The following is a 139,580-nucleotide window of genomic DNA, read 5'->3' as shown; positions in this document are numbered from 1 at the left end:
AGTGGGCAGCATCGTGCTCCTGACCCAGCGCCCCAGCTCACGGTGTCCTTTTTCAGGAGGAGGATGACTACGATGTGATGCAAGACCCAGAGTTCCTCCAGAGTGTCCTGGAGAACCTTCCAGGCGTGGATCCCAACAACGAAGCCATTCGAAATGCAATGGGGTCTCTGGCCTCCCAGGCCACCAAGGACGGCAAGAAGGACAAGAAAGAGGAGGACAAGAAGTGAGACTGGAGGGGGGCTGGCTGAGTCTGCCCGGGGACTGTACAGACGGGGTTGGATCTGGACTTAGATGTGCTAGCTGCAGCCTTTGCAACCTGAATAAAGCTTGGCAAATTTTTCCCTTTTGCTTCAAGTAGTGGTAGCATCACATGTGAGGAGTTGACCTGAAGGAATGTCCTCCATTTCCTGCTCTGCAGATGGCTCCTTCCTCTCCTTTCCATCCCTGACAGGTCCTCAGGTTCCTTTCCTTTGTCATTAAGAGAAGCTTGGCTGTGGATCCACTGTTAGGTCCCAGGGCCCCTGAGGTGCACAGAGAACAGCACCCACCATGACCGCAGTCTAGGGATGAGCTGATTGGTAATGAACAGTCCATGTCTGGGAGGTCAAAGAATGATTAGTTACGTAGTTATTTATCTTTGAGACAGGGTCTCACTGTGTAGTCCTGGCTCGTCTGTATTCATTAAGTATACTAAATTGACCTCAAACTCAGAGATCCATCAGTCTCTGCCTCCCAATTGCAGGGAATAAAGGCGTGCGCCGCCATGCTTGGCTCAAAAGAGAATTGTAAGGGGTCTGGCAAAATGGTCCAGCAGATAAAGGCACTTGCCATCAAAACATGATAAGGATTTTTTTAAGAGTTTTTGTATATGGGCCAGGTGGTGGTGGTACATCACACCTTTAATCTTGGCAGATGGATCTCTGAATTCAAGGCCAGCTTGGTCTACAGAGTTCCAAGACAACCAGGGCTACACAGAGAAACCCTATCTTTAAAAAAAAAAAAAGTTTTTGTATGTGGGCATTTGCCTGCATGTGTGTCTGCATCACATTCCTGCCTGGTACCCGTGGAGGCCAGAAGATGGTATTGGATCCCCAGAAACTGGAGTTACAGATGGTTGTGAGCTGTTGCTGGTGTTGAGACTCAAACCCAGGTCCTCTGGAAGAGCAGCCAATGCTTTTAACTGCTGAGCATCTCTAACCTCTAATGACAAGAATTTGATCCCCAGAGTCCACAGAAGCTGTGAGGAGGAGCTGAAGCCAGAGTTGTTCTCTCCTCTCCACTCAGATGTCATGTACATATGTGCCGCCTCCCCCCAATAATAACAGATACTATCCTATAAAAGAGAACTGTATACCAGGTGTTACAGCAGAGTTGGAAGAAAGATCTAGACTCTGGTGACCTCAGAGCAGGCTCCTGAAGGACCCTTGAGTTCTCTGGAAAAGCCAGTAAGGAAGAGATGGGTGAGTTCAGGCAGGTGGAGACACATTTGAAGACCTGAGCAGTGGCCCAGGACATCAAGGATCAGGAGTCCTTTAGGCCTGACTTCCTATGAAGGCACAAAAAATACTGTGTCTTCATAGGGTGTCAAATTCTGAGGTAGCTTTTCTGGTAAGTTATGGTATAGAATACAGAACTCATGTAACTCCCTTGAATTTTTTTGTTTTTTGTTTATTCCAGACAGGGTTTCTCTGTATAGTTTTGGAGCCTGTCCTGGAACTCATTCTGTAGATCAGACTGGCCTCGAACTCACAGAGATCTACCTGACTCTGTCTTCCGAGTGCTGGGATTAAAGATGTGTGCCACCACCTCCCGGCTTCCCTTGAATTTTTGAGAGATGGTCTGTGTACCCTAGGCTGGTCTCAAACTAGTGAAGATTCTCCTGCCTCAGCCTCCCTAGTGTGCTGCCACACATGGTTTCTCTGTTTATTGAAAGTGTGATTATTACCTGACAAATAGGAAATACTGAATCTATGTTTGTCATAAAATACAGGACAAACACTGGAAACCATTTGGGAGCTGGAATGCTTGACTCCTTGTGTGTATGGACAAGTTGCTTTTTACGTTTCTGTGGCTCTTGAGATGGTCTTGTCTAGCCCAAGCTGAGGCGTAACTCATTAAGTATACTAAATTGACTTCAAAGTCACAGAGATCCATCAGCCTCCCAAGAGCAAGGACTGTAGTCCGTGCTCCCATGCTCAGTGATTATGTGTGCCTTCTCAACCCAGGAAACAGCTTTGGCACTTGGGTTTGTGGAGGGGATGTATAAACAAAACACACGTGAAGGTTGGGGCAGTTTGTAGGAGTCTGTCCCCTTTCTACCTTGTGAGTTCTAGGGATGTGTTTAAGTTGTCACAGTAGCAAGTCCCTTTGCCTCCCGAGAGATCTTGCTAGCCCTTTGTATATATTTGTTTTTGTTTTAATCGTTTGTTTTTATGTGCATGGGTGTTTGGCTGCAAGAGTCTACTGCTTGTGTGCTTTGTGCCTATGGAGGCCAGCAGAGGGCACCAGATCCTCTGGGACTGGAGTTAAGACAGTTGTGAGCCACCATATGGGTGCTGGGAACTGAACCTGGGTCCTCTGGAAGAGCGAGCAGTCAGTGCTGTTAACCACCGAGCCATCTTTCCAGCCTAAAGATTTTTATTTTATTTTTAAGTTGTATGTGTATGAGTGTATTGCCTACATGTAAGTCTGTACCATTTGCCTGGCTGGTGCCCAGGGAGGCCAGAGAAGGCATCAGAATCCTAGATCTGGCATTACACATGGTCCATATGGGTGTTGGGAGCCAAACCCAGGGCCTCTGCAAAAGCAGTAAGTGCTTCTAAACTGTTGAGCCATCTTCCAGCTCCTACCAGCCCTTTTTTGGGAACAGTTTTATACATGTATATTAATAGCAGCTAGACACCTACTATTAGAATCTCATATTCCAAAATGTGTTCAGTTGCTTTGTATGGTCATGTGTGTGCATGTTCAGGATCACACACCCAAGTGTGCTTATGTGGCAACAAAAATGGACACTGGGTATCTTTCTCAGTCCCTCTTCACCTTGGTTTTGGTTTTGGTTTTTCAAGACAGGGTTTTTCTGTGTAGTCTTGGCTGTCCTGAATCTTGCTCTTTAGACCAGGCTACCCTGGAACTCACAGAGATCTGCCTGCCTCTGCCTCTCAAGTGCTGGGATTAAAGGCAAGCGCCACCACTACCCAACACCATATTTTTTGAGATGAGCACATCTCACAGAACCTGAACCTTGCCAGTTTAGACAGACTGGCTGCATAGCAAGCCCCAGAGACCCTCTGTCTCCCTGGTGCTAGGATTACAGGCAGTGTCCTAGCCTGCTTCTACATGGGTGTTAGGGCCCAAACTCAGGTCCTCTTCTTGCATGGCAAGCACTTGACCCTGAGTCCTCTGCTAGAGCAGCAGGTGCTCTTAACTACTGAGCCATGTCTCCAGCCCCCCTTGGTTAGTTTTTGACAGGGTTTTCCTTTGCAACCCTTACACCTGGGAGTTGTTGTACAGAATGGGCTGGCCTCCAGTTTTAAAGAGATGCTATTGTCTATGCCTCTAACAATTGCTGGGATTAATGATTTTCTTTCCATATGATAGGAATCATATGGAAATGCTTACTAAGGGAAGGCTATAGAATGGTCCACACTAAGGAAATACAGACTAAGCTGTAAAACCAGCCTCAAGCTCACTGCAAGTTTTGGAATCCTTTTCTGTTGTTAGCTTCCTGAAGAATCACAGGAGATGACCTGGAAGGAAACGATCTTACATATTATGTGTGTGTGAATGTGTACACTTTCATGACAGTGGTACGGATCTGGAGCTCGGAGAACAGTTTGTGAATATTGGTGCTCTCCTACCGTGTGGGTCCCAGGAAATGAACTCAGGTTGTTGGGCTTGGGAGCAGGTACCTTTACTAATGAGTCATTTCATCACCTGGCCCTGCAAAGATGAATTCTCCTCAATTTCTCACTATAGCTGAGTCATTTGAGATTAGGTCTCTGGCCCAGGCTGGCCTTGAACTCATTACCCCTGCTTTAGCCTTCCAAGTGCTGGGATTATGAGCATGAGCCATCTGACTCTTGAAATCCTAGAAATAATCCTTTTTAGCACCTAGGAGCTCTGAGAGAGACATAACCTCCTATCCGAGAGAACCAAGTCAATGTGGGATAAGTAAATGATTGTAATTGGAGACAGTAATCCAGGGTTTATTTTCAAATGTATTTCATTAATATGCTAAGAATTTAGTATACCATCACTTCTTCTTTGTGACATCCCAGTTTGGTACACCAGGGATATGGTTATGAAGCCGTCCATTGACTGACTGGTGCCCAGGGCCTTGTGTGTGCCTGGCAAATGCTCTACCACCTGTCTGCACTCCTGACCTGGGCTCTGCTATCTGAATGGCCATAGTGTGGGTTGAGGCTAGGGGAGTGGGCCTTTTATAGGACAGTGGCAGACAGTGGCTGGCTGCAGCTCAGGGAGGCTGTGTGATCTGGTGAGGTCTCCAGCCGAGGCAGTGCTGTGGGAGAGGGCTGGCTGCTTGGCAGCGCTGCTTTCCTGAAGGGAGATGGGTGTGTATACCGTAGCACACTCCATCCGTGCCTACTCTAGTCCACGCCTGGTACTGGTACAAGTGATGCCCCTGGTGAGTGTGGCTCATGGGCACTGTGGCGCTGAGACTCCGCTTTCATCTCAGAGGAGGAAGGCCAAGTCCTTGCTGGCCAAGTCCCTTTTCCCCATGCAGATTGTATCTGGTCTTAGAGACCAAGCTGGGTCTCCACTGCATCAGCAGCCACACTGTCACTACTGGGAAGTCAGACACCCCCAGTGGGAGTTTGGCTTAGCTACTTACGGGTTAAGCATTCCACACCCACTCTCTTTACTTTTTTTTTTTTTTTTTAAAGATTTATTTATTTATTATGTATACAGTGTTCTGTTTGTATGTATCCCTGCAGGCCAGAAGAGGGAGCCAAATCTCATTACAGATGGTTTTCAGCCACCATGTGGGTGCTGGGAATTGAACTCAGGACCTCTAGAAGAACAGCCAGTGTTCTTAACCTCTGAGCCATCTCTCCAGCCCCATCTCTTTACTTTTTCTTCAAATTTTTTTGAGATTTTTTTATTGTACAGGTTTAAATGTTCTGCTTGTGTGTATGTATGCATGTACACCACATAAATGGATGCCTGGCTTCCAAAGAAGAAGGGATGGAATCCCTCGCAGCTGGATTCACAGGCAGTTGTGAGCTGGGAGGGAACTGAACTCAGGTCTGTTGGGAGAGCAGCAGGTGCTTTTAACGCTGAGCCATTTTTCCAGCCCCAAAAACTGGCTTCTTAAGAACTACATTCAGGGCTGGAGAGATGGCTCAGCGGTTAAGAGCACTGGCTGTTCTTCCAGAGGTCCTGAGTTCAATTCCCAGCAACCACATGGTGGCTCACAACCATCTGTAATGAGATCTGGTGCCCTCTTCTGGCCTGCAAGCATACATTCTGTATACATAATAAATGAATAAATAAATAAATCTTAAAAAAATATATATAAATAAATAAATAAAAGAACTACATTCAAGGCAGGCGGAGGTGGCATAGGTCTTTAATCCCAGCATTTGGGAGGCAGAGGCAGGTGATCTCTGAGTTCAAGGCCAACCTGGTCTACAGATAGAGTTCCAGGACAGCCAGGACTACACAGAGAAACTGCCTTGAAAAAACAAAACAAAAACAACCAAAACTACATTTGAGTAGGTAGCGGTGATACAGTCTTTCATCTCAGTACTACAGAACCAGAGCAGGCAGATCTCTGAGCTCAAGGCTAGCCTGGTCTGTGAATTGAGTTCCAGGCCAGTCAGGGATACACAGTGATAACCTGTCTTTTTTCTTGTGAGACAGGCCTTGAACTTACAGAAATCTGCCTGCCTCTGCCTCCCAAGTGCTGTGTTTAAAAACGTGCTACTACATTTAGCTAGAGACCCCATCTTTGAGAAAAAAATCAATCTGGCTTGAGAGAAGGCTCAGCAATAGTGTTGTGGGGTATGTACCAGAGAACACTGCTTGCACATGGGTTTAAGCCAATAGAAAGTCATTATTAGCCAGCTGGCGAATACACTGGATGTTTGGGATCCCAGTGTAGCCTCAAGCCTTTCTCAGGGTGAGCTTTTAAGCACAAAAACCACATCCTGAGTTGACATACTTCAGTTAGCCAGAAGTACAACCTCAGAAGCTAAAAAACAAGGTTAGTACATTTTCCAGAACTATGGACTTGATGGATGGAAGATGATGCTGTCTGCATGCTGATTTTTACAGCCTGAATGGTATTTCTACCAGGGAGTCAGTAGTGCTAAGGTCTGGGGCCCTTTTACAATAGGAACATTTGATATTCTTACAGCGACCTGAGTTCAGTTCCTAAAACCCATATGGCAGTTCACAACCATCTGTAGGCACACAGGGGGTGTACATGTAGGGCAAAACATTATATATATATATATATATATATATATATATATATATATATATATATATATATATATATGAATGTTTTTTTGTTGTTTGGAGACAGGGTTTCTCGGTATAGCCCTGGCTGTCCTGCTGTCCTGGAACTCACTCTGTAGACGAGGCTGGCCTTGAACTCAGAGACCCACTACTCTCTACCTCCTGAGTGCTAGGATTAAAGTTGCATGGCACCAAACCTCTGTGTGTGTGTGTGTGTGTGTGTGTGTGTGTGTGTGTGTGTGTGTGTGTGTATATCTCTTGCGTATATTTTCTGAGTTTGTTCTTTTCATAAAAATGTGTTTAGTGTAGATTTCTTTCTCTTTTTAGATTTGCTTAGTTAAGTATGTGTGCCTGAATGAGTTTTTGTGTACCACACATATGCAAGAACCAGGACTGCTCAGATGTTAAGAGAATTGACTGCTCTTTCACAGGACCGGAGTTTATGTCTGCAACTCCAATGTGAGGGGATCTGATACTTCGTTCTGTCAGCCCCAGGCATGCATGTGGTATATAGACATACATGCAGATTAAACAGACACATGAGATAATAAAAATCATTGAAGAAAATCAGAGATTCACAAGATCCTCCCCAAGATTCTCCAAACAATAAGCAGTTGTTGGTTAAGGTGAATCTGTGGCCTATGGAGCTGCGTGCAGTCTGTAGAGAGCTAGCCCAGGGTTGCAGCTTTTGTGAGGTAGCTTTCCCTGCCTCTGTCAGTAACTCCAATAACGTCATTAGCTCTCAGCTAGACTTGGGTGGAATCATTTCTGGGATCTACTGTTGGTGTCTTTAAAAAATTTATGTGTATGGGTGTTTTGGTTGCATGTATGTCTGTGCGCAGTGTGCATGCCTGGTGCCTGCAGAGGCCAGAAGGCATCGATAGGATCCCCTGGGCTGAGATCAGGAAGTGTTGGCTTGCAGTTTCTTTTTTTTTTTTTTTTTTTTTTTTTTTTTGGTTTTTCAAGACAGGGTTTCTCTGTGTAGCTTTGCGCCTTTCCTGGGACTCACTTGGTAGCCCAGGCTGGCCTCGAACTCACAGAGATCCACCTGGCTCTGCCTCCCGAGTGCTGGGATTAAAGGCGTGCGCCACCACTGCCCGGCGGCTTGCAGTTTCTTAAGCTTGCAGGGAGAAGAAAGTACAAATAAGATTGCTGCTTTGTTAAGACCCCTTCCTAGACTTAGTGGTTAGTAATAATAAAAATAATAAAATCTTAGGAGAGCAATGGACCACAATGGAGGAGACACAAAAATGAAAGACAAGCCCAGACAGGAAGAAGCTGAGATGTACAGCAGCAGCAGAGAGGAAGCAAGGGAAGCTCCCTGACAGGAGACAGCAAGAAACGGGGCCTGGCAGGATGGCTCTGCAGGGCCGTGAGTGTCAGCAACAGCTGTGCCCTCCCACAGGATGGGGGGAGGAACTCTGGGATTGAGCTTACATAAAATGAACATTTGTGGGGCGTGGTGGTGCGGGCCAGCCTGGTCTACAAAGCGAGTTCCAGGACAGCCAGAACTACTTAGAGGAACCCTGTCTCAACAAACAAAAAGCAGAACCAACCAGCCAGACAAGTGAAATGAACACTTTGCCACGATACTGCAAAGGAATGGCAAGGGGCGGAGCCACCGGCGGCTGCATCCCAACATGCAGCTCCCGATGCTGAACTCTGCAAACAGACGCCACTAACATTGACACACTGCAGTGTTCGGTTTCCCAAAGCCCTTGAAAGAAGGACCCCTTTTGCTTTGTTTTTTATGTTTTGAGACAGGGTCTAACTGCAGCACTAGCTGGCCTGGACCTTCCTACATAAGCCAGACTGGCTTCAGACTCAAGAGAGATCCACCTGCCCCAGCCTCTGAGTGCTGGGATTAAATGTGTGGGCCGATGCATCTGGTGGGGGACCTTTTATGTCGTAGCCAGAATTGTGCTGTGGACAAATGTTAGTGATCCCACCTAGAGGCGGAGGCCAAGAAAGCTGGTGATATGTAACAAATCAGTGAGACAGCTCAGCAGGTAAAGCTACCTGGAGCCAAGCCTGATGACCTGAGTTCAAGCCCCAGGAGGACAGGGTACAAGAAAGAAACTTGCCCTCTGAACTCCACATGAGCATGACACGCACACCCACATTCCAATCAGATGTAATCAATTATAAATTTTCAATCACTTCTTAGCTAGTCATAGTGTCATAAATCTGTAATCTTAGTACCTCAGAGGATGAGTGAGGCAGGCGGATTTCCAGACCAGCCTGGCCCACACAGTGAGTTTGAAGCCAACATGGATTACAAAGTGAAACTTTGTCGCAAACAAAAAGAGACAGGGTCTCACTATGTAGCTCAGGCTGGCCTTGAACTGATGGTTCCCTAGGGGTTACAGGTGTGTGCCACCAGGCCTGACTTAACTGGTTTTCTTATTCTTACACCCCTCAACCCTAGAGATACTGCCATAGACACCACAAAAATCAAACATCACCAATGACCCAATCCCATTTCTTTCTTTCTTTTTTTTTGGTTTTTCAAGACAGGGTTTCTCTGTGTAGTTTTGGTGCCTGTCCTGGATCTCACTCTGTAGACCAGGCTGGCCTTGAACTCACAGAGATCCTCCTGGCTCTGCCTCCTGAGTGCTGGGTTTGAAGGAGTGCACCACCACCGCCCGGCTGCATTCAGCTCTTTATTTATTTATTTACTTTTGGTTTTTGATTTTTGTTTGTTTTGTTTTGTTTTGTTTTTTGAGACAGGGTTTCTCTGTGTAGCTTTGCGCCTTTCCTGGATTTTGCTCTATAGACCAGGCTGGCCTCGAACTCACAAAGATACAAAGCTCCACCTGCCTCTGCCTCCCGAGTGCTGGGATTAAAGGCGTGCACCACCACCACCACCTGGCCTGGTTTTTGGTTTTTTGAGACAGGGTTTCTCTGTAGCTTCTGGAGCCTGTCCTGGAACTCACTCTGTAGCCCAGGCTAGCCTCGAACTCACAGAGATCCGCCAGGCTCTGCCTCCCAAGAGCTGGGATTAAAGTGTTGGCCACCACGCCCAGCTTCAGCTCTTTATTAAGCCAATCAGAAGGCCCCATAGGCAGAGACACATCTTTACAGTTTCATGCATGTAGGATTTCCTTTTGGGGTGATGAAAACTGGATGTAGCAGTTACACACATTGTGAATATACTAAATACCACTCAGTTGTTCACTTTATTATTTACTTATTTAAAGGGAGATGTTTACTGTTTGAGTCAGGATTATCTTTAGCCTAGGATGGCCTTGAACTTGCTATGTAGTTGAGGTTTAACCTGTAGCCCAGGATGGCCTCAGATTTGCTGTGGACATCATGCTGCCTCCCCCTCCTCACTTCGGGAAGTGCAGGCATGTACCACCACACTGGCTCTCAGAGCAGAGAGCGAGGGAGCAGGACTCAACACCCTCCACTGTCCCTAGCGTGCATACACACACGTATACACTTGCACATCCATAATCACACACACACACACACACACACACACACACACACACACGTACAGACAAATAATGACCAAAAATATTCCCCTAAAAAAGTGGGAAGGCAATACACACAGATTGGAAGAAAGTGCCTGTAACTAACAAACTTTACAAAGGACTTTCATTCAGAATACATTGTTAAACCCTGCTGGGTACGGAACCACATCTTGGGAGGCAAGAGCATAAGAAGTTCAGGCTAATCTTTTCTGTATATGAGACCCTATCTGAAAATGAAATCCAAACCAAACCACTCATAAACCAGTAAGAAAAGAACAATAAAATCATGGGAAAAAGACTTCAAAAACACTTTGGAAAAGAGGAGATCCAAATAGTCTGTATAATGAAAGACAGGCATAGCTAATTAATAAAAAAGAAAAATGAAAAGATGATTCACGGGGCTGGAGAGATGGCCCAGAGGTTAAGAGCACTGCTTGCTCTTCCAAGGGTCCTGAGTTCAATTCCCAGCAACCACATGGTGGCTCACAACCATCTGTAATGAGATCTGGTGCCCTTGTCTGGCCTGCAGGCAGAACACTATGTACATAATAAATAAATAAATCTTAAAAAAAAAAAAAAGAAAAGATCACATAACATTAAAATTTACATTTATAGCTGGGCAGTGGCGGCACTGGGCTTTAATCCCAGCACTCCGGAGGCAGAGGCAGGAGGATCTCTGAGTTTGAGGCCAGCCTGATCTACAGAGAGAGTTCCAGGACAGAGAAACTGACTCAAAAAAAAAAATTCCATTTATTGGTTCATTGGTGTGTGTGTGTGTGTGTGTGTGTGTGTTTTCTAGTGGCACATGTGGAGGTCAGTGGCCAACTTGGAGTCAGTTCTTTCCATTATGTGGGTTCTGGGGATCAAACTCAGGCTGTCAGGCTTGGCCGCAAGCCCCTTTACTTGCTGAGCCAGCTCTCTGGCCCTTAATTTTCTAGTCAAGGAAATCTAAAAGACCACAACGAGGTCCCCCAAATATCTACTGGAAGATCTCAAGCTAAGATTGCAGGTGAAAGTCGCCAGTGTTGGTGTGTCCTGGAATGCATACAGGACAGCAGTGGTGTGTCCACCGGAGGGCTTACGTGTCCACCGGAGGGCTAACGTGTCCACCGGAGGGCTAAAGCTAACGCTCTTCACTCACGATGCCTCCACTCTCCACCCCAATACAGTGAGTACGTGTTTCTATCAGCATTATAGGTGTCTGTTGTTGCCTACTCATAAAATTAGACATCCCAGAGCAACAGCAAGTCCTGTCAAGGGACTGTTAGCTCTCACAAACAAAACGGTGAAAGAGGCCAGAGACACAGAAATCTTACTCTGTAAGATTCTTCATAGGAAGCTCAAAATGGCAACGTCAACAGTGGGGAGAGAAGAGTGGCAGCTGCCGCCCAAGAGGAGGAAGAGGGACAGACAGACAGACAGACAGACAGACAGACAGACACACACACACACACACACACACACACACACACACACACACACACACGCACGTGTGACTCATCCCTCGCTTCTCCTTGTTGTGGTTGTTCACTTGCCTCTGCCGACCCTGTCATTCCCTCCAACCTGAGTCCTGTGGTAACTGGAATACTGCCCGCCGCACACATGCCAAGGCAGGAACAGAATTCTTCGGGGCACTTTCTTCTGAGAGCTGGCAGTCCGAGAAGGCAGTGGATTAACACCCTAAAGACGTGCCTGCTGTCCCAGCTCCCGCCAGCAGCCGTCATCCTGGGTCCCGCCTTGTCGCTGTCAGGTGTGGGCACATTCGCAAGGCTTGTGCTGTCTGGCTCACCATTCCCAGCCCTCTCCTCTTGCGGCGGCTGTCGGGGCTCAGGTGAAGTGCCAGGTCTTACTAGTTTCTGCTGGTATCAACATGGCACCCCTCCAGGGGTGGGAGGGGTTAACCGAGAGCACAAACCCTCAGCAGTGTGTTCCCGCTTAGCTGTTAGTAATGTGACGGAGCAGAGCCTTTACAACATGGGGTGCGAACATCTTCACAACACCGAGTAGAAAAGTGTTCCTGTCTGTCTCGCCTGTCCCAGATCACCATCTTTGTTTTTTTTTTTTTTTTTTTTTTTTTGAGACACAGTCTTGCCTGAAATTCTTAGTGATCCTCCTGCCTCAGTTTCTTAAGTGCTGGAATTACAGGCACAAGCCACCATGCCCAGTGATTTCTTTCCTTCTTAAAGTGAAAAACAATAGCCAGTTGGTGGTGGCATATGCCTTTAATCCCAGCACTTGGGAGGAGGTAGGATCTCTGTGAGTTTGAGGCCAGCCTGGGCTACAGAGTGAGTTCCAAGAAAGGCACCAAAGCTACACAGAGAAACCCTGTCTCAAAAACCACACCCCCCCCAAAAAAAAATAAAAATAAAAAAATAATTAAAATTTAATTGTATTATTTCCTCCTCTTCCTTCCTCCAACCCTTCCCATAACCCTCTTTCAAATTCATGGCCTCTTATTCTTTGTTATTGTTACACACACATATGAAAATAAATTTATAAATACAATCAGTTGGGTCTGGGTAGTGTTGCTTGTATGAATACTTTTTAGGGCTGGACACTGGGATTGGGTAACTATTTTTAGGGGGCTCATCTCTGGGGAAGTCTAATTCTCCCTTCCTCAGCATGATTTAATTGCTTGTAACTCTCCACACAAGGGTAAGGTCCAATGTCATTTCCCCCACGCCTGTTGTCTATCGACAGGAGGTTTGTTCAGGTCTTGTTTAAGCAGCCATACTGTTGAGATTTCATGGGTGCAACTTTCCTGTTGTATCTAGAAGACAATTTGTTTTTTCAAGATTTTTGTGTAGCTTTGGAGATTGTCCTGAAATGCACCACACTGGCCTCGAACTCACAGAGATTCGCCTGCTTCTGCCTCCTGAGTGCTGGGATTAAAGGCGTGCACGCCACCACTGCTCAGCTTCTAGAAGACAATCTTCCTGCTTTCCCCTGGCTTTCCCAATCCTTCTGCCCCTCTTCCGAGATGCTCCTTGAGCTTGTGTGTAGTAGATACCTGTTCTACCTACCTATGACCTTGAAGAACCTGCCCCTGGGGTGTGGCCTGGGGGCTACTCTTAAGACCTGAGACCCATGTGTGCCCTCTCTTCTCTTCTATGTGGGCCTGGATGGTGCGGACTTGCTGCGGGCCACAGGAATATATCATAAGAACTCAGCTGGTTATAGCAAAGTCTACCTGGAGGGATCAGGGATTTCCTCCAGAGGAAGCCAAATTCCAAGGAGCTTTTGGTGTTATTTGGCTTGTTATATATCAGCTGTCTTCTGTTATGAAAATCATGTGTGCCTTCCCAATTGACTTTTCCCTAAGAAGGGCTAACAGTGTGGAATGATCACTTTCTAGACGTACACATTCCAGGTATTTGGAGAACAGCCTCAGGAAAGGCTTTCTCTGGAATCAGATATCTCCCTTAGCCACTTTTAAGGACGAGCCGTAATAACAGTCCACATGAAAGTCTCCTGATTTAAGGTAAATTCACAAGGAGACACCGCCTAGGTCAGGTGGATGTTAAGGAATAGCTTTACACAGTTTAGCTCGGACCCTCCTTTTAGCTTTACACAGTTTAGCTCGGACCCTCCTTTCTTACAGCCTTACTAACTGTATAGACCTTTAACTCCTTACCTAACCACTTCTAGGAATATTTAGTTAACTTTCTGTGCTGACAGCTATGCTCAGCCAGAACTCCCAGTTCAAGTCTCCCTGTAATTATCATCATTGGCAGCATCCGGCCAGGTGCATCCCCAGACGGAGGAAGTACCTTATCAGAGATACCTCTGTATTCTCTAAGAACAGACTTAAGCATCCAGGCTACCTGTTTGAGAAGGCCTGGCGGATGTGCCAATTAAGCTTTACTTCCTCCTTTCCCAAACCTTACCTCTAGTTCCATATCTCCCTTTAACTATCACCAGAGGCATCTAGCTGTACACAGGTTGCCTAGCGACCGAGCACACTTTCCCCCACCCTGCAGAAAAATGGCAGATAGCTTGGACAGATAGGAGCCACAGGAAAAAAGAAGGCAGTTTTATTTTCTCCCATTGACCTAGCAACTTATAGATTCTTAACATTTTCTACCAATCATGTTTAAAACTATAGTTGAGCACATAAGATCCTTCTTCTTAGATATTACCCGAATTTAGCCTTTAGTTAATTTATTTCCCCATTGGTCACTTCCCTTTGGGGTTGCAAATGATAATTAATGGTTATTGCCCCTCTATGTGATTATCACCCCTCTGTTTGACCCTGGAAGCCTGGCTTTGCACTGCCAAGGGATTACTACTTGTAAGTATATATATACTGGGACTCCCAGGGCACATGGAGAACAGAGAGACAGAGAATGGGGAGGAATAAGGGGGATTTTGACTAGAGAGTCCATGTGGATGAGATGGAAGATGAGGAAGAGTCAGATGGGGAAGTACTAGCTGGCTAAGAACAAGATAAAAAGGACCTAGACGAGGCAGAATTAAGAAGAGAGAATTAAGATAGAACTTAGACGGAGCAGTAGATAAATATAGAGAGGAATCAGGCAAGAAAGGAGCTAGGCATGAGAACAGAACTGAAGCTGTGTATAAAGGATGTTATGCCAGAGGAATTAAAGCAAGTGGATTATAGAGCTCGGTGTGCTGAGATTCTATTTCCTGAAAATAGTCCTCGCTATTAGCAGTTCTCTCTCCTGAGCCCCTGGGATGTATAATATTAAGGCTGGACCCTCTAATATACAAGACAGACTGACTCAGGCGGCCAGAGCAGCAGAGGGCAGTACCTCAGCCTTCCAAGACCCTGCGACGATTCTCCTGTTTAGTGAGTTTTCTTTCCTAATAAATTCCTTTACCCTTTAAGCAGATTCCAGAGATTTCTTGCTATACCTGGCACCCCCCAAAAGGGGAATAGATAGGTATAGGATATTAAGGTAGGTTTTTGTATCAACTAATAAACTAATTTAGCAAACTATCAGCCTTAGATAAACTGCACTGATATAGATTCTTGTATATTGATACACATGTAAACTATTTTTTCTATTCCTATTTAAGATAATTTGTACATTGATACAAACTCAAAATTATTATTTTTTAAAAAGATTTATTTATTTATTATGTATACAGAAGAGGGCACCAGATCTCATTACAGATGGTTGTGAGCCACCATGTGGTTGCTAGGAATTGAACTCAGGACCTCTGGAAGAGCAGTCGGTGCTCTTAACCTCTGAGCCATCTCTCCAGCTCCCAAACTCAAAATTATAATTGTCATATTGTACACATGTTTCTACTCCTATTTGAAATATTTTATATATTGATACAATTGTAAAATTATATTTGTCATACTGTGTGTATGTTCTACCTCTGTTTAGGATATTTTGTATATTGATACATATTAAGGATATTGTTATCATATTGCACTATACATTTCTACCTCTGATTAAGTTATTTTGTGTATTGTCACAATTTCGAGGTCATTGTCCTTTTACTGTACATCTGTTTACAGATTGTTTACCTTGTTAATGTGAAGCCTTAGGTTATTTAGGTAGGTAAGACTTACAGATTAATAGTTACCCATGCATGTCATATCTATAGTTATGTTAGTTAGGTTTTCCAGATTTACAAAAACTTATGTCAGATGGATAGGTAATCTTCAAACACTCCACAGACCTAGAGAATATGACATTTAAATGTTTTGATAACTTAGAATTCTGTTGACATGAGACACGATTGCTCCTGGCAGCACCAATCTGATCCTGAGAGAATGTTGGGCTTCTAGACATTTCCATCTGGAAGTTTGTCTTCTTCTCAGCACAGAATGGCCTGCCAGGCAAAGAACTGCCCTTACCTCAACTGCTGACAGTATGAACGCTGTCCTTTCTGGACGAGCAGGACACAAGGAAAAGCGACTACTGAACCTTGCCAAGACAGGGTAAGATGGTCTTTCAAAATTCCTGCTTCTGAAAATGGTCTGTCAGATATTCTAGGCTTATAGACAAAAATGGATGCCCCAACGGTGCTGAAAACTTTAGGTGACTGTCCAGGCTGCCAGCTGTCTCTGTCTATTCTCACAATTTTTCAGAAATTGCTTGCACTTCCTGTTTTCTCAGGTAATATTATTTTCCTTCTCAGGTCTTTGATGGGGTTGAAGACTAGATAGTTACAGTTATCATCCTCTCATATCCTAGCTAAGAACATTTCAAATAATAAAGTTAGATTCTTTAGGATAGGACAGCTATTGGAGTAATCTCTGTCTCATCCCATTGACCTCTGGTCTGGACATCTCTGGATTTTAGGGTCTCGTTTGATGTTGTTCTTGCTGGTTGTATTTCTATTTTGTCTAGGTTATTGCCTTTCCCCTCTCCTAGACAATACTAGATAATCATTCCTATTGTGTATTGTTTTATGTTAGAACTTTGTTTAGACAAAAGGGGGAGATGTAGTATACTTATATACAGGGGTTATGTTGCAGATTTATTGATTTATTCTGGCACTGGTGATTGAACCCCCATCTTTGGGAATGCCAGAGAAGCACTCACTCTACTAGCTGAGCTGAGTCCCCAGCCTTTATAATCCTCGATGATCCCAATGTCCTTGCAAATGAGCATTCCATTCCTATCTGCTGGTATCTCAGCCCTTTGGTTTCCTCTTAGTTCATTCCTCTCCTGAATTTTTCTAGGTTTTCTCTCCTCTAGTGCCTAGATTTTCCTTCATTCTCACTCTTAGGGGATGATCTTGTTCCTTTTTTCCCTCCTCTTCTTCATGTTTGCACGAAGCCCCAGAACACTACAAAAGTTGGAGGTTCAAGTATGTAAGCCCAGCACTTCAGAGGTCGAGACAAGAAGAGCAGAAGTTAAACTCATCCATCTCTGCTATTTTAGACCCTGTCTCAAAACAAATAAAATAATAGTAGAATGTCAATAAAGTATGTTATTAGTACACTCCAGGCAAAGATCCTGTAAAGGAAAAACTGAGATTACAGCAGAAAGGTCCTGGATAAGCTGGGCATAGAGGCACATGCTTTAATCCCAGAACTCAGGAGGCCGAGGCAGGTGTGTGTGTGTGTGTGTGTGTGTGTGTGTGTGTGTGTGTGTGTGTGTGTGTAGCCCTGGCTATCCTGGAACTCCTTTGTAGACTAGGTTGGCCTTGAACTCAGAGATCCACCTGCCTCTGCCTCCAGAGTGCTGGGATTAAAGGTGTGCGCCCTCACCGCCTGGCCCCTCTTCCATTCTTATGAACTCATATATACCCTGCTAAGGTACCATGTCTGTTCTCATCAAGATCACTGATGACCTCTATCTTGCTTTAATCCATAGGGTCAATTCCCATCCTATTAATGTGAGTGCTACCTGTCAGTGTACCACTCTCCTCCCCTCCCTACGAATAGGGACTTCATTCATACACACACACACACACACACACACACACACACACACACATATATATATATATATATATATATATATAAAGATTTATTTATGAATGTATACAGGTGCCATATGCTTACTTATATATAGGCACCCACAGAGGCCAGAAGAGGGTGTCAGAGCCCCTGGAGCTGGAGTTACAAGGGGTTATGAGCTACCCCCTGTGGGTGCTGGTAATTGAACCCAAGTCCTCTGCAAGAGCAGCCGGTGCTCTTCACCACCGAGTCCTCTCTGCAGCCCCAGGACTCTGGTTTTAAAGTTTCAGAATTCTTGTTTCCTCCTTGCTTTTGTTGCTCTCTTGCCTCAGTCTCCTTGAAAGCTTGGCGTTCCCCTGGATGATGCGTGGACTTTGCCCTCCTTTCAGTCCTCACACACACCCTAGACCCTCTTCATTACTGTCTTCATCTGCTGAGACAAGGTCTCATGTAGGCCAGGCTGTCCTGAACTCACTTCTGATCCTCCTGCGGCCTCCTTCCATGTACCGGGAAAATAGGCATCTATTACTGCAGTCAGTTCCTACTTCCTCTTGCTGTGCAGGAGAATGGAGGCCAGGGCCTCAAACATGCTTAGGAAAGCTCCACTGCTGAGCCACATTCCCAGGTCAATCTGTCTGTCTCTTTTTAAAACTTCTTATTTTTGAGTGTTTTGTCTGACTGTATACATGTGCACTGTGTGCATCTGGTACATGAGGAGGCCAGAAGAGAGTTGTAAGCTACCATGTGGGTGCTGGGAAGCCAACCTGTGTCCTCTACAAAAGCAGCCAGTGCTCTTAACCACTGAGCCATCTCTCCAGATCTTTTTTTTTTTTTTTTTTTTTTTTAAGATTTATTTATTATGTCTACAATGTTCTGTCTGCATGCTGCCTGCATGCCTGAAGAGGGCACCAGATCTCACAGATGGTTGTGAGCCACCATGTGGTTTCTGGGATTGAACTCAAGACCTCTGGAAGAGCAGCCAGTGCTGTTAACCACTGAGCCATCTCTCCAGCTCTTTTTTAAACTTAGAGACAGGGTCTCACTAGATAACTCAGGCTAGAATAAAACTTGTGCTCTTCCTGCCTCAGCCCTCCCAGTGCGGGGCTTACAGGTGTGTTCCACCACAGTCATCTTTCTTCGTTTGTTTTTTTGTTTTTTTGAGATAGATTTCTCTGTATAGCCTTGGCTGTCCTGGCATTTGCTCTGTAGACCAGGCTGGCCTTGAACTTACAGAATTCCACCTGCCTCTGCCTCCCAAGTGCTGGGATTAAAGGCGTGTGCCATCACCGCCTGGCATATTAAATTTATTTTATGTATGTGTGCATGTGCCTGAGTGAACGTATGTGCACCACTTCTGTGCAGGAGACCTCAGAGGTCAGAAGATGTTGGATCGCCTGGAACTGAAGTTAAAGGCTGTGGTAATAAAGGATGCCTCCAAACACACACACACACACACACACACACACACACACACACACACACACACACACACACGAACCATGGCTATAAAACAGGCTCAAGGGTTCAGGAAATCTGCCATCCACGGAATTCCCAGGAAGCAGCCACCCCAGCCCCGCAACCCAGAGGTTGCAAAACCAGGCAACTGAACTGTCTCCCACTCCTAAGTTCTGAGAAGCCGTTTAATCACAAACACAGCCTGAGTCTGAGAAGCCATGACCTTCCCTCCCTACTCTTAACTCCACACACTCCTGACTTTATACAACTCCTCTGCATCACTCTCCCAGACCACTAAAATCTGCTCTTGCCATTGAGGCAGACCCGAATCTTCCTTTCATTTCTCTTTGCCCACTTTTCTTTCTTTCCTTCCTTCCTTCCTTCCTTCCTTCCTTCCTTCCTTCCTTCCTTCCTTCCTTCCTTCCTTCCTTCCTTTCTTTTTGCTCCGAGACAGGGTCTCACTCTATAGCCTTGGCTGGCCTGGAACTCCCTTATGTAGACCAGGCTGGCCTTAACCTCACAGAGATCCACCTGTCCGAGTGCTGAGATTAAAGGGGTACGTCACCTCAACTGGTATTTCTTACATTTTTTAAGGCTGTGTTGGTGCTGGGAACCAAACCCAGGCCCCTGCAAGAGCAGTGACTGCTCTTAACCATGGAGCCGTCTCCTTGTTGGCTTTTTTTTTTTTTTTCTTTTGATGGTTTCTTATTCCACTCTGAGAAAAAGCAAGGCCTTTTATTTGATTTTTGTTGTTGTTGTTATTTTCAAGGCAGGGTTTCTCTGTGTAGCCCTGGCTGTCCCAGAACTCTCTGTAGACCAGGCTGGTCTTAAACTCACAAAGATCTGCCTGCCTCTGTCTCCCGAGTGCTAGGACTAAAGGTGTGCGCCACCACACCTGCCAAGTAGAAAAGATGTTTTAAATAGCCTTCAGGTGACCCCCTGACCTGACGCACCCCTCCCATCTGCTGACCCCTCTGTTTCACACTCCCACGTAAGAACCTTTCATACCTCCCTCCTAGAATGTTCTTGACCCAGATACTGCACAGTCAGTGGGCTCCTCTGGGACCACTGAATTGCAGTCTTATTAGAAAAGTCTGCACTCATGTAACCCATCTAAAACTGCATCCCCAGCACACTTCCTGCCTTCCTCTCATGCTCTGAAATTTTGTTTTTGAATTTGAAGACGTTCTTGGTTTTGAAATTTTTTTCCAATGGTTTATTGAGACAGGGTTTCTCTGTATAGCCCTGGCCACCCTGGAACTTGCTCTATAGGCCAGCTGGTTTCAAACGCAGAGAAACCTTCATCTGCCTCTGCTTCTGGGATCAAAGGTGTGCACCACCACTGCCTGGTTGAAATTTTGTTTTTTATCAATGTTTAAGTTTATAGAAAAAATGGGCAAAAAATGCAGATAGTATCCATACATCCCCTCTCATCAATTTCCCTTATCTTGAATCATTGTACATTTCTTTCAACTGATCAATCATATTGATGCATTATCATTATAGTGATTTATTATATTACGTGCATTGGTGTTTTACCTGCATGAATGTCTGTGTGAGGGTGTCAGATCCCCTTAAACTGGCACAACTAGACAGTTGTGAGCCGTCATGTGGGTCCTGGGAATTGAACCTGGGTCCTCTGGAAGAGCAGCAAGTGCTCTTGACCACTGAACCATTTCTCCTGCCCCACATATCAATGCGTTATTATTACCTAGAATTAACTAATGAATTTACATTAAGCTTCACCCTTTGTGTCCAATCTATGGATTTTAACAAATGCAGAATGTCATGTGTCTATTAGTACAGTGTCTTACAGAAGTTCAATGCCATCAAGTCCCCTGTGCACGACCTCATCATCCTTCCCTCCACCCGAGCCCTTGGGACCACTGGTCTATTGTCCCTCCCTGTCTAGAATCTCATAGAGCTGGACTGTACGGTCGGCAGACTTCTCAGAATGTTCAATTATGAATGATAATAGGCATTTAAAGAAACTCATGAATGTCCACTGCTTTGTCACCCACCCCCTTTCTCTTCTGGCAAATATTTCTTTCTTTTTTCCCTGTGTAGCTTTGTGCCTTTCCTGGATCTCACTCTGTGTCCCAGGCTGGCCTCGAACTCACAGAGATCTGCCTGCCTCTGCCTCCTGAGTGCTGATATTAAAGGCGTGTGCCACCACTGTTCGGAGCAAATATCATTTCTAATATGCTTCTATATATTTTACCTATTATTTTAGTGACAGGATCTCACTATCTTGACCAGGCTGGACAGGACAACTGGGTTCAGGTGAGCCTCCTTGTCTCAGTATTTGGACCTTAGATTTGTAAGAATGCCCAGGTCACACCAGGGCTCTATTTTTTTTCTTTGATTTTGTGTTTATGGATGTTCTGTCTGCGTGTGTATCTGTGTACCACACGTGCAGTGCCTATGGAGGCCAGAAGAGGGTGTCAGAACCTCTGGGATTGGACTTGCAGACAGTTGTGAGCCTCGGTGTGGGTGCTGGGAACTGAACTTGGTCTTGTGTTCTCAACTGCTGAGTCATCTCTCTAGCCCCAACACAGCAGGGACCCTTGTCTACCGTGTTCACCGCTGTATCTCTAGTGCCCTAAACAGTGTGTAACTCACAGATGGTGCTTATGAAGTATTAGCTGAATTAAGACATTTTTTTCCTCTCTCTTATTTTGGTCATGGGGTCTCATGTAAGTCTCAGGCACTTCAACAGTTGATCCCCAGTTGGTGGGGCTGTTTTAGAGGTTTGTGAAGTGTGGTCTTGCTGGACAAAGTATGTCACTGGGGGAAGGCTTTGAGGGTTTAAAGACTCACACCATTCCCAGTTCCCTCTCTGCCTCCTGCCTGCAGTTCAAGATGTGAGCTCTCAGTTCCTGTTCCCGCACGGTGCCTGCCACTCGCTGCTGTCATACGCTAACTCTGTGGTGATCGTGGGGTTTCACCACAGCAACGGAAAGTAACCAATACACTCTGGAACTCGCTAGGTAGCTGAGGTTAGCCTTGAACTCTTGCTCCTCCTGCCTTCACCTCCCAGGTGTTGGGATTACAAGATTTCTACCATTCACATAGTTTGGAAAATATTCCCTAAACACATTAGTACACCTAATTGAAGAACAAACTTCTACCCAGAACTCTCTTGGTAAAAGGAATCTGCAGTGCAGCATCTACCTTCTGGACTCTCAGAATTTTAATTCCACTGTTTTGACTTTGTGTAAGTCAGTTAATCTAGCCTGCCCGTGCTTGCTCCCTCTCAATAAAATGGACATAATCGTACTTCCCTCTAGAGTCGTGCTAAGGATTAAACGAGTTGACACAAAATTCTAATTATAATATATGTATGTGAATAGTAATTATTAAACCTCTAGGGAGACCCAGAAGAGGATGTGGAAATAGAATGCAGGTTGGTTACATCCAGCAGGGACTGTTTTTTTTCCTGTTGGACTCAAGAGTCTCATGTATTCCAGGCTGGCATCAGACTCCCTACCTTTGAATTTGATAATCCTGCCTCCACTGCCCGAGTGCTGGGATTATAAGCACGAGCCACCATCCCAGGTTTCTAAAATACCAACTGAGCCACATCTTTGGCTCTCCAGTAGAGAACTCTCAATTAGTTATTTAGAGAGAAGAGTGCCGTGAGCTGTGGCACCTGCAGAGGAGGATGGCGGGAGGTGGAGGCCGCGTGCATCCGCTTGTTATCATTTTATAAATAGTACTTCTGCATTCTAAGATTTTCATTCTTGCAAAAATAATCTTGGCAGGTGGATATCATCATTACCATTTTATTCATGAGACAATAGGTTCAGGGACGTAGAACGACTTGCCTGATGCCATCATGTGGAATGTGGTGGTTCCAAGATTCCCATCCAGAAGCTCGAGGTCACACTTGGGCGTTGCAGCCTTAATAATCACAAATAGCTCCCAGGAGGCGCCTGAGATTTCTGGGACTAATGCTATGGTGCCCAAGGGCAGGTAACAAGTCTCCTTTTAAAAAGCTTTACCAAACTCTGGGCCTGGTGGCGCAGCAACGTAGCCCCAGTTCCTAGGCAGGCAGGACAACCTTGCTGAAAACCCTGACTCAAAAAGTGAGAGACCGGGTACAGATTCAGCGTTAGGGCACTTGCCTGGCATGTGCGACTCTCTAGGTTCATTCCTCGGTATCGCTCAAACAAAAAAAACTCGACACGGTGCTAAGTGGGTGGGTAGCTTGCTTGGAACGAGTGAAGCCCCGGGATTCCACTCCCAACACCGCAAAAAGTGAAAATAACACACAATCTTACAAAATACAACAACAACAACAAAAAACACCACCACCACCCTTGCTGGGAGCGGCTGTGTCCGCGGTGGGCGGCGGCGGCGCGCAGCCAGGCTGCGGAGTGTGCGCCAGGTGGCACACCGGGCTTGCAGATGGATCCCGCGAAAGCGTGCAGATGGGCGAGTGTCAAGGCGATTCATCTCCCCAGCGACTCCACCCCCTTCCCCGCCCCCAGGGGGCGGAGCCGCAAAGCGCGGGAAAGCTCAAGCGGACCAGGCCCGCCAGCTCGTGCCGGGGGCGGGGAAGGGACGTGGGCTCCCTCCTCCTCCTCCTCTCGCGGGGAGGCCCTATCAGCACACTACCTCCGGCTCCCTGGATGTGGCCCAGGCCACGCCAGCACTCCCAACGTCACCTCCCCCACTTCCGGTCGGCAGCGCGTCCCAGGTCCCCGGTCCCGGGTTCCGGTTTCTTCCTCCTCCTGAACCCCACGGCCGGTCCGGCTCTCCCGCGCAGAGGGAGGAGCGGCGCGTGCCGCGCGCGCCCCGAGGCTGGCCCACGCCAGAACCGCATCCACCCGGATTCTAAAGCCACCGAGACCCGGCGAGGAAGGCGAGGGGGCCGGTCCCCCCGATGACGTAATGTTTGGGGGTGGCGCCCCGTTCTGTGACCCCCCCCCCCCGCACCGCACCGCATCCCTGAGCTCGCGGCTCGCCCCGAGGAAGCGACACGAGCACTTTAAAAACTCCCAGGTTCCACGCGAAGCCGACGAGATTCCCTTCGGCGCGCGGGCACGCGGCTGGAGTTCCTAAGTTTGCATGCATGAGGCGCAGCGGGCGTCCAGCTCCGAGCGACCAATAGAGCGGGGCACGGCCACGCTTCGGGGCCAGTCGCCCCTCGCGGCGTCCCGAAGCCGAGACCCGGGCAGCCTCCTCGCTAAGCGACAGCGGCGGTGGCCAATGGCTTTCGAGCTACGCAGATGGGGCAGGTGGACTCCGGAGCAGCCAATGAGGAGCGGCTTCTCCACGGGGCCCAGGCCCTTCGTCCAATCGCGGTGAGCGGACTATGAGGGGCCAGTTCCGAGCGGGGTGCGGAGGGCCAACCCCGTGCGGGGCTGGGCGGGGCTCAGCGCTGAGCGACGGGGCCATTGGCCAATGGCGAGTATGAAAGCGGGCAGCCCGGACCAGGGGCGCGGAGGGAGCCGAGGGAGAGGGGAGGCCGAAGAGGAGAGAAGCAGGAAGTAGCGGCGGCCGCGGGGAGGGCGGCGGCGACGGCGGCAGCGGTGGCGGCTGGAACCGGCTGGAGGCCGGGGGTCTCGGCCCGCCCTGGGATCGGAACAAGTAAGCGTGCTCGCCACAGATACCCGCCCTTGGCTCCGCCCCCCGGGGGGGCGGGTAAATGCCCCCGCCCCTCCCCCACTTGGTCAACTACCCCCCCGTTCTGCGCGCCGCCCCCCCTGGGGCGGCCGCTGGCCTGGCGGGGTCGCCGCCTGCAGCCTGGAGGACCGCTGGTGGGGACTCGAGTCTGGTTGAAAGCACTGCCCCTAGCCCGGTAACGTGGGAGAGGGGGGTCCGGGACCCCTGAGTCCTGGCTCTCCTAGACCGAGAGGCGATCGGAGTGCGGCCGGGGGCCTGGAGGCTGCGGGATGTCGCGACCTAAAATGGTGTCCGTGCCGGGCGGTGGGGGCGGGGGAACTGGGCCCAGGCAGAGCGGAGCCTGCATCCCGACCCGGTGCGGGTCAGCGTCCGGGCCCCGGCGGGGCTCAAGCTGGCGCCTCGAGCCCGCTGCGCTCCTGGCAGTCGGTCGCTCGGGTCTCGAGAGAGCGAGCCTGTGGGGGCCGGGGCCGGGGCAGCCGGCTGCGCGGGGCGCGGAGGGGCAGGGGACCGGGTTCCAGTGGGGTCCGACCTGGCTGCAGAGCTTAGAGTCACGCAGGGACCGCCCCCTCGCGGGTCGCCACTCCCCACTGCCGGGGAGTCCTGGCCCCCCGATGTGCAGCGCCGCAGGTCCTACAGGGCCTGGCCTGACCGAGGCCCTGCCGGGAGTTCTTGGCCGGTGAAAGTGAAAGAAGCACCGCTCGCCTCAGTTTACCCCCCAGTTTTTTTTTTAATGTACTTCTCGTCCCCTACCCGAAACCCCGGGCTTGCTTCCCGCGCCAGTACCTGGCAGATGGCAGGGACTTAATGTCGCCCGCTGCCCAGCTTGGCCGCAACCTAATCGCCCCCAGCCGGGCCCTGGCCCCTTGGCTTGGCTTTGCGCAGCAGGCCTTGGGCAAAGGGCAGTGGAGCCCCCACCCGACCCGGGTGTGTGCACCGGGTGTTGAGCCCCTTCTTTTTGCTTTTGGGGAACAGAGGGAAAAGAGGGTAGGGGATGGCAGCCTCCGAGGCCTGGCGGCTGAGCGGAGGATCTTCATCGGCCCCAAGCCTCGCTGTTTGGCCCACTGTCTGCTCCAGGTGGCTATCGGATGACCTCCAAGTCACTTGCACGCCAGAGGGAGGTGGTTGGGAGAGGCCAGTTCGCAGGTGTTTTCTTAGTCCCCATTGGTTTGTACTCCACCGACCCACTCTGCTGGGAGCTTGAGTGGGAAGGGAGCCCAGGTCTCCCGACTTGAGGGAGCCAAATTGAAGAGGGACCTAGCGATTCATCTGGGAAGAACTAAGGGCTTTGTTAAACCCTGTGCAGAATTAAGTGAGGGGGGTAAAAAAAAATTAAGTGCAAGGAGGACTCCCCTTTCTTCCTCTAGTTGGTACCCTTGTCCCCCACCCCCACCTTGGTCCGTGCAATGCCAGCCGCCACCTGCTGGGACTATCTCCAGTTACAGTCTGAAGGCTGGAAAGAGGTGAGAGAATTGGCCCTGGGAAATGGCTTGCATCCTGGGCAGGGAACGTGTAAAGGGGAGCGGATTTGTCCTTTCTCCATTGCTTCTTCCTACAGGAATATTTATGCTGAAGAACTGATGGAGGATAGAGCTTGGGTCTCCCGGTCTCTGAGCTGGCCTCCTTGTTGCTTTAGTGACACATAAATCCTGTGGGACTCACCCCCCCATCCCTACTGGGCCCGATTAAGACTGGGGGAGACTTCCTAGGCTACTGTTGCCCAAGAAGATGGAGTTTGAGTTAGGAGGTAGGCTAGGCGAGGGCTCAGTTAAATGTCAGTGGGAAGGAGGAGCCTTCCCCCATTGTGGCCACGATGCGGATCAGCTTGTACCCTGGAGTTTTAGCCCTGAGAGAGCAAGGTGGAGGAGGGAGGGGAAGACACTCTGGGGAAGGTAGGCGAGCAGGCAGCAGGTGTTTGTGCCGGGAAGGACTCAGCTGGGGCCCTTGTGACCGTGCCCTCCCCTCCTTTGCCTCTTTCTGTGTCTTATTCTTTCCTCCCTTGAATCTGCTGCTCCCCGCTGACCATGCTAGGGCTCCAGGTGCCAGGAGGGGCTCCAGGTCTTTCACACATGATGACTTCAGATGACCTCCGACCCTACCTCTGACCCTAGCCATGGTATTCCTTCCCAGTGAAGGCAGCTTCTCCCTGACCTCATGTGTCTTTAATTTGGTCCAGCTGCAATAGTCGGTTGTACTCTGGATTTGACACTCATGCATACAGTTTTATGTTTCCAGAAGAACTCTGATAAGTAGATTCCTTGTCTCCTCTTTGAAACAGCAGGAGTAAAGCAGTGAAGTAACTTGCATGAACAGCAGTGATAAAGCTAAAGGAGAGCAATCTAAGTCCAGCTTCAATCACTGCTCCTTTGTGTAATGGCCTTTCAGACCTCTGTGGATCCCAGTTCATGTCCGTGAGGACTATGAAGTGATGCCATGCTAACCCATGGAAACCTAGAGCATGTGTCTGTCACCCTCCTTAATATTCCTGTCGGTTCATTGGTCCTTGATCTGGTTTCAGCTGACATGCTGTCTAAGAACCCTTAACTTCTATTACTCTTTGTATTTCTGAGACTCTCCTGCTTTCTCTGGGTTTTTATGCTGGCACTACCCGGTGTTTTCTCACTAACCTGGTTTTAGGGTTTGGCACACTGAATGCCTGAAACAGCTCTCTAGGATTCACCGTTCAATATGTCAGAGATTACCAAGTTGGAGGGGATAAATACAGAGTTACTGAGAGGGGGGTTTAAGGTCTCTATTTCAGACATCCCAGTTTCTCCTCACTCTTACTGTTTTTATAGGTCTGGGACCTGTCGCTATGGGGGACATGAAGACCCCTGATTTTGATGACCTTCTTGCTGCTTTTGACATCCCTGACATTGATGCAAATGAAGCCATTCACTCTGGGCCAGAAGAAAACGAGGGACCAGGAGGCCAAGGGAAGCCAGAACCCAGTGTAGGAGGTGACTCTGAAGACAGAGCAGCGACAGTAACTATTAAGGATGACCCCGAGAGTCCAGCCGAGGCCTCTGAACATGGCCTTCCACAACCGCCGGACACTTCCACAGTCAGTGTTATTGTCAAGAACACGGTGTGTCCGGAGCAGTCTGAGACCCTGACTGGGGATTCAGGAGAAGAGACCAAGGCTGGGGGTGTAACTAAGGAAGGACCTGTGGGATCTTCTTGTCTGATACAAAATGGATTTGGGGGTCCTGAGCCGTCCCTCTCAGAAACCCCCCATTCTCCAGCTCCTGCCAATGGAGACGCCTGGAAAGAAAAAGCTATAGAAGGCAAAACGCCCTTGGACCTCTTTGCTCATTTTGGGTCTGAACCAGGGGAGCACCCAGATCCCCTACCTCCTGAACCTTCCTCACCTCGAGATGGTGACATGACCTCACCTCCTTTCTCCACTCCTTTTGAGCTGGCTCCAGAAAATGGCGCAACCCTGCTGCCTCCTAGTTCTCTCCTGCCGGAGGGGGCCTTGAAACAGGAAAGCTGCAGCCCCCTCCATTCCCAGGCCCAGACTCAGAGAAGCTCAGGTTCCAGCCCTGAGGCAGCAGGTATCCCTGCCAGTGCCTCACCTCCCCAGGTGGCTGGAATGTCCTTCAAGCAGTCTCCAGGACACCAGAGCCCTCCTGCTTCCCCTGAAAAGGCATCCAGCTGTAAACCTCTGAAGGAAGAAGACGAGGGAACAGTGGACAAGTCTCCCCCAAGAAGTCCCCAGAGCCCCTCTAGTGGAGCTGAGGCTGCAGACGAGGACAGCAATGATTCCCCTACCTCCTCCAGCTCTTCTAGGCCCCTCAAGGTGCGGATCAAGACTATTAAAACGTCCTGTGGGAATATCACGAGAACTGTCACGCGGGTTCCCTCAGAACCTGATCCCCCTGCCCCTTTGGCTGAGGGAGCTTTCCTGGCTGAGGCTAGCTTCCTGAAACTGTCTCCTGTCACTCCAACCCCTGAGGGTCCAAAGGTGGTGAGTGTCCAGCTGGGTGATGGTACCAGGCTGAAAGGTACCGTGTTGCCTGTTGCTACCATCCAGAATGCGAGTACTGCCATGCTCATGGCAGCTAGTGTTGCCCGCAAAGCCGTGGTTCTCCCAGGGGGGAATGCCACCAGCCCCAAGACTATGGCTAAGAGTGTGCTAGGTCTGGTCCCCCAAACTCTGCCCAAGGCTGAGGTGCGGACAGGGTTAGGCCTTGGGGGTCAGAAGGTGAATGGTGCCTCCGTGGTGATGGTCCAGCCTTCTAAGCCTGTTACTGCGCCAGGCACTGCAGGCGGCTCAGTGATCTCTCGGACCCAGTCCAGCCTGGTAGAAGCCTTCAACAAGATCCTCAACAGCAAGAACCTGCTGCCTGCTTATAGACCGAACCTGAGTCCACCAGCCGAGGCTGGCCTGGCTCTGCCTCCAACAGGCTACCGTTGCCTTGAGTGTGGGGATGCCTTCTCCCTGGAGAAGAGCCTGGCACGGCACTATGATCGTAGAAGCATGCGTATAGAGGTCACCTGTAACCACTGTGCCCGTCGCCTGGTCTTCTTCAACAAGTGTAGCCTGCTCCTGCATGCCCGTGAGCACAAGGACAAGGGGCTTGTCATGCAGTGCTCACATCTGGTCATGAGGCCTGTGGCCCTTGACCAGATGGTGGGGCAGCCGGACATTACTCCCCTGCTGCCTGTGGCTGTCCCACCTGTTCCTGGACCTCTGGCCTTGCCTGTTCTGGCCAAGGGGGAGGGGGCCGTCACCTCCTCTGCTCTTACTGCAGTTGCCCCGGAAGCCCCTGTGCTACCACTCCCGACAGAGCCCCCCACCCCCCCCACTGCCTCAGTTTACACGTGCTTCCGCTGTCTGGAGTGCAAGGAGCAGTGCCGGGACAAGGCCGGCATGGCCGCCCACTTCCAGCAGCTGGGCCCACCTGCGCTTGGGTCGACCAGCAATGTGAGTTGTCACCCTTTCTCCTGGGGAGGGGCAGCCAGGCCCTCGAGGTCAATTCCAGGGAGGCACTGGGAGCTTGCTTAGGCCAAGTAACGGGGTGCGGGGTGCTCCTCCTCAGCGTGCCTTGTTTAACACTCGACAGGTGTGCCCGTCCTGCCCCATGATGCTCCCCAATCGTTGCAGCTTCAGTGCTCACCAGCGCACACATAAGAACCGGCCCCCCCACGTCTGTCCCGAGTGTGGGGGCAACTTTCTGCAAGCCAACTTCCAGACCCACCTTCGAGAGGCCTGCCTGCACTTCTCGCGCCGTGTGGGATACAGGTGCCTCAGACGCCCGCCCCTCCATAGAGCTACGGGCCTCTTCCTCAGCAGCCGCCTTTCGATGGCTTCTCCAGGAGAGCCATCTCCTCCTCCTCCCTCGGCTCTGTTGTGTTGGCGCACATGTCATCCCCTGCATCTAGTCACGTGCCGTGAGAGCAGTGGCGAGCAGGGCTCCTGGGGGACTCCAGCCCTGCCTCCCCAGGCCACTCCTGGGGACAGTGGGCCTCCTCCTCCTCCTCCTCTGCCTTGCTTGTGCTCCTTGGTGATTTCCTTTGACATCTACCCCGTCTTCAAGAGTGAGTGGGGTGCTGCAGGTGCCCCGACCTCACCGCGCTACCTCCCCTTCCTCTCCAAGGTGCCCCAGCTGTGCAGTGGTGTTTGGGGGTGTGAACTCCATCAAGTCCCACATACAGGCATCACACTGCGAAGTTTTCCACAAGTGCCCCATCTGCCCCATGGCCTTCAAGTCTGCGCCCAGCGCCCATGCCCACCTCTACTCCCAGCATCCCAGCTTCCTCACCCAGCAAGCCAAGTGAGACCTGGGAGGGAACAGGAGGAGGAGGGGTGGGCTGGAGGGCAGGGTGCAGGGTGGGGCTCTGCTGTCCCGCCATGGTGGCTGACACCGACTTTGTGCCTCCACAGGCTGATCTATAAGTGTGCCATGTGTGACACGGTCTTCACTCACAAACCGCTTCTCTCCTCACACTTCGACCAGCACCTGCTGCCCCAGCGTGTCAGCGTCTTTAAGTGTCCATCTTGTCCTCTGCTTTTTGCCCAGAAAAGGACCATGCTGGAACATCTCAAGGTACAGAGCAGCAAAGGCCTGGGGACGGGGCACTTAGCGAGCCGTGTGGCCTGAACTAGGGTCACACAAGCCTCCGGCCGTGGGCAGCAGGGAGCAGTGAGGACTCGGGCCAGGCCGGGCTCTCCTCCAGTAGCCGCTCCTCTTGTCCTCCTCTTCTAGAACACTCACCAGTCTGGACGCTTGGGGGAGGAGGCCGTTGGGAAAGGGGCTGGCGGTGCCCTTCTGACCCCCAAGACTGAGCCTGAGGAGCTAGCCGTGTCTCGGGCGGAGGCCGCCCCTGCCACTGAGGAATCCTCCTCCTCCGGGGAGGAGCTGCCCAGCTCCCCTGAGCCTCCTCGCCCCACCAAACGCCCCCGACGGGACCTGGGGAGCAAAGGCACCAAAGGTGGGGGTGGGGGGGCTGGGGGCTGGACCTGCGGCCTGTGTCACTCCTGGTTTCCTGAGCGGGATGAGTATGTGACCCACATGAAGAAGGAGCATGGCAAGGTGAGCTGGGTTTCTCTGGAGAGGCAGGCTGAGGGTAGCCCTGGGGTTGACCTGGGAGTGAATTTCCCACCCTTGCTCTCTAGTCCGTGAAAAAGTTCCCCTGTCGCCTGTGTGAGCGCTCCTTCTGCTCGGCCCCAAGCCTGAGGCGCCATGTCAGGGTCAACCATGAGGGAATCAAGAGAGTTTACCCATGCAGGTAACCCTTACTCCTCACCCCTCTTCCTCCCTGGTAGATGAACCTTGCTCCCAGGGCACTGCTCACCCGCTTCCTGCTTGCGGGATCCGGAGGCTGAGGCCTCCCTCTGCTCGGGTCTGGGTCTCTGGTGCCACCTGACCGCCCCTCCCTCTGCTAGGTACTGCACAGAGGGGAAGCGCACCTTCAGCAGTCGCCTGATCCTGGAGAAGCACGTCCAAGTCCGCCATGGCTTGCCCCTTGGCACCCAGTCCCCTTCCGGCAGAGGAGGCACCCTGGTGCGAGGCTCTGGTGGCAGAGCCCAGGTAAGAAGAGGCCCCCCTTGTGTTACGTCACGGGCGTGAGAAACCAGTGAGACCCTGGTCTCAGGAGGCTGGCCAGGGCGATGGTGAGGCCCAGTTTCTTCCACTTCTCTCCAGGGCCCAGGACGGAAACGCCGCCAGTCTTCTGACTCATGCAGTGAGGAGCCTGACAGTACAACACCGCCAGCCAAGTCCCTGCGGGGTGGCCCTGGGTCAGCAGGCCACGGACCTCTGCGCTGTCGGAGCGGCGGCTCAGCGGATCCGAGTGCCGTGCTGAGGGTGGATGGAGGCACGCAGCAGTGCCTCGACTGTGGCTTGTGCTTCGCCTCCCCCGGCTCCTTGAGCCGCCACCGGTTCATCAGTCACAAGAAGAAACGGGCGGGGGGTAAAGCCAGTGCCCTGGGGGTGGGGGATGGGGAGGAAGAGGCTCCTCCATTTCGCTCTGACCCAGAGGGTGGAGATTCACCTTCGCCTGCTTCTGGAGGCCCTCTGACTTGTAAGGTCTGTGGCAAGAGCTGTGATAGCCCTCTGAATCTCAAGACCCATTTCCGCACGCACGGTATGGCATTCATCAGGGCCCGGCAGGGAGGCTGTGGGGACAGCTAGGTCCCAGGCCTGGGACTGACTAGTCCTCTCCTGGAACTTGGGTCTCACTGCTGCTGTCACCTCCCTGAGCTGGAAGTGTAACATTTAGTTTGATTCTTCTCTTTCTGCCCGAGAGGAAGGCTTTTGAGGATTCTAGTAACTTGCACTCCCCTCCCTCTTGGGTTTGGTCCCTGGGTCCTACTTAAGTGGGCTCTCCTTTCTTCTTTCTGAATCCAACACTAATGTTCCTGCTGCAGACCCCCAGTGTGTAACTGGGTGGGGGGACAGGACCTCGGGAAGCCTGCTAGACAGAGGCACAGGGGAGACTGAAGGATGGACGGGGTCCAGCTTCTACCCCTCTGCTCGGTTTCCTCTGTGCCGGGTTCTGCCCTAGCGTCCCCTCCTTAACACTCATCGGCACTAACACCCCGCCCCGTCCCTGCAGTGCCTTCCACTGGTCTTTCCCCCAGAAATCTAGGGGTGGGGGGTTGGTGGGGATGAGTCCTGTCAAGTGGGGTCCAGGGAGAGAAGACAGGCTCTCAGGAATCCTTTATTCTTGTAGTAATACTAACAGTGGGAGGAACGAGGGAGGAAACCAGCCATTAAAACTGCTTGTGGTTCAATCCCCATTCAGGCTTTTCTTTTTATGTGAGTTGGACACTGTGTACTGAGGGGGGGGGGGTGAGTCAGAACTGGGGAAGCCCTTCTCAGGGACTCGGGGAAGAGGCAGTATTGACCAGACAGACGGAAAGAGTAATCTTCCTCTTGTGTGTGTGGTACCTTTTGTATGCTGGATTTAGCCCCTTCTACCCACCCCCACCCCCAGAATCAACTCAGACAAGACACAGATGGCTAACTAAGGACTTTATTTCAAACAAAAATTAAAAATAAAAAAATTGAGAGCTGTTTCCCTGGGTGTGAGGAAAGGATCAGGGTAAGAAATTCCCCATGGCTAGGCCAATACCCTCAATATATTAGAGGGATTGTGGCAATTCCCTTCCTTAACCCCATGATGGGGAACCTCAGCAAGTGCAGGACCCTATGGCAGAGCCCACCTGCCAGGGGGAATGTGGGCTGGGGTCAGCCCTGGGAGGGACGGAGTTGGGCAGCAGCGTGGTCAAACATAGGATCACATCCTAGGTACCAGGGACCCACTCCTCCTCCCATCTTGCTTGACCCAGGGAAAACACGCCAGTTTGTAGAAAGAACCTCTGAGACTCTGGGGAGGGAAGAAGGCCCCCCATCCTCCTCATGTTCGTGGTCATCTCCTCTGAGGGCAGTGAGTCCTGGAGTCTGTCAGGTGGTAATACTGACAGTAGGAGGTGGGGAGCCCCAGCAAGTCTGGACCCCACGGCTGGCTCTCCTACCCTCTGGCAAGCTCTCATGGTTACCACATGATCCTTTGTATTTCTTGCCTTCCATTTCCCTTGGGTAGGTGGTTAGGTAGGTAGGGTTTTGTGATTTGGGGTTTCTTAGGCAGTCCTCCTAGGGAGGGTGCCTTCAGTCCCACCACTTCTGGGCCTGAGAAGGGTGTCACATGATGCCATTGGTGAGGTACTGGAAGCCGTCGTAGAGTTTGGTGGTGATGGACCTCATGCTGCCATCCACCATCTGCTCCACCAGCAGCTGGAGCTGCTCCTCGGTCATGCTCATGTGGAACCTCTCTTTGAGGTTGCGAATGGTACTGGAGCCGTGGAAGCAGGGAAGCTGAGAACCTGGGGGAGGCAGTGCAGTTAAGTCTCTGGACAGTTAGGAGGGCAGGCTAGTAGTAACCAAGGGAACAGCGCTGGAGGTGGTGTATAAAGTACTCCTTCCCTCCCACCGCAGGGGTCCCTGGTGGTGTACAGCAACTCTGCTTGTGCCGAGCAAAGCAAAGGGAGGCCTTCAGTCCATCCGCATCCCATATTCCTTAGTTCTCTATGTGCAAGTATGTGGGGAGAACAGGGGAAAGCAAGCCCACAGGATCCCCCAGTAAGCATTACAGGGAAGTCTTGGGGCCCGGAGGGGAGGCTGGGGAAAGACTCTGGGAATGGGCCCTGCACTTATCTGGTTGCAGGCCTCTGCCTATGCTAGGTCTGACACTCACAGATGACCTGGGCCACCGTCACCACGGGGCCAGAGAGAGATGCTCCTGAGCAACGGCGGCAACCTGTGGGGTACGGGCAAGGATGGGGAGGAGACTGGCAGCTTAGGTGGGGTCTGGAAGTTTTTTTTTTCCAGGGGTCAGGGGATAAGAGGAAGCCCAGAGGAATTGGGAGTGGGGGAGTCCTGTGCAATGACTGAGGGACTGGGAAGGCAGCAGAGTGAAAGGTAAAGGATGAGAGGCAGAAGAACTCTCAGTTCAGAGCAGGGTGGGTGAGGAGGAAAAGGAAGGTGGCTTGAAGTGATGGCCGAGGCCAGGGCAGTCAGGTCAAGTGTGGTGGGAAAAGTGGGTAGAAGCACTAGAATTAGCAGAGGAGGAGCCTGGGAAGACCAGGAGGCTGAAGATGGGTGTTTTCCCCATGAGGGTACCTAAGAGCTTCCTGTTGTTCCTTTCCTCTTGTACCCCCCCCCCAGTGAAGAAGAGTGTTCTAAAGGGGAAATGGAACCCCCCTGAGAAGCCCCCAACCTGAGTCTTGAGGTGGGCTCAACCTCCTAAAAGTTCTAAGTTCAGGCAATTCAACCTGAGGCAGCCCAGCCCCTGGCCCCGCCGCACCTTGCTGCATGATCTCCACAATCTGCACCACCTTGTCCATATGCTTCCGAGCAGCGATCAGCCCTTGCAGCATGAGCATCTTGTAGTAGTTGAACATGTCGCCGTTCAGGCCGCCCATTACCTGAAAGTGAGTCGAGAGTGTGCACAGGAATTCTGGTGGGCCTCCCAGACCTTCCTTAAGACAACCATGGTAGATTTCACTATTATCACAAGAAAGCTCCCAGGAAATCCTGCCTCAAACTGACTTACTGCCATTTCTGTTCTGTTCCTTCCTGACTTGGGGGAGCCCATCTGCCCTTCCTCTCAGGAAGGGCACAGTGACCCGGAAGCACCTCTTTTTTGACTCACATCCACAAACTCGGTGGTCAGCTTAAAGGCTGACGTCTCGAAGCCCAGGTTTCGGGGTGAGCTGGAGAGGATGAAGCCGAAGTCGATGTGGATGATGTGACCTTCTGCGTCCAGAAGGATGTTCCCGTTGTGTCTGAGGAAGGGAGGAGGAGGAGGCGACAGTAAGTCTGGCTTAGGTAGCTCTCAAGCCGCAACACTGGCCTCACCACCATACGGGACAGGGGAGGCCCCAGCCATGTTTCCTGTTGCTTACAAGTCTGGGTCAGTTTCCTAGGATCTAAAATAAAGCTAGCAACAAAAAGGAAGTCAGAAAACTACAAAGAAAAACTGGGTACGAAATTCAATTATCAGCTTAATAAAAATAGTTTAAAGATTATCAGAGAGCTGAGCATGTAGCTTTGTTGGTAGAGTGCTTGCCTATCATGCAGGAAGTCGTGGTTCCTAGCTTTGTCCCTAACACAACATAAGCTGAATGTGAATAAAGGCACTTGCCTGTAATTCCAGCACTTAGGAGGTGGGGGATGGAGGAGTCATCCTCAAATACAAAGAGTTTGAGGCCAGACTGCAATACATGCTAATTTCCCAAAAATTATACTTCTAGTACCCAAACTTGAGCTTGACTTAGTAGTAAACACAGATGTCTCCAGTAGCTAGCTGTCTAAATAGGGGGAAGCCCTCATTCAGCATCAATTGACCTGTTTTATTTTTTTTGAGACAGGGTCTCACTATGCAGCCCCAGCTGGTCTGGTACTCACTAGGTAGACCAAATTGGCCTCAAACTACAGAGTCACCTGCTTGGCCTCTTGAGTGCTGGGATTATTTTAATTTTTAATCACGCCACTGTAGAACCAAAGCCCTGTCAGTAAGGAACACCAATGAGAAGCAAGCAGACTGAGTACAACTTATTTTGTGTTTGTGTGTATCCATGTTCATGTGGATGTACACTCATGTGGAGGCCAGAGGTCAACCTTAGAAGCCATCTACCTTTTGAGAGACGGGGTCTTACTACGTAGCCCTGCCTGGCTGGCCTGTACTCACTAAACTGACCTCAGACTTTTTAGAGATCCATCTGCCTCTGCATCCTAAATACTGGATTCCTAGAGCAGCTTGCCCAGGGAATCCTTTGGTTCTGCTTGTGCTGTCACACCTGGCTTTTCAATGTGGGTTCTGGGGACTGAACTCAGGTCCTCTTGATTTTAGAGCAATAACTAATAACTTTATGGACTGAACTATATCTCCCCAGTGGCCCCCCGCCCCCTTTTTTTTTGAGAACTGTTACACTGCAGCCTAGGCTGGTCTGGAACTTATTGTGGCCCAAGTCAGCCTCAAACTCATGGCAGTCCTGCCTCAGCATCGCAAGTGAGCCATCAAGTTTGGCTGAGAAGAGTTTAAGTATGCAACAACAATGTGGGGCAGATCACTTACATAAAGAACCTTAGAGTTTAAGTATGCAACAACAATGTGGGGCAGATCACTTACATAAAGAACCTTAGAAGTATACTACAGGCCAGCTGTAGGGAAGAAGAGTCAAGAGGGGTAAATCCCAGGTCTCTGTGAGTCCCACATGAATGGCTAGGAAGGACAATGAACATGCTAAGCATGTGAGGCCTGGCCTATTGTGCATGACCGGCCTCTCACTCTCAATAGGAGCTTTGTTAGGCTGAGCACTCATGCCCCATCTGAGGGCCATCTTGTCTGAGATGGTCAGGCTGGCTCAGAGAGGAGGGCTGCACAGAGCAAGACCCACCTGAGTCCCTCCGGCTGTGGGAAGCACTGACCAAGTAGCCTGCCCACAGTCTAGAGAGCCAGAGCAAACAGATGGCCCCGGCCCCGGCCCCAGCCCCCAATGTCCCGAAGCCAGGAATAGGCAGTTTCTCTCCTTCTCTTAACTACCAGGGGTGGCTTCCGCCTGGGAAGCTGCCTTAGGGCTCCTTGTTAAATGAAGGGTTTTTGTTTTGTTTTTAATTGTTCTAATTTTCTGTTTTCTTATGTCTTGACAGTGACATTTTTGGGGATAAATTAAAAAATGCTTTCATATTTCACCTTTTAAAACTCAGAACAACAAATTCCACTTATTGGAAGTTCATGCTGTTAGAAATCCCCGAAGCACACTTAATAAAAGGAGGTAAGTTTCTTGGTTGTACCAGTGCAATGGACATGCTCTTTTCAGTTCCCCTAGTGATGGTTTTGTCAAATTTCCCTCCAGACCTACTAAGATAAATGCAGGAATAACAGAGGGAACATTTCCTACAAATAAAAGGAGGAAGTGAATCTTAACAAAAAATATATGAAAATTATTATTTTGGCCCAAATAGGTCCCACCGTTGTTGAGCTAACTTTCCCCTGATAGGCAGAGAGACCCATAACTGCACCAGTACCGAAAGCTGGTTACCTCTTTGTAGCCTCAGCTATGAATGAGAAAAACTTTCCATATTCAAACTAGAAATATGGAATGTGACATGAAAAATAAGTCCATATGCCTTTGCTGTTTTTTGTTTTTTATTCTGAGACAGTCTCATTATCCAAGCTGGTTTGGAACATGAGGATGACCTTGAACTTTTGACCTTCCTTCTGCTATCTCCCAAGTGTGTGCCAGTATGCCTGGTTTTATGGGATGCTGGAGACTGAACCCTGGTCTTTATGTATTTTAGATAAACTCTACCCATTGAGCTACATTCTCAGTCTTCCCCAGCCCATCCCCCTTTTTAAAAAGCAATGTTGGGGAGATGGCTCAGCAGTAAAGAGCACTGGCTGCTCTTCCAAAGGACCAAGGTTGGATTCCCAGCACCCATGTGGCAGCTCACTGTAACTACAGTTCCAGGGTATCTGACACCCTCTTCTGGCCTTTGTGGACACCTGGTATGAACATGGTGTGCAGTCATACTTGCAGGCAAAACACGCATAAAATAAAAATGTAATAAAAAATAAGCTCTGGCAAATTCTATTAAAGAAAAAATTTGAACGGCTTACTCTTCCTGGGCTTGTTCTGGCAGGCTTGTATTGATATTAAAAATCACCTGATTGATGACATGCATACTCTGTAGCATATTCTGCATGCTATGCCCAGATATCATTGCCACTGTAGTGATAGACGAGTTTTGGCTACCATGGCACAGTCCTCTATTTCAGACTTGCTTAAAGCAGGATAGTTGTTGGTGAGGATGACCAATTTTTGCTTTGCCTTGTGTTATCATGTTAAATATGTGTGATTTTTTTGTTTGTTTCTCTCTGTAACAGCTCTGGATGTCCTAAAACTCACTCTGAGGACCAGGCTGGCCTTGAACTCACAGAGATCTGCTTGCCTCCGCCTCCGGACTCCTGGGATTAAAGGCGTGCGACACTGCCACTTGGTGAGTGTGTGTGATTTTATAACAAGTTGGAGCCTAGGCCTACAGCTGATCAACACCAACAACTTTCTTTTCTTTATAGCCTCCATCTTGTGAGATGATTCCCAGTATTCTTTTCTTTTCTTTTTTAAAAAATTCCCTATGTAGCTAGGATGATCTTGAACTTCCTGCCTGTACCTCCCAGTGTTAATGTGTTAAATGAGAGATCAAACCCAGAGCATCATGCATGCTAAGCAGAGTATTCTTCAACCTGAGCTACAACACCAACTCACATCCACTCTTTTTTAATAGGAATAGTTCACCAGGGGCTGGAGAGATGGCTCAGGGGTTAAGAGCACTGGTTGTTCTTCCAGAGGACCCAGTTCAATTCCCAGCACCCACAGAGTGGTTACCAACCATCTGTAACTCTGTTCTCAAGGGACAGACGCTGTCTGGCTCTGCTGGGCACACTGCAGCTGGAGCACAGACACACATGCAGGTAAACCTCGTCCATCGGGGAAAACGGTTAGCAACTTCCTGCCATACCAGAGGGACAGGCTTTTATCCAACACTTTCTTTTGGTAGTGTTATTTATTATCTGTTTTATTATTTTTACATATCAGTTTCTAAAATGAAATTCCTGAGATCTAACTAGTGCTAGCTTCCCTGTTCCTCACTTACTCAATCCTGTAGCTGAGCCCTGGGCTTCAAAATCCTGGGTTCAAAATCCCGAAGCTCAGGACAGTCTAAAGCTTGCCATCAAGATCCTTATGGTTACACTCTTACCGCTCTCTCTCACACACACAGCCCTTCTTGCTTGGTAGGCCTGGCAGGGTGGAATGACCATGGGCTCCCAAAGCTGCTACTGACCCTTGGCTTCCTCATGAGGGAGCACTCACTTCACACGGTTTTCACTTACTATAGTGATGCCATGGTCATAGGTGGTATACAGTCACTAAAGAGATAATGCTAGATTCCGAGAAGCTGCTTGCCTGACTAATGTTAATGGGTTGCCATGTCACTGGAAGCCCTGGAAGCAGAGGCTGTCACATTTCTAAAATTAATTTTTTTAGTGTTCCCATGTGTGTATGGTTGTATGTGTGCACATGCTCCAGAACATGTCAGGGTGCACGTGTGGAGGCTAGGTGACAGCTCTGGAGTTGGTTCCAGTGACTGAGCAACAGCTTCAACCACTAAGCCAACCTGCCAGGGAGAGCTGCAGCCAACAGGAACATTCAGGCCCCAGACCCCAAACCGCCTGCCTGGAGATACTAAGACTGCAGAGCACAGGCAGTGCCGTTATCAAGGCTTCACCTATGTGAAGACGGGCTTCATGAAAGTCATCTGAGAGTGACAGAATGACAGTCTCTGCAGAACAAAAGATGCGTAAGACTGTGGAAACCAGGGACTGGGGAGATGACTCACTGTTAAGGGCACTGGGCTCCTCCAGAGGAGGAGTTACTTTTTAGCACTCATGAAGGCTTACAGCTACCTGTAACTCCAGTCCCAGAGGATCCCATGCTCTCCTATGGCCTCCACTGGCACTAGGCATACACAGACATGCAGGAAAAACACCCATGCACATAAAAAACAGAAGTTTGAGAAATCAGGTTGGAATGAGAAGAGAGGAAAGCTTGTGACTGGGGATTTCAAGTTTATCTCCATGGTCTCCCTCATCCTTTCCTTTGTGTTTTGAGTCACTGACTACCTTTGTGCCAGGCTCCATTATCTTCTGCTTTCTTGTTAAGGATGTAGTCACACTAACCTTCAATTCACCCACAGCACCATATGGCATCTACAGATCAGAACATATCATTCCTATCCTGCAAAATAAAATTCTTGCTGATTGTGGTAGCAAAGGCCTTTAATCCCAACACTCAGGAGGCAGAGGCAGGAAGATCTCTGTGAGCTCAAGACCAGCTTGGTTTACATATCAAGTTCCAGGACAGTCAGGGATACATAAAATGACCCTTTCTCAAAAAACAAAAACAAAACCCCCAAAACTCTTCAGTCTCATAATGAAGGACTGGTGTCACTGCCTGCTCCCCGAGGTTTGATCCCAATGAAACGTTTCCTCATCTTTCCTCCACAGCTCTAGCTGCCCTTGTTCTCCCTCACCCTTTTTCTGCTCATTCAAGTCTTCCCTACGTCCTCTGTTTCCGCCCTCATCTCCGCCAGCACTCATCATTTGGCTTAGTGTCACACAAACAAATCTTTCCTAAAAAGACCTTGTTTCACCAACTGAGGAACTACATGTGAAGGGACAGAGAAGACCCTTGTGAAAGATTAGGATGAAGGGCACAAGCCACTTACCTGTCCTTGACTTGCAGAAGGTAGCAGACCAAACAGTAGCCAGCACAACTTTGCACAAAGTTGCGCTGGGCACTGAGGAATGCCTCAGTGGTATAACTGCCATGTTCCTGTAGGAAGTAATCGAGCAAGGAGAGCTGTGACTGTTTCTTCACCTGGTGGATGGACACAGCGTTGACTACTGGTTCAATCATGCCGCTGTCTGCTGAGATCACAAGAATCTTATATGGCTTGATCCAGAGAGGCACCCGCTCCTGCTCCCAGATGGACTGTGAAGAGACACAAAGGATCCAGAGTGGCTCATCTATCTCCAGAGAATAATAAAATTTCTTTCCCCTCAACCTCTCCCTTGGTATCTTGAAGAGCATTAAGCAAGACTCACTGACCTACTAAGAACCAGGAAGTTTTTTGAGACAGGGACTCATATAGCCCAGGCTAGACTTGACTTCCTGATCCCCATCTCTACACATTCTAGGATTACAGGTGTATACAACCACAAACAACAGAACCAGGGAGTCTGAAAAGGAAGGACAGGGCCTGGCAAAGGGGAGAAACTATACATAGAGGTTAACGTAAGTTTGAACAACAACAACAACAAAATTGGAGTTTTAGGGGCAGAGAAAGCATCTCTAGAAAATGAAAATATGGAGCTGGAGAGATGGCTCAGTGGTTGAGAGCACTGCCTGCTCTTCCAGAGGACCTGGGTTCAATTCCCAGCACCCACATGGCAGCTCACACCTGTCTGTAACTCCAGTTCCAGAGCTTCTAACACCCCCACACAGCCATGCATGCAGGCAAAATGCCAGTGCACATAAAATAAGATTATAAAAATGAAAATACTACTGGATGTAGTGGCCTAAGCCTGTATTTCCAATATGTGGAAGGCAGAGGCAGGAGGATCAGGAGTTTGAGGCCAATGTTTAATAAAAGTGAGAGTCAGAGGTCAACCTGAGCTACATGAGATCCTGTCTCAAAAACAAAACAAAAAATTCAAGCACTTAAGCCATGTGCCACATACTGTAACCCACATACTGTAACCCTGGTATTGGGAAGCTGAGGGAGGAGGTAGTGGGCTGTGGTACGAGGACAGCTGACATTGGCTGAGAGTACAGAGGGTACAAAGCAAGTAACATCTGGCTGAGGCTGTGAGTGAGATCCTTTCTAAAAACAAAACCAAAAACCAGGACAAAGTTCAAGCCACCTCTACCCCTCAAAAAACCTACAAACAAGCCTGTCAGTGTTGGTGCACACCTTTAATCCCAGCACTTGGGAGGCAGAGGCAGGTGGATCTCTGAATTTGAGGCCAGCCTGGTCTACACAGCAAGTTCCAGGACAGCCAAGGCTACACAGATAACTCTTGTCTTGAAAAACCAAAAAAAAAAAAAGAAAAGAAAAAAAAAAAAATCAAACTCACACCCCCGCCCCAACCAACCAACCAAAAACTACAAATGTTACAAAGCACTGAATTGCACAGGTGAAGCCTCTTGCAGGTCACCAACCCAGGGAGACCAGGTGATCAGTCTCTCAACACAGTACAGCCAGGCCCAGCAGTTCACACCTGTAATCCTATTACTCAAGCGGAGGTATGAGGATTGTCATGAATTCAAGGCCAGCCTGGACTACATAATGAGTTCCAGGTAAATCTCAACTACAGAGTGAGACCATGTCTCAAAAAGACAGAGCAGAGCCGGGTGGTGGTGGTGGTGGTGGTGGCGGTGGCGGCGGCGGCGGCGGCGGCGGCGGCGCACGCCTTTAATCCCAGCACTCGGGAGGCAGAGCCAGGCGGATCTCCGTGAGTTCGAGGCCAGTCTGGGCTACCAAGTGAGTTCCAGAAAAGGCGCAAAGCTACATAGAGAAACCCTGTCTCAAAAAACCAAAAAAAAAAAAAAAAAAAAAAAAAAAAAAAAAAAAAAAAAAAAAGACAGAGCAAAGGCTAGAGAGATGGCTCAGGGATTAAGAGCACTTCCTGCTCTTGCTTAGGATTTGAGTTCAGTTCCTCCCACCCATGTGGCTTCTCACAACTGTAACTCTAGTTCTAGGGGCACCGGACACCCTGTAATGACCTCTATGGATACTGTACACATACATGCATGGAAAACACCCATACACATGAATAAACATTTTTTAAAAAGACAAAACAAAACCCAAATGCTGGAGCACAGAATAAACCCACCCATCCCGGATCATGGGAAGTTCTGACTTCAAGGACAAAGCCAAAGCCCAGTGCTGCCCGCATATAACCCAGCACTTGGGAGGTGAGGGCAGAAGGACCAGGAGTGCAAGGCCACCTTTGCTATAACTGGGTTCGAGGCTGGCCTGAACCCCGTGAGACCCTATGTGAAGTCACACTTCTCAGTCAAAAAAAGAAACTGACACTCAGTGGTCAGAACAGCGCAGATGTAGCTCCAGAGAGAACCAACAGAGGCCGCCCTAGAGCTCCGCATCATGTGGCTGTGCTGCTCTGGGGACAGGCAAGCCAGTTTCAGTTTAACTTTCCCATGCAGACCTGGGTAGGAGCAGAGAGCTCCCCGAGAAATCAGCCTGTGTGGTCCCTGGAGCGCTGGGGCTGCACCCAGGTTTTCACTGCCCCTCTCCCTGTGCGTTTTTGTTTCCTCTCCTCACCTGCAGTTGCTTCAACACCTGGAAAGCCAGCAGCTCCTGCCGAAGGTCATCTCCACACTTGACAATGACTGACAGGAGCCGCCAATTGGGAAGATGGCCGTAGGGGGAGCCTTCTCTGATCCTCCTATGAAGAAAGAAGTCCCAGGATAAGGACTCAGGCCGCAGTGGAAGTCTCAGGGAGTGTTTAGAGGTGGAAAGGCACTAGGGAGGCCGAAGTAAGCACCTGGAGATGCCTTGGAGCTCTGAGAGGAGTACCGAGACTACCCTCCACCCTCTACCCTCCTCACCGCACTTTCTCCTGCCAGGGCTCTTTGAGGGCGACTGCAGAAGGGTCTTCGGGGTCTCGTTTGAAGGCTGTGGGAGTGTGAGCCAGCTGTTCTGAAAGGCGCCGTCTAGCAGGAAGGAAATACACAATTTATTTGGAAGAGTTATTTCAGAGCTGCAATGCCTTTGTGCCCTTCTCCTTGCCACTGTTCCTAGAAGCATAATCAACAGCACTATTTTGCTAACCTGGTAGTTTGTGATCATGCAAAGAACCTGGCTTTCTTCATTCCTTTATCCCAATATTGATTCAGAAAGGGTATGACTCCAGAATCTGCATGTCCAAAAAGGTCTCCTCTCTCCCCTCAAAGTGAAGGATACAATTTGAGATCTCATTTTGATTCTTGGTTTTGGGTTTTTTCGTGGTGCTGGGAACTGAACCCAGGGCCTTGCACATGCTAGTCAAGTGCAACTTTGAGAAGCGATGCTTAAATGCCCTCTGAGGCACTGTCTTCTTTTTGGAACTCTCTTAAAATATCATTTCTTTTTGTAGTAGCTCAAGCAATGCCTCTATTGCACCTTGACTGCCTCAAGTATGGTGGCCCAAGGACAAGGACAGAATAATGAGATAAAGGAGAAAGACACAGGCTGATAGCTGGTGACTGGACACAGAAAAGGGATAAAGCTACAAGCAGAGCCTGGAAAAGAGGTTAAATGAAGGCTGATGTGATCTGGCCATACCGGATGTCCCCTGCTGCAATGAACACAGGCTCCTTGCTCTCCTGGCTGGTGATGCTGTCCACCGAGAACTGGGAGATGTTGTCACAGCTGTTGGTATGCACTTCAGGGAGCTGGGAAGAGCAGGTCAGAGGTGCTAAACACAAGATCCCTCTGGCCCGCCGGTCACTTGCCCCTAACTGTGGCGTACTGGCCTACCATTTCATTCTAGACTGCTCTCAAAGCCACCATGGTTCCACACCGTTATGGCCTTCTTGAGTTATGGATCTCACAGTGGTGTTCTCAAAGTGTGAACTACTCCATCATAATTCATGGAGATGGGTAGGAGATACAGATTCTCAGATCTCACTACCAGTCTAAATTGGAACTACTGGGGATGAAATCTAGAAGCCAGATTTTAGCAAATTTTCCAGATACCCCCAACACCCTTAAGTTTGTACACCATTGCCACAACTTTTGCAGAAATCATAATTTTTGACCTCATATTGAAAGCCCCATATGATTAGGGATGTATTATTCTCCCTCAGATTCTTCCAGACTAGGTTTCTTTGACTAGTTCTTCAATTTTTTTGTTTTGTTTTTTTCAAGGCAGGGTTTCTGTGTGTGTAACTCTGGCTGTCCTGGAATTTGCTCTGTAGACCAGGCTGGGCTGTAACTCTGATGTAGACCAGGCTGGCCTTGAACTCACAGAGACCTGCCTGCCTCCGCCTCCCAAGTGCTGGGATTAAAGGCGTGCGCCACCACCGCCTGGCTTTTTTTTTCTTTTTGAGAGAGGGACTCCCGTTTCTCAGGCTCCCTGCTTCCACTCAGGTGAGCCTCTACCTCCACCTTCGTCTCTTCAGCCTGACCCTCTAACCCACTTCTCCCTGTAACGCCTCTGCCAGGCTCAGCGACCTCGGCGCCGGCTAATGCACTTGTGCATCTTCATTCTTCTCCTTGAGTCGCTATGTCGAACCTCAACTGACTGTAAAAAGGTAGAGAGCTGTCTTTTTCACCAAATGCTGCTACATAAAATCTGCTCCGCTTGCCTTCCTCCAACCCCAGCATGGAGCTGGAATCTCTTCCCACAGCCAGCAGGACTGAATGAGTGCATGGCTCGTCAGGTCCTGTCAACCTCTCCAGCCTCATTCGTCACTGCTTCTCACCTCACTACACAGCCAACGCATACAAGTTTCTTTCAGTTTCTATCATGGAACTGAAATCCATGCTCCATTTTCTCTTCCAGTCTTTGTACACATTCATTCCTCTGTCTGAATGTTCTTTGTTTTGCTAATTCCAACCATGCTTCAGGCCTCAGCTGAAAGACTACTTCCTCCAGGAAATCTTTGACTCCCACCCCAAGTCTGGAGTAAATACCAACTCTGGGTACTTCCATAATGTCTCATGCTCCCCTCGACAGTGCAGATCACACAGTACTACAACTACCAGCTGTCTGGTCTGATTCTCTGTTAGGTCATAAATTCCTTGCAGGGATAAGCCAAGTCTTGTTCACTAGCATACAGTATTCAGGTGTGGAACACAGAAAGCCCTCCATAAACACTTTTTAAAAAAAAATTTTCAAGAAAGGTACAGACTGGGCTCAAATTCTCTATGTAGCCAAGGCTTGCCTTAACCTCGAACCTTCTGCCTCAACCTTTCAGGTGCTGGGATTATAGCTGTGAGTCACTACATACAGATATTAATATTTCTCTCTTTTTGAAATATTTATGTATATGAGTGTTTGCCTATATGTGCACCATGTACATACAGTGTCCACAGAGGCCAGAAGAGGGCGCTGGTCCTCTAAAACTAGAATTACAGACAGTTGTGAGCCACTACAAAGGTACTGGGAACTGAACCCAAATCTCTACAAGAGCAGCCAGTGCTCTTACTGGGAGCTATGTCTCCAGCCCCTTTATATATATATGTAATTTATTTGTTTTTGGTTTTTAGAGACAGGGTTTCTCTGTGTAACAGCCCTGGCTGTCCTGGAACTCACTTTGTAAACTGGGCTGGCCTCGAACTCAGAGACCTGCCTGCCTCTGCCTCTTGAGTGCACCACCACTGCCCAGTTCCCTTTATGTATTTGACTGAACACATGAATGGCTTGTCAGTCTCTGCTGATCTAAATCGACTTTGTGTAGCAGGTGTTCCATAAATGTTTTATCACATCTCCCTCCTCGCCTGGTCTAGATGTTCCTCCTGCAGAAGAACAAGCTTGAACCTATTCCAACCAGCTGTTCAGAGCCTCTCCTTCTCACACCCCTCACCCCCTACAACGTTCATCGGGGTGCTTGCCACCCCTGCTAACAAGTGTCACCCCAAATGTATTACAAGCTCTTAGGGAACAGGTGCTGGGCCCCCAGTGTTGTCTCCTTGGCGCTCCCTCACCTCCACCTGTAGCTCGCCTATATCATCCACCGACCAGGCTTCATCGTCATTGTCATAATTGGGCACTGTGCTGAAGCTGCCAGCCCGCTGCTCATGAGTGATGCCACATTCAGGCAGGTTCTCTACGGACCGTGTGCTCCGAATTCGGTTCTCAGGAATCCGGGCAGGAACACTAGTTGTGTCGAAGTTTTCACATTCAAGAACTTCCACGTAGATCAGGTAGGGAGCCTGGGTGGGTGGGTGGGGGAAGACAGCATTTGCCACTACCTCCCCGTCTAAATTTCATTGACATAGTTTTTTGTTCCAACCCTCAACAGTAGTCCCTTATGACTGTGAGCAACATGCACAGGTAGGAACTTGTGATACCACCTGCATAAAACATTTGGGGAAAGGGTACTGCAAAGGCTTCCAAGCTTATCATCAGGGCTTCAAATGCACATGTACAATTTGGAAAACTGTTCCAACTGTCAATGGCAGTTGAAGCTCTGTGGGCTTATGCTAAAGTCAGGGCCTAGGGAAGCAGACACAAAAAAACTGGATAACGTGATATGTGTCCCAAGGAGAGTCCTAATTTTCAATACTTCCTCTGAGAGGAGAATCTGAACCATGAGCACCATCATTCCTGTGAGCAGACAAACACAGCTTGTTTTTTCTAGCATGAACTGGGCATATTTCTTTCCTTTCTGCCCACTTTGACCAAAAAAGTCTTATAAAAATGTCCCTTTACCCACATGGTGGTTGTACCTGGATAGCCTGAAAGTCAGAGAGGCTGGAAGAGCTTCTCAAAGGAGGACAAGGAGTGGGTGGGAAGCCATTCTCAAGGATGGCATGAGATAAACTGAAACTGGGCTACTTTGGCCCATAAAAGCAAAACCCAAGAAGTCAGGCAGGAGGGTTCTTGGGTTCTGGGCATCACAGGAGCAATGAGGTCGAGTCACAGTTAATACATGCACCATAACTAAAGTCTCCAGCATGCTGGTAGGGAACAGAGCCTGAGGAGTCAAGGGGATGCAGTCAGATGAGGGGAGGCTCTGGGCCAGAGCCCACTTACCTTGTCCTTGGAATTGAGGACAACAGCCTGTGTGTGGGGCACACGGACCACGTGGTGGTCAAAGCCAGCAGTGGGCAGCCAGACTCGGGCAGGGAGTTTATGGTTAAGCAGGGAGAGTTCTGAGATCAGCCTTTGTGTTTTCTGCTCTTTGGTGGGGAGCGTGGCTAGCCGTTTGCCGATTGCCATCAAGGACTTGATAAATTCTCGTTCAGGGGCCAGCCGGACAGGCTAGAGGGTTGGATGAAACAAAAGATGGTAAAGATGACACTGAAAAACAGCGGCCTATCCCTCTTATTTGCTTCTGGCCAGGGCCCCAGTATTTAAAGAACCCCAGGAAAGGGGCTACCTTTGGCCATGGTAGGAATTTTCACCCTCCTTTTCTCAGCTTGAACTGGGAAGAACCAACACATTCCCTTCTCTGAGCTAATTGCTAGGGACCCAAGATGGCCTGAACTCAGCACACTGGGATAGACCATTTTTTCTTGGACTTGAGTCCTTCCTCAAAGACTGCCCTAAGCCTTTGGTGCAGGCAAGGGGACAAGGTCTAGAGAGGCCACCAAGGACCTCAGACGGAAGAGCTCATACTCATCTCAAGAACAGGGTTATCCTTCCTCCTGACTGGGCCCTCAGGCTGGCTGTGCCAAAGGGCTCTGCCAGACCTCACAAGACTAGGAAAAGTGGCCTGAATCAGTATTTCCCCTTTCAAAGAAGGAAAATGTTCTTCATCCTAAAACTTCTGTTGTTCTCCATGGCACATAACCCAATTACCCCACATTCTCGTCAGGGCTAAGTACACAAGCAGGGGATGAGAAGAGAACGAGCAAACTGTATTGATGAGGATATAACCAGGGGGAAGAAAAGGCAGGGGGAGGGTGGTGCACACAGGTGGATGGAGACAGCAACAGCTCCTTTTAACCCTTGGTGGCCCTTCTGAAGGCCTGTCTCTAGCATTCCTCCCTGGGTCCTCTTCCCCTGCCTTTCAGAGGCTGGGCTCCCCATTTTAGTTCCTTGTGGTAGGCTTGGTTCCTCATGCCAGGTGTTTCAGCAGTTTCTAGAAAGGCCAAGGTAGGGTGGGGAGAAAGATGGACTCAGATAGACATGATGAAGAGCTCTCCTAGTCTAAGCCTGTCTACCATAGGGACCCTTTTTCAAGACAGCCACAAAGCTGGCCAGAGAGGTGCACGCCTCTAATCCTAGCACCTTGAAAGTCAAGGCAAGGAAGATCACAAGTGTGGGCTATAGAAAAGAACTTGATTCAAACAAACAAAACCCCCATATGCTGGGCTTGGTGACTCACATTCTAGCTCTTGAGAGGCTGAGGCAGGAGGATTGCCACAAATTCCAAGCCATCCTGAGTTAGTGATTACTAGGTCAGCCAAGACTTAAATACCAAGACACTGAAAAACCAACAGATGTTTACTACACAACTCCGTATTTCATCACGTCTCCTCAGCTGTAGAGAACAATCTCTCTTCTTACTCTTCCTTTCTGCTCTTCTCATTGAAATAGTATTTCATTTACCAGGCTTTTCTCTACCCCCCACCGCCCTCCCCCCCAACCCCCCTTTTTTTTTGGTTTTTCGAGACAGGGTTTCTCTGTGTAACAGATCTGGCTGTCCTGGAACTTTGTAGATCAGTCTGGCCTCAAACTCTCAGAGATCCACCTGCCTCTGCCTCCTGAGTGCTGGGAGTAAAGGCGTGTGCCACTGCCTGGCTTCTCCCTCTTTCTATTTCTTTGCTATTTTTGTTTGATTGTTTTGTTTTTTGAGACAAGGTTTCTCTGTGTAGTTTTGGTGCCTGTCCTGGATCTCACTCTCTGTAGCCCAGGCTGGCCTTGAACTCACAGAGATTTGCCTGGCCCTGCCTCCCGAGTGCTGGGATTAAAAAGGCGTGCGCCACCACCGCCCAGCTTTTTTTCTTTTCTTTTCTTTTCTTTCTTTTTTTTTTTTTTTTTTTAAGACAAGGTCTTGCTATGTAGCCCTGTCTGGCCTGGAGCTCTCTATATAGACCAGGCTGGCCTTTTAACTCACAGAAATCCTCCTGCTTCTACCTTCTCAGTGGTGGGATTAAAGATGTATACCACTATACCAAGCCTCTCACTGTTCTGATAGAGAAGTTCTACCTTTACTGCTCATACTACAAGAAAGAAAAAAGAAAAAAAAGAACATCTTTTGTTTTCTTTTTTTTGAAATTAAGAACAAACTTTATTCAAGACTTCTTTTGTTAATGAAAAATTTGTTTTAAGAATTTCATACATGAGTATACTATATTTATATCATTTCTACCCTTCCCATGTCCCTCCAACTCCCTTATGAATTCATCATCTCTTCTATAATAAAAATTATTTTTTTGAAAGTAGATTTATTCAGACACACTGGGAGCAGAAAGACCCAGTTTCTGTCTACCTTTTCTGTAATAGTGTTACAGTATTATAAAAAGATGAAACTACTGGGCATGGAAATTATTTTTGTTTTTGAGACAGGGTCTCACTGTGTAGCTCCAGCTACAGAGATCCACCTGCCTTTGCCTCCCAAGTGCTGAGATTAAAGGCACATACCACCACACGTAGATAAGTCTTTAAAAATTATTTTATTTTATGTGTATGGGTTTTCTGTCTACATGTCTGTATACCATATGTGTGCAGTGCCTATGGAGGCCGGAGAAGGCATCAATCCTCTGAGACTGGAGTTACAGGTGGTTGTGAGCCATCCTCTAAGTGCTGGGAATCAAAAGCAAGCCCCCTGGAAGAGCAACCAGTGCTCTTAACCATTGAGTCATTTTTCCAACCTCTTACTATTATTTTATACATCTAATACTAAGTCCAATTAGTGTTATGGCTGGCCACTTAGGATTGGGAAACCTATCATGGGGCTTATTCCTGGAGACAACGGTTCTCTCTCCCAGCAGCTACTGCTGGCTGTAGCACTTCATCTAGGGCAGGGCCTTGTTAAGTTTTCCCCACCCAGAGGCTTCTCCTGAGAACCGGGCAACCACGTCCCCTAGACGTGTGGGATCTACGATGGGAGGAGCTATGCTGGCTTAGAGCCCTGCACAGCAGCAAGGACGGGAAGCTTTGGGGACAGGGTTGAAGGAGAAAAAGAAAATGAAATTGGACTTCAAGGATCCCTAGAAACATCCTGGGGGCCTAACACAGCAAAAAAAAGGACGAGGCCCTGGGTTCCACCCCAGAAAGAGAGGGTGTGTTTATGGAGGGCGATTGAGATCTGAAGACTCATGCCTTTATCTTGATCCCTGAATCCATCCACTCAGGTGGCAAAGGGTCACTGTCCAAAGGACCCTCCACCCCATCCAATTTAGTCATCTCATATTAGAAAAGGCAGAATTCTTTTCCATCCTCAAATCAGCCTTTCAGTTGTAGACCCCTATGTTACCTAGCCACACTGGACATGACCCCAGGCCTCCAAAAAAGAGGCTCTGCCACATGGGAGGAGAAGGGATCATGATTAAAAGGGGATCAGCACAGAAAATAGAAAACAGTGGGTAGACAAAGAATAAAATATATATATATAAAAAATTAAATTATCCAAACTCCCAGAGGGTCCAGCATTTCCTCTCACGTCTCTGCCAGGAACAAGGTCCAAGACCCTGTAGGACCAGAGGGTCATGGTTTAGTCCAGAGGGAGTAAGAAAGGAGAATAGGGATTAAGGGACATCCTGGGCAGTGGGCTGGGGAAAGGGAAGAACTCAGACCTGGAAGAAATGAAGTTAAAAAGGAAAACCAGTTGTGGGAAGGCAAAACTTTCCCTCAGGCCAGTTCCTGTTTGTTTTTGGAGTTGGCTCAGCCAGCACAGAGCCTAACATTTAGAAAACTGAAAAAATAAATTCTGATGGCAGAAGTCATGGGGAAAGGGTTCTGGGTGGGAGAATGGGGTCCTGGAGGTTTCTGCCAAACAGTCCTTGGCTCTAATCCAGGAATAATTCTACCTGTCCCAGCTGTCTGCTCCAGAGGCCTAGGAGCAGAAGAACATTTCAGCTGCTGTCTTTGAGCAGAGGATCAGCTGAACCTGTCTGGGCCGGGGCTCAGGGCATTGGCCCGCAGGTCTGGGAAGCCTGGCAGGGAGACGCTAACCTCCTGGAATTAAAGGGCCTTCACTGGTCATAGAAGACATAGGACGGAGAGGAAATGCGGCCGCAAGGAGCTGCCACCCAGTCCCAGCCTGGCCCCACTTACGGAACTGAATGAATTATCAATACTCTCGGTGCTGGAGGAGAGCTCCTGGGAAAGGGCCAGAGGGCAAGGGGAGAAGGGTGGGGTCGGGGGAGGGAAAGAGACAAAGGCAAAGAATTTAGCTCCAACTTGGATCATAACTGCTTCGCTTGTGCAGCATATCTTTCTGCTTTAGTGAAAGATGGTCAGCCTGGACACGCCACTTGCCCAGAGTCTAGACATTTGGGGGATGTTGGAAGGCAAGCTCGGACCTTGAGATCAAGAGGTGAAGGCAAAGGCACTTGGTTTTCTATTTTATCTTCTATTCTTGCCTGAACAAACCTTCCCTTTAGATCAAAACCCTAGAGCTGGATCCCTAGTGCAGTGAGTGCCTGGCCAGGGTTCACTTCTTTCCGATCACCCACTCACATGCTTTCAACCAACCCTTCTCTAGGGGACAGCCACCAACTGCACGACCCCTGGACTAGAAAGTCTAGATTCCTCTAGTTTCCTGACCATCTCAGGCAGAGTTAACCCTTCAGGTGTACAGACCTCCTTAGTCAGCCCCAGGATCACCCTAAGTGTGTGACAAAGGGCATCCCAGACCCATGAACCTGAAACCTGTGGGCTGGATGCTCACATCTTCATCAGTCTCATTAAACCCATTAACCCTCTGGCTTCCTGTCGGACTGCTGCACATGACACTGAATACATGACATTTCTGGACTGACGTTGGACAATTAGGTCATAGCTAAATCCACTGAAGAAAGCTAATTAGCAGGGCAGCTGCAGTCTTGATCCCAGCCCAAAGTCTGATCCCAATAATCTAAACATCACCCCAGCTGAGTGCAGTGACACACGCCTATAATCTCAGTATTTGGCAGGCCAAGGCAGAAGGATCAAGAGTTCAAGGCTAGCCCAGGCTTCATACTGAGAGTCTTTCTTAGGAAACAAACAGAACATTAAAAAAATAAACGCTCCCCGTCTCCTTTGCTCAGCTGTTATCTAGGAACCAAGTGCGGGCAGCACACCCAGGAGCTGCGGAGAGTACTCACACCCTGGGCCAGCCAGGGCTCTGTCCAGTCCACCAGGGCAGGCAGGCGGCGGCACAGAATGTGTGCACAAAGGCAGGAGGGGAGGGTGTGGACTACGAGGCAGGGTCTTTTAGAGTTTGCAGAGCAAGGAGGTAGTGGGCACTGCACTTCTTCTCTACAGTCAGCATCTGCTTAATTCAACTCTATGGCTGAAGGTCGCAGTAGACGTGCTACGTTTGGGTTTTCCTTCATGAAACTGGGCAGGAGAGCATTTACAGGGTGTAGCCACACTTGGAAACACCCCGCTAAGGCCACAACTCTTCTACTTTGAGTAGCAGTGGGAGGGAGGATTGAGACAGTGAGGCTGGCAGAATGTGTTACAACCTACTTGTTCAATTTCTACACCTCAGCTAGCTGGGAAAGAGGAACAGGCAGGAGATTGGCTCTAGCTGATCCTCTCCCAGACGAGAGCCGGTGGACTCATGAATGTCCATGGCGGGCAGGAGGATATCGTGATCTGTTCCTCTCCTCCTACTCCCGAGGCCTGAGTCATTTGTACTGAGTCAGCTTTGGGGAGTAAAGCTGAAGCCAAGAGCTGACATCACACCTTATCAGGCTGGGAGGGCTTCCAGTGTGACATGCAGCAGATTTCTCTGTACAAAGGTTACAGTCCTGAAAAGACAAAGCTATCTGTCTGGAGTGTCATTATGTAGAGAGGATAGAATTAGGGGGTGGTACCTAAATCACTTGTGCCCCCCCCCCCAACTCTATGCCAAAATATTTATCATTTGGCTACAAACAGGAAGGAAAATTGAGGCTGATAAGAACTGCTTTGAAGGTTGGGCGTGTGTGTGTGTGTGTGTGTGTGTGTGTGTGTCAGATGTGAGAAATCAATGCTAGAACCCTCTGTAAGGAGCATGAAGGAATCCTCATAAGAAAATGGAAACTTCTGAGATCTGGCCAGTGAAGAAGAGCTTTGTAGGGAGACTCCAGGCAGGAAGTAGCCCTGGGCCTCTTCCCTGAGGCCCCACCTCACTTCTGGGAGCTTCTCCATAGTGGGAGGAGCATGGGATTAAGCAAAACCCAAAGGAAAACTGAGACTGGGAGCAGAGAGGGTAAGGCCCCACCCAGAAACTCTCCTTCTTTACAAGATCTTGCTTGGGCTCTAAAAAAATCTGTAGTTCATTTTAATAAGATATGTATGTACTGACTGCCTCTGGAAACAACTTTTCAAGAAAGACACGCTGACAAGCTCCTCATATTGGAGCTTTGGTATTAGACTATCAGTTCTAGTCCAAGAACAGTATTTTATCCTCCATCCTCTGCTGCCTTTGGGACAGAACTCTGCACACTGTACAAGCAACTAGTTGTTTAGTGAGTCAGTGTTTCATGACAAGGGGGGAAGAAAAGGAAGACCAATTCCCTTGGCACCTCAAGCACAAACCTTTGATAGACATATCCTCAAAATGTCAAGAGGACTGGCAGAAACCCCTGAGTTTGGCTCCATGCCTAGAAACCTAGTGGTATTTATGTTTGTGTTCTCTGTTTCTCTTTCATGCTTTCACGTTTCCCAAGGAGCCTCAGTGGATTCAAGTGTCTCTCTGCCAGCATCAGCTAACCCAGGAGGGCCTGGGGAGGTGCTATCTATCTCCCTTCCTTCCTTCCTTCCTTCCTTCCTTCCTTCCTTCCTTCCTTCCTTCCTTCCTTCCTTCCTTCCTTCCTTCCTTCCTTCCTTCCTTCCCTCCCCGGACCTAGTGATCAACTAGGAGCCAGGCGGGGAAGAACAGCAACTGGAAACCCCACCCTGGAGATTTAAACACTCATAGAATACCTGCCTCTCAGAGCCATCCATAATCCTGCAGCAGAAGTTAGATGCATAGGAGAGGGACCCCAGACCAGCACAGGGTAAGAGAAACCCTAAGGCCTCTGCTTTTCTGGTCCTAAGATGAAGACTAAAAAATAGATACAGGGAAAAGTCAAGCCAGACAAGAGGCACCAATGAATCCCCTCCCAGATGCGCACACGCACTCCGACCAGATCTGATTTTAGATGAGGCAGTTCTTTCAGAGAAGTTCAAGCCTTCCGGGCCCTAAGGTCCACCACGATCTGGAGGGTTCTTCTTGCTCTGCAATAACCTCCCTTCCTAGACCCTGGACTCTGCTGCAAAGCTCAGACAGAAATGAAATCAGTCCACTCTACTTCCCGTAATAGCTCGGGCTTTGTCTGTACACAGATGTGGAAGTGCAGACTGTCACATCCTGGGCTCTTCTTCCCCCATGACCTCTTACAGCTGGGATCTGGGGGAACAGATGCTGAGGAATGACCGAGGCAGCTCAGCTGAGTGACTATGAGCACGAACTGTGGACTGGGCTCCTGGTCTAACAGTCACTAGTTGAGTGACCTTAGTAAAGGCATTTAACTTCTCTAAGCCTGGTTCCTCACTCGTGAAATAACACCAGGTAGAGTTGTGAGGGGTCCACATACATTGTCTGGCCTGCTGCCTAGCATATCAATGGTCAATAAACAGTGGCACAGTTAGCTTTAGTACCATTAAAATATCACAACAGAATACATTTCCAGGGAGAGCAGCCTCCAAATTCCCCTTGCCTACTGCTTTTCCTTTCTCTAACTACTCTGACTTCCCTCCACTTGAAAGAAACTTTTCTGTATAAAAAATGTGGGTGGTTTACACCCCACAGAGCCAGATGCCAGGACCATGGGCATAAGCTTTCCAACAGTGCAAATTCATTGTTTTTCCTTTTTTCTTTTCTTTTAAACCCCTTCTTTTCTAGGCTCAGCTGGCAGCCAGAATGGGAGCCTGCCAACAGTGAAATCAGAGATGAAGACTGGAGCACCATTAGTCTGGCTGGGACACCAGGCCACTGAACTTGGCTATCCACTGGGCCCTTTCCCCACAAACTGTCCAGATGTATAGCACATGGTGGTGCTAAGCTCTTGACCACTCACTTCCTGCTCTCTATCAATATTGGGTAGCCTGCTACCGCCGAGTTTCCTTTTCTCCGTCTCAGCTCCTCAACCAGGCATTAGACTTACTTTGCCAAGGCTATTTCTCTCTTCCCTTTTTGTTTATCTCCAACGAAGGCAGGACATTCTGTTGAGGTCCCACTGGTAGAGAATAAACTTTACCCTATGTTAGCAAAAAGTAGGATCTTTGGGGAGTGAGGGGAGGGGATTATGAGGAATGGCCAGAAGTAGTTGGTGTACTAGTTAGCATCCTTCCTCTCCCAGCACAGAAAAAGCACAGCCCCTTTTCCTTCCTTGTGGGCTGCTGGGACCTCAGCCAGGCCAGGCCTCAAGCAGGGTGCATCAGGCCTGTACCACAGTTCTTAGTGTGTGGTTAATGGAATGACAGCACAGTTTAGTGAAAGCCAACTCTGGACTACATCAGGAGGATCAGCCCTGCCATTAGCTAGATGACCTGAGGCAAGTCACTTGATCTCTCTACTCTCTGAATTTTTCCTCTGTGAAATGAGGCCATTGGAATACATGAATTCTAAGGTCTTTTTCCATCCTAACATTCCATCCTTCTAACAGTGAAATGGAACAGAAGGGAGGACAGAGAACAGAGTGACCCCAAGTAAGATGTCCTGTCTCCATGCAACCCTCGGACACCTTGCCCTTCTGTCCCTCCCCCAATTTACCTCATCTTCATTCTCCACTTTAGGGTTGCTGGCTGTTCGTTTCAGGTTGCTGCTGAGACTTATGCTGACTGTAGCATCTGACTTGGAGCGCTGGTGAGTCCTTTTGGAAGGAGACAGCCCTGTGTCAGGGGCCGGGCTCAAAGACGGCAGCTCCCTCTTTCGGTGAGCTGGCTTCAGCTCATCTGAGAGGATTAGCTTCCGTAACTTGGTCCCTCGGGAGTGTCGTTGGGTGGAAATGTGCATGTCTGAAGAGTAGGCCCCAAGCAACAGGGCACATTGGAGGGAAAAGTTGATGCTCTGGCGACATCGGTGGACTATGTAGGGTTTAATGGCATCGCCCACGTCCTCATCCATGTGAATATACATGTTAAGCAACTGGGGCAAATAGAAGTCCACATCCTCATTGCGAAAGCAGAAGAGGCGGTTGCCAATGTAGGCCTGCACTCCAGGCTCCTTGGAGTTGTACAAGTATGAGATGGCCATGGAGATGTCAAACAGTTTTGACTCGAACAGCCTCAGGAGCCAAGACTGTTTGGCCGAGTTGTTTTGTCGTCGTCTTCTCGCTCCTTTGGCTGTGCCGGGGGCCACAGTGGCCTCCATCTCATCTTCTTCCTCCCTGATCTGGGCAGGTGGATCATCTAGGCAACGGATCTCATTGTCCACGCCATCCCCATTCACCAGCTCCAGCGGGGTACCTTTACTAGAGATGGCTACACCTCCATGCAAAAGCTTGACTTTCTCCAGCACCTCCTGGCAGGCCTTCTGGGCCACCTCAGGGTCAATCACTGACAGTTCCCCGACCCCCTCTGTGATGACGCTTAGTAAGGAGCCCCCATTATTCCCTGATGGGCTAGGAGTAGGCTCAGAAGTTGGCTTCAAGGTGGCTGGCTCCACTACCATGTCTCCCATGGCTACAGCCAGACTTGGAGCTTCCAAGCTAGAGGAGGGAGACAAGAACAGAAAGGGACACACACACACACACAGTGGTTAGTGGCGTCATATTCAGCTCTTCCCTTTCCCATGAAGCCTGCCCAAGCACCTCCTCCCTCCTGTCCTTCAGCATCAGAGAAGTCATCTCAACAGAAATCTCCCTCCCTGCCTCCACTTCTGATCACTGCATATCATTCCTTCTGTACTCACTCAAACTAGCCTCGGTTCTTAGCTTGCGTGTGCAAACAGGTGAGATAGTTATACGGTCTTTTAAGTTTTTCAGCACACTGGGGAGCAGCTCGGTCTTATTCTCTTTTCTTTAAATACTGTTTTCTTGTTCTTCCTGTGTCACCTTCAAATGCCTGTAGTGATACTTTTCCTATTTAAACTATTATCTACTTATTCATAACATATTTCACACACAAGTTCTCTGCTTCTCTCTTTATTTAGTATCAAAGTGTTATTGTCTTCTGAGACAATCTTATACCCAGGCTGGCCTTAAACTTGTAGTGATCCTCCTGCCTCAGCCTTCCAAGTACTGGCATTATAGGTACTAGTTACTACTCCTGACTGTGGTTACAGACACAGTGCCCAGGGAATAAGAGCCAGCAAACACTACACTAGGCTTCCCTTAGTGGAGAGCGTATCTAAGCAGCCATCGTCAGTCTTGCAGACGCTGTACCCTTTTTCTGCAGGTCTGCTTGCCGACACTATACCCTCGCTCTAGGTTTATAAGCCGTAAAACTTAAACACACCATGTATCTTCTGTTTCAGTTTCGTCAACTGCAAATTGAGAAAAAAAAATAATTACTTCACATTGCTGCTGTACAGAAGACAGACATAAACTTATGTGGATGAAATAATTTAACAGTTTCTGGCACGAGGTGGCACTCAATAATGCTAGTTGAATTCTAACCCTGTAAAAGGTTACTAAACAGTGTGTGCATATGTGCTATTATGAGGGACATGAGCTGCACTGTTTTTTTGTGATTCTTTAAAAATTTATGACCACTTTTCCCTCCCCGTACTATCCCTTCCCCACTCTCAGGTACAAACTCCAGGAACTGGAAGGGCTGTAAAAGACAAAAAGAAATCAGGACTCATGGGTCTCTAACTTCTGAAAAACCAGGGACACACAGGAGTTGAAACTTGGCTCTCTCTCGGGATGGACTAGAAGTAGTCAGAGAACACTGCTGGTGAAAGCCACGGATCCTCCAGGAGCCTTCAGAGTGTCACCAAACCAGATCAGAAGAGTGAGCGAAAAGCAGAAGAAAAGGATCTCAGAGTGACCAGATCAGGAGAAAAGTCTACAACACTGTGTCAGATGATTCTGGCTTTAGAATCTGGATATAGCCATCAGTAGACTCAGAGACCTCTTTCCAAATAAAGAGAGCATCCAATGCACCACTTTAGAAGAAGGGAGAGGCTTCTGTAGAACCAGAAAGTAAGTAATTTCCAGCTGGGCATGTGGTGGCGCACGCCTTTGATCCCAGCACTTGGGAGGCAGAGCCAGGCGGATCTCTGTGAGTTCGAGGCCAGCCTGGTCTACAGAGCGAGTTCCAGGATAGCCAGAGCTACACAAGAGAAACCCTGTCTTCAAAACAAACAAACAAACAAACAAACAAAAAAGAAAGTAAGTAATTTCTAAGTGTTTAGAACATTATTCTTTGTTCCAGCGAGGCTGGGGTATCTATACCTTGGGTGAGTAGAAAAGGAGTGCTCAGTATATGTTTTTCTGGTCACTCTGAAGAACTTTTGTTTTTTCCCTGGACAGGGGTCTCGTGAATTTCAGGCTGGCCTTGAAGTCACTATATAGTGGAGGATGATTTTAAACTTGTGATACTTGTGCCTCATTTCCCAAGTGCCAGGGTTAGAGGCATGGGCCTGTGTGCCTGGTTTGATTGAATCCAGGGCTTCATACATGTTAGGCATGCACTCTACCAACTAAGCTGCATCTCCAGCTGCAGAAGCCTTACTTTCTGCCACCTTCCTTCCACTGATGCGTCTTTTACCTTAGAAGCGTTCAGTTACTGTCATTTGCCCAATATCACACAGCCCAGTTCTCTGCCTCCCAGGAATAGTACCAAAGCTTTGCAGAAAGACTGATGGGAAAACTCTTCAACTTCAGATACCAACAGAAAGGGAAACTTGACTAACTTTCTCTCTACTCTGTCGAGCAAGAAAAGTATCTCTGTACTCCTGATGAGGTCTGGGCTTGGTATCAATATGAAGGAGGCAGCCTTTCACTAGACTCTTTCCCAGAGTTAGGCAGTGCCTCTGAGCAGAAGAACCAGCATGGCTGCCTATGTGGATTGCACAGGAATAATAATAAAGCAGCTTTAATCACTCCTGCCACACCTCTGTAGGGAACTTTCATGACTGAGACCTTTACCTTCTAGGTCTTCTAGCCTCAATCAACTCTGTTCAACTATCTCTTTTTTCTCAGTATCTGTATGCCTGACTCATCCTTCTCTTTTCTAGTTCAGAGACCTCTTTTTTTTTTTTTAAAGATTTATTTATTATGTATACAGTGTTCTGTCTGCATGTACGCTTGCAAGCCAGAAGAGGGTACCAGATCTCATCACAGATGGTTGTGAACCACCCTGTGGTTGCTGGGAATAGAACTCAGGACCTCTGGAAGAGCAGCCAGTGCTTATAACCGCTGAGCCATCTCTACTGCCCTAGAGACTTCTAAATCACAAAGCTCCTAAAAGTCTGCTTTTCAAAACCTTAAAGGAGATCTGGTGTGGGGTGCAGAACTGTAATCCCTGAGAGTCAGAGGCAGGAGGATCAAGAACAAAAGTTCAGTTATATAGCAAAGCAAGTTCAAGGCCCAGTTTACATGGTATAATCTAAAGAGAAACAAAGCAAAAAATTAAGGGGTACTGAGAGTAAATAAAAGCTTAGAAGCAGAGTATTTGTCTAACATGTACAAAGCCCTGTATTTGATCCCCAGTATCATTAAAACGAAAACAACCACCGGGCTGTGGAGGTGCATACTTTAATCCCAGCACTCCAGAGGCAGACAGAACTCTGTGAGTTTGAGGCCAGCCTGTTCTACAAAGCGAGTTCCAGGACAGCTAGGGCTGTTAAACAGAGAAACCCTGTCTCAAAAAACAAAACAAAACCAACCATCCCCCAAACTTCCAAGGGAAATGAAGTTCACTCATCCTCACACATAAGAGTGTCTTAGACTTGACAGGAAATTAATATTCCTGTCCCAATTAATTGTTTATGACTGGCACCAGGAAGGCAGGTAAAGGTAACATCACCTTTTATCCCATAGGCAAAAGAAGACAATCTCCCAGGGCTCAGCGAGGAATCCCACATCACAGTATTCAACAAGGAATCCCACAGTGAACAGATTCCCCCACCTGCCTAAGAAACCGGACGCTATCACCAGGTGCAGAAAAAGCCTGGCATAGGGCACGTGAGATTGGCTCAGTGGACAGAAGCACTTGCCATGCAAGCTTGGTGGCCCAAGTTCCATCCCTTGAGCCTAAGGCAGAAGGAGAGAATCAATCACGCCATGAAAGTTTTCCTCTCACCCTCACATGCATGGCATGGCATGTGTGTACTGACCCACGCACATGTACATGAAACATAGATTTTTTAAAAAAGCAGGGTATGGTGGTATATGCCTGTAATCTCAGCACTTGGGTAGTAGAGGCAGGAGGATCAACAGTTCATGCTCATCTTCAGCTACTTAGTGAGTTGAGGCCAGCCTGGGCTACAAGAGATTATTGTCAAGACAAAACTAAAACCAACCCCCCCCACACACAAAAAACCAACAACAAATAAAAAAAAAAAAAAAACCCAACCAGACCAAACCAAAAAAGTAGGGCAGATAAGCCCAACTTCTCTTTTATACAAGCATCTCCACCGGGCTCTTAGGGACTCAGGGACCACAAGTCAGAGAAGGAATACTAGAGGGAATAGGGTTAGATCATATTGGCAATTAAGATAACAGAAATAGGGACTGAAAAGGTTGTTCAGATGGAAAAACGCTTACTCTGCAAGCACCAGGACCTGAGTTTGAGCTCCAGAACCCATGTCAAAAAAGCCTAGCATGGCAGTGTACACTTGTGACCCCGGTGCTGGGGAAACAGAGACAGGTAGATCCTAGGACTATCACCTAGCTAGTCTACTGTGCTCAGCCAGATGCAAGCTGAGGAACTCCTGTCTTTTAGAAAAAGTTGCTAGTCAGCATCTGGCAAACAACCTGAAGTTGTCTTCTGGCCTCCACATGTATGTGTGCACACACAAATAAACATATGGGCAGAGACACATCTACATGAGTAACAGAAATAAGGGATTCTCCAAAATCTAATTCAAATATGCTCTTCAATAATTTCTTCATCTTTAAAAGCAATGAAAATAAACCTTGGAGCATTAACTATTCTGAAGAAAGTAAGAGGATTAAAATTCAGCAACAAAAAAGAGGAGAAACAAGCCTTGTGTTTATCACTCTTCCTCCTACAAGCTGTAGCATCCACACAGCTGAGGATCCACAGCACACTGGGAGTCTAACCTCTCCTTAAGACAGACTGGGGGGAAAAAGAGCCTCCTTGTCTGAGCCTAGCAGCTCGGCTACTAGGACAGAAGGAGGGGGCTGGGGAAAGATCAGAGCTCCAAGTGTTGACAACTGTGCCCCATGGAACTGGGCAAGGTAGGCATGATGGGTAATCTTCAATCAACTTCATAGGATTTAAAGTCACCTTGGAAACAAACCTCTGTATGCATGTCTGTGAGCGATTTTCTAGACTAGGCTGGAGGCACCATTCCATGGCCGGGGCCCCAGACTGAATCAAAAGGAGGCAGTAAGGCGAGTACATCCATTCATGGTCTCTCTGTCCTTACTGCAGATGCAGTGACCAGCTGCCTCACTCCTGCTCCACACCACCACGCTCCACTCTATCACTGTAACCTCAGACTGTGAGACAAAACAAATTCTCCTTTAAGTTGCTTTTGTCAGGTATTTTGTGACAGCAACAAGAAAAATAACTAATATAGTAGAGAAAGGCTGAGTATCAGGGTCAGTCCAGGTTATGGTAGTACAGAGCAGCTTCTGAAGAGGCAGAGAAGGTGGCCACATACGTGTTTTATTGGCCTGAGCAGTTATGCCTACAGAGGACTCTGGAGGGAATATTATCTCTTAACCAGGCTATCTTCAACTGAGCACCTCAGAAATTCTGAATTTAATGAAAAAGGTCTTCTCATGAAAAAAAAAAAAAAACCAAAAAAACTTTTCATGATGTTGCTTGCACAGAATTTAATGAAAAAAGTCTTCATGAAAAGACTTACTGTACTGGCCTTTCAGGAAAGATGGTACCAAGTCCCAAATCAATGCCTTTACCCAATCACCATTATTACCACTTCAAATCTTTTACTATCCATGATAAATATGAACTATTTCACACCAATCCTGATGCTTTAACATGCTCCTGCATTTTCACAGAATGTCTTTTGTTTGTTTTTGAGACAGAGTTTCTTTGTGTAACAGCTCTGGCTGTCCTAGAACTCACTCTGTAGACCACTTTGAGGCTGGCTTCAAACTCACAGAGATCCACCTGCCTCTGCCTCCTGAGGACTAGGATTAAAGGCGTGTGCCACCACTGCCTGGCACACAGAATTACTTTTTAGAAATCATCTGATCTAGTGCTCTTCTTCAGGCAGGCCAGCTCAATTTTCCTTCCTTTTAAGGATCCTTTGAGATGGGTCACAAGAAGTGGGGGAAAAAAAAAGATAAAGGAACCAGTATCTTACTGTATGAGGTGCAGTTAAAGTTCATAGAAAAGAGGGCCAAGGGTGTAGTGAACCAAGGGTCCAGTGCAGTGATATAGGATTTACCTAACATGAGCAAGGCCCTGGGTTTCAATCTCAGCAATGGGAAAAGCTCAGATGGAAACAAAACTGTAATAATTACCTAAACAAGTATAAATCCTCTACAGTCAAACTCTCTTTTGCAACAAAGGGTTGGGAAACAAGCGTTTAAGTGAAGCCATGGTAATGAGCTCTGGACAGAAGTTTATACTGAGATAATTAAAGAGGCTAGCTCCAATTTGAGGGAGTGTGAGTACAGATGTAGAGAAAGGGACTGTTAGTTTTGATCATAAATCCCTACAATGCTATTGAATATGACCAAGTACATGTACATCGTTAGCAGCAATTTTTAAAAATAGGCTGCTCTTCAAAAGGGACTCTGTATCACCCTAGGCTGCTTGTTCTGCTGTCAAGTTTCTTGCTGGGGCTAGAGAGAGGGCTCAACAGTTATGAGCACTGTCTGCTTTTCCAGAGGACCTGGGTTCAATTCCCAGCAGCTCACAACCATCTTTAATCCCAGTTTCAAAGGAACAAACATCCTCTTCTAGCCTTTGCAGGCAACTGGCACATGTATGGCCCACGGACATATACAGGCAGGCAAAACATCCATACACATAAAAATTTTTTCTTAAAAAAGAAGTTCCTTTCCATGTCTTAAGGTCTATTACAAATCTTTAAGAACTCAACTCATCTTTCACCTTTGACTTTAATGGTAAAGGAAGAATGATTTTTACATTTTTCCCTGTAGAGACTCTGGACTGAGCAGTCTAGCAAGCTCAAGCCCAGCAGGAAGCAAGTATGCTTGCCCAAGGTCTCAAAAGATGGTGGCATCAGGGAAGAGGGCATTTTCAACTACGGCCGTGGGGGAAGGGCAGTGGTCTCACAGTAGTTAGGTCAATATTGATCAAGCTGAGAACTCTGTGTAAGGCCATGCAGCAGGTATAAGCAGATTCCAGCCAGACAGCCTAAGCCTGCTCAGGAGCCCCTGATGAGACCGACAGATGGTAAAGAAAGCAACCTGCACCGCTCACCTTTCTCTGAACTGGTCCTCCTTGTTTAAGCCCTCAATGGGCTTAGACTAGGCCCTCTTTTGTCCCACGCCAATTACGGAAATGATCCTCCCGAACCTCTTCCCCGAACCAAAGCAGCAGCTCAGTTTGTTACATTAGTGTTCAACAAACATGTTCTTAGGCAGTGTGGACCCGGATGAGAAGCAAGGACAACTAGAGGTATGGGTTTTTGTTAAGGGCACATCTAAGGAGGGAAGGTGGTACTCGGAGTAACTTCGGGGTAAGAAGTGAGCCAAGATGGTTTAACTATTTTCTTTCTCTTTTTTTTTTTTTTGGGGGGGGGGAGTGCAGTTTGAGACAGCGTTTCTCTGTGTAACAGCTCTGGCTGTCCTAAAACTCCATTTGTAGACCAGGCTGGCTTCGAACTCAGAGATCCGAAATCTGCTTTCCCAGTGCTGGGATCAAAGGCGCACCACCACCACCTGGCTTACAGAACTATTTCAGACCTGAGCAGGCCTAGAGTTGGGAGAGGAATGGAGTGCCTGTGCTTTCCTTATTCTCCAGGCCAGAAGAGATGTGGGAGACGAAGCAGGCGCTCGTCAGCTGCAGGAAGTCCCCTTTCCAAGGGCTCTTCTACAAACACATTCTAACTACAGAATCTGGAGTTAGGGATCGGGCACGGAAGGAGAGGCACAGGTGGTCAATGATTTCACGTGGTGGAAGAGAAAAAGGCAGGGCTGAGAAGCAGCAGGCCAGGAGCTTGCGTTCCAAACTGACTTCATACACGCAGGGCCCAGAGAGATCGAAATATCAAAATAAAGGAAAGTCTCAAGATGACAAAACCACTAGCAATAAATACCTTTTGCCTGAGAACCTGCAGTGTTTAATAAATTAAAAGAAAAAGTACAATTATTCTCCCGACAGACACCCTGCTGCTAGCCTGTTATTGCACTGGTGCTTACAGGATGGGTCGTTTTCCTCAAAAGAGCATTTTCAAGTTCAAGTAAGGAAGTTACATGCAGAACCAAGGGTCCTGATTCTGAATATGCCAGCTCTTTATATCATCTCATGGTCCTTTTCCCAGTCACCCCCCACCCCAGACATACACAACTTCACCCCTTAGGTCCAAGTGCTTATGAAACTAACCAACACTATTCCACTAGGCTTCCGTCAGTAAAGTAATGATCTGGTCTAGACAGGAGTAGGAGATACTATCCTGTGACCTACAAAGACCTAAAATAAATAAGCTGAAGCGAAATTTCTCACAGCCTCATTCAGTGTCCATGCAAGCCTGCCCATCTCTCCTAGTGGTCGCTCCTAAACAGACAACGAAATGTAATGTGATCGATAGGGACTTCTTTAAGAGTTGCTCCATCCTTCAGAAACACACATCTGTCCAGAAGAGCCCGGGAAAGCTGAGGCTCCCCTCCTCACAACACGTTTTCTTCTTAGCTCAAGGTTTGGTTGCTCTGAAATAAGTGATGTGTGGAGATACAGAGTGGGACCGAGAACACTTAAAGACCACAGGGAAAACAGAACCAAGGGAGACCAAGATTGGCAAAGTCCTGGAAAGAGGGTTGTTTTTGTGTGTGTGTCAAAAGTTGGAAATCCCTAATCTGAAGGGGTGTTCACGGCAGATCCTTCTCCTACAGGAACCATCCTCCGGAGGACTGGAGACTGAGAAGGGGGAACGCGAAGCCAAAGACAACCAACTCCAGGTATCATCAGGCACCCCAGAGCAGGGCTGAGCACCGAGGTCAAAGTAGATGGGATCCTGGGCATGATGACAACGGTCTGAGATCCTCTGAGAAGGGAATAGGCAATTCTTGGGAGCTAGGAGCTGGGGGAGTGGGGGACGGTGAGGTCATGGAATCGGAAGCAGAAGAGAGGGATACGATCTTTAGCTGAGGGAAATGGGAACTGTGCTGAGGTTGCACAGACTACGGAGTGGGGCAAAAAAATAGGAAAAGGGATAAAGGCGGAGTCCATGGAAAAGGTCTGGGAGCAGAAACACAAACGGCGAGGAAGGGCAAACAAGATGGACATTGTAGAGGGAGGCTAAGGTGGAAAAGGTTCACGGCTTAGAGGAATAGCTAAGGGACAGGCAACGGGGGTAAGAAGTGTGTGGTGGGGGGAGGTGGAATCCACGGGGCAGAGGGAGGGGCTAAACAGAAGAGGAAGCCAAGAAGCAGAGAAGACGACCCCGGGCCCGAGGGGAAAGGGAAGGACCTCAGGGTGCAGCTCCCACCAGCAGGGCAGTTTTGTAGTCGAACCCAGGTCGCGGTAGGCTGTGCGGGACAGGGTGGCAGAAGGACCCCCCCCCTCCCCGGGCAAAGGCGACTCATGGGGGAGGAGCCGCTTACCTCCGGGGGACCCTCGCGGAGGGGGTGCAGGCGGTCGGGGTCGGACTGCCGACACCGCCGCCTCAGCAGCAGCGGCCGCTCCCGGGTTCCATTGGCCGCCTGCGCTTCCCTGACAGCGGCCGCGGCGGCTGCACCAGGCCCCGGCTGCGGGGCTGCCCGCGGCGCCGCCTGAAGGGGCCTTCACGCTGCCTCAAGTTGGACCGGACCTCACAAGCAGGACCCAAAACAACAACTCCTCGGCGGGTTTCGATGTAAGAGTCCCCTGGGCCCGAGCCCTTCTTGCCGGGATTTGCCTTCCTGCTTCCCGGACTGTCAGGACGCTACCGATGCCATAGTAATCTGAGTTGGGTGAGCTGCCCGAGTCACGCCTGTTCAGAAATACAAAGGGGGCGGGGAAGAGCGATTTGGAAGCTTGGGAAGGGGCGGGGGAGCGGGGCGGGGCTTATCGGTGGAAGGCGGGCCCAGCGTTGGAGGGCGGACCTAAGAGGCGGGCTTTACTAAGGAAGCCGAGAGGGAAGGACCGTGGGCTGGATAAGCGGCGAGATGTGGATGCAGTGATAGTTTATGTACTTCCACAAGTATACCGACATGCAAATTATATGTAAATGACTCGTTTGTATAAGCCACTGAGTTACTGTAATTGCCATCAGTGGCTTCTTCTCCTCCTGTCCTACAGGATTGATTCCCTTCCTAAACCAGCCGGTGGGACCCATGCTGGAAGGCCAGAAAACAAGTGAGAAAAAGAAGGGATCAGAGAGGAGGACAATCACCCTCACTTTCCTTCTTCTACTCATCTTTAAGGACAATGCCAAGAGCATGCCCCTGTGGCTTCTGGAATGGCGCGGTCCAACCGCCTCACTCTTGCACCGTTAGCAGCACCGCTCTGGGCCAAGGTTCTGCTTCCGAGGTCATCCCCAGCTTGGGCAGCCTTTGGCCTCCAGTGTCCAGTCGCCTTGACCTCAAACAGGCTGGACAAGCCAGGCTAGGAGAGGTGAGTGAAATGACGAAAGCTTAGAGGACATCCTTTTCCAAACCAAACAGAACCACGTGAGACTGAGCAGACACAAGCGGCCTTGCAGACAGGGCTCTGTGTTGGTTTTGCGTTATTGGTTGGCCACTGTTACTGAAAGCCCTCCCCTTCCTCAGAACGACTGCCCCGACGCTCTCCTGGAACCGCTCTCAGGACCTAGGGCCCGCTGTAGGGGTGAGGATCTTAATATTCTACTGGAAGCTGGTTGAACTCAGATCTTGGATGCCATCTTCACTGTACTTAGTGTTTGCGATCCTTCTTTCCCTTTTCCCTCTATTCCCCCCGCCCCCACATACACCTTTCCCCTTTAGAGACAGTCTGTTTTTCCCAGGATGCTTTCTATTCCTCGGCTCAAGTCACTGGCCTGTAAAGTAACTAGGAATATATCCACATGCCCCCATACTAGACTGAACCTCTGTATAATAATGACAACATTACCATAACAATATAGTAACAGTAATATCTGAGATAATAATACCATTTTCCAAGGTTGGGGGGGAGGTTGGGGAATATCAAGAAAGTACTATAATACTACACGTCTGTTATTGTGACATTAATACATGATGAATGTCCCAGCGTCAGTATTTACTGGGTGGCAGATAAACAATTGTAGCTTGAGGGGGCTGAAAAGATAGCTCAGTGGACTTGTGACTCTTGCAGCGACCCGGGTTCCATTCTCAGCACCCACAGGGTGGCTCACCACATCCATAACTCCACTTCCAAGGGGTCCAGTGCCCTCTTCTGACCTCTGTGGGCACCAGATACATGCCTGCATACATGGAGGCAAAACATTCATGCAGATAAAATTAGAGCTGCAGCTTGAAATGCCTGCCTAAAACCCGCTGCCGAGGGCAGTACAAACGCAGAAAGTAGAACAAATGGAGTTCTTCCGTGCTGCACACACAAGGCAGGGCCTCATTAAACTGACACAGGAGGCCTGGCTGCATGGTATATGGCGAATACTGGAAGGTTTCTTATGAATTCTGCAAGGCAGGACTTAGGAGAGAGAGTCTCCAGCGGGATGAAAAGGAAAGCGCATTCTAAGAGTAAAAGAATCACATGCTGAACAATAGAGGACAGGACAAACAGATAAACTAGGCTAAAGGAGGAGCATAGTAATGGAAGACAAGCAAAGAAGAGCAACAGGGTGCCAAAGACAGTTCAGCCTGTCACTGTGTGGGCCAGCACCGTCCCACCTGTCACACCCACAGTCCTCAGCTCGCTTCCAGTCATCAGCTGTATCGACAAGTGGTGAGCCTGTGGTAGCCTAGAGTTTAAATGTTACACATTCCTTAAAGACCTAGGATTCCATGGGGCCACAAAACTAGTCTTTATTTAATTTGATTTTTGGAGACAGGGTCTCTCTACATAGCCCTGGCTGTCCCAGAACTTACTATGTAGACCAGGCTGAACTCAAACTCAGAGATCTGCCTGCCTGTGCCTCCTGCTGGATTAAAGGTACTTGCCACCACACTGGGTTAAAACTAGTTTTTAAATATTGTAAAAACAGGTATGACAGGCTGGATATATTAAAATAAACAATACAAAATGAGGTGTCAAAGTCCTTTTTTGTTTTGTTTTTTTGAGACAGGGTTTCTCTGTGTAACTCTGGCTGTTCTGGATCTCACTCTGGTAGACCAGGCTGGCCTTGAACTCACAGAGATCCACATGCCTCTGCCTCCTGAATGCTGGGATTAAACGTGTACACCACCACCGCCCCTGCTGAGAGCCCTTTTTATATTAGGGATTTTGTTCATTTGTGTTTGTTTTCTGAAACAGGGCTCACTATAGCCCGGGTTAGTCTTTAACTCTGTAGCCCAGATTGACTCTAAACTTGCATCAACTCAGCCTGAGCCAGTATTTTTGGCAGGAAATTTTGTTTTTTTTAAGACAGGTCTCTCTGTGTAGCACTGCATGGCCTGGAACTCACTGTGTAGACCAGGATAATCTCAACCTCACAGAGACCCACCTGCTTCTACCTCCCAAGTGCTGGGACTAAAGGTGTGCGCCACCACTGCCTGGCCCATTTATGACATTTTTATGAACAGACACAAATATATGTATATATTCATATATACAATTTTACTTTGCTCATATTCTCCCATCCACCCCTTCCTTTTTACTGGTTTGCTTTTTGAGACAGAGTCTCATGTAGCTGAGACTAGCCTAAAACTCCCAATTTTCTTCTTTTGCCTTCTTAGTACTGAAATTAGAGCCATCGGCCCCCACAACCAGCTTGTACCTCCCATTATCATTTGTTTTTGAGACGCTCAGATAACCCCAGCTACGCATATAGTGATCCTCCTTCCTCAACCTCTTGGGTTTTTCCATTGACAGAAAAACAAGACTTCAAGACTAGAGTAGCTCTGCAAACTGAGGATTTTATTGTCAAGATAGCAACTCTCTGGAGCTGGTGAGACGGCTCATTGGGTAAGGTGCTTGCGGCCAGTGCTGGTTGTCCGAGTGGGAGTCCCCGCCCTCTATGGTGAAGGAGAGAACTGACTCCTGCAAGTTGCCCTCTGACCCCCGTGTGTCCTCTGCAGTAGGTGCACATTTACAGCTTTGTCTTTCAGCTTTTATCTGGAGAGTTTGGGTTGTTGGTTGTTTTGTTGACTCTCTGCCGCATACATCCCGGCCTTGTTTCTACCTGTATTTTGACACTTTTATTTATTTACGAAGTGTTGGGGTTGAATCTAGAGCCTCTTGCACACTAAACGAGGGCTCTACCACTGGGCTCTGTCCCCAGCTCTGGTCCCTTTTGGAGCTAGGTTCTCAGTAAGTTGCTCAGGCAGGCAGTGAACCTGCAACCCTGTTTCAGCCTCCCAAGTAACCAGGATTATAGACCTAATTTTTAACCAATCCTTAGTCTTCAACTCTGAGCTCCTAGAGCAGTGCTTCTCAGTCTTCCTAACGCTGCTGCTGGTGCTGCTGCTGCTGCGACCCTTTAATACAGCTCCTCATGTTGTGCTGACCCCCAACCAGAAAGTTAGTTTTGTTGCTACTTCATTACTATAATTTTGCTACTATTGTGAAACATAATATAAATATTTTTAGAGACAGAGGTTTGCTTAAGGGGTCATGACCCACAGCTTGAGAACTGCTGACCTACAGGAGGGGAAAGATTCACCTTTGCATTCTAAGCATCCATAGTTTCCACCATAGGAAAAACTTGTATTTGTTGATATGGCATCAGATTGAATTCAGAAGCAGATATGAGAATTTAGTAGCGCATAAAGGAGATTTCTGAAATTGTGAAACAATGTGAAACTTTACTGATGTCTTATTTGAGAAAGAATATTTTTCAAAAGTGAATAAATTTTAAATATTTTAAGTCCATAGGTTCGACTAAATTAATTTTTCTATATTCCTATTTTCCTTTATTTTTAAAGCCTTAGTCCTATTTTGTTTTATTTAGGGGGAAAAAACCAGGGTTTCAGCTGGGTATGGTGGCCTCCCAGCAGAGCCAGGCAGATCTTTGTGAGTTCAAGGCCAGCCTGGTCTACATAGAGAGTTCCAGGATAGGCAGAGTTACATAAAGAAGATCTCACTGTGTAACCTAGCCTGGCCTCAAACCTGAGACCCTCCTACTCCCACCTCTTGAATTCTGGAATCACAAGCAGGTTACTTAGCTTCCCCTCAGTCTCCTAAGTGTCAATCATAAAACCATGAAAAGCATAGTACATTATATTCAAGTCTCATTTTCAAATAGCAAAACCATGAGAAGTGTATTCAAAATTGAAGTATAATATTTTCATTATTCTCTAAATTCCTCACCACTGACCCTCTTTGTGTGTGTACGTGCATGTGTTTGCTGGTGTGCAAGTATATGTGTGCACACACACACAAGCTTGTGGAGGCCAGAGGATAAACTTTTGGTGGTATTCCCTCAGGTGCCATTCACTTTGGGTTTTGTTGTTACTTATTTTTTTTTGCATCAAGCTCTCACTGAGCTGGCTCTGGGCTTTGCCTCCCTGGGGTTATAAGCAACACCACTGCACCTAGCCTTTTAATTCCCCCAAAGATCTATTTATTTATTATATGCTGTGTTCCGCCTGCATGTATGCCTGCAGGCCAGAAGAGGGCACCAGATCTCATTATGGATGGTTGTGAGCCACCATGTGGTTGCTGGGAATTGAATTGAGGACTGCTCTTAACCACTGAGCTATCTCCAGCCCCTAGAGACTTCTAAACCACATAGCTCCTAAAAGTCTGCTTTTCAGAACCTTAAAGGAGATCTGGTGTGGGGTGCAGAACTGTGATCCGTGAGCCATCTCTCCAGCCTCACCCCTGGCTTTTTAAATGTGGATTCTGGAGCTGCAGAGATGCTCAGTGGTTAAGACACTCAATGCTCTTGTAAAGGACCCAGGTTCAATTCCCACTGTCCACATAGGGGCACACAACCATGTGTAACTCTAGTGCCAGGGGATTTGATGTCCTCTTCTGGCACACACACACGATACTCATAAATACATTCAGGCAAAACACACATACACATTTAAAAACTTTTTAAAAAAGCCAATGCATTTTATACTGGAATCACTGAAAAATACATGAGCATATTTAATAGGAAATAAGAGTTTCATGAACTAATACCTAACTGTGTGCAGCACTCTCATACTTTGGGGCTTATTTTATTTCCCTTTTAGAAACAATGTTTTGCATTCTTCTAAATAGATTTCATAGTTTACTAGTGGCTTGCAATATAAAGTTTGAAAAAACTAGACAATAAATGTTCAAAATCATATTGTGGAGCTGGAGAGGTGGCTCAGCAGTTAAGACCACAGGCTACTCTTTCAAAGGACCTGGGTTCAATTCCCAGCACCTGCATAGCAGCTCATGAGTCTCTGTAACTTCAGTTACAGGGGATTCAATGCCTTCTGGCCTCTGCGGGCACCAGCATACACACTATGCACAGACATACAGACAGGCACAGCATCCAGACACACAAAACAACCAACCAGCCATCTGGTGGGATCTGGAGCACAGCTCATTGGTTGAGAGTGCTTACTGTTCTTGGGGAGGACCACAGTTCAGGCCTAACACTGACTTCACATGTAACCTCAGCTCCAGAGAGAATCTGACACCCTTGTCTTGCTTCCACAGCCGTGCCCCCCACCCCCACAAATAGTCATATGGTAAGTGGTAAAACTAAAGTTGGCTTTCATGATCTTTCCAATAAACAATATTTAATCTTTACTAAGTAAACATGTATTCGTGTGTGTGGGGGCATCTTACTAGGCTGGCCAAACTTACTTTGTAGACCAGGCTGGCCTCAAACTCAGAAATCCTGTGCTCCCCAAGTGCTAGGATTAAAGGTTCATCACCATTCATTCTCTCTCTCTCTCTCTCTCTCTCTCTCTCTCTCTCTCTCTCTCTCTCTCTCTCTCTCTTATACATACATATATACATATATACATGTATGTATATGTATATATATTTGAGACAGGATCTATGTAAGTCCTGGAACTCACTTCTGAGTATTTTAGTATTTTCTGAGGAACTGCTGTACTGATTTGCATGGTGGGTAGCTTTCCTCTTTGCCTTTTTTGTGGTGTTAGCCCTGAACCCAGGCTTTGTGCATGCCCCACCAGTCCAGTGCTCTACCACTGAGCTGTACTCCCAGCCCTCTCCTCCATTCTTCAGAGAGATTGTTGGCTCAGCCCTAAATGGGACTCGCTATTGTACCTTTCCCCTCAGAGCTCAGGGCTCCATGCAGAAGAGGGGGCAGGAAGACTGTAAGACCCACAGGTGGTGAGTGACTTTTGGGGAGCTGTTGCACAGCAGATGCACGGACAGACTCAGAGACGGTGACAGTCCACACAAGACCTGCTCACACCACAGAGAACCCAGCCTGGAGGTGGGGAAGCGGGCACAACCTCTCTGAACCAAGGAGCTGTTCTCAAATGATAGCTGCCTCGAGAGGGAGAATCCCTTCTCTTCAACGCAGTGACACTGGTTACATCAGCTACACTTCTGGGCAGGCCCCATTCTCAGTAGTAATCAGTCAAAACAAACTGGACTCCATGTGCTTTCTGTCTGTTTTAGAGAGAAAGAACATGAAGTCGGGTGGGTAGCGAGGTGGGGGAGGAGTTGAGGACAAAGAATATATTATATTGTATGAAATTCTCAAAGAATAAATAAAAACATTATTTTTTAAAAAGACAAAGCTGGTCAGTGGTGGTGCACGCCTTTAATCCCAGAGAGGCAGAGGCAGGCGGATCTCTGTGAGTCTGAGGCCGGCCTGGTCTACAGAGTGAATTCCAGGACAGCCAGAGCCATTATACAGAGAAACCCTGTCTCAAAAATCCCAAAAATATAAATAAATAAATAAATAAATAAATAAATAAATAAATAAATACAAAAGAGCCAGGGTGGAGGTGGGAGTGGTGCACGTCTTTAATCCCAGCACTCAGGAGGCAAGTGGGTCTCTGAGTTCAAGGCCAGCCTACGAAGTGAGAGTTCCGGGACAGTTGGGGCGACACAGAAAAACCCTGTCTCAAAAAAAAAAAAAAAAAAAGACAAAAGAACTACTGTCAGGCCGCAAGACGGTTCAATGGGCAGAGGCACTTGACACCAAGCTGATTGCTGAGTTTGATTCTTAGGACCCTCGTGGTGAGAGGAGAGAACTGACTCCCCCAAGTTGTCTCCAGCACTTTGGCATGCATGCACAGACACGTAAGAAAAACACAACAGAAGAATACTGTGGTTGAGTGTGGTGGCACACTCCTTCAGTCTCAGCACTCGGGAGAAAGGGGCAGGCCGATCTCTGTGAGTTCGAGGCCAGCCTGTCTACAGAGCCAGTTTGATGGCAGAAGTCAACTCTGGGTAGTTCCTTGACTGCTTTCCATCTTACTTCTTGTGAAGGTGGCCTCTGATTGAACCAGGTGCTCAGCGATCCAGCTAAGCTGGCTAGCCAGCGAGCTCCAGGGATTCTCATATTTCTGCCCAATCCCCCAGCACTGAAGTCAGAGGTGTGCTACACTGCCTGGCTTTTCAGTGGATGCTGGGGATCTAAACTCAGGCCCTTAGGCTTGTCCAGTGGGCACTTCTTTATTGACTGAATCATCTCTCCAGCCCCCAAGTTCCATCTGAAAATAGGATAAAGCTATTTTTAATAATCCATGCAAATCAGGCTAGTAAGATGGTTCAGTGGGCAGAGGCACGTGCCACCAAGTCTGCAACCTTAAGTCCTACACTTCTTGGGGTTTTACCATGCTCTACTGCCATGCCACACACCCACAACCTTGCCGCTTCTAGAATGCCCGCCTTTGCCTTTTCACCTTTATAGTCTTGACTAACTCACACTTGCTTGCCTTTTCCATGCTGCCTCCCCAGATTACTCAGCCCCGCTGAAGTTTCTGGTTCCTCTACGGCCCATGTTGTCCCTGCTTTGTGAGTTAGAATCGTCCCACTGTCCTGCTTACCTCTTCTAGGAAGTTCTCTTTGATCCCCGCCTGATCTACATGCTGCTCCTTGGGCTCTGGAGGCCCTCTGTGCTTACCACTCAGAAAACTGTCACCGCTGTTGACATCATTGTGGTCTTCCCAACTAGAATGTCTGAAGACATCCACATAGACCAGTGTTGTAAGTGCCTAGCACTTCAAGAAACAAGAGGAAATACCAGAATCATATTCGTAGACACATACGTGACAGCAGAGATAATATCAAGAGCTCTCTTACCAAAGGACAGTGAGATTCTGGATCTGTTACAGTTACACATAACTTTTACATGTTGCAAAGTTTATTAGAAAGGGAGATCATGGAAGGAGGAAATAGAAGGCGTTATGCTGAAAGCTACATAAAAGATGAGCAACATGTAGGAGAACCAGGTTCCCTAGGGTCAGACACCCAAATTAGCATTGTGAGCAGTCAAAACCATAGGTCTAGTTCAAGACTGAGCCTACTAATAGCCTGGACTTCCTCACTTGAACCCTGAGCCTCCCACGTGGTGGGCATTCTATACCACCATTCTATACTACAGCCCACTAACTCTGGGTTCTTCAAAGGGCCAGCCTGTGTCTAGGTGGGTACATGCCCTGGCTCCTGGGAGAAGCCAATGGAGAATTATTTCTAATTTAGGCCCTCAGGATTCTTTCATTCATTCATTCATTCATTCATTCATTCATTCATTCATTCATTCTGTATACAGTGTTCTGCCTGCATGCATGCCTAAACTGCAGGCCAGAAGAGGGCACCAGATCTCATTATAGATGGTTTCGAGCCTTCATGTGGTTGTGGAGAACTGAACTCAGGACCTCTGGAAGAGCAGCCAGTGTTCTTAACCTCTGAGCCATCTTTCCAGCCCCAGGATTCTTGTAGATTGACAAAATATGCATTCAAAACCCCAAAGTACAAAATATATGAGTAAATGAGCTACCACAGACGAGGAGGTATCAACTTAGATACCCAAGTTAAGTTAGAAAACACAAAAATCCCAACAAATTTCAAAGAATTGATACCAAAGACACTGTGTGTGTGTGTGTGTGTGTGTGTGTGTGTGTGTGTGTGTGTGTGTAGGTTTGTGAGGAAGAGGCTATGTTTTTAAAAATATGTATCAGGTCATTCTATCTCTTAAGTATTCTTAAAAATTATTTTAAATTGTGTGTGCATATGCAGGTCCGTCCCTAAAGAGCCTAGAGGTGTTGTGTCCTCTGGAGCTGGAATTTGGCAGTTTGTGAGGCACTGACATGGGTGCTGGGAACTGAACTTCTTCCTGAACCACCTCTGTCCTCCCCTGTACCCCAACCCTTGCTTTGTGTGTACTGGAGACAGGGTCTTACATAGCTCCAGCTGGCCTTAAACTTCTGGTCTTCCTGTTTCTACATCCTAAGCATGGGGTTACAGGCATGGACCCATACTTGGCTTTGTTTGGTTAGTTTTCTGAAATGGTCTCACACCTGAAGCCTAAGCTAGCCTGAAACTTACGATATAGCCCAGGCTGTCCTCAACCTTGTAATCCTCCTGCCTCAGCCTCCCAAGTGTGCTGGAATTACAGTTATGAAGGCACCATACTCTTCTTCAGAGACTATTATTTGAACATTAATGATAAAGTTGAAAATCAGTATCAAAAAAGATAAAAAAATGTAAATTTTGGGGTATTTGGAAATTTATAAATTTTTTAAATAACTCGTAGAGCACTAGGGTTATAGCTAGGGGCAGAGCATTCACGAAGTCCTAGGTCTGATCACCCCATCATATACACCAAAACAGGCCATGAAGGGAGCTGCGGAGACAGTGGAGTGAGTGGAGTGCTTGTGTGTGTGTGAGAACTGGAGTGAGTAATCACAGTGGGCAGGAAGGCCTACCTGGAATCCCAGCATGCAAGAGGCAGTATCAGGGATTCCCACACTAGCTCAAAACAGAGAACGCTGGGCTCAACATGCTCTTCCTTGATATGTAGGGAGAGACCTCTAATTTCAAGCTCAGTCCTTCACATATGTGTGCACATATGTAAATCACATAAATATTTACAAAGTCATGAAAGTAATTTAGATATTTTAAAAATTAAATATTAATGAAAATATTATATAGCATAGAAAACCTCATGGGTTGTGGAAAACTGGAGTTTTAAAATAGCTGGGTATGCCGGGCGGTGGTGGCGCACGCCTGTAATCCCACAGCACTTGGGAGGCAGAGGCAGGCAGATCTCTGTGAGCTTGAGGCCAGCCTGGTCTACAGAGCTAGTCCAGGACAGGCTCCAAAGCTACAGAGAAACCCTGTCTGGAAAAAACAAAAAAAAAGCTGGGTATGTGACATATGCCTATAATTCCAGCACTTTGGAAACTGAGGCAGGAGGATCACAAGTTAGGGGCTAGTCTGGGCTATACAGACTTCTAAGGTCATCCTGAGATATGTACCATCCCCAGACCCTGTCTCAAAACAAAACAAAGCCTGAATATGTACCTCAGAGCTCTGAGTGCTGGTGACCACATGACCCTCAGCCTTAGCTGGGAGTAGAGGTTGACAGCATAGAATAAAGCACTCAGGAAGCTGATGACAGAAGACTGTCTTGAGTTCTTGCAAAAAACCAAGCCAAACCAAAAAGATATCCTGTAGATATAACCAGCTGTCCAATTAAGATATTATATAAGGGGCAGGGTATCTTGGTCAGTTGGTAGTGTCTGCCTAGCATGCATGAAGCCCTGGGTTCTAACCCAGCACTGCCTAAGTGGGGAATGGTGGCACATGTCTGTAATCCTACCACTTGGAAAGCAGAGGCAGATGGATCAAAAGTTCAAGGTAATCTTCAGCTACACAGTGCTTTAGAGGCAGCCTGGGCTACTAAAAACAAACAGAGATCAAAATGTGTCTTCTACCAACTATATGGAAACATAAAAATCAAGCCTTAAAAAAGTAGGAAACACTTTGGATAGTTATAATGAGAGGATCAACAAAGCCCACAGTAGCATCTGAAAATTGACACCTAAAATTTCTGGTACAGTTGACCACGGGGAAACTGCGGAAATAAAAAGGGAAATAGAATACATTAACTTCATGTTTGACAAGAACAATGAGCTGGGCATGGTGGCGCACGCCTTCGATCCCAGCACTCTGGAGAAAAGGCAGGAGGATCTCTGTGAGTTTGAGGCCAGCCTTATCTACACAGTGACTTCCAAGCCAGCCAGGGCTGTATAATAAGATTCTATTTAAAAAGAAAAAGAAAAAGGAAAAAAGAGATACGAAATACACACTAAAGTGGGAAAGTGACTCAGGAGCCCAAATAGTTTATAGTTATGAAATAACTGGAACCAGTAGTTCAAATTCTGTCTACCAAGAGCTGGAGCACACCTTTAGTCCCAGCAGTCTGGAGGCAGAGGCAGGTGGATTTCTATAGTGAGTAGGACAGCAGAGTGATATAGTAGACCCTGTCTTGAGAAAACAAAATAGAACAAAATAAAAATCATGCCCACAAAGAAACATAAGGCTCAGATGGCTTTATAGGTGAGTTTTATCAAACATTCAAGACCAGTTCATTTCAATATGATGTAAACTCTTCCATAAAGTAAGACAAGAGGCAACAGTCCCCAACTCAGAGGGTACACAGACCAAAAGGACCGTCCAGGACCATCTTAGAAACCTCTTTAGAAATCTTACTAAAAACAAAGGCACTCATATACAAGAATGTTCATAGCAGCATTGTGTATAATAACAAAAGCCTGGGAACAGCCCAATGTTACTCAGTAGGTGAATGGCTAAGTCGGTTGTGTTGTATGTATTTGCTGCAGTATTATACAGATGCAAATGAATGAATCAGCTATTACAACATCGATGAATCTTAGAAACAATGGTAAGTGCAAAAGAGCAAACCTCAAGGGACTAACAGAGTACAACATTTTTGTAAAGCTGAAATACAAGCAAAACAAAATAATACATTCTTAAAGAATATATACACACATGGCCAATATACATAAACAAGCAATTAATGAGCATAAAATTAAAGACAGTGGTTACCTCTAAGAAGAGGCAGGGAAGGGGGTATAACCTAATAGAATTTTTAATGTTTTAATGTATAAGTTGAATGATGGGTCATAGGTACTCATTGAATTTCATAATTTATAGTAAATATTTCTCTATAGATATCAAATATTATTATAATTTAAAAAAAATCTGCTCTTGTGGAAATAAATGGGTGTTATCTCCCTGAAAGAAAACCTGTATTTCTTGGGAAAAAAAACCAAGATTCCCTGACAAGAAACTATCCTGTGGAGAGGACAGAGTAGCCCTCAGTTAATATGGGCTGGTTTCCTGCTGTCCCCAAGGATACATGTGGAGTGTCTGGATCTGTCTGTCCCCTGGTGCTCCCTGACTTACAGAATCGGTACCACCTCCTGGGCTAATCGAGCCTGACCCCACACGGTCCTGACAAGGGACTGACACCTGGTGGCTGCAGACTGAAGTGACCTCGGGCTAGCTTTCCTGGACTGGTGGTAGGGAGTGGGACCCAGAGAGTCAGAGTCAGACCATTGAAGGAGCCGTCCGTGAGACAGTGGGAAAGCTGTCCTGAGAAGAAAGAGACTCTCAAGAGAATGGCTTCCTTCTCGGTCCTTCCCAGACTACAATGAGATAATGTCACCGCCACAGTGAGAGAAATGCAAGACTCAGGGAAAAGGCAGCCGTCTAGCTCACCTTCCTAGGCTCACTAGCCTGGGAAGCTAAGACACACTTCCGGCAGCCACTCTCCACCCTCCACCCCAAGTCTCCATCTGGGGAGTCTGGTGTGAGAAGGCCAATTCCACCCTTTTTCCAAAGCTGGTCCATGATGTATAATAAACACATTAGCATACACATCTTCCTGGCCACACTTGTTGGTCAAGAATAGACCTGAGCCAGGCTGGTTTCCTCATGGTAAATCTTTGGGCTTTTGCTAGGACTCCTGGCACAGTGATCCCCTTTCTTTCTGCTTCGATATACTGGGCAAACGCAGTCCTTGGAGCGCTGGCAGCTGTGAATGGTCCAAACTAAGGCTGGTTTTACAGTAGGTGAGGCCGTGAGACGCGTATGAGCGATCAGATCAAGCCTCACCTGGAGCCAGTACACCTCTTGACTTTCCAATTTCATAAGCCAATTAACAGCTTTTGTCTTAAGTGAGTTCTAAGTTTTCTAGGATTGGAAGCCAGAATAGCCCTAACCTACATTCACATTTACCCTATCTCTATTTCCCCCAGGAGAGCACAGGGATCTAGGTGGGAAGGTCATTATAATTTACTGGTTGTGTTAAAGCCAAGGGATTGAGCTGGACAGGTCTGAAGCAGCTGCCAGGCACTATACAAGGCAGGCCAATGGCTCCTTTAGGGAAAGACTAGCTGAATGAGAAGCAGGTGCAGTGAAGGCCTCTACCAGGCAGGCAGGGTGAGCTCAAATGAACATAGCCATTCTTCCCCACAGAGCTATCTATCATGGGGGTGTTGCTTTGGGGTCTTTATGCTCCTGGGCTAGGGAACTCTGAAGTCCACGACCCTTTAACCCTTTGTTACCCTGTGTTGTGGTGTCAGCCTCTCCCTTTACCAACGAAAGGGCCTCCTTTGGAATTCCGCCCTTGATAACACTCACTTTTGAGGTGATGGGAGGAATTTTATCTTCTGCTTCTTTGGCTCGCTGGGAACTCAGGCTCCTTTCTCCTTTGGAAACAGCACCATCTTCCTGACCTCGAGTAGGCACTGTCTCCTGCTTGGCGTCACCCAATGGCCCTAGTCTTTCTGGTCTCCCAACTAAGTTGTTTTCTCCTTTGGAGCTCCATGTCTCCCAGAGTAACCTCGGAGACCGGGGAGAGTTCACAGCAGCTGCGGCTGCAGCCTTCTCCGGAGTAGCATTCCTCTCCCCACTCCCGCCTGGCTTTTTTCGAGGGCGTCCCCGCTTCCTTTTCGCCTCCCTCACTGTGGCCTCTGCCTCTTGCTTCACTTCTTTAACCGGTGGGTCCTGCCCACTGGCCTCACTCAGAGGCACTTCCGCTGTCCTTTTGATACCCTTGTCATGGGGTCGTGGGTCACCACTTATCACTACCTCCCTGTTCTCTGTGCCTCGAGGCAGAAGAAGTGTCCTAGGTGGAACTCGGCCAGCCCCAGGCCCAGCCCCAGGCCCAGGCCCAGGCCCTGGCCCAGGCGCAGGCCCAGGCACAGGCGCAGGCCCAGGTGCAGGCCCAGGTGCAGGCCCAGGCGCAGGCCCAGCCCCAAGCCCAGGCCCTGGCCCAAGCCCAGGCCCAATTCTAGCCCCAGCCCCTGATAAAGCAGGAACAGGTGGTAAGATCATGTTAATGATGGGCACAGCTGCCTGGGGTCCCCCAACCCTAGTGGGCAGAGGCAATGTAGCTACTTTCAGAGTGCCTGAAGAAAGCTTGGGAGCCAGAATGGGTGTAATAAGTGACTGTGGTGCTCGGGGAAGGAGCACGGGCAGTCGGGCCACGAGGGCATTAACTTGTGGCTTACTGGCTGCGGGCGCTGAGCTGTCAACTACACTCTTCTTCCGTTCTCCACGACCTGGGGTGTCAGTTCCAGCTCGGGCTTCCAGCTCCTTAGGAGGCTAAAATGCAAACACAGCCACAATAATGTATAAAGACTGTCAATACAGGGGCTGGGGAGATGGCTCACGGGTTAAGAGGATTTGTTGTTCCTGTAGAGGATCCAGGTTCGGTTCCCAGCACCCACATGGTGGCTCACAATAGTAACTCTAGTTCTGGGGCACCTGAAGTCCTCTTCTCCCCTTAGGCACCAGGTACATATATGGTGCACATACATGCATGCAAGCAAAACATTCATACACTGGGCTGGAGAGAGATGGCTCGGTGGTTAAGAGCACTGACTGCTCTTTCAGAGGGCCCGGGTTCAATTCCCAGCACCCACATGGCAGCTCACAACTGTCTGTAATTCTAGCTCCAGGGGACCTGACACCCACGGCAAAACGCACATGAAATAAAAATATTTAAAAAACCCAAAACATTCAGACACATAAATAAATCTAAAGATAACTAAGAAAATAAAGACTGAATACAGGAGGAAGAGAAATGAAAAATAAAAAAGTAGGAGGCGCTTTGCTGGAAGGGGACACTAGAACCCCAAGCCCTGGGTCACGAAGTCAGAGGCATTAGCTGCCTTACCTGGGCTGGTCTCTCCGGCTTCTTGGGGCCTCCACCTTCCAGGTTTTCTACGCCATTCTTGGATTTATATGATGACCGTTCCCGAGGGGCTCTCTCTTCTTCTTCTGCAGAGGTACCCAACGGGAATAAAGCAAGGGTGAGAGAAAAACCAAGGTATGGACAGTGAAGTGAGCCTGACTGCCTAGCTGTGCCTGGGACAGACAGTGGGAAAGCATGTGTTTAAAGCATGTCCTGAGAAGCAGCTCCAGGAGGGGCTGGGCTGATAGTTCAGTTGGTTTCATGCTTGCCACGTACGCATGACTTGAGTTCCACCTGGCCTGCATACCTATCCACCCACACAAAAATGATCACCAGGAAGAGAAGACAATCTGAGGTGTGTCTACCCTTGTATTTGGGAAGGCCTTTAGAGCTGGAAAGGATATCAGTGTGTGCCTGTTGGGAGGTTGAGGCAGGAGGACTGCTAGAGCCCAGGAGGTAGATCTAGTCCATCTTTGGCAACATAGTCAGACTCACACACAAGCACACAAGCACGCACGCACGCACGCACGCACGCACTCACGCCTCCCTCCCCCGCCCCCCAAAAAAGGCCAAGTGGCTGAAGAGCAGGTCCACCCACCAGCAAGCCCCCCAGCCTTAAGCACATGAGCATGTGCAGATCGGGCAGAGATGAGATGCTGCTGTAGTAGGTAGCGGGCGACCTGAACTATGGAACTGAAGGACCGTTTCAGGATCTGCTCTGCCCAGTCACAAGTCAGGGCACAGGCTGCCTCTACCAGTTCATCCCGAGGTGCTTGGGTTACTTCTGGGCCCATTTCTGGCTGGAGTGGAGAAAGACATGCTCAATCAGATTACCAAGTGAATTACTTGTCCCTCCCCTACTACTGACTAAAGCAGAAACCAGACTGAGGACAGAAGTCGCTCCTACTCATTAAGACCCAGAAACTCAAATTCTCTTCTTCCCATGCTTAGGCCACAAGGAAGGCAGACGGTCCCCCAGAAGCAATGTATGAATGACTGTGGTTTTCCCAGCCACCAAAACAAGTCCTAAAGACCTCTTTTACCTGGGAGAGGGGATTAATTAGCATTGGAAGGTCATGACTTACACTCTCAGAACCCTTTAGGTCAAGTCCAGGCAATGGTGGCATAGACACCAAGGTCTTCCTTCGGATGCCACTGTAGCAATACCTGATGCAAGTTAAGGAGCAGCCAAAATCTGGAGCTCTTCAAGTCTCTTAGGCAAGTTAGGTTGTTTCTATATTGTACCCTTTCCTCCCCAGGTCCTAATTTCTCAGTCAAGGATACTTGGATTGGCCCCGACCACCAAGTCTTCGGGCCTTGATGTCAGGGAAGATCTCTCTGATGATTTTACCGAAGTTGGCTGTGCTGAGTGGGCGGCAACAGGCAAGACTCTCACAGTACTTTCTGAGGAAGTAGGAGGTATAGTGATATAGTAGATATAGTCAGAGGTGGGCTCAGAGGGTTCCTAGGGACCAAGTGTGAGGAAGCCTTTAAGAGGTCACACTCTAGCAAGGCAGGAGGAACTTCAAGGGTAAGGGTCTAGTCCTGTGCCCAACAACTCAGGCATCACCTTCTTTACATACCGATAGGCATCATAGACGCTTTGCTTTGGCAGACAGGTATCCATGTGCTCTTCCAGGTGGTTGCGGATCCACCTACAGGCATACATATACTCCTCATTGCTAAGTATGCTCGGCTCGGAGCTGTAAGACAAGTAAAAGGGACACACATACTTCAGTGGTGCTGGACCACATCAGTCAGTCCCAAATCCACCGTTCTCTGCTAAACCATGCCAGGGCAGGACATCATCTATGCATCTCCTACTTCTTTTTTAAAATATTATTTTATATGTATGAGTGTTTTTTGCCTGCATGTATGTATGTGCAGCACATGTGTGCCTGGTGCCCACAGAGGTCACAAAGTGGTGTCAAGATTCCTGGGAACTGGAGTTATAGATGGTTGTGAGCTACTATGTGGGTGCTAGGAATTGAACCTGGGTCCTATGCAAGAGCAGCCAGTGCTCTTAACCCCTTCCCCATCACCTACTTTTTCACTCACCACAGTGAGACTCAAGATCAGAACCTAGGACATCTAAAACACTAACACCAAAGTACCTTTTATCGCCAATGCTGGGCCCTGAAGGGAGCTGAAGGTAGAGATAGAGCTTGTCGTTGTCAGAGAACTTCTGTACTTCTTGCTGAGGCAGAAGGAAACAGAGGTAGGAGAGATGAAGCCAAGGACCCAGTGAATGATCTGATCTTGACCATAGAGTCCAGCTGACTCTAAGTCAGGCTGTCAGAATGAAAAGGGACCTGATAAATGACATGAGTTTGAATACTCACTGTACTGAGGAACCTAATGGGCTCCCATGGAGAGAAGGGGAGCAGAGGGGAGGGGACTGGGTTTGACTTTATCTTTTCTACATAGGTCACTGAAGGATGTAGCATGATGCTCAAAGGTAGGCAGCACCCCCCACATAAACCTATTTATTTCCTCACATCATCACCACCATCCTCGGCAGTACCACCTCTGTGGCCCTTTCCCAGCATGCTTACCAGAATTCCCTCGACTTTGTTCTGCACGGCCTTGCTGTGGAGAAGAAGAAAAGCTGGAGGTCACAAGGTTTTCCCATCCCTTTGTCTGATTGCTAGAGACAGAAAAAGGCCCGAACTGCTACCAAGACCACAGACCTCAGCCTGCTCTTGAACACTTGCCTGAGGGAGGCGTGAAGGGTAACAAGGATCTACAGCTGGGTGTGGAACAGGGTTTGGAGACCGAGACGATTACTTACGAAATGGTACCTCGGAGCCTTTGAAGAAGGGTGGTAGGTTCCCCCGCTTCAGCACCACCTTGGGGCCTTGCCCCAACCCTGGGGCTTTTAACATCAGGTTTATCTTCCGCCATCCCGGCATGAGGACTAAAGCTGAGAGAGGACATGAGATTTAACTCCCACCAAGCTTCCTTGCCCCTGGAGACCCCAGGGCAGTCCTGTCTCTACCCAGAAATACAAACAGAAGCAAAGCTTCCCCCCAGAGGTTTTTTTTCCTCACCACTTGCCTTCTCTAAAATTAGAATTATTCCGTTACTTTGTCAGGTCCTTCTAGATCCAAAGAGATCGCTGACATCTCCATTCTCTATGTCCCACCTTTTCAAATCTCTCAAATCTGGGGAACTGTTCCGGGAAGAGAGAGGGGTGGGGAAATCCACGTTAGAAAGAGATCTTGTAATTCCTCCCAGTGCTGTTAACCGCCCCCCACCCCGAAAAAAAAAACAAACAAAAACAAAAAACAAACAAACAAACACCGATAACGACAAACCAAAGTTCTCCGATATTCTAACAGACTCCTCGCCATGGATTTTGCCGGGGAGGTCGGAGGGGATGCGAACACACTCGGCCCTTGCAGGTTTGGAAAAAAAACTGGGCCCAAGTTCTCATTACCGAGTCCTGCCACGGCTTCCCCCGCTGCCCCCCTCGCCTCGCCTCGCCGCGGCGGACCCTACGTCATCCCACGGCATCCCACCCCGCGGCGTCCCCGCTCCCCGCGGGCCCCTCCACCCGGTCCCCTGGTGCTGATCCGGGGGATGGGAGGGAGGGAGGGCTGGTCTCGGAACTCCGGAGGAGCCCAGGCGAGGCGCAGGGTGGGAGCCCTGCGGGGAGCCGGGTCCCAGATTCGGGCACGTGCGCACGGGTGAGGAGTGCGGAAAGCGGGTCCTGCGGGCACCCGAGTCCTGTCGCCCCTCCTACCTCGGGACCGTCACCTTCCAGCGCGGACATTAGACAGGTGAGAGAGAAAGAGAAACCGGCCCCTCGGCTCCCTCCGCTCCAGCCCAGCCCCACGGTGCCCGGGCCGGCGGGCTCGTGCGTTGCTTTTATTTTCCTTTTTCTGAATGGTTGTCCCGGCCGCGGTCTGCCTGGATACACGCACGGCCTGCTCTGTGATTGGTCGTTGCTGCCACCCAGACGAAGGCAGTGAAAGTCTGCCTGGTAACAGAACCTGATTGGTCGAGCGGGGAGGGAAAATCCAAAGTTAGTCTTATTTGAGTCGAAGAGGGGGAAGTCCAGGTTAGGTTTCGGTTAAAACCGGGGTCGGTTAGGCCCGCGGGTCCGGACACGGTTCTTGTCTTAAAGGGGCCGCAGGGTGAAAAGCCCGGGCGCCCCGCGGCCTCGGGAGCGTCTGCTCTTTTGCCCTCTGATCCTGGGCGCTAAGGTCATCGCGAAGACGGCTACGGGGACGGGCGCGGGTTTTACTCGGGAAAAGAGCTGCGTAGATGCCCTCTAGGGTCCGAACCCACAGCGGGGCAGTTTCGGGGTAGGAAAGTGGTTGGCTGGGGTTGGCTGGGTGCTAAGGGGCGTTTAAAACGTCAGGAGGTTGACAGACATCCTCCTCACGTGGGGGTCCATAGCACGGGGATGGCAGGAAGCTATGACAACAAGTTACTTTGGTTGTGGGAACCGAATTCCTTTGGTTTCGGGGATTCGCGTCGCCTCACCAACATTGGGGAGCTTTGCAAGACGGAGTGGGCATAGCTACCATGTTTGAATTTCGCCGTCGGCTGCCAGAGCTGCCCGAAGGAATCAGGAGGTGGCTGTTGTGTTTCAGGAATTGCTAGAAAATGATGGCTAGTGATGGCAATTCTTTATAACACCCTGACACTCCTTTTTGGTATAAAACAAGTCGAACCATTCCAAGTCCTTCCCTCGTTTCCCCCCAATCCCCTGCGGCCACAGCCTCCCCACCGCAGGCTCCCCTTCCTTCCAGGGACGCTGCAAACCCTTAGCAGCTCTACCACGTTAGGCGGAAATCTTTTCTCTATTGTTAGCCACGCTCACGCCGTTTCATCAAGCGCCCCGGTTTCAGCTAGGCAATGACAGCTCCCAGAACTAAAGCATCTTCATGGCAGTTCCTTTTCCAGATTCTTGCCTCTTTGCTCCATTCACCCCAGGGACCCACAAGAGATGTTCATGGGCTGCCTGACCCCCACACTGCACACCCTGCCTCCCTAGCTACCTTTAGTAACCACAGAAGGAAGCTGTCGAGGCCCTTCCCCCCTTCCCTTTTCTGTCCTGTAACTGGTTCCGGTCCTTACACTAAAGACACCTCCCCCACCCCCACCCCTTTGCAGGTCTTTTCCAGAATGAAGCCTGTCTGTTGAGCCTCTAAGTCCTTTTCTCTGTCTTCCCTCCATATTCATCTCCCTCTGCCCTGGTTTCCTGCGTGGGCTCCCTCTCCTTCCTAGGAGTTCCCTACTTGGTGAACACCGGAAAGTTGATTACGTCCCGCATGAAGAAACTCAGTTCTGTGGCCACTTTTCCCTTCAGAAAAGGTAGTATTTGATAGTTATGAGTGCTTAACCCTCTGAAGGGTTGTTGAGCCCCTGATGAAAGACACACATGCAGAGTGTTGCACCTATCTTACGCAGTCGTGGACTCCAGGTCCACAGTCTCTTAAATGGATGCATTTTGTTCTGCACAGCAGAGATGTGGCACCCCAAGTCATATACCCAGTCCTGACCGGAGTTTTGTGAAGGAGGTGGTGCTTGTGGTCTCCTCCCCACAGCCCTGTGAGGCCCCATTTCCCTCCTGTGGGAAATGGGGGTGAAATAATATCTTTTCTCTGGAAGAGTTCATGAGACTGAGTAAATTCTGTCTTTAAAGGAATTGGTAGGATGTCTCCTCGTCAGTCTTTTCCTAAGACTGAAGCAATGTACTCATGGTTGCTGTCTTGGTTGAAGGTCGACTCAGATCCTGTGCTCAGGAGTAGCACTTTGCTAATGAACTCTGCTGCCAGCCACTAAGTCCACGAGGCAGCCTCCTGACCACTCAGAACAAGGCACAGGACTCTTCAGGAGTAACATTCCTCTCCCTGTACAAGATGCTTGCTTGAGCATGGCTAACCTCCCTTCTGTAGAAGTGAACATCTTGCCTTGCTCAAACACTTTGGATTATATGGTTTCCTAGTTAGATTCAGCTGTCCGTTCGACACAGCCTCAAGTTATTTGAGGGAGTTTTAGCTGGGATTGGCCTGTGGGGCATTTTCTTGATTGCTGATTGATGGAGAGCTCAGCCCTCTGTAGACAGTGCCACCTCTAGGTTGGTGGGCCTGGGCTGTATGAGAAAGTCACCCGGAGTCAGGTAGGGACTAAGCCAGTGAGCACCTGCCCTGCACGGTTCGGGCCTCTGCTCCTGCCTCAAGCTCCTCAGTGACGGATCGTTACCTAGACGTGTAAGATGAAATAAGCCCCTTTCTTCTCCAAGGTGCTTTTGGTCAGAGTGTCCTAGCACACCAACAGAAAGCAAGCTAGACCATGTGGCCACTTTCTTGAGACCCCCCAGGCCCATTTTAAACACTACTACTGGCATCTGTTAGTATTGGGGAGAATGTGTTGTGGAATTTGCAGGCAGAAGGCGATTTGGTTTTCACTGTGTAAGGATACTACTCTTAGCTTTAGGGTTGGTGGAGGCTAGACATTTTCTAGCTCAGTGGATACATTTTGAGAAGTTTATTAGTAAGGGGATTGTTAGGTCAGATAGAAAGTGAAGGTAATTGGCCTAAGGGCCTAAGATAGCTCAAGATAATTTTGGTGACACATTTTTTACAACTGTGATTTTTGTTTGTCTTTTCCTTTCTTTTTAAATACATAGCTTCACTCTAGCCAATTCTGACCCTGAATACCCCATGTTCACCCTGAACTCATTGCAATCCTCCTGCTTTAGTCTTCCAGGTGTTGGGTTTATAGGCATGAGTCCCCATGCTCCAGAACTATGATGTTCTAGTCAGCTGAGGCCAAGCAGTCTGCAGGATGAATGTAGCTTCTTCCGAGAACTGGAGCTCACACATCTTCATGGTAGTTTTTATTTCATTAACTAATTTTTGCTTTATGTGCATTGGTGTTTTGCCTGCATGTATGCCTGTGTGATGGTGTCTGGTCCCCCGAAATTGCAGTTAGAGACAGCTGTGAATGTGTGCTGAGAATTGAACCCGGGTCCTCAGCAAGAGCAGCCAGTGTTCTTAACCGCCAAGCCATCTCTCCAGCCCAGTGTTTTTATTTTATTATATTTTCTAATCTTATGAACTTTATTATTTAAAAAACTTGCAAATAAACAAAAACACTATGTACCCAAATTAACTAGACCTCAAGTCTGTGCAACTCAATGAACTCGAATTGGCATTCAGAATGGAAGCTATAAAGCTTCACATTAGCTTTTACACTTTCAGTATCAAATATATTTTATGCACTAATCTACCACCCAAACCAAAAATCTGTGACAGAATTAGAACTAGAAAAAAAATTAGCTTTCTATCCTCTTATAACTGTGGTCATTACCTGCCTTTAGCCCTCCTCCCCCCCTGGTGTTTAGCCTTTTTCGTTCTTTTCAGGTTACACTGAACTCACATATGCATTCACTTACATGTGTACACAGGTCATCGGCTAGATTCTGCATGAGAGAGCACATGTAGATTGCTTCTTTCTGAGATTGTGATCTCGCTTAGTATCATACAGTCTGAATCCATTTTCCTGACATTTTTTAACTCCATTTTTCTCTAGAACTGAGTAGTATTCACACCACATTTTCATTATCCATTCATCTGTTGACAACCAGTTTGATTCCAATTCCTTGCTATACTGACTAAAGCAGCAATAAACATGAACGTGCAAATATCTCTATGATAGGGTACAGACTTCCCTGGGTGTGTGCCCAGGAGTGGAATAGCTGGGTCATATGGGAGTTCTGTTTTTCATTTTTTGAGGAATCTACAGACTGACTTCCACAATGGCTGTATTAACTTGCACCCCCACCAACAGTAAATTAGGGTTCCTCTCTATCCACATCCTCTCCAACATTTGTTATCAGATTTCTTGAAGACAGCCATTCTCATTGGAATGGGTTGGTATCTCAGAATAGTTTTAATTTGCATTTCCCTGGTGGTTAGGGATATTGAACACTTTTAAAAATCGTTATTGGGTTCCAGACATGGTGTCACACACCTTTAATCCTAGCACTCGGGAGGCTGAGGCAGGTGAATCTTTGTGAGTTCATGACCAGCTTGGTCTTCATAGTAAGTTCAGGGCCAGCCAAAGCTACACAATGAGACCTTGTCTCAAAGGTACTGGCCGTTTCTGTCGGCATTCCCTTTGGAAACTGTCTGCTTGCTCTTTGGTGATTGACAGTTTTATTTCCTTTGTTAATTAATTTCTGCAATTCTTTGTAAATTCTGGATATTAGCCCCTTGTCTAAATTTTAGCCTGTAAAGATTTCCTTCCATTCTGGAGGTTGTCTGTTAATTCTGATCATTGTTTCCTCTGCTGTATAGAAACTTTATTTTCCTGTCATTCTGTCTGTTGATACTTGGGGTTAGTTCCTGTATTGCTGCTGGTCATTAAAAAAAAAGCTCTGACTGTCCTGGAACTTGTTGTGTGGACCAGGCTGGCCTTGAACTCACAGAGAGCTAGCTGCCTGCCTCTGCCTCCCTGGTGCTGGGATTAGAGGCGTGGCCAGTTTTGCCCACACCATTTGTTGAGTAGGCTATCTTTTTTCCAAATTATGTTTTTGTCGTGTTTGTCAAACATTAAGTGAATGTAGTTTTGCAGTTTCAGTTCTGGGTTTTCTATTCCATTTCATTGGTCTGCCTGTTTCGTTCCAGGACCAGGCTGTCTTTATCACTACAGTTCTTTGGTATAATTTGAGGTCAGATGTTGTAATACTGGGAGTGCTGTTACTCCCTAGGAGTACTTCAGCTATTGGTGGTCTTCTGTGATTCCATATGATTTCTTGTTTTGTTTTTCTAACCCATGAAATATGACATGGGGATTTTTGATAGGTATTACATTCATTTTGTATATTAATTTTTCAGCATAGACATCTTCACAATATTAATTCTTCCTATTCAGGATATGGAATATTTCCTCATTATTTAATATCTTCTGTGATTTCTTTTTTCAGTATCTTGAAGTTTCAATTGTAGAAGTCTTTCACTCTTTAGTTAAATATATTCTTAAATACTTAAATTTGGGGCAGAGTTATTTTGAATGAATTTTTTTTCTAATTTCTTTCTTCAAGAGTAGAATGTTAGTACAAATGAACACTACTCTAGAGACAAATGAAAATGAAAGCACATCTTATCAGAACCTCTGGGATGCAGCCAAAGCAGTCCTAAGAGGACAGTTAATAGTGATAAATCCTAAATTAAAAAATCTGAGAGATAGGGGCTGGAGAGATGGCTCAGTGGTTAAGAGCACTGACTGCTCTTCCAGAGGACCCAGGTTCAATTCCCAGCACCCACATGGCAGCTCCCTACTGTCTAGAACTCCAGTTCCAGGAGATTTAACATTCTCACACAGACATATGCAGGCAAAACACCAGTGTACCTAAAATAAAAATAAATTTCAAAAAATCTTATAGATAGCCAGTGGTGGCACACGCCTTTAATCCCAGCTAATCCCAGCACTTGGGAGGCTGAGGCAGGTGGATCTCTATTAGTTCAAGGCCAGCCTGGTCTACAGAGCAAGTTCCAGGACAGCCAGGGCTACACAGAGAAACCCTGTCTTGAAAAACTAAAACAACAACAACAACAAAAAAAAAAAAAAACCCAAGATATATGAAATAATGTAATGATGTACCCTCAAGACTCTCAGAAAGCAAGCAGCTAACCCTAAACATAGTAGACAGCAAAAAATACAGATTAGGGAAGAAAGTAATGAAATCGAGGTTGAAAAGACAATACACAAAAATCAGAGTTGGTTCTTTGAAGAAGTTAGTAAGATAAGACAACTTTTAGCTAATCTGACAAGAAGACAAGTTAACAAAATTAGAGGTCAAGGGTGTTGTTACAGTGACTCCAGTGAAATTCAGAACGTCATAAAAATGACTGTGGAAGACTGTACTCTGAACAGCTGGGTAACTGCCAGGACTGAGCTCTGAAGATACAATTTAGACAGACCCTACAAACTTGAGATTAAGCTGTTTATAAAAGCCTTTCCGCCAAGAAAAGCCCAGGACCAGACAGATTGACTGCTGAATTTTATCAAACTTCAAGGAGGACCCCACACTAATTCTTTAGTGCCAGCACTCAGGAGGCAGAAGCAAGCAGAACTCTGGGTTTGAGGTCCAGCCTGGTCTACATAATGAGTTCCAGGACATCCAGGCCTACACAGAGAGACCTTGTCTCAAAAAACAAAACAAACAAAAATACAAAGTGAAGGAACACCAGTAAATTCGTTCTGTGAAGCCAGTGTGGTCTTGTTACTAAAACCAGATAGACACTACAAAATAGAAAATTCCAAGTATTTTTAAACTTGTTCTCCGATTCCTGTATTTCCCTGAACTAGTAGAAATCTAGAGGTGCTATCAAGCTTAATTTTCCTAGCAAGGATATTTTAGGTAGTATTGTGTGCTTTCTATTGCCTCTTTATTGGAACACACATAACCTCTGATTACCCTCCTTTTGTAGTTTAAAAACATTATTCTTTTATTTTGAGATAGAGTCTTACATAGCCCAGGTTAACCCAAGCTCTATGCATTCTCCTGATCTGCCTGCCTATATCACCCAAGTGCAGGAGAGGCATAATTATTAGTCTTTCTCTTTTTTTAAACGGTGTGTGAGTGCACATGCACACAAGTCACAGTATTTAGGTGAAGGTCAGAGGACAACTTGCTGATGTCAGTTCTCTCCTTTCATCATATGGGCCGTGATGCTTGGTGGCCTTTACCCACTGAGCCTCTCACTTGGTTCTCAGTGTTCCAGTGGATACTCTTTCAAGTTGTCACTTGCATTGTTCTTTATTTTGTGAGAATCAAAGGTTTCTATATAGTTACAAGAAATAATTCAGAAGGATTTCATGTGCCCTTCACCCCATTTTACTAAATGGCACATCTTACATAACCACAGTACAATATAATAACCAGGAAATTGGCATTGATACAATCGGCCAAGCTTATCTAGATTTCCCCAGTTTTACACATGCTCATTTGTGTATATGTATTTAGAGCTCTGTGATTTTGTCACATTGTAGATTTGTGTAACCACCACTTGGTGCTGACACTCAAGAGTCATCACCACAGGACACCCAATGTTACGCTTAACCCCTGGCAACCATTAACCTGTTCTCTGGTTATATGATTTTGACCTTTGAGAATGTTTTATAATCAGAATTATTTTATACACACACATACATATGTAAAATAAGTTTTTTGGCATGTGTATGTGTTTTCAAAGTAATTCCCTTAGTTTGGTCAGATGGCTTAGCGGGTAAAATCTTCTGTTAAGACTGATGACTTGAGTTCAAATCCCAGGACGATATGGTAGATGGAGGTGGTACCTGAACCATGGCATATGTTCATGTACACACACACACACACACACACACACACACACACACTGTTCTGTCTGCTTGACACAAGCAAGAGTTACCTGGGAAGAGGGGCCCCAGTTGAGGAATTACCTCTATCAGATTGTCCTATGGGATATTTTCTTTTCTTTCTTTTTTTTAAATAATTTACTTTATGTGCATTGGTGTGAAGGTGTTGGCTCCCCTGGAACTGGAGTTACAGACAGTTGTGAGCTGTCATGTGGGTGCTGGGAATTGAACCCAAGTCCTCTGGAAGAGTAGCCAGTGCTCTTAACCATTGAGCCATCTCTCCAGCCCCTGGAGATATTTTCTTGATTTAACTACTGGTGTGGAAGTACCTAGCTCTCTGTGGGTGGTGCCACCCCTGGGCAGGTGGTTTTGAGTTTTATAAGAAGCAAGCTGAGCAAGCCATAGAGAATAAGCTGGTAAGCAGTTCTCCTCAATGGCTCCTGCCTTGGATCCTACTTGAGTTTCTGCCCTGACTTCCCTCAGTGATCACCTGTAATGGAGCATGTAAGCCAGAGGACCCCCCCCCCACACACACACACACGATGCCTTTGGTAATGGTATCTGTCTTAGTTAGGGTTTCTGTTATGAATTATTGGGGGGGGGTGCGACCCCCCCAGGGTATCCCGAGTATGCAGGGAAATTCACCACCTAGATGCTGCATCCACATGGAGAGTTTATTATAATAGAGAGATGAAGAGAAAGATAGGAAAGAGAGAGACAGAGAAAGAGAGAGGTTGAGGGTCCACCCCTCATGGGAGGAAAAGCGGAAGAGAGAGAGGAAGGGGAGGAGTTTTTCCTTAGAATGAGTCTTTTATGTCAGGAAGCAGGGCGAAGCCAAGAGGTGGGATTTCAAGGGGTGGATCAGAATATTAATAGTTTCTACTGCTGTGAAGAGACACATGACCATGGCAGCTCTTAAAATGGAAAACATTTGGGGCTGGAGAGATGGCTCAGCGGTTAAGAGCACTGACTGTTCTTCCAAAGGTCCTGAGTTCAATTCCCAGCACCCACATGGTGGCTCACAACCATCTATAATGAGATCTGGTGCCCTCTTGTGGCCTGCCGGGATATGTGCAGATAGAACATTGTATACATAATAAATAAATCTACATTGTATACATAATAAATAAATCTTAAAAAAAAAAAGGAAAACATTTAATTGTGGTGGCTCTCTTACCGTTTAGAGGTTCAGTCCACTATCATCATGGTGGAACATGGTAGCGTGCAGGCAGACATGGTGCTGGAGAGGTAGCCAAGTGTCCTACATCTTGTAGGCAACAGGAAGTGGACTGTCTCATTGGTTGGTATCTTGAGCGTATATGAGACCTCAAAGCCTGCCTCCATAGTGACAGTGACACACTTCTCCAACAAGACCATACCTACTCTAAGAGGGCCACACCTCTTAACAGTGCCGCTCCTTTGGGGGCCATTTTCTTTCAAACCTCCACAGTATCTACCACAGTAATGGAAAGCAAACTAAGATGTGCACACATGCACACTCTTTCTCACACACTCTCACATGGGTGGGGGGAAGTAATAAAGCTATAAGTTGTTTTAGAAGTCTTTGAGAGCCATCCAAGTTGTTGTGGTTATCAATAGTTCATTTTTTTTTTTATTATGAGTAGTATTCCATGGCATGGATATAATACAATTTGTTTAGCCATTCCCTTGCTTTTGGTAAATCTGATGAAGGACATTTGGGTTGTTTCTAGTTTGGGGTTATTGCCAAAAAAGCTACGATGAACTGTTGTGTACTAGTTTTTATATGAACATACATTTTCAGTAGCTATCCAAAAATAAATGCACAAAGGGCAGTTGCTCATACAGAGCCACATTTAATTTTAAAAAGACCTGCCAAACTTTTTTTAAAAATGTGCATTGATGTTTTGCCTGCATGTTTGTGTGAGGGTGTCAGATCCCTAGACCTGGAGTTACAGATAGTTGTGAGTTACTACCGCGTGGGTTTTAGGAATTGAACCCGGGTCCTTTGGAAGAGCTGCCAATGCTCTTAACTGCTGAGCAATCTCTCCAGCCCCTTCCAAACTATTTTTAAGAGTAGTTGTTCCATGCTTTCCCGCCTGTGATAGACCATATGTTCAAACTATGAAGCAGAATAAACCCTTCTCGTCATTTAAAAAAAAAAAAAAAAAAAAGAATGATTGTTCCTGGGGCTGTGGAGATGGAGATGACCCGGTGGTTAAAGTGCTTGTTGCACAGCCTGAGGATCTGAGTTCAGATCCCAGCACTCATCCAGTACCAGGAGAGCATGGCAACCCACCTGCAATTCTAGCCGTGGAAGGTTGAGATGGGATTCCCAGAGTTAGTTCTCTAGAAAGCCTAGCTGTATCTGTAAGCTCTGTGTTTGATTGGGAGATCCTGCCTCAGTAAATAATGAGTGATGGAGGATTTGGGGCATCAATCTTGGACCTCCATATGCATGTCCACACAAATGCATGAACACACCTCCACATATGCAGACATTCACCTCTCTCTCTCTCTCTCTCTCTCTCTCTCACACACACACACACACACACACACACACACACACACACACACACATACACACACACACACACACCTGGGGGGAAAATTTTTTTTTGAGACAGGATCTCTCTATTTAGTCCTGGAACTAGATGTGTGCACCAGGCTGGTCTCAAACTCACTGAGGCCTGTCTGCCTCTGTTTTCCAAGGGCTGGGATTAAAGGCTTGCACCACTGCACTGGATGAGAAAAATGTATACTGGATTTTGAATGGAGAGCCCTCATGTACACTCTACCAGACACTCTACCATAAGCTACTACATGAGCAGCTCGAATATGGAGGAAAAGAATGTCCCCTTTTACATGCCAACCAGCAATGGACAGTTGTCTTACCAGCTCCTTTCCTCCTCCTCCTCCTCCTCCTCCTCCTCCTCCTCCTCCTCCCTCCTCTTCTTCATCACCATTCTGGTGCTGGGAATGGAAGCCAGGGCCTTACATGCACTCCACCACTGAGATATTGTTATGGAAACTGAGACCACTGGGAAAAGACCCCCACACTCAATTCAGATTATAGTTAGCCAGATTTTTAAAACTGCCAGCAGGGACACAGTCTCTAATCCAGTTCAGAGATGTACCGTCCAGGAGCTAGTGAAGGAAGGGCTCTTAAAGGAGAAACCACAATTACTTCCTTTCTGTAGAGCTGACAGCTCCGTGAGAAACTGCCCCACTCCCTCTGTGCATAAGTGAGTTTCCAGAAGCCAAGGCAAGCAGTCAATCATTTTACAACAGTTACACAATTCTGGGGAGGGAGAAGGAGTCAAGGAACTTACCCTTTAGGAATGTAGAATGGATGCCTAGCACAAAACGGAGGTGTCCTGAGCCATCACAGTATATCTATAGCTTCATTGTTTTTTGTTTTTCAGTTGAACCATTTTAACAAGTGTGTAGGGATAGCACATTGTGAAGTATATTTATTAATTAATTTATTATCATTATTGGCTTTGTTTTTGTTTTTTTGGTGTGTAGTCCAGGCTAGCCTGGAACTCACAGTCCTCCTGACTCAGCTTCTCAAGCCCTGGGAATACAGGTGTGTGTCATGTCCTTGGTTTTCTGCCGCTGAGTTGTGAGTTTTCCAGTTTTCCCTGCACTTTATCTGCATGTCTGTTTTCAGATGTGTCATAGGTACTTGAACTATAACCCCGGGTGTCTAGGTAGTTTCCTCCCTCTCTGCTGTAGGTGCTCAAGGTTTGTCCTATTGAATAGGAGAAAGCACGTAAGATGAGTTGCTTTGATTATCAGCTTAACTAGATTAAGAAACCCTTAGGACATTAATGGCACACTCCTTTGGGTGTGTCTGTGGGGGGCTTCCAGACAGAACTAACTGAGGGATGTATACAGCACCATCTCATCCAGTGGGGGTGGGATCCTGGAAGAAGAAGCCAGCTGAGTGCCACCGTCGCCCTTTCTCCGCTTTCTGATCTGCTGGGATAGGAGCCAACAGCCTTCGGCCCCCCATCCCTTCCCCACCCCCTGGGCTGCATGCCCTGAGCCGCAAGGCAAAGCAAACCAGTCTCAAATCGCTTCCTGTCAGGTATTTCATTACAGACAAGAAAAGTAACTAATACAGAACATTAGTGCAGGGAGTGGGGTCTCTCCTGCGGCTTCCTGACCTTGGGGTATTGTTATTAAGACCACTACCACAGTTTAAAGCTAAATTTGAAGCAAGCTTTAATTAAACACTGGCCATGTGAATGGCGAGGTTCATACCCAGGTTCCCAGGAAATGGCCCTGAGTCACATTTTGCATGGGTTTAAGAAGGCAAAACCCATAACTCACCACATTTCCTGCTAGGTCCAATCAGGGGCAAGCATACATCCTAATGTACTTCCTACCTGCATACCTCCTGCCTATATCCAATCAGGGGCAAGGGTACATCCTGACATGTTTCCTGCCCATGTGTGATCAAGCACATGGGTGCAGATGGGTCAAACACACTTATTTAGGGGAGTGAAAACATGGGGCTTGTTATCTCCCATAAACAATATCCTCCAGCATTTCAGGAACTCTCTGTCCTTGGGCAATCAGGGGGCTTGCAGATCAGAGGCAGTTTTGTTTCATGGATCTCTAAGGCATAGTAATTAAAACTTAAAATGTAACTTTCAGTCTCACAGTAGGTAGGTATGTGTGCTATATTTAGAACTGTTTTGTGGAGGACCATACAAGAGTTTGGAGCTGTGAGCTAGAGAAGCCCTGGAATGTTGTAAGCAGGGGTTAATAGGCCATTCCAGTGGGAGTTCAAAAGTATGGAATGCCAATAGAAATGCAGGCAGTCAAGACTGTGTGCATGAGATTTTGGAGGGAACAAAGAGTGTCTGTAGGAAGTAGGCTAGAGGCCATTCATATTTTTCTCTGACACAGGATCCGGCTGTGTTCCAGCCCGTATTCTAAAAATCTGAGGCTGGATTCAAAAGTAATGGACTGAAGTGTTTGATGAGGGAAATCTCAAAACAACGTGCTGTTTGGTCTGTAGCATAGTTACTACTCAGTGTTCTTAGCCGTATTTGTAGGGAGAGTAGAGAAGAAAGATGTGAAAAATGTCCACTTGTGGTTTGGTGAGGAAAGAAGTATGGGCCAGTTTAAAGCTGCAGACAAGGGCTGTGGACAGAATGGGCAGTTGGTAAGGAGATTAGTGTAACTAAAAAGAAACCTTGCATTCTGCAATGGGATAATTGGAGTGGAGCCTTGAAGGCAAGGCCCCACCATGAAGGTTCTAGAGTTTGAACATGCAAAATCACTTTAGAAGAAAGTTCCTTAACTGACTGTACCACAGCAGAGGTTCCCTACTCTAAACCAGCTTCATAGTGAAACATCTTCCCAGGTTCTCCCACCTAGGCACTCGGAGCCTACTAAAGCTGTGGTAAAAATAGCCAGGCCACGTCCTGAGCTGCCAGTATTGCCGGTAGAACTTGACACCATTATCGATGTGGTACTGTTCTTTCAGACATGTAAAATACAAGTCTCGAGGGTTATTGTGGCTTGCACCAAGCTTTCAGAAAGCTGCTCAGGCCCGGGAATGCGTGACAGGGGTAGATTCCCTGCAAGAAGGCTCTGAGAGGCCGTTTCATGAGTTTGTGAGAGCTGGTCAGTGAAGCTAGTCCATGGGGTAAACGCAGCGTGCAGTCCTGACGACTTGAGTTCAGTCCCCAGAACCCACAATAGAAGGGGAGAACCAACTCTTAAAAGCCATCCTCTGACCCCCACACACACTCACACAACACACATACACATATGTCTACCCTCATATGCACATATCATAGGTACAAGCAATAATAAATACAAAATTAAAATAAAGCTGGGCGGTGGTGGTGCATGCCTTTAATCCCAGAACTTGGGAGGTAGAAGCAGGTGGATCTCTTTGAGTTCGAGGCCAGCCTGGTCTACAGAGCAAGATCCAGGACAGCTATGGTTACAGAGAAACCCTGTCTAGAAAAAAACAAAACCAACCAAACAAAATTATAGTCATCTTGTTGAAGCTGTGAAGGTGAGGCCTAAGCTGTAATGGAGACCTGTGGTGGTCTGAATAGGAACGGCCGCCATAGGCTCATAGATTTGAAGGCTTGGTCGTTAGGGAGTGGGCCTGCTTGGCAGGGATTAGGTGTGGCCTTGTTGGAGTAGGTGTGGTCTTGTGGGAGGAAGTGTGTCACTGGGGGTGGGCTTTGGGGTTTCACATGCTCAAGCCAGGCCCAGTGTCTCTCTCTTCCTGCTGCCTTTGGATCTGTTGTAGAATTCTCAGCTTTCACGTCTACCTGTGTGCGGCCATGCTCCCCACCATGAGGAGAATGAACTAAACCCCTGAACTGTAAGCCAGCACCAATTAAATGCTTTATTTTACAAGAGTTGCTGTGGTCATGGTGTCTCTTCACAGTAACGGAACACTGGCTGAGACAGAGGTGGTACCAGGGAGCAGGTGTTGCTGTGACAGGCCCGACTACGCAGCTTGTTGGCAGAGTGTGGACTTCGGGACTTTGGATAAGGAAAGCAGTTGAATGCTTTAAGTGGGGCTTAATGGGTGTCTTAGGGTTTCTATCACTGTGGCTTCATCTTGTTTCTTAAAACATGCTTTATGCTGATATTCAACTATGTGTTGGAAATTAAGGCGTTTCAATAACCCGTGTGGGCATGCCTCCCTTAGGACTCCTCCCACCCTCAGGAGTTCTCATGTTTTTGTAGTAAATCTGTTAAAACGAGAGAAAAATGACAAGTTCATGATGAGCTTCAGGCAGGGCTGAGTTCACACCAGAGGGTGTGATGGGCAGGGGAGGCAGAGGACCAGTGTTCTGATCTTCAGAACCCATGTGACTGGGGAGATGCGTGTGTGAGGACCAGTGTTCTGATCTCCAGAACCCATGTGACTTGAGCCATGTGTGAGGACCAGTGTTCTGATCTCCAGAACCCATGTGACTGGGGCCATGTGTGAAGACCAGTGTTCTGATCTCCAAAACCCATGTTACTGGGGCCATGTGTGAGGACCAGTGTTCTGATCTCCAGAACCCATGTGACTGGAGCTGTGTGTGAGGACCAATGTTCTGATCTCCAGAACCCATGTGACTGGGGAGATGCATGTGTGAGGACCAGTGTTCTGATCTCCAGAACCCATGTGACTGGAGCCATGTGTGAGGATCAGTGTTCTGATCTCCAGAACCCATGTGAAAACTGGGTGGCCTGCCTGTGAGCACAGCACATGGGAAACAGCCAGAATCCCTGGAGTAAGCTGGCTAGTCATCCTCTCTGCAGCAGCAAGCTCCAGGTCCAGCAAGAGACCCTTTCTCCATATATATACAAGGTGAAGAGTGATCAGGGAAGAAACCCAGTGTCAACCTGGGGCTTAAACGCACACACGCAAATGCGCACACACACACACACACACACACACACACACCACATATACATCCTTGAACACACACAAATACCACACACACATGCCGTGCACATACAGATGCTTGAACATACACATATACACACATACATACACACACCATACACACATGCCCAAAAAAGTCTAAAACATTGACTGACATGCCCATCCCTCAGGTTTCCTGTTGCAATCGTACCCTTAAATCTTTAGGTTCTGATAGCCATAAAAGGGGAGATGTCTGACGTCATTGGCATCGTGTTGGAATCACTGGCACAGACCAGTCACAACAACCTTCTGGAATCTACTTCAGGCCTTCTCTATGCAAGAAAGTGGCAGTGGCAGGGGACTCAACCCCTCCCCCTCCATGACAAGGTGGGACAGGTTCAGCATTTTATTTCTTGGTGCTTCCATGAGCTCATTTCGGAGAAGCACAAGCGACCGCAGTGAATGCCGCTCAGCAGATCTCACTGGTCCCCGTGAGGCCTTACGTAGTGGGGACCACGAGAGCAGAGTGGAGCCAGGCTCCTCCTCTCAGATCCAGATGTCAGAACTGCAGTCACCCCCTGGGTAACGAAGCTCGTGAGCCAGTGCTGGACCAAGGGGTTCCTTCCCAAAGTCTACCAGAAAGTTGGGGTTCAACTTGAGCCCTCCATTTACAGTGTCTACATCAATTTGCAGCATCACGGAGCCTTCCCTGGAAGAGAAGAAAAGGATAAGTGAGAGGTCATATGTGACCAGCTCCCCACCCTAAGATTTGGTGAGTATAAATGGGTTCCTGGGGATGGGTCAGGGTCCAAATGGGCCATCTGTGCGGTGGGTACAGGTGGAGTTCCTGAGGAGTCCTCAGAAGGCCAAATGATCTTTCTGGGTAGGACAGTTAGAGGGGTGATCCTGGGCAGGGCTGCTCACCTGGTAAGATCAGGGTAAAACTGCTTGTCCCAGGCACTGTACAGTGAGGAGGTGACGTAAAGACGCTTCCCATCTAAGCTGAGCTGGATCATCTGAGGGCCTCCAGGAATTCGTTTTCCCTTGGGGAAACAAGAGGTCAGACTCCAAGTAACATACAGAACGACTAAGGTGTTGGCACACGACCTGGATCCCAAGAGCATTCCTCCAGATACTCCTTGGGAATGGATCTGAGGGGCCGGTGAGGCCAGAGAGGTGTTCTCACCTTGACCACGACGGGCTCCGGCTGACACTTTAACTCTTGGTCCTCCAGCACCTGCACTGGGCCTCCTTTAACAATGCTGCCCCCAAGGAAGATCTGGGTTCAGGGGTGCAGAGGACAGAGGGGGACAACAGGGATGATTAATTTTCGTTATCAACCTCACTAGGCTGTAGAATCAGCGAGGATACCTCCCGCCCCTGGCCAAAGTATCTGTGGGGCGTTTCAGAGAGCTTTAATTAGGAGGGGAGATCCACCCTGGCCCTGAGTGGCACCATCCCCTGGGCTGGGATTCCAGACTGAATAAAAGGGGAAGACAGGCTGAGCACCAGCATCCAACTCTCTGCATCCTGTGACTGCATGTGTATCGTGCCCAGCTGCCTCGCACTCCTGTTTACACATCTTCTATGATGGACTCCTCCCTTCTCCACCAGGAGCTGGACTAGACCTCTCCTTCCTTTGTCCTTGTTGGATAGTTAGTCACAGAAGAGTGGACATTACAGAAGAGCTGTTTCCCTTTATTAGAATTCCTGTGTGTGTGTGTGTGTGTGTGTGTGTGATAGCATCTCACCATGGAACTGACTGGCCTGAAACTCACTATGTAAACCAGGCTGGCCTTGAACTCAAATCCACTTCCCTCTGTCTCTCTACTGCTGGCCTTAAAGGTGTGCTCCTCCACTCCTGGCTAGTCTCCCTTTCGTTTCAGACTCCTTCCCTGTGTTCAGCCAGGACTCTCCAGTCCTGGGCCTGTGCCTTTGCTCACATTTTTGCTTTTCCTGCCCCTCCCTTATCACCCCCACCACCACCACCCGAAGCTTTCCAGCCTCTGTGCCTTGCCCAGACTCTCCTTCACTACTAGTGCCTCTACCTGCCCAGCAAGGCGGGGCTTCTGTGGGTTAGAGATGTCATACTGCCGAATGTCCCCATGCAGCCAGTTGCTGAAGTAGAGGAAGCGGTCATCCAGGGACAGCAGGATGTCAGTGATCAAGCCTAAGGAGTGGGTTGAGGGACTTTAAGGAGTCTTTCTTCCAGGCCAGGAATCCACCTGCTGACTCCCACCTCTCCTGGCACTCACCTGGCATTTCGGGCAGCATCCAGCCCTTCACTTTCTTGGAGGGCACCTGGATCACCTTCTCCACTGACCAGGTGCCTCCCTACAATGGGCAAGGGAGGTAGAGAGTATGCTTAGACCTGGGGACAGGAAGGGGCAGACACGGGGCTTTGTGGCCAGGGTCTCCTTCCCTGCAAGGCTGTAAGGCAAGGAGCATGACTGCTTCATCATGGCCCCACCAGTACTTGTCATGACACAGATGCTCACTAAGCAGATTTTTTTTTGTTTTGCTTTTTGAGACAGTCTTGTGTAGTTCAAGCTGGCCTCAAGCTCCTGTCCCTATGGCCTCCACTTTCCAAGTGCTGGGATCTTAGGTGTGTACCACCATACTGTAACCTTAGGTGCTGTGGGATGTTCTGTATGCTGTGAATATGTGTTGCTCTGATTGGTTGGTAAATAAAATGCTGATTGGCCAGTAGCCAGGCAGGAACTATGGATGGGATAAGAAACAAGGAGAATTCTAGAAAGATGGAGGCTGAGCAGGAGACGCCAGCCTGCTGTCCAGGGAGCAGCATGTAATGGCACACAGGTAAAGCCACGGAACACATGGCGACATATACATGAACAGAAATGGGCTGAGTTTAAGTGTAAAAACTAGTCAGTAGTAAGCCTGAGCTAATGGCCAAGTAGTTTTAGTTAATATAAGCCTCTGTGTGTTTACTTGGGTCTGAGCAGCTGCAGACTGGGCAGGACACAGCTACATCTTAGGGTTTTTTGTTTTTGTTTTTTTATTTTGTTTTGTTTGTTTTTAAAGACAGGGTTTCTCTGTGTAGTTTTGGTGCCTGTCCTGGATCTCGCTCTGTAGACCAGGCTGACCTCGAACTCATAGAGATCCACTTGGCTCTGCCTCCCAAGTGCTGGGAATTAAAGGTGTGCACCACCTGGGGACTAGGTGGAACCTTTAAGTAATTAAGTCAGAGCTCCCAGAGGATGGATTCACCTATGAGAGTATTCATGACTATCTTGAAAGTGAGTCCTTTAATAAAGCCAGTTGTCTCTTACACATGGCTGTCTCACCCTGTGATGTCCCTGGAAGCAAAGAATTCCCAAGCCTAAGAAAGCCTTCACCAGATGCCATTCCTCAACCTTGGATTGTCTAACTTCAGACCTATGAGCTAAATAACTTATATTCCTTAGAACCTGTCCTGCCTGTGACACTCAGTTGCTCAGTTATAGCAACAGAAGACAGCCTTAGGCAAGGTGGGAATCAGCCTGGCACAGAGAGAAGAGAGGTGGGTCATATAGCAGCATTTCTTCCTGGGGAAGCTTAGGCTGCTGGGACCAACTGTGGACACTGAAGCCTGGGAGGAGGTCCTGATGAGACTCTTGTAGGAACAGTGGGGGGCATGGCGGGGGCGTGGCGGGCAGGCTCAGTTACCTCATTCTTGTAGAAGCGCTGGATGGTGGAGCTGAGGGCGCAGCCTACAAAGCCCTGAGTGGCATCTGGGTCATGCAGGAAGCGGACCTCCAGAGGGATGAGCCCATCCTTCATTTGTAGGGTCTGGATAATCTCATGACGCTTCCAGTCCCACACATTTATGTGGCTTCCATACAACCCTGAGGTGGGAGGGGATAGGGACCAGAGGCTGGAATCAGGTCAGGATGGGAGGGCATGGGAAGAGGCTGGGTGCTGACTAGGGTGGAGAGCTGAAAATGGGCACAGAGGACTCTTGAAAGGCTTGGGCATTCTGAGCACCTGGCATGTCATAGCCTCTTGAGTAGGTTAGAGAGCTGAAAGCAGGGGTGCGGACCAAGGCTCCTGCCAGCCCAAAGGTGATTCTCACCGGCCTCCACGTCAGCGGGGTTGAAGCCATCTCTGAGGACATTGGGAGCTGCCCACTCAGTGCTGATCATGACATTGTGTCGTGGTTGGTACCAGAAGTCATAGCCCAAAGGAGCAGCACCCCCAGGCTTCTCCCACGTCCCTTTCACCTCGAAGGTCTCCCCATCCAGCAGCACAAAACCCCCTGAGCAGGGAAGAAAGGGGCTTAGGTTGAGGGGGTGAGCCATACTGTCTTTACCACCCAGCTGGCCAGATCCTTAAGTCTGGGTGCCCAAACATGCGTTTCAGAGATGGCAGGTGTGAGGTAGGGCCCCTCACTCTGTACTCTTCCTCCTACCAACTTCATCCTCCTCTTAGAGCTCCGGGGAGAATGTCCTCCCTGTGAACAGAGTTCTAGGACCCAGCCCTGTAAGCATCTTTTGCCCAGCCTGCCGTACCACAGTGGGATTCTTCCCAGAGTCTAAGCTTTGCTGGTCAGGAAAGAGTCCCGGGCAGCTCCAGGCAGAGCTCCAGGCATGGAAGCCTGCTGTCCTTTGTGTACTCAATACTTTTTCCTCCCTCCCTCCCTCCCTCCCCCCCCCCTCCCTCCCTCCCTCCCTCCCTCCCTCCCTCCCTCCCTCCCTCCCCCCCCCTCCCTCCCTCCCTCCCTCCCTCCCTCCCCCCTCCCTCCCTCCCTCCCCTCCCTCCCTTCCTCCCTCCCTCTCTCCCTCCCTCCCTCCTCCTTCCTACTTCTCTCTCCCCTCCTCCCTCTCTCTCCTTTCTTTCTTGAGACAGGGTTTATCTATGTAGCCCTGGCTGCCCTAGAACTCACTCTGTAGACCAGGCTATCCTCAAACTCACAGAGATCCCCCTGCCTCTGCCTCCCAAATGCTGTGATAAAAGGTGTACATCACTGTGTTCAGCTAAATTTTTCTCAAAGCTTAAACACACACACACACACACACACACACACACACACACACACACACACACACACACACACACCCCAAGGGCTGTGAGGTTTGCTCATGAATTCACAAAGGCTGGTATTACATGCTAGGTTCACGTGTGTGTTCGTGTCCATATAGCTGACTCCTGACTGTGCCTTCGAGCACACTCAGCAGTCACAGCTCATCTTGTGTGAGTGTATCTGTGTTGTGAGTACATGTAAGTGTGCACATGGGTTACTGTCCTGGGACTTCACTAAGTAGGCAAGTACCCTCTCGTGGGGTGCATCTCCAGCCTTCTGTTTGTATTTTGAGACAAGGTCTTGCCAAGTTTCCCAGGCAGGCCTTGAACTTGTGATCATTCTGCCACCACCTGGAAGTGTCTGGAATTACAGCCTACACCCCAGGCCCAGCGGAGCCTCGTCACTGAGGGAATAGTTGAAACAACTGATGTCACTTGCTGACATTTTAGGTACTGGGTAGGACTCTGCTGGTCAGTTCTCGCCAGTTCTGCTCCCTACACGGACGGATGCTCCCCACACTTATCCTGCTGTGGTACCTTTGCCATTACCCTGGGGATCCCCCAGGGAGCTGATCATCACCTCCCCGCTGGCCAGGCAGTGGCTGGTGTGCAGGTAGCCCAGGTTGCACTTGGCATGGATCTCATTGGGTTCAATGACCTAGAGAAGGTGAGGAATGGGGTCAGACTTTACAGAGCCAGGACTCTCGACTCCCTCCTCCCATTCTGCCCGCCTTATCTGTGGACCCTGTCTTCTCTTTCTCTCCCCGAGGGAAGACAGCATAGATCCAATCTGCTAACTCGGAGAGCAGCAAGAGGAAGGCAGAGAGGCCACCGTTAAGTCCTCAGTCAGGCAGCATCAGCCCTCCCCCATCTCTCCGGAAGGCACTCCCAGCTCCGCGGGCCCCTCCCATGCCAGTGTTAGCGCTGCACCCTCAGCAGCCAGCTGTGAGCATCTGGTGCAGAGGGAGCATGTCTAATGGAGTGTTGAGAGGACGGCCTGGAGCTCGGGCCTGAGGGAAGCCATGAGCTCCTAACTGGTGTGTGTGGCCAGGGAAAGATGGCTCTCTCCTTCCCTCAAGAAGCAGCCCCATCTTCTGAAGAAGCACCCAGCCCATGCTGCTGGACAGTGCCAGCTCAGCAAGCCGAGGTAACTTCTGAAGTCTACCCTTCCTCCCTGCTGCTGAGCCAGACCCTGTGGAAGAGCTGGAGGCAGCTGATCTAGGGCTGTTGGGCCAGCAGGTGCAAGGGTCTCTAGCCACAGGGACAGAAGACTTGCCTTGTGCAACTTCGGGGCCCGAGGGTCCGAGCCCACGTCCACCACATAGACGCGGGAGGAGATGAGACTAGGGAGCATGAGCTTGTTGCGCGTCTTAGTGCTGTCTCCAAAGCAGCTGCTGCAAGTGTTCCATCCCGAGTGGTGCAGCTCATCCTTCAGGTAGGGCATGGGCAGCCTGTGGATGACCTAGAGTGGAGAGGGGCAGGAAATGCTGCTCGCCCAGGCCATGCCTCTATAGACCTGGCATCCCGGCACAGGCAGGGTCAGCTCAGCACCCTGTGCAGTGAAGAGCCTTCATTGCTATACCAAGGAGGACAAAGAAGGGTGGAGTTAGGGAACCAGGGCTGGTGGGAGTCTCAGGGGTGCCAGTGACCACACCTCACCTCACCTGGCTATACTGGGGAGACTTAGGGTTAACATCCACAGTGGCCAAATAATCTGGGGCCTCAGTGCCTGTGTTTCGGTAAATACAGGGCACGTAGACAATCTCCTCTCGGGGTCCTGGGAAGTAGAGAACAGGTTATGGTGATGGGCTGGACAGAGGCTGCCCAGGGTGAGCAAAGGGCTAAGGCTAGGCCTGAAATCCTCCAACCCTACCGTGGGGTGGGCAGAGGGAGGCTGGCTCTCAGGTGTGCAATTACCTTTCATGGCCTCCAGAGGGGTAGAGTAGCCTGGTCCACATTTCCCACATTTTGTAGCTGTGGAAACAATGGGAGCGGGTTAGCTGGAGCCTGCTCTGGAGCATGATGAGTTCTCCCTCTCTACAGCCTGTAACACACGCCTGGCAGACAAGGGCAGACTCTTGGGTCTCTACTCCAGCCCCCTCACTTTGACCTATCCCCCCGCAACCCCCCAACTCTGATGGGTGTGGGGGTGTGGTGGGAGAATGGACACTCTGGCGGGGCTTGGAGGAGGTGGGGCAGAGACTGTGTGCTCAACAGTTATGAAACTGACTTGACTCTAGCCTCAGTCAACCTGGCTGTCATAGGAACTTGGACAAACAATTACAACTCAGTTTCCACTTCATCTGTGGAAAATGGTGATGAGTGTACCACAGTGGGCTGGGCATTGCGACCACATCTATGGGGCAAAGGCAGGAGGGGCATAAGTTCAAGACTAGCCTTGCTACATAGCAAAAGACTTCGCTGGGGCGCACGCCTTTAATCCCAGCACTCTGGAGGCAGAGGCAGGCTGTGAGTTCAAGGCCAGCCTGATCAACATAGTTTTGGGACAGCCTGGGATACATAGAGAAACCTTGTCTCAAAACAACAACAAATAAGCAAAATTGAGTTAGGGAAGCTGGAGAAACGGCCCAGCGGTTCAGTGCCCACCTTGCCACTCACAGCCACCTGAAAGCTCTAGGGAGATTGTTCTGGTGAGAGATCCACCTCAGCCCTGGCACCCTGGCATCCATATACTCAGAGAGTCTGGAATGTTCTGGAGGAAGCTCCACCTCAGCCCTGGCACCCTGGCATCCATATACTCAGAGAGTCTGGAATGTTCTGGTGGAAGCCCCACCTCTCTGCCCAGACCCTGATCCCCAGAAAGTCCCGCCAAACACAGCTCCTCCCCTGGAGATGCTCAAGACCACTCCCACAGGGTATTTAAACTGCACCCCAGAAAACAGACCCGTGGTTTTTCAGTCTCTCCTACCCCTGTCTCCTCTCTGGGGGGCTGGAGAATCACCTGGGAACGCTTTACCCATCAAACCAGGGCTTTTTCTAATTCAGTCTGGTTTGGTCTGATTTGGATTGTTGTATCAGCTAAGGGGCTTACCAGAGTGCAAAAACTTTTCAGAGATCAGACCTCTAGGGCAACTTTATTGAACAGCACATACCCACACCCAGACATACACAATCATCAAAACTAAAATAAATCTTAGAGAAAAACAAAAAAATCCCAAACAAACAACTGTCGGAGGTGGCTCACTTGGGTTCAGTCCTCAATATGACAAACCCCAGGGGGCCTTTGTGAGACCTAAACCAGGTGCGCAGTCTTCCGGATGTCTGTCCTTGAAGAGGGGCTCTCAGGCTGCAGATCCCGCCAAATTTATCCAAGGCAGAGGCTGGGGACTTCCTGCATGCAGGCCTGAGTCCTGAGCCAAGCCGCGTCTGGCCACACCCTGGATTATGCAACCAATCCAGATGAGGGGAGAAGTGTTGGTGTTTGGTCAAGACTGATAACCAGATGTGTGTCCCTGGGCCACTTTGTACTTTTCTACCCACCACAGCTGTAGGGAGAGGCCCTTCCTGACCCAACAGTCTGACAAGTAAAGTCACCACAGTTACAAAACAGCCACCAGGATTCCAGCTTGAGAGTGTGGGCCAGACCTTGGAAGAGTTGAACCGGGAAGGGGCTGATGCAGATGGAAAGAAATCCTGGAGTGGAGTTCACAAGGACTGGGCACTGCCTCTGCCCAGGAGAGGGGTTGGAGAGGTGGCTCAGTGGTTAAGAGCAATGGCTGCTCTTACAGTGAACTCAGATTTGATTGCCAGCACCCTATGGTGGCTAAGAACTGTCTGTAACTCCAGCTCCAGAGTATCCGGTACCCTCTTCCAGCCTCCTCAGGCGTATAGCACACACATGGTGCACACAGATGCAAGCATTACATCCGTACAGACAAAATCAAATAAAACACGAAGAAAGCAGGTAAGGCCAGGGCAAAGCCTTCTCCTGCCGGGAGCCTCACCTCTAGAAAGCAAGGAGCAACAGCACTGTAGGGTCCAGAAACATGACTTCACCTGGAACTTACCAAGTAGCTCAGGTTAGCCTTCAACTCACCAAGATCCTTCTGCCTTAGCCTCCTCAGTACTGGGATGATGGGTGTGAGCCACCACCCATGATTTAGGGGGAGGTGAAGATAAATCAATAAAAAAGTATATTTGAACCCAGCACTCATGAGGCAGAGGCAGGAGGATCTCTCTGAGTTCAAGGTCAGCCTGATCGACATGAGTTCCAGACCCGACAGAGGAACACAGTGAGACCCTGTCTCAACCAAACCAACAAACAAAAACCCCAACAGAACAACACACACACACACACACACACACACACACACACAAAAAAAAAAAAAAAAAAAAGGAAAGAAAGAAAGAAAAGAAAAAGGGGGCTCATTTTGGGGCTGGAGAGATGACTCGGGTCAAGAGCACTTGCTGCTCTTGCACAGGACCTGGGTTTGGTTCTTAGCACCCACATGGCACAACTGTCACACCTGGCTTCCACAGGCACTAGACACGAATGTGCTGCACATATAAGCATACAGGCAAATACTCATAAAATAAAAGCATCTTGAAAAGAGGAAGGAAGTGGAAGAGGCTTGTCCTGCTATCCCAGGGCTTGGTCCAGGCTGCTAGGTTGCCTGGACCACCATCTCTCTTTGTAAGGCATCCTCCAGTCCATCTTCAGCATCTCAAGCCAGGTCTCTGACATTCTGAGTTTGGGGAACCCAGAGGAAGTTCAAGTGGGTTTTCTACACCAGGCTGGTCACTGGACTCTACTGACCCAGCAAAGAGCCAGCTGTCAGGCTAGCGGGACCTCAGCATCCCTCCCAAACCTCAGCTCTCAGCCCGACACCAGGAGCCCACAGGCAAAAGGATGAGAGCTGTGGGACTCCGGAGGGGCGCCGAGACAGGTCCTCAGTGGGTCAGTGTGGCCGTTCCTGACCTCCCCAGCTGACTGGTATGGAGCAGCTTGAGAGATCTGGGCTGTGAAGGCTCTTCTGTACCTCCCAAGCAGGAGGTTGACCCAGTGTCTGTTTGCTAGGGTGACAGCCAGAGATACCCGAGTTCTTCCCAAGAATCCCCACCCCCATTGGATTTTCTCAGTTCAGAAAGATGCTCCCCTCCCTCCTCTGGCCCCTACCCTCTACTCCTGTGCCTGTCTCCTGCCCCTGCCCCCTACCCTGTCCCCTGCCCCCACCCCTGTCTCCTGCCCCTGCCCCTACCTCTGCCCCGTCTGCTGCCCCTGCCCTTGTCCCCTGCCCCTGCCAAGGCTGGGTAGGATTCCCAGACTACCATTTCTGGCAGTCCCTCTCTGCTCCTTCCTCAGAACTTAAGCTAGGCTGAGAAATACCATGCATGAATGCCTGCGTTTGAGCTGCGTATGCGCATGCCTGTCAGGTAGAGACAAAAGTCCAGTTCTCTCTTCACTGCCCTCTCCACAGTTTTGAGTCATTTCCTGGAGGGAAGAAGACCCTCTAAACTAGGGGTGAACTGCCCGTGATTTTGGGAAACCCCCTTTTCTTACCCATGTTGCCGGCTGACACTCTGGCCCCTGCAGGAGTTGCCAGGAATGGGCAGAGAGGCTCGGCAGAGACCAGTGCTGGTGTTGGAGCAGACTGCACCGGGAAGGGGCAAAGGGAGGGAATTTATGCAACCAATTGGGGGAGAGGTGGGGCAAGGGGAGGGCCGTGGCTGCCATCCAGGGTAAACTACACAGGGCTGCTGGCCAGGACGCCATCAAGTGGCCTGGCCGTTTAAGTTACAGTGTGTGTGTGTGTGTGTGTGAATGTCTGTGCCATTAGTGGGTACCTATGTATGTATTAAGTTTGTGTGCCTGTGGGTTCCCATGCACGTGCCTTTATGTTTGTGTGTGTGTGAATTTGTGTGTGCCTGTGTCTGGATGTGTATATGCTTGTGTATGTCCATGCAAGCAGGTACCGTGTGAGGGAAGTGTTTATATGTATGCAGTCACATGTTCCTGTGCTTTCAAATGCTCATCTATGTGTTCGGCCCTGGCCCGAGGTATTTTGGGGTACCCAGGGCTGTGGACCTGTTTGTTCCGACTTCGACAACCAGGGCCAGCTTTCTCTTAAGGAGGCCCTCTTTTTCCAGACATCCATGCTCCAAAAGACGCAGTCCTGCTCTCCCAGACCCCCTTCCCCATGTCTTTCGGCAGCAGCTGCCCAGCCGAGCCAAGGCCAAAAGGTGAGCCTAGACTCCCCTTTTCCCAGAACTGCTCAGGAGCCTTGAGCTTTGAAGTGGGAGACAGCCTGGTGGCTGCTATTGCTGCCAGTTACCCTGGTAAATCTCAGGGGGTGAAAGTGGACTTCCACCCCCTAGTCTCAGAGTCTGCTGCCTCTGGGGGCTGGAGGAAGGGTCAGAAAGGAGGCAACAGATGCGCCTGTCCCCAGCTGGCCTGTGACAGTCTTGGGGTGGCTCCTCTAGCTTGAAGAGGAAGTGTCTGCGCAGGTTGTTAAGCCCGTGGCTGGAACATGCAAGGGACAGGCAAACCACCACTGCTTGCCAAGGAACTCTTAGTGGCTTCTCAAAGCAACACTGAGGCCTGATCCAGTCGCCCCTTCTGGGGCTGCCCTCCATCTTAAAAAGTCGGTGTTTGAAGGGCTGCAGCAGAGAGGACTCTGGAACCCTCTCAAAGTGGTCTCCACCACAGAGCCAGGGACGCCTCTGTCCTCAGCGTGAGCCGCTTGCCCAGGGAAACCCCTGTCCGCACACTTCAGGGGATCCGACTGTCAGCAGAAGCCACCTTCCTCTTCTTAGATGAGGTGTGAGGTGAGGCTTTTGATGGACAGGGAAAAGGGTACCATTTGGACTCGAGATCACCAGTAGAAATAGCTAGAGGGCCAGTTACAAGGGAAGCCGGCCTCTGCTGAGAGGGCCTGAGCTGAAGTGATACATTGTGAAGAAAGAAGACAGAGTCCACCTGAAAGGCCTGGGAGGAGTTTCTCTGGACTAACTCACAGTGTGTAGGTGTGAGATGTAAATGCCCTGCGTGGAAGGGAAGAAAGGCAGAAGGAAGTGGGGTGGGGTCGGGAGTGGGGACAAAATAGGGCTTGGTGCGCTGGTCGTCTGTCCTTCAGATTCCTATGAGAAAGTTTATGTCCCCATGGAGAAAGTTCCTTGGCTGGCTGTGGCAGTGTACAGCTGTGATCCCAGCAAGGAGTCAAGAGGCCAGCCTGGTCTACATAGTAAATGCCAGGCTAGACCTTCTGTGGCTTCAAGGCATAAGCTTCCAAACCTGGATTTTCCAAAAGTTAATTTGAAAAGATTCAAGTGAGTGCTGGAGATAAAGCTCAATATTTAAGAGCGGTCGCTGCTCTTGCAGAGGACATAGGTCCAGTTCCCAGCACCCACATGGTGGCTCACAACCACCTGCCACTCAGATTCCAGGAAATCTGACATTCTCTTCTGGCCTCCACAGGCGCATGGTACACGCCCCTCTGTTCAGGTACAACATGTACACTAAATAAATAAATATTTTAAAAGCGATTTAAGGGGCTGGGGAAGTTCAACAGGAATGTTACTCAGCCCTTCTTGGCTCTCTGCCCTGGCATCTTCACCAGCCAGCAGACAGACAGACAGACAGCAAAGTTGACCTGCTGTGTGCAGCGGCCCCGGGGTGGCTTCCTTGTGTTCGCCATCTCTGCCCACCGCCCCTCCACGCTGCCTCTGCACAGCCTGCCTCCTCCTCCTGCTGAGATCCCCAGCCTTTTTACTTCCTCTTTCCTCTCCAGGCTTGAGCTAGAGAGTAAACAGCGTTCCCCACGGCCAGCAGCAGGGGCTGCAGATTCTCCTAACTCCCTCCCGGATCCAGTTCACCCTCCTCTAGCCCGAAGCCGACCAGAATGCTTGAGTTACTATATGTGGCAGTTAGGGACCCCGAGTGCTGGTGTCTAGAGATCGCCCAAATCTGCAAGACAGAGCGATTCCCCCCCTGGTCCTCGCAAGTCAGTAATTCCAAAAGAGGCGCTAGGGTATTTTGTTTGTCCTCGAGTCTGTTTTGACAACCAGTTCGTTCAAGGCCCTGCACTCTGACCCAGCCGGTCTTGCCAGGGTCTCCATAGCACCACTCACTCCTGCCTGCTGTTCTCTCCCTGACCTCTTGAGAGCTAAGGAGCTGTTTGAGAGGGAAGTTGTCCCGGTCGGTCCGGACAAGGGAGAGGCCGCCCAGGGAGAGAAGCCAGCTGCTCGCAGAACTACCCGGTGGTGGTGTGGGGGGCTTGGGCTTCCGGAGTTGGGATGGAATGACCTTTCCACCGCCATCAGAGGGGCTGCAGGTTCTGCTAACTCTGCTTCCCCGGAGCTGAAGGGCTCCCTCCCCAGTCTGGTTTGCCCTTCTGTAGCCAGAAACCAACCAGGCTAATTGAGCAGCCTCACAGTGGATGGCGGTGGCTAGGGAGGGCCCGAGCCGGCCCTGTGTGCGGCCGCCATGCCAGTGCCCACCCCACAGTAATGTGCACGGAGGCCAGGGGATGGTCTGTATCTGAGTCTGTTGTTTCTAACCCCAGGCCATGACAGCTTTGGAGGAGGCAGAGGGTCTAGCTAATATTGCTCATGTTCTTTGGCCCTGGGCTCTGAGAACAGGAAGTGAAAGCCCTGACTTGGGGGCACCCCGCAGGAGGTCAGGCTGCTCTTGGTACACCCCTTTCCACCCACCTCAGCCAGATTCCTTGCGCCCATTAAGCAGGTTTTAAGACCTCTGGTGGGTAAGATGGGATAATGATGAAAAACAAAACACTAATTAAACCCAGTGAAGAGAAGGGAGGGAGATGATGCGGCTGATCCCCAAGAATAACTTAAAATGACAAGACAAAAGAAAAAAAAAAAGCCTGGTGGTGCAGCCCTGCAGGAGGCTGAGGTCTGAGGACCATGAGTTCAAGGTCTAAAGAGTGTGATGCTGTTCTTGGTTGTCAACTTGACTACTTTTGGGATTAACTAAAACCCAAAAATGGAGGGGCATACCTGTGAGGGACTTTTGACTAATTTGAAGCAGGCAGATCCACTTCTAATCTGGATCTTTGAGGTAGGAAGACCTACCTTTTTTTTTTTTCTTTTTTTTTTTTTTTTCTGAGACAGAATTTCTCTGTGTAGTTTTGGTGCCTGTCCTGGATCTCACTCTGTAGACCAGGCTGGCCTCAAACTCACAGAGATCCACCTGCCTCTGCCTCCCTAGTGCTGGGATTAAAGGTGTACGCCACCACGCTGGCCAGGCTCTCTGTTGGAAGCCTATATAAAGACTTATATATATATGGAAGAAGGAAGCTTTGGTTTTGTCTGTCCGCTCTCTCTTGGGTCCTAGACTGGATAAAATGGAGAAGGCTAGTGGGCAAGCCTGCATCTCTCACTCTCCTGAACACAGTGACAATGTGACAAGTTGGCTCCTTGACTTCCCTGCCATATTTCCTTATCTTTTCTAAAGATTTATTTATGTATATGAATATTTATCAGCATATATATGCATATATACATATCTCTCTCTATATATATATGTGGTGGTTTGAAAAAAATGTCCTCCAAAGGGAGTGGCACTTTTAGGAGGTGTGGCCTTATTGGAGTGGGTGTAGCCTTGTTGGAGGAAGTATGTCACTGTGGGGGTGGGCTTTGAGGTCTCCTTTGCTCAAGTTACACCCAGTGAGACAGCCCACTTCCTATTGCCTGTGAGTCAAGATATATTAACTCTCAGCTCCTTCTCCAGCGCCATGTCTGCCTGCACGCCACCATGTCACACCATGACGATAATGGACTAAACCCCTGAAAATGCAAACCACCCCAATTCAATGTTTTTCCTTTTTAAGAGTGGCCGTGATCATGGTGTCTCTTCACAGCCATAGAAACCCTCACTAAGACTATATATTTCTGTGTATCATGTGTATGCCTAGTGCCCAAGGAAGCCAGAAGAGGGCATTGGATCCCCTAGAACTGCAATTATAGATGGCTGTGAGCCACCATGTGGGTGCTGAAACTGGACCCAGGTCCTCTGGAAGAGCAGCAAGTGCTTCTAACTGCTGAGTCATCTCTCCAGCCCCAGCCCCCAACCCCCTTTTTGCTTGTTTGTTTGTTTGTTCTTTTGTTTTCTTGAGACAGGGTTCCTCTGTGTAGTTCTGACTGTCCTGGAACTCGATTTGTAGACCAAGCTGGCCTCAAATTCACAGATCCACCTATCTCTGGCTCCCAAGTGCAGGAATTAAAGGCATGCACCATTACCACTTAGCCCTCTCTTTCCCTTTTCAAAAATTAACTAGTTAATTTAGAGTTTCTCTGTGTATCCCTGGCTGTCTCAGAACTCACCATATAGACCAGGCTGGCCTTGAACTCAGAGATCTGCTTGCGTCTGCCTGCCAATTACTGGGATTAAAGACCAGTGCCACCACCACCACCCACCTTGATTTATTTAGTTCTGTTTTGCGTGCATTGGTGTTTTGCCTGCGTGTATGTCTGCGTGTATGTGAGGGTGTTGATCCCCTGGCACTGGAGTTACAGACAGTTGTGATCTGCCATGGGGGTGCTGGGAATTGAATCCGGTCCTCTGGAAGAGCAGCCGGTGCTCTTAACCGCGGAGTCATCGTTCCAGACCAACGCTTCCAGTTCTAAAGCTGCCTTGCCGGAGTGTTTGTCACAGTAGGAGAACACGCGAGGCATCTTGTAAGAGTGAGGATCCCAGTTTGCTCCCCAGCACTGGCAAAAAACAACCAGCGTCAACTTCCGCCCACACGTGTGCCACGCCTACATACAAAGGTGCACACGTATGACCACACATACCCGTGAACACTCACACACACAACAGGATACAGGGAGAAGAAGGAGTAATTGGCTTGCATAAGCCCATTTAGTCTTTGCTATAGCATGTAGGTAAGACCATCTCCATGTTCTGGGGGGAAGCTAAGGCCCTTGACAGGGTCAAGGCCACTGGAGAGAGCAGAGCAGGATGCCTACCAGCTTCTCTGACTCCAGGACGCACAGTTCTTTTTTTTTTTTTTTTTTTTTTAGGGGGGGGGTTGCGAGACAGGGTTTCTCTGTGTAGCTTTGCGCCTTTCCTGGAACTCACTTGGTAGCCCAGGCTGGCCTCGAACTCACAGAGATCCGCCTGCCTCTGCCTCCCAAGTGCTGGGATTAAAGGCGTGCGCCGCCACGGCCTGGCTGGGACGCACAGTTCTTGCAAGCTGACATGCTGTCTGTGTTTCCTTTACTTTATTTGGTTTGGGGGAGGGGGAAGGGTGGAGGGGAGCGATCCTGAAAGAATACCCAAACTATGGGGGTTTGTTTCTTGGAAGTCCCGGGACAGACAGCCTGATTCTCTGAGGGATGGAAGTGAAACAGCGGTTGTGTGCAGGACTGAGGAAGGCGATCCTCCTTAGGGGTGGAGCAGTGAGACCTGGGGAGACCTTTGTCCCCCTTCACAGCCCAAGCGCTAGCTGCTCTCACCAACAGGGGTGCTGGTGAAGCAGGGGATGATTTTCCATTGTCACTTTATATACTTTTTGTGCTTAAAAAAAAAAAAAAAATAAGCACGTGGTCCTTTTGTAAGAAAAAGCACAGGTAAACACTTTACGGGAACCATAGAAAGAAAGGCAGGGTAAGGGTGTCTGTGCTGGCCAGTTTATGTCAGCTTGACCCAAGCCAGAGTCTTTGGAGAGGAGGGACTTGCCTCTGTAAGACTGGGCTGTAGGGAAGCCTGTAGGGCATTTTCTTAATTAGTGATGGATGAGAAAGGACTCAGCTCGTTGTGGGTGGTGCCATCCTGGGCTGGTGGTCCTGGGTTCTATAAGGAAGCAGGCTGAGCAGGCCATGAGGAGCAAGTCAGTAAGCAGGAGTCTTCCAAGGCCAGTGCAGCGGCTCCTACCCCCAGTTCCTGTCCTGTTTGAGTTCTCTCGGCTTCCCTCGATGAAATGTGATTCAGGATAGTAAGCCAAATAAGCCCTTTCCTCCCCAACTTGCTTTTGGTCACGGCGTTTCCTCACAGCAGTAGTGACTGTAACTAAGACGGTGTCCGAGCACCATATTCTGGGGCTGTCTGATGTGGAAAGTGTGCAGAGGTGTGCATTCAAGTGTCTGCAGATGTCCTGATGGAGGGAAGATGCAGCTTGTTGAGGCTTGAGGTAGGCCTGGCTAGACAGGTTGAGATCTTTCCCAGCTAAGCAGCATTTGGGGCTCTGTCCTGTGCATTTTCCCTCACATTGGCAGACCAAGTCCACACCCTCAGAGGAAGGGAGCATTGGGGACTAAACCGGTTCCCTGATGTGGCTGACACCAGGCCTGGCAAGGCCTGGCTCCTGACAGTTAGCTCAGGCAACAGCCTGGGCAAACTCAGTGGAAGATAGATAGATAGATAGATAGATAGATAGATAGATAGATAGATAGATAGATAGATAGATAGATAGATAGATTGATTTTTGCCTTACATTGAACTTGTTTTACCAATTTACTCAGCTGCTCACATTCACCTTGGGTTTTTTCTTTTTCCTGAACAACAGTGAGTTCATACCCTAGTGCTCGGAATAACACACAGACTCAGAGAAGCAGAAGAAAACTTCAAGATGATGCCCTCTGCCAGGCTCCTGTGAAGAGCGGGAAGCACCAGACGACCTTTTCCAGTCTCCAAATACCCAGAAATACCATCCCACCTAGCTACTGCTGGTGCTTAAACCTCACCATCTCCAGTTTCTTTCTTTGCCTTTAGGGCAGCCTCCTCTGACCTCTGGGCTGCAGGCTTATCTCTGGGGTAGCGACTCTTCAGATTCCCAGCCGCGCACGGTGGCTCGCTTTTATCAGAAGTGTGCCTCAGAGTGGGCAGCGGTGAGCAGGGGCTGTGGCCTAACGACTAAGGATGTGTTTTAAGAAGCGATTGTTGGGCTGGGGAGACCGGTCAGGTGGTGAAACCCTTGCCATACAAGCATGAGGACCGGGAGGGAATCCCCAGAACACACGTGAAGCTCGGAGCAGTGGCGTGCATCTGCGGTTCCAGTGCTTCCAAGGAGAGGTGGAAGGTGGAGACGGGGGCCTAGGCTGTTCTCAGGCAGCACCCAGAAACAGGAGACCCTGTCAAAGGAGGTGGGAGGGGGGTTGTCCCAAGGTAGTTCTCCCCCTTCCAAAAAATGTCCATGACACACACACCCAAGTTCACATACCTGAATGTGCACACACACACACACACACACACACACACACACACACACACATCATACACAAAAAGGTAGTAGAAACAATTATTGGCTGGAAGTGTGGCCCTGTGGAGGGGCACATCATGCCTGAGGCTCTGAGTTCCGTGTCCAGCACAACACAAAAAATGGGTGAAAAACATTCGCTTTATTATTGACCAGTTTACCTCTATCCATAAATAAACTTTCACAAATGAATTTATTTTCCATGTGTCAGTCATAATTTAACACTAATAAAAACTGTCATAAAGCTGCCACCCTGCTTTTATTCAGACAACCACATGAAGATTAACCAAGAGCCAGGCATGGTGACTCAGGCCTGGCTAAAGCCAGGAATCAGAGAAGATCAGGAGTTCTGGGTTATCCTCATTTATTTACACAGGGATTTTTTTTGTTTTGTTTTGTTTTTCAAGATAGGGTTTCTCTGTGTATCTCTGGCTGTCCTGGAACTCACTCTGTAGACCAGGCTGACCTCAGAGATCCTGCGTGCCTCTGCTTCCCGAGTGCTGGGGTTAAAGGCATGTGATACCAGTGCCCAGTTTACACAGGAATTTTAAGACTAGCCCAGGCTACATGAGATCCTGTCTTAAAGATACAAAACTCCTCAAACAAACAAACAAACAAAAAAACAAAGATTAATAAAAAATGTATTTTAATATAGATATTTTGATATAGTAAGTGGGAAAATGTTTACTGTCTCTTTAATTATAGTCCTTCCCTCCCTCCCTCCGTCCCTTCCTTCCTTCCTTTCTTTTTGTTGACTGAATCTCTACCCCAGGCTGATCTCAGAGTTCCTATGCAGCTGAAGATGACCTTAAACTTTTAATCCTCCTGCCTCTACTTCCTGAGTGCTGGGATTACAATTATGCATGACCAAGCCAGATTTACTCATTGCTGGGATGAAAAGGAGGACTTTCTGCACACTAGGCAAGCATTTACCAGCTGAACTCCAACCCCCGGCCCTACAGATCTCGTTTCAGTGGCAGCAAACCATCGAAGAAATATCGTAGAAATGAGTAAAGTTTGTGCTGGGGTCTGATGCGCACTGACAAAGGCGATGAATGTCTTAAATGTCTTAGACCGTGCCTGAGAACAAATAGATACCACGCGAAATGGGTTTAGTACCGTGTAACCCCACCTTTGATATTGGGCAATCTTTCTCTTGCTTTTCTTACCATTCAGTAGCTTGGGAAGTCAGTTATCCATATAATCTTACCAAGCAGTAGACTTTTTGATTTCAGAACCTTTTGTAAGAAGGTTAATAATTATCTGGTCATGGTGGTGAGTGATTGAACCTAAGCACTTGACAGGCAGAGGCAGGAGGTTTAGTTCAAGATCATTCTCAGGTGTACAATAAGTTTGAGGACAGTCTGAGCTATAGAAGACTTCATCTAAAAAAAACATAAAAGAGTTGGGTCTGGTGGCATAGGGCTGTAATAATCTCAGTTATTTGAGAGGCTGAGGCAAAGGATTGTAAGTTCAAGACCAGCCTGGGCTACAGGATGAGTTCAAGGCTAGCCTGGGCAATTTGGTGAAACTAGGTCTTGAAATAAAAGTGAAAAAGAGGACCAGGGATATAGCTCAGTGGCATATATATATGGCTCTAGCCTCCCCAGTACCCCTAGAAGGAGGAGGAGGAGGAGGAGGAGGAGGAGGAGGAGGAGGAGGAGGAGGAGGAGGAGGCGGAGGAGAGCTGCCAAGATGTCTCCTCAAGTAAAGGTGCTTGCTACCCAAGACTTCAGTTTAATTCCAGAAACCTACTCAAAGATGGAGGGAGACCGACGCCACAAAGTCCCCTCTGATTTTCACATCTCTGCCCACACACATGTTATGTACACACACAGTAATAAACAGATAAGGTTAACAATAAGAATTCTAACGCTAGTAACCTATTCTTAGTCTTAGAGGTCAAAACAGTACCAGGAAGGAAAAGCCAAGTTGTTCACATCTTTTTCTGCTTGTAAATGGATAACATGCAAGGGACGGGGGGGGTGGGGGTGGGGTTATTGTACATGTTCTTAAATGCAAACAGTCTTTTCCCTCTGTCTTTCTTTTTTAATTTATTTTATTATTTATTGTATGCGTATGTGTGTGTAGGTGCTTGAGTAGGCCAGAAGAGGACGTCAGATCTCCTGGATTGTGAGCTGCCCCCAATCCTGTGTGGATGCTGGGATCTGAGTTCCAGCCCTCATGATGCAGCAGCAAGTGCTCTTAACCACTGAGTCATCTTTCCTGTCCTGAATTTACTTCTTGTTGAGACAGGGTATTCTGTAAACCAGGCTGGCCTCAAACCCCATATATAGCTTAGGCTAGCCTTAAACTACTGATATTCCTGCCTCTGCCTCCCAAATGCTGGGATTCCAGGTATATACCATTGCATCCAACTTCCAGCTAGAGCTTTATTTATTCGTTTATTTGATACAGGGTCTCACTATGTTACCTTGGAACTTGCTGTGTAGACTAGGCTAGGCTCTAACTCACAGAAGTCACCTGCCTCAGCCTCTTGAGCGCTGGTGTTAAAGGCATGTACTACTGCCAGCTAGAAAAATTAAAAACAAACACTAAACATTATTTCTTATGTAAATATTTTGAATTATGTCTCTTCAAGATAAAACCCTTCCCTGGGGGTGTATAGCTCAGTTGGATGAGTGTCTGTATAAATCCTCAGTAACACAAAACCCCTGGTGTAGTGGGTGCTTGCCTGAATCTCAGTACTTCGGAGTTCAAGGAGAAGGGTCAGGAGTTCAAGTTCATCCTCTGCTTCCTAGTGAATTTGAGGCCAGCCTCAGCTACATGAGACCCTGTGAAGGAGGAAGAGAGCAGGAGAATTCTTTTTAGTTAGGTGTGGTGTCTCATGCCTGTAATCCCAATGCCCAAGAGGCTTGCCTTGAGTCCAAGGCCAGCCTTGGCTACATAGTAAGAACCTGTCTCAAAAATACGACAACAGGGCTGGAGAGATGGCTCAGAGGTTAAGAGCACTGCTTGCTCTTCCAAAGGTCCTGAGTTCAATTCCCAGCAACCACATGGTGGCTCACAACCATCCAGAATGAGATCTGGTGCCCTCTTCTGGCCTGCAGGCATACATGCAGACAGAACACTGTATACATAATAAATAAATAAAAAAAAAAAAAATACGACAACAAAAAAAAATCCCCCCAAAACCCATTCTTTTAAAATCACGGTACTGGGATTTCCAGCTTTCCAAGTCCTCCCACTACTCTGCAGAGGATCTTTTTCTCTGTGTGCCTGTTGCATGTATGTTCCCTCAAGTCCAATATAAATGCATTTAACTGTTAAAAATAAGTAATAAATAAAGTAAAATTAATCTCATCTAACTAATACGTTTCCCCTACTGAGATATTTACTTCACTGTATCACTTGATAAATCTCCTAAGACCGGCTTTGCTGTTTAGGTAAAGAGGGGCATGACTAGCCCAGCAGTCAGTTCTGCCCGCGGTACAGCTAGCGGAGGAGCGAGGGGCATGCAGCTGCGCAGTCCAGCAGAGGAAGGGGTGCTTCAGACCTCCGGGGTACCCTCCCTCTGACTCTCCTCCTGTGCCAAGCCTGGCTCCAGAAGTTGAGACAAAAGTCATAAAACAGCTTTTATACAACAGTCTCTGGCATCACAGAGGCGCCCTTGGCTAGCACCCTGGCAGTCAAGAGTGCTGGGAGTGAAGAAGTCCGTCGCAGTTAATGGTTAAATTAAGCCATCAAACTCCCTAATAAAGCTTCCATCTTGAACGTGTTTCAAAACTTAAAATACCCAAAGGAAAATAAAAGCTCTTCTCTTTGGGGCTGGGAAAGACCTTTAGTCCCTGGAGTCATAGGTACCCTGAGTCATGGTTTTTTTTGCTAAGCCTCTGGACGGGCAGGAACAAATCCCCAACTCTCTGAGGCTCCTAGGGCACCCTTTCTCAGCTTGGTACCTAGGTGCTGCCTGGGAAAACGGCAGGGATCCCTCTCCCAGTGTCCCAGGAAGACAGGACTCTACAGACTTGGGATTTGACTTCCGTTCCATGTTGGAATCAGAAGGAACTCGGGACTCATGCCTTGTCACCTGGCTGGGTTTGTCCCATCCATCTTGCTACACTGTGGCGAGCTGCTCATTTCCACGAAGCTCTCCAGGGTTCCAGCTGCATGTTGTAGCAGTGCTGACATGCTGAAGGCATTCTCTGCGGATGAACGTGGGAGACGTGGAGCCCCAGACTTCCTGCCCGACTGACCAAAGGCTGCCCAGAAACCAAACTTATTAGGGCTTTTAATTTACTTTTTATTATAGACGAATACAATGCAATATGATTATATCCACACCCACCTTTCCCTCCACCTCACCCCACCCCCTTACCATCCTATACATCTACCCTCTCAACTTGATGCCATCATTTTCTCTTCTTCCTCCTCGTCCTTCTTCTAGATACCGACTGAGTCCAGTTCCTGCATCTATGCAGGGTGTGGGCCATGCAATCCGGCATGGGAATCCGATCAGTAGCCACAGCCTCAAAGAATACATTAATCCGGGTTTCAAAAGACTTAAAACGACTGTTCTGAATAGAGTTGCCAACAAACCTGCTGGGAAAACAACAGACAAGGAAGGCAGCTGTGTGGCTGCTGAACGGGGCGGGAGCTGGAGTGATTCAACGCTGAGCCAAGGAAGGCCAGAGAGCAACCAGAGCTGCCAAGCCTAAGAAGCTGCAAAGGACTCTTCCCCAGAAACACCAGAGCGAGCAAGGCCTGCAGACATCTGGATGGGAGTCCATCTTGTCTTCACAGCTGGAAGCAAAGGACGCAGTTTCTGTTGGAAAGAAGGAAGGGAGGGAAGGAGCCAGGATAGTCCTAGGACAAGAAAATGAAAGCCAAATGGCTGACAAGCACAGAACATGAACCTGATCTCATTAGTGATCAGAGAAACACCTGTTAAAGGGCCATTAAGCATGAATGTGGCCCTGTGGCCCCAGCACTTAGGAGGCTGAAGCAGAAGAATTCAGAGTTTGAGGCAAGCCTGAGCTACATAGGGAGACCTATAGCAGCAATAATAATAAATAATTAATAAATAAATAAATAAATAAATAAATAAATAATAAAAAGCCGAGGAGCCAGTGGGCAAAGACACTCACTGGCGAGTTTGGTGACCTGAGTTTCATCCCTGGGTCCCACAGGGTGGAAGGAGAGAACACCCTCCCAGAAGTTGTCCGTTAAACTCCACTTAGGGGTTATGACACCACACATCCACTCTCCAATAAATAAACAAATAAATAAATAGTGCATTTTTTTTTTAAAGTTGATAAAATTCAAGGTTAGGAGGGGGTGGGGATAGGCATTTCCGTTTTATTGTGGAGAGTCTAAAATGGTGGGGTGGTTTTAGAATGCTCACATCTAGCAAGTTACAAATGGGAGTCTGTTTCTGAAGATCTCTGTGGAAACAGGCACGCAGGAACCGGGCGATCCCTGCAGCAGAAAGAGCCAGAGCAGCCAACGCAGAACAGCGACATTGCCCCGTTCCTGCGGTGCCTTGGTAAATGTGCAGCGTCAAGCCATCACAAAGCCGTCTGTGTGTGGATGCTAACATGGAGGGATGGCCAGAGAATGCGGCAGGGTGCTCACCTCGGCAGCATCTATACGAAAATTGGAACGGTAAAGGGGTTAGCGTAGCCCATGCAAGGATGACACACACATTTGTGAAGTATTCTGTGTTAGAAAAAAGGAGAAGAAATGCAGTTGGGGTAGAGAAGGAAAGAACTATAGTTCAATTAAAACTATATATAGCTAGGTGTGGTGGCGCATGCCTTGAATCCCAGCACTTGGGAGGCAGAGGCAGGCAGATCTCTGTGAGTTCGAGGCCAGCCTGGGCTACAGAGTGAGTTCCAGGAGAGTCAGGGCTGTTACACAGAGAAACCCTGTCCACAACAAAAACCCAAAACAAAACAAAAACAAAAAACTATGTATAAAAGTATTTAAATAAGATAGACTAATTAAATAGCATATGCATTTATGTACTTATAGGTAAATAGGAAATAATTTGTAGAGATAAACCTTTTTTTCATATAATTATAACTAACAATAGTTACTTTTGTTTTGTTTTGAGTGTCTGTGTTGAGGTGGCATTTCATGTAGCCCAAGCTGGCCTCACAACTTACTATGTAGTAAAGATAACCTTGCACTTCTGATTCTGCTGCTTGGCCCTGCTGAGTGCAGGAACTGACTAGCTTATGTGTGTGTGTGGGGGGGAATTGAACCCAGGACCTAGAGCACGCCAAGCCAGCACTCTGCCAACTGAGCCGCCCCCAGCCACACTTTTGTTTGTGTTTTTGAGACAGAATCTCTCCTAGGAAGCCCTGGATGGTCTGGAACTTGAGGCAATTACCCTGCCTCCATCTCTCCAGTGCTGGTATGATAGCCCCCTGTCTGGCTACCAGTGGTTAATTTTGAAAACTTGGATTTTAGAGATTTTTACTTTTCATATTGTTTATCAGTTTAACACTTTTTTAAAAAAAATCTTTTCTTTTTGGTGTTGAGGATTGATAATTATATGCTTCTAAGTTTTATATTGAGCTTAAAATATATGTACAATTTAAGTACTGAAATAGTGAAAGAATATAATAATGATGTTGCCTATTAGATGAGCAAAAAATTTTGAAGATTAAAAACCCAGTAGGGCTGGAGAGATGGCTCTGCAGTTATGAGTGCATAATTGCTCTTCCAGAGGACCCAAGTTTGGTTCCCAGGCAGCTCACAGGTACCTGTAATTCTAGCTCCAGGGGATCAGATGCCTCTGGCCTCTGTGGGCACCTACACATACCCACAAAGGGACAGACACAAGTACACATAATTAAAAATGACATAAATCTTCAGAACAAAACAAACTCCAGCCTTGGTAAAAATATGAGGGAAGGGTACACTCTTCAGGACTGGTGAGGGGTCAGTGGGAACCCCATGGAGGCCCTTTTGCCAATGCCCATCAAAAGCAAAAGTGCCGTGCTGAGCAACGTGGGAATTCCAGCCTCGTGGATGTATCTGGACAAGCAGGCAAAACATAGGCAGTAATAACAGTTACCATTTGTTAAATGTTTAACGCCTCCTCCTCGACACTGTTCTAAGCCCTGGGGATAGAAGGTTGAACCACACCCGCTCCCATAAAGGCTGATTGACACTGCTCTAAGCTCTTTATTTAAGGTGGTCCACCTTAATCGCCAACACTACATAAGGTGGGTACTCCCATTCCATTAGGTCCAATTTACAAATAAGGAAGTGACAGCTGGAACGGGGCCGGCAGCTTGCTCAGTCACGCACAGCGGAGCCCAGGGGTAGAGTCCTGGTTCTGGCTCCAGATTCTTGTACCTGTAGCCTCTACATGACTGGCTGGCACTAAGTCACCAGCCTTATTGTAGCCTTTGACACTGGGCTTTGTTGAGTCACATCATTTGGAGGGCTGGTCAGTGCGTTTATCTTTCTTTTTTTTTTTTTTTTTTTTTTTTTTTTTTTTTTTTTAATAGTATTTGGTAAGAAGCAAAGGTCAGCTTCTCAAGTGTCCTTGCAGCAGGAACAAACATGTGACCGCTCTGGGTGGAGTAGCCGCAGGCTCTGTGGGCTTTGGGTGAGCAGGGAGGGCAGATGGGGGCGCGCGCGCGGGAGGGGGGGGCAGACAGTGCTGCAGAAGCCCCCCGGGGCCCAGGGCTTCGCCAGGAACTTGAGGGGCAGAGGCAGTGACCTCTGAGTGGGGCAGGAAAGGCTCTCTGGCTGTTTCCAGATGAAGTTCAGTCACATCTACCATCTGGGCCTGTGACTCAGCAGATCTAGTGGTGTTTAGCAAACCCCGCTGAGTCCAGGGCAGTGGCCTGGTGACCTGGAGGGTGTGGAGTCCTAGACCTCTTTAGCAAGTACTAGTCCCCCCCCAACCCCACCCAGAGAAATAACTAACCACTTGGGGGCTTCTGGGTCTCAACAAAAACCAAACACAGGGTCGTGGTACACCAGGTGACCTTATGACTCATTCCTCTTCCCAAACCAGGGATTAACTGATTTACCCAGAGAGCCAGGCTGAGCCTGAGAATACAGTGAGGGCCCAGGGAGGCTGCAGATCCCTGCTTTGCCCCGGCTTGAGAATAACTTCTCCTTCCTCCACCCACCGCAGGGGATTCGGGAGTACTCATGTGTGACAGATCCTGAGAGCAACATTCCAGGCCTGGCTTTGGGGAGCTGGGGTCCGGCTCCTCACCACAAACCACCAGCTCAGAGGCCCATTGTAACCACAAAGCTTTTAGAACTTCACTCCCTGTGTTTGAACTCTGGTTTCACCAGTTACTAGACACAAATTGGGGCACACGATTTAACCTGTTTCATCTCTGCAAGAGAGACAGAATAACTTGTTTGGAAAATTCAGCGAGAAAACATTCAAAAAACACCCAGAACCCATTGTGTGCTAAATATGACTGTAGTAAAGCCCTCCACACCCCCTCTTCTCTTCTCTTCTCTTCTCTTCTCTTCTCTTCTCTTCTCTTCTCTTCTCTTCTCTTCTCTTCTCTTCTCTTCTCTTCTCTTCTCCTCTCCTCTCCTCTCCTCTCCTCTCCTCTCCTCTCCTCTCCTCTCCTCTCCTCTCCTCTCCTCTCCTCTCCTCTTCTCTTCTCTTCTTTTCTTTTCTTGAGACAGAGTCTCCTTGTGGAGCTTTGAGCTAGCCTAGAACTGGGTGTGTAGACCAGACTGGTCTTGAACTCACAGAGATCCACATCCACCTGAGTGCTAAGGTTGAAGGTTTGGGCCCTTTGGAGATTGTTTACTGGAAACCTGTGTGTGGTCACAACAGTGCTTCTGTGCTTAGCTTCACTGAGCTAAGCTAAGATGTTAATGACGGGGCCAATGAGATGGCTCAGCAGTTAAGAGCCCTGGCTGCTTTTCCAGAGGGTCCAGGTTCCACAGGGTGGCTCACGCCATCTGTAACGCCGGTCTCAGGGATCCAAGTGGTACTGTGTAGCAGAAGTTTTTCTGTGTCCCGCCCAGCCCTGTGGTACCGTAGCTGCTTATAAAATAATCACACAGAGGCTTAATATTATTTATTTTTTTTTTGATATATATTTTTTATTTTACAATACCATTCAGTTCTACATATCAGCCATGGGTTCCCCTATTCTCTTAATATTATTTATAACTGCTCAACCATTAGTTCAGGTTTATTACTGACTAGCTCTTACACTTAAATTAACCCATAATTCTTATCTATGTTTAGCCATGTGGCTTGGTACCTCTTCTCAGTTCTGCTTTGTCATCTTGCTTCCTCTGTGTCTGGCTGGCGACTCCTGACTCAGCCTTCCTGTTCCCAGAATTCTCCTTGTCTGCTTATCCTGCTTATATTTCCTGCCTGGCTACTGGCAAATCAGCATTTTATTTATCAACCAATCAGAGCAACACATTCACAGCATACAGAGGAAAATCACCCATAATTTCTCCTTTTTTTTTTCTATTTAAAAGGAAGGTTTTAACTTCAACATAGTAAAATTACATAAAACAAAACAGTTATCAAGCAAGAATTACAGTTATAATATCTAGTTTATTTGTATTTGGCAAAATTAAGGAAAATATTCCATCTATCCTATATTTGTGAGTCTAAAGTTTCATATCTAATTTATCTATTATAACCAAGGAAAATTATAACTATCTAGTCTTCAACTACATCAAAGACCCCAGAAGGATATAATTGTTGGACCCCAAAGTTTAGGGTCTCAAGTGGGCGTCCCAAGAACCCAGACTCCAGTCCAGTTGATGCAATAGCAGGAGGATTTATTTAGCTTCTATACAGAAGGGCTCCTCTGCTCCCAAGAGCAAGAGCCGCATCTTACTGCAGCCCCATAAGGGCTTATAAAGGAAAAACCCACAAAACCCACAAGATTACAATTCCCATACAATTTTGTTTCACAAGATCATGGTCTGGATACAGAGTGATCACAGAGGGGGTACAGTTACGTCAACAGGTACATTCTTCCTGAAACCTCAAGGGGGGTATCAGGGCGGGAGTGGAGTTTACACAAAGTAGTGGTCCTTTCTGGAACATTTGCAACAATCCCAGTCACAGTTGAGCACATCTCTTTTTTTTTTTTTTTTTTTAAGATTTAGTTATTTATTATGCATATAGCATGTATGACTGCAGGCCTGAAGAGGGCACCAGATCTCATTACAGATGGTTGTGAGCCACCATGTGGTTGCTGGGAACTGAACTCAGAACCTCTGGAAGAACAGTCAGTGCTCTTAACCTCTGAGCCATCTCTCCAGCCCTGAGCACAGCTCTTAACAGAAATCTTTTTACATTGTTATATGGTTGCAGGGGAGATTGAACAATGGCTAAGTCAGGTTGCCCTTGGAACTAGATTTTTAGTTTCCCATTTCCTGGTGCTTGAAGTTTCTCTTTTCCTGAGACTTGGGGGGTGTAAGCCTGAAGGCCTAGGGTCTTTCAATAATATTACCTAAGTAAACAGGAAATGCATTGTAAGCAACTTTCAAAACTCTGGAAATGACAGAGACAGCTGCCTGCCTGGAAAGTCATCCAAAGTTCCTCTCTAACATTGGGGCATCCATCTTCAGCCCATAGGCCTAGTCTTTCAGTCATTTTTTTTTCCCCTCTGTGTCCTGTAGAATGCCTGGCAGTTTCTTCTGTGAGGCAGGAACCTGAAGGACCATCTTGCCTTGCAAAGTTCAGTGGTCATCTTCATATGGGTCCTGCATGTCCAGTTGATACAATATTTTGTCAAGCAGTCCAGGCAAGAACAGTTTCTTGCCCAAATGGCTGTTTTTGCCAAGAAGAAGATAAACTCCATATGGAGTGTCCTCGATGCCCATCTTTCTCTTTGAAGTAAATCAGTGCTGCCAGAAGACATGTCTTACTGTCCAGAAAGTCTAAGTTTTTAAAACATTTTAACACTCGGGAGGCAGAGGCAGGCGGATCTTTGTGAGTTCGAGGCCAGCCTGGGCTACCAAGTGAGCTCCAGGAAAGGCGCAAAGCTACACAGAGAAACCCTGTCTCGAAAAAACCAAAAAAAAAAAAAAAAAAAAAAAAAAAAAAAAAAAACAAAAAAACATTTTAAATGCTATATTCTATAGGTCTTTGAAGTGTTTGAAGATTACCTACCTAACTGAAATATACCTATATATACCTAGAAAACTTACTAACATGACTATAAGTTTGATTATCATAGATGACTAATAATTAATCTGTATTTCTCAACTATACACTACAATTTCAAATGAGTTGCACAAACAAAATACTTTAAACAAGAGTAGAAATATGCATACAGTATAACAAAATTAACTTTAAATTTGTATCAATAAACTAAAATCTATAACAATTTAAAACAAGTTGCTCTTTAAAAGTAGATTTAATAGCCGGGCGTTGGTGGCGCATGCCTTTAATCCCAGCACTCGGGAGGCAGAGCCAGGCGGATCTCTGTGAGTTCGAGGCCAGCCTGGGCTACCAAGTGAGCTCCAGGAAAGGCGCAAAGCTACACAGAGAAACCCTGCCTCAAAAAAAAAACCAAAAAAAAAAAAAAAAAAAAAAAGTAGATTTAATAATCTACCCTTTCATCTATCATATCTATATTATATCCCTCTTTTTTCTTTCAGAAAGATATTGACTATGACCAATAACAATTTGTAACCAATCTCTAACAAAGACAAATATCTATAATCCATTTTTGGGGAATGTGGGTGTAGTTTTCTAGGCTACTTCCTGCTGATAGAGGGCGCTGGTAGTCTTATGGGGATCCTGAGAAAATTCGTGATAATGGTCAAGTCCTGGGAAGACCAGCTATAACCTTTGTTGATAGGTACTGTCTGTTAAAGTTCAGGAGGTCGGCTTGATCAAATCTGATCCATCTTAACCTGGAACAAATCTATAGGCTCTCATCTTCTATGGAAACAAATGCAGAACCTCTTTTCTGAAGCAACATATGTCCTTAAGACATAAATTTTGAAATCAAGATATCTTTAAAATATACATATTGATTTAACTCAGCAGCTTTTACAATCAAATGTCTCTCTGCAGTTAAAAATTCCAAAGACAATATAATCCAGACTCTCTGTGTAATTTCCATCTTTATGTGGCTTATTTTTTATATTACCTTTACTGTCTCTTTAAAGACTTTATTTTTTTAAACTATTTCTTTATATAACTGTGTATATTCATTTTCTTCTCTCTTCCAAGCCTACGTACATTTTTTACACACACTGTAAACCATTTAAAGTCTTATTACATCTGAATCTGCCTTATTGTGAATCTATTGCTTTAAACGGCAGTATTACTAGGATTGAAATGGCAGCTTTGGCTGCTGGCTCCGCCCACCTCAGCTTTCCAACATGGCAGAACTACGTTTACTGCCAGCTCTGGGGGAACCATGCTCACTGCTGACTCTGGGAAGCAGTGAGTCCATGCTTCCATGCAGCAGCATGTAGCCCAAAAACTTTTTTTTTTTTTTTTCTGTACTAGCAAAAGCTAAATCCATCATGCAGCATACTGTGTGGCTTGGAAATGCCTCTGTGTACTGCGGCAGGAATCTGCGGCCCTGCTGCTTAGCTCATGGCGGCTGGTGGACAGCTCCATTTCACAGGCAGCTGTCAGGAGACGAGTCTGCGCTGCTGCTGGCATGAGACTGCGAGACTAGGAAGCCCAGTGTGGCTCCGTTTCTGTGCGTTCCGAATCTTTAAACTTTCTTAGGTCTATATGGCTGAGTGTTCCACATGCACACAGACACACACACACACACACACACACACACACACACACAAGACTATACACATTAAAAAGAAAGAAAGAATGCTGATAATGCACGTTTAGCAATTTAACCATAACAAAAGTGTTATAAAACATATGACTTTAAACAGATTTAATTTTGTGAAAATTTACATTCATCTACTTATTTTTGTGTGCATGTGGGGGCCGTGTGCGTTCCATGGTGTGCATGAGGAAGTCATAAGACAGCTTTCGGGAGTGGGTCTCTCCTGCTCTGTGGGTTCTGGGGACTGAGCTTGGTGGCAAGTGCCTTTACCTGCAGAGCCTTTCTGACAGCCACAAACATAAAATATATAATCCAGATATTCACTTTCAGGAGCTAGTACCTTTGACACACACACACACACACACACACACACACACACACACACACACTGTGATTTGCACATGCTCACACATATACTCACACAGGCACACAATAAACAAATTAAAATGTAGTTTAAACTATTTTCACGTCTAGAAAAGCAGTGGTCTTTGCATCAAATTGCAAATAATGAATAAGTGCCTCGTTACTAAAAAAATAAATAGGGGACTGGAGAGAAGGCTCAGAGGTTAAAAGTACTTGCTGCTTTTGTAGAGGACCTGGATTCAGTTCCCAGAATCCTTATGGAGTGGCTTATAACTTGCCTGTAACTCCTGCTCCAAAGAATGTGATGCCCTCTTCTGGCACATGCACACATACATACAGAGACACATAAATACAAGTAAAATAAATCAATCAGTTCCTTGAGAGATGGTCTTGGAAGTGAGTGGAGAAGGAAAAGTCTGAGTGTGTCTTCACCAGGGCTGGGCTGCCTTAGTGGTGACACAGTGCAGCGCAAATGCTTGGTTAGGTACAAAGACTGGGTATGGTCAGATCAGAAGGCTAGGGAAAGAGGGTCTGGGAAGAAGGTCTCTAAATGGACCTGGGGGGGGGGGGTGGAATCCAGGCTAGAGAGCTGCTTCCCATCAGCCCTTCTCCCGCAAGTGACTCCTGACGAGCAGGCGAGGCACCCATGTTTCAAGGACGCCATTCATCTCCTTCCCAGACTTCCATGTTGCCGATACCCCTTTACAGAATGGACCACCACTTACCAAGTCAGACCCAGCTGGTGCTGAAGGTCCGCTTGGCACACAGAAGGTACCAAACCAGTTTGCCACCTGTGGAGGGCTGCTTACATTGGCTCTCTTCCAGCAGGGAGGGTATAGAAATGTGTTTTCTCTACAAGGAAATGTCATGGATTTAGTTGATTTGCTTGTCTTGCTCCATGCACCTGCCACCTCTGCCATCTGTGGGCATCTGGGGCGTTCAGATGCGATTATGGTGTCCCACACTCTGGTTTCTGACCAAGGTTCTCAGTTCAGATGCTGTCTTAATTTGCTTTCCATTTCTCTGGTAAATCTGTATTTCCGAAAGCAGCTTGGGGAGGGAAGGGTTTATTTGGCTTACAGGTTCAGTCCATCTTCAGGGGAAATCAAGGCAGGAACTGCAGCAGAGGCCGTGGAGGAGGGCTGACTACTGGTTTGCTCAGTGTGCTTTCTTATGCCACCCAGGACTACCTACTGGGGGGTGGTGGGGGTGGTGACACTGCCCACCGTGGGCTACACCCTCCCACATGAATCATCAATCAAAAAATGCCCCCCTCCCATTGCCTGTAGAAGCATTTTCTCTGTTGGGGTTCCTCTTCCCAGATAACTCTAGCTTATGTCAAGTTGATAAACGAAACAAACCAATCAGGACAGATGTCCAGCACATAGTGTGCTCTGCAAGTATGGATTCTTCTATTCCTCACAGCAACCAGTCAGAGCTATAGGCTACATTTCAGATGCAGAAACTGAGTCACAGATAGGCTTTTGTAACTTGTCCAAAGGCAATGGTAGGTAAGTGAATAGTGATACCCCCTTTTCAAACTCAGCCATTTGGCTCTGGAGTACATACTTACTTTACCTATTCCATGAAACCCCATAGGGTGTATTCAAGACTCAGAAGCAGCTGACCTTGTAGAAACCCAGTTACGGCAAACCTTCCTGGGCTGGAGTGCCTGCAACAGAACACATAGTCCGAACCAACAACCCTTCCATGGTATCCTTTCTCTGAGTCCAGGACCTCAGATGGAAGAGGTGGAGGCCAGAGTGGAGCCTCTTATTAATACATTTATGACAATTTAGCTTGTAATCCATGACTCAGGAGTCTACTGGTTTATAGGTTTCGTACCTGCGATGGGCAGGGTCATCTGGGAAGAGGGAACCTCAACTGAGAAAATGCCTTCATCATATAGGCCTGAGGGCATTTTCTTGATAATGATAGATGTGGGAAGGCCCAGATCACTGTGGGCAGTTCCACCCTCGGACAAGTGATCCTGGGAGGTGTGAGTTAGCCAAATGTGAGCCTGGAGAGCAAGTCAGTCAGCAGCACCCCTCCACGGTCTCTGCAGGAGCTCCTGCCCCCAGGTTCCTGCCCTGCTTGAGTTCTTGCCTTGGCTTCCCTCAGTGATGGACTGTGATTGTGACTTGATCCTCTCCAAGTTGCTTTTGGTCATGGTGTTCATCACAGCAATAGAAAGCTAACTAGAATAGTACCCCAAAAAAGATTTGCTTCCATAAGCAGTAACTCAACTGGGCAGCTACCTGGCTTTTTTTTTTTTTTTTTTTTTTTAGCTCTTTAAGCCATTGGGTTGGAAAGGGGAACAGATGCTAGATGGGGGGATTCATGACTTAGAGGAAATAGTGTTGTCATGACATAGTGGGTCAGAGAGGAGGGCGGATGCAATGCAGGGCAACACTCCTGGGTGGGACCCTGTACCACTGCAGGGCAACGCTCCTGGGTGGGATCCTGTACCACTGCAGGGCAACGCTCCTGGGTGGGACCCTGTACCACTGCAGGGCAACGCTCCTGGGTGGGACCCTGTACCACTGCAGGGCAACGCTCCTGGGTGGGACCCTGTACCACTGCAGGGCAACGCTCCTGGGTGGGACCCTGTACCACTGCAGGGCAACGCTCCTGGGTGGGACCCTGTACCACTGCAGGGCAACGCTCCTGGGTGGGACCCTGTACCACTGCAGGGCAACGCTCCTGGGTGGGACCCTGTACCACTGCAGGGCAACGCTCCTGGTTGGGACCCTGTACCACTGCAGGGCAACGCTCCTGGGTGGGACCCTGTACCACTGCAGGGCAACGCTCCTGGGTGGGACCCTGTACCACTGCAGGGCAACGCTCCTGGGTGGGACCCTGTACCACTGCAGGGCAACGCTCCTGGGTGGGACCCTGTACCACTGCAGGGCAACGCTCCTGGGTGGGACCTTGTACCACTATGGCTAACAGTTAAAGTTAGCACAAGCCCAAAGCAGCTACCAACAGCTGCAAGTTTAGATCCTCCAGGAATGAAGGGCTTGGGTTACTCCATAAGGAAAGAACCTGGACCAAGTGGAGTCTGGCTGTGTAACATACTGGTGAAGAGGTAACCCAGATTACTCTGGCTCAAAGCTGAATGCTGGTGCATGCTGGCCATGTGCCTCTCTCATCGTGAGTTCCCACATCTGTTCAGTGGGGAAGACAATAACTCCTACCTGAAATAGTAATTGTATGCCTGTAAAGTTCTTAGAACAGGGCCCAGCATGTAACAAACACACTATAAATGTGAGCTATTAACAAAGTAAAGGAATGAGAAACAAAAAGACAAGCCATAAATACCATCTTAGCCTCAGGACCAGTTGTAAAAGTGAGACCAAAGCACACAAAAACCCATGCAGAAATGCTTATATCAGTTTTATTTGGAATAGGCAAAACTGGAAAGAAAACAACCCAGATGCCCTTGAAACCTGTGAATGATTAAGCAAGCCGTAGCAACCATATCACGAGGTACTCATTACTCAGCAGTAAAGCGGCACTAACTATTGATAAGCACAACCACCCGAGTGAGTCTGTAGAAAGCCCTGCCCAGGGACAACAGCCAATTGTAAAAGGTTACACAGTGCGTGACCCCATGTATACAACATTCTTAAACGACAAAAGTACAGTAATAAACGAACGAGTTGATGCCAAGAGTTGAGAGGATGTGGTGAAGGGAAGGAAGTGAGCCTGGCTGCCATCGAAGGGACCTTGGTAGTGACAGAAATGTTCTGTATGTTTACATAGTGGCCCGTGATTGTTATCCCAGCACTTGGGAGATTGAGGCAGGAGGATGGTGAGTTTGAAGCCAGCATGGGGCAGGGAATGACAAAAAGAAAAAAAATCTTCTTCATATTGGCTCTATTAATGTCACAATCCTGGTTGTGGTATGTACTAGAAGTCTGCAAGGATGGCTACTGAGGAAGTGTGTAGAGGAGACCTGCCTGCCTCTATCTCGTTTCTCACAACTCCAGTTACAACAACGAACAAAGCTTAATTGAAACATGGGAGCAAGGCGTGGCGGCATATGCTCATAATCCTGGCACCTGGCAGGCAGAGGCAAGCAAGTCTCTGGGAGTTTGAGGCTGGCCTGCTCTGCATAGTGAGTTCCAGGCCAGTCAGGGCTACATAATAAGACCCTGTCTCAGGGGGTGGGGGGTATAGCTGAGTGGTAAAGTTAATTATGTCTGAGTATTTGTCTTCAATAATCAATACTCTGACCCCTTCAGAATGGGGTGGGGTACAAGTTGAGGGTATAGCTCAGTTGGTAGAATCCTTGGCCGGCAGGTACAGGGTCCCCAGCACTACCCAAACAGTGTGGTGGTGCATTCTTGTGACCTCAGAACTCTGGAGGTAGAGGTAGGAGGATCTGTAGTGTGTGGCACACTTTGGATGCAGGACATAGAAAAATTAAGTTGGAACTGGCCTGGAAATTTCTTTCCTAATGGCTAACTTTCATAGCCAAAAGGTACCATGCAAGTCACTACACGGGGGAGAAAATTCATCAACGGACTTATCCAGTGGTGGATGTCATATGCCGCAGTACTAAGTTGCTAGGCAACATGTGCCCATAAGAGCAATAGTGGTGTGACTGTTAAGGGGTTAACCAACTGCTTGATGATTGGGTGTGAGGCCTGCTCCACAGGAGGGAGTTCATGCCTGGTACTTTAAACCTGGTTAGAAACCCATGGTTGGAGAGGTCATAGGTGTGTGTGTGTATGGTATGGGGACACACACACACACACACACACACACACACACACCATACTACTGTTGTTTTGCTAAGTGGACATGTCAAATGTCTTCTAAATATTGCTGTTTATGTTCATAGATTGGTGCTGCTCTCAGCTTTGGTCAGAAAAAAAAGGTTTTGTAGTGGGCAATATTCCACACAGAGACTCATAACTGATCAAAGTTCTTAGAATAAGTGACTGTTGCATGCTCAGCTCTAAATGGAGCATCTGGGTCAGCCTTCACCACAGCAGGGACCATCACAAAAGAGAAAGAAGAAACAGATGAGCTAGAGGATTGGAAGAGTGCTGTGAGATGCTGCACACCTGTTACGGCTGTTGCACTGACCACAGCAGCTAGGATTACCTGCACAGGATCAAGCCAATCAACATTCCAGCATGGATGTAGGCAGCCCTCACCAGGCCTACCTCTGGAGGAGGAGGTATTGGCCCTTAATGGCTGCTGGGAAAAGGAGAGCCTTTTCCTTCCACAGTGGGAAACTGGTAGGGTGCCCATGTGCATGGAGGCTGGACTAATTGGACTCAATGAGTATTTAAAAAAAGAAAAGAAGAAGAAGAACTGGACATGAAGGTCATACACACACACACACACACACACACACACACACACACACACACACATATATATTTTAAAAACTGTATTTCCCTGTAGCACCTCCTAGAGTAACATCTACCTACCTAGTGTGTGCACAAGAGTGCATATGTCCACGCTGCTCCGGTGTGTGTGTGTACGTGTGTAAGACGGGAGACAGCTTGTGGGGAGTGGTTCTCTTGGTTCTCTTCTTTCCCTAGGTGGATTCTGGGATCACTCAAGTCACCAGCCTTGGTGGCTAGCACCTTTATATTCTGAGCCATCTTCCTGTCCACTTCTTCTAAAGTTGCTTTTGCCAAATGTTTTAATTTCTGACAATAGTTTTAAGATGTTTTCTAGTCTAGTTTTGTGGTTCCTTTTATTTTAACACAGGCTTAAGTACTTACTTCTCATAGTAATTTTATTCCTTGGTATTTTATATTTTTTCTGAATAGAATTCTATATTTCATTAGGTTTTTTTTTTTTTTTTTTTTGACATAGGGTCTCTCTATTATGTAAGTCTGGCTGCCCTAGACCAGGCTGGTCTCGAACTCACAGAGATCCACCTTCCTTTGCCTCCCTAGTGCTGGGATTAAAGGCAAGTGCCACCAAGCCTGACTATTTCATTAGTCTTAATGTATGTATGCAGTCATATTACCTAAGCATATTTTGGGGGGGGGGTACTCAGCTTGAACCCTAGGCTTTGCCCATGCTAAGCATGCATTCTACTAATTAAAACAGTTTTTACGGCTTATTTTTATTTTATGTATGTGAGTGTTTTGCCTGCATGAATGTTTGTGTACCACTTGTGCCCTTGGTGCTCAGGAAGGCCAGAAGGGAGCTGTAGCGAGTCTTTTTCTGTCCCGCCAGTCAGCTCCCAAATAATGACCTGGAGACTTCTTACTAATTAGGAAAGCTTGGCCTATAGTTTAGGCTTGTTCCTAACTAGCTCTTACAACTTAAATCAACCCGTTTATATTAATCTACATTCTATCACGGGGCGTTACCTCTCTTCCCATCTTGCACCTACTGTTTCCCCTCTGTGTCTCCACGACCTCGTTTGTACCCCTAGATTCATCTCCTCCTTCCTTTCTGCCTGGAAGTCCTGCCTATACCTCTGCCTAGCTATTGACCGGCCACCCTTTTATTACACCAGTCACATAGAGACATTTTCACACAGTGTAAAATGTCCCACAGCAGGGGGCGTCAGATCACAGCTCCTGAACTGGAGTCACAGATGGTGGTGGTGACCACATGAGTGCTGGGAACCAAACCCACGTCCTCTGCAAGGGCAACGTGTGCTCTAGGCCAACGAGCCACCTCTCCGGCCTCCTAATGCATTAATTCTTAACATAATCTGCTCATAAATGGTTGGTAAATGTTATTACACTCTATTTCTGCTTCCATTGAAATAATTATATAATCTGGGCTCTCTCTCTCTCTCTCTCTCTCTCTCTCTCTCTCTCTCTCTCCTTCCCTTTGTTGTTTTGAGATAAGGTTTCTCTGTATAGCCCTGGCTGTCCTGGAACTCACTCTGTAGACCAGGCTGGCCTCTTACAGAGATCTGCTTCTGACTTCCCAGCTAGGATTAAAGGCATGGGCCACCACTGCCAGCAATCTCTCTCTCTCTTATTTATTTACTTACTTACTTATTTATTTATTTACTTATTTACTTATTTATTTATTTATTTATTTATTTATTTATTTATTTATTTATTTATTTATTTATTTATTTATTCTTCCCTCATACATTGCATCCCAACTGCAGGTCCCCCGCTCCTCCCAGTCCCTTC

The 139,580-nt window shown here is 48.1% G+C and overlaps 5 protein-coding genes and 4 long non-coding RNA genes across 29 annotated transcripts in view; 6 read left to right on the top strand and 3 right to left on the bottom strand.

Moving 5' to 3' along the window:
- Positions 1-339, top strand: part of Psmd4 (proteasome 26S subunit ubiquitin receptor, non-ATPase 4) — an 8,561-nt gene extending 8,222 nt beyond the window's left edge. For all 5 annotated transcript variants that reach the window (XM_006994782.4, XM_006994783.4, XM_076574554.1 and 2 more), the window contains one exon: positions 57-339. In XM_006994782.4, the coding sequence (XP_006994844.1) occupies positions 57-227 (171 nt within the window). In that variant the 3' untranslated portion in view covers positions 228-339. The remainder of the gene's footprint in view (positions 1-56) is intronic.
- A 23,213-nt stretch (positions 340-23,552) lies between these two features.
- On the top strand, positions 23,553-32,683 carry Znf687 (zinc finger protein 687). 6 transcript variants are annotated; one of them, XM_076574528.1, is made up of 10 exons: positions 23,573-24,116; positions 25,803-25,898; positions 27,234-29,365; positions 29,505-29,683; positions 30,039-30,215; positions 30,326-30,488; positions 30,648-30,974; positions 31,058-31,170; positions 31,328-31,472; positions 31,587-32,683. In XM_076574528.1, exons 3-10 carry the CDS (start codon positions 27,251-27,253, stop codon positions 32,073-32,075), a joined length of 3,708 nt encoding a protein of 1,235 aa, XP_076430643.1. In that variant the 5' UTR covers positions 23,573-24,116; positions 25,803-25,898; positions 27,234-27,250; the 3' UTR covers positions 32,076-32,683. The 6 variants fall into 6 exon arrangements, with proteins under 6 accessions (XP_015843784.1, XP_076430643.1, XP_006994849.1 ...); XM_076574529.1 differs by lacking the exon at positions 23,573-24,116 and adding an exon at positions 24,278-24,402; XM_006994785.4 differs by lacking the exon at positions 23,573-24,116 and adding an exon at positions 24,489-24,613.
- A 220-nt stretch (positions 32,684-32,903) lies between these two features.
- Pi4kb (phosphatidylinositol 4-kinase beta) lies at positions 32,904-67,153 on the bottom strand. 8 transcript variants are annotated; one of them, XM_076574530.1, is made up of 14 exons: positions 66,765-66,900; positions 58,324-58,351; positions 56,639-57,575; positions 51,967-52,011; positions 47,776-48,003; positions 46,725-46,952; positions 44,358-44,467; positions 43,643-43,747; positions 43,356-43,479; positions 40,737-41,002; positions 35,098-35,230; positions 34,750-34,870; positions 34,141-34,203; positions 32,904-33,769 (listed from the first exon to the last, which is right to left on the bottom strand). In XM_076574530.1, the coding sequence occupies exons 3-14, from the start codon at positions 57,545-57,547 to the stop codon at positions 33,588-33,590; spliced, it is 2,514 nt and encodes an 837-aa protein (XP_076430645.1). In that variant the 5' UTR covers positions 57,548-57,575; positions 58,324-58,351; positions 66,765-66,900; the 3' UTR covers positions 32,904-33,587. The 8 variants fall into 8 exon arrangements, with proteins under 8 accessions (XP_076430645.1, XP_076430646.1, XP_006994851.1 ...); XM_076574531.1 differs by lacking the exon at positions 58,324-58,351 and having other exon boundaries at positions 66,765-66,930; XM_006994789.4 differs by lacking the exon at positions 34,141-34,203.
- LOC107399684 (uncharacterized) lies at positions 35,121-38,854 on the top strand. Its single transcript, XR_013052214.1, has 4 exons — positions 35,121-35,258; positions 37,098-37,222; positions 38,335-38,447; positions 38,736-38,854. It is a non-coding gene; the product is annotated as an uncharacterized LOC107399684 (long non-coding RNA).
- On the top strand, positions 66,999-71,125 carry LOC143273907 (uncharacterized). The gene is made up of 3 exons (XR_013052215.1): positions 66,999-67,112; positions 67,441-67,755; positions 70,132-71,125. It is a non-coding gene; the product is annotated as an uncharacterized LOC143273907 (long non-coding RNA).
- A 7,297-nt stretch (positions 71,126-78,422) lies between these two features.
- Rfx5 (regulatory factor X5) lies at positions 78,423-86,441 on the bottom strand. Of its 5 annotated transcripts, XM_076574526.1 has the most exons (12): positions 86,148-86,441; positions 85,460-85,574; positions 85,194-85,325; positions 84,958-84,991; positions 84,517-84,599; positions 83,986-84,105; positions 83,687-83,806; positions 83,488-83,569; positions 83,001-83,202; positions 82,385-82,488; positions 81,717-81,810; positions 78,423-78,663 (listed from the first exon to the last, which is right to left on the bottom strand). In XM_076574526.1, exons 3-12 carry the CDS (start codon positions 85,304-85,306, stop codon positions 78,623-78,625), a joined length of 993 nt encoding a protein of 330 aa, XP_076430641.1. In that variant the 5' UTR covers positions 85,307-85,325; positions 85,460-85,574; positions 86,148-86,441; the 3' UTR covers positions 78,423-78,622. The 5 variants fall into 5 exon arrangements, with proteins under 5 accessions (XP_076430641.1, XP_015843791.1, XP_076430640.1 ...); XM_015988305.3 differs by lacking the exon at positions 78,423-78,663 and having other exon boundaries at positions 78,725-81,810; XM_076574525.1 differs by lacking the exon at positions 78,423-78,663 and having other exon boundaries at positions 78,725-81,810; positions 85,453-85,574; positions 86,148-86,301.
- Positions 86,442-86,456: 15 nt separating this feature from the next.
- LOC143273906 (uncharacterized) lies at positions 86,457-89,526 on the top strand. Its single transcript, XR_013052213.1, has 2 exons — positions 86,457-86,712; positions 88,136-89,526. It is a non-coding gene; the product is annotated as an uncharacterized LOC143273906 (long non-coding RNA).
- Positions 89,527-101,533: 12,007 nt separating this feature from the next.
- Selenbp1 (selenium binding protein 1) lies at positions 101,534-111,801 on the bottom strand. The gene is made up of 12 exons (XM_006994791.3): positions 111,685-111,801; positions 108,081-108,137; positions 107,828-107,940; positions 107,440-107,625; positions 106,701-106,821; positions 105,217-105,399; positions 104,811-104,989; positions 103,397-103,475; positions 103,190-103,311; positions 102,328-102,420; positions 102,066-102,184; positions 101,534-101,850 (listed from the first exon to the last, which is right to left on the bottom strand). The coding sequence occupies exons 1-12, from the start codon at positions 111,686-111,688 to the stop codon at positions 101,688-101,690; spliced, it is 1,419 nt and encodes a 472-aa protein (XP_006994853.1). The 5' UTR covers positions 111,689-111,801; the 3' UTR covers positions 101,534-101,687.
- Positions 101,821-119,534, top strand: LOC107399685 (uncharacterized). The gene is made up of 2 exons (XR_006073324.2): positions 101,821-101,913; positions 118,649-119,534. It is a non-coding gene; the product is annotated as an uncharacterized LOC107399685 (long non-coding RNA).
- The last annotated feature ends 20,046 nt before the right edge of the window (positions 119,535-139,580 follow it).

Source organism: Peromyscus maniculatus, chromosome 6 (assembly GCF_049852395.1).
Source record: "Peromyscus maniculatus bairdii isolate BWxNUB_F1_BW_parent chromosome 6, HU_Pman_BW_mat_3.1, whole genome shotgun sequence".
Taxonomy (NCBI): domain Eukaryota; kingdom Metazoa; phylum Chordata; class Mammalia; order Rodentia; family Cricetidae; genus Peromyscus; species Peromyscus maniculatus.
Note: the sequence above shows the minus strand (reverse complement) of the source record. Positions and strands in the feature narration are given on the sequence as shown.

What these genes read in the sequence shown, in the direction of transcription:
- Znf687 (XM_015988298.3), top strand. Translation starts at nt 27,251, where the DNA reads ATGGGGGACATGAAGACCCCTGATTTTGATGACCTTCTTGCTGCTTTT. An exon ending in CCATGCTGGAACATCTCAAG is followed by an intron (nt 30,489 to 30,647) that starts GTACAGAGCAGC and finishes CTCCTCTTCTAG; the next exon opens with AACACTCACCAGTCTGGACG. An exon ending in AAGAGAGTTTACCCATGCAG is followed by an intron (nt 31,171 to 31,327) that starts GTAACCCTTACT and finishes TCCCTCTGCTAG; the next exon opens with GTACTGCACAGAGGGGAAGC.
- Pi4kb (XM_076574531.1), bottom strand. Translation starts at nt 57,547, where the DNA reads ATGGGAGACATGGTAGTGGAGCCAGCCACCTTGAAGCCAACTTCTGAG. An exon ending in AGGTGTTGAAGCAACTGCAG is followed by an intron (nt 41,003 to 43,355) that starts GTGAGGAGAGGA and finishes GTCTCTTCACAG; the next exon opens with TCCATCTGGGAGCAGGAGCG. An exon ending in TGACCACCGAGTTTGTGGAT is followed by an intron (nt 34,871 to 35,097) that starts GTGAGTCAAAAA and finishes ACTCACTTTCAG; the next exon opens with GTAATGGGCGGCCTGAACGG.
- Rfx5 (XM_015988305.3), bottom strand. Translation starts at nt 85,306, where the DNA reads ATGGCGGAAGATAAACCTGATGTTAAAAGCCCCAGGGTTGGGGCAAGG. An exon ending in CCCAGCATTGGCGATAAAAG is followed by an intron (nt 84,106 to 84,516) that starts GTACTTTGGTGT and finishes CTTGTCTTACAG; the next exon opens with CTCCGAGCCGAGCATACTTA. An exon ending in ACCTAAAGGGTTCTGAGAGT is followed by an intron (nt 83,203 to 83,487) that starts GTAAGTCATGAC and finishes TCTCCACTCCAG; the next exon opens with CCAGAAATGGGCCCAGAAGT.
- Selenbp1 (XM_006994791.3), bottom strand. An exon ending in CCCTCTGGAGGCCATGAAAG is followed by an intron (nt 107,941 to 108,080) that starts GTAATTGCACAC and finishes TCTACTTCCCAG; the next exon opens with GACCCCGAGAGGAGATTGTC. An exon ending in AGCCCCGCCTTGCTGGGCAG is followed by an intron (nt 102,421 to 103,189) that starts GTAGAGGCACTA and finishes CCCTGAACCCAG; the next exon opens with ATCTTCCTTGGGGGCAGCAT.